Below are 144,179 nucleotides of genomic sequence, written 5' to 3'. Positions count from 1 at the left end.
GGGTGCCATGCATACCAGGATTGGGGATGAGGGTGCCATGCATACCAGGATTGGGGGGTGAGGGGACCATGCATACCAGGATTGGGGGTTGAGGGGACTGTGCATACCAGGATTGGGGGTGAGGGGACCATGCATACCAGAATTGGGGGATGAGGGGTACCATGCATACAAGGATTGGGGGATGAGGGGGGCCATGCACACCAGGATTGGGGATGAGGGGTGCCATGCATACCAGGATTGGGTGGTGAGCGGTGCCATGCATACCAGGATAGGAATGCGGGGTACCATGCATACCAGGATGATGGATGGGGTGCCATGCATACCAGAATGACGAGTGCCATGCATTCCAGAATTGGGGGTGAGAGGTGCCATGCATACAGGATTGGTGGTGAGGGGTGCCATGCATACCAGGATTGGTGATGAAGGGTGCCATGCATACCAGGATTGGGGATGAGGGGTGCCATGCATACCAGGATTGGGGATGAGGGTGCCATGCATACCAGGATTGGGGGGTGAGGGGACCATGCATACCAGGATTGGGGGTTGAGGGGACTGTGCATACCAGGATTGGGGGTGAGGGGACCATGCATACCAGAATTGGGGGATGAGGGTTACCATGCATACAAGGATTGGGGGATGAGGGGGGCCATGCACACCAGGATTGGGGGGTGAGGGGACTATGCATACCAGGATTAGGGGTGTGGGGACCATGCATACCAGGATTGGGGGATGAGGGGTGCCATGCATACCAGGATTGGGGGATGAGGGGGACCATGCATACCAGGATTGGGGATGAGGGGTACCATGCATACCAGGATTGGGTGGTGAGCGGTGCCATGCATACCAGGATAGGAATGCGGGGTACCATGCATACCAGGATGATGGATGGGGTGCCATGCATACCAGGATGACGAGTGCCATGCATTCCAGAATTGGGGGTGAGAGGTGCCATGCATACAGGATTGGTGGTGAGGGGTGCCATGCATACCAGGATTGGTGATGAGGGGTGCCATGCATACCAGGATTGGGGATGAGGGGTGCCATGCATACCAGGATTGGGGATGAGGGTGCCATGCATACCAGGATTGGGGGGTGAGGGGACCATGCATACCAGGATTGGGGGTTGAGGGGACTGTGCATACCAGGATTGGGGGTGAGGGGACCATGCATACCAGAATTGGGGGATGAGGGGTACCATGCATACAAGGATTGGGGGATGAGGGGGGCCATGCACACCAGGATTGGGGATGAGGGGTGCCATGCATACCAGGATTGGGTGGTGAGCGGTGCCATGCATACCAGGATAGGAATGCGGGGTACCATGCATACCAGGATGATGGATGGGGTGCCATGCATACCAGAATGACGAGTGCCATGCATTCCAGAATTGGGGGTGAGAGGTGCCATGCATACAGGATTGGTGGTGAGGGGTGCCATGCATACCAGGATTGGTGATGAAGGGTGCCATGCATACCAGGATTGGGGATGAGGGGTGCCATGCATACCAGGATTGGGGATGAGGGTGCCATGCATACCAGGATTGGGGGGTGAGGGGACCATGCATACCAGGATTGGGGGTTGAGGGGACTGTGCATACCAGGATTGGGGGTGAGGGGACCATGCATACCAGAATTGGGGGATGAGGGTTACCATGCATACAAGGATTGGGGGATGAGGGGGGCCATGCACACCAGGATTGGGGATGAGGGGTGCCATGCATACCAGAATTGGGGGGTCAGGGGTGCCATGCATATCAGGATTGGGGAATGAGGAGGCCATACATACCAGAATTGGGATGAGGGGTGCCATGTATACCAGGATAAGGGGTACCATAAATACCAGAATAGGGATGCGGGGTACCATGCATACCAGGATGAGGGATGGGGTGCCATGCATACCAGGATGAGGGGTACCATACATGCCAGGATAGGGATGAGGAGTGCCATGCATACCAGGATTGGGGATGAGGGGTGCCATACATACCAGGATTGGGGATGAGGGGTGCCATGCATACCAGGATTGGGGATGAGGGGTTCCATGTATACCAGGATAGGGATTAGGGGTGCCATTCATACCAGGATAGGAATCTGGGGGGGCAATGCATACCAGGATTCGGATGAGGGGCCATATATACTGTAACATACCTGGTGGCGTCCTTGCATGGTGGTCCATCTCCCACTGTGCAAGAGCGCGCACTTGATCTCCAGTCCAGAATGTCTCTCTGGCTTCCCTCCATGCTGTCTGTTTGTGTCTGTTTCTGCTGCTTAAGGGCGGCGCCCGATCACTTCCTGCTTTTTGTACCTGCTGTGGGTCACACCCCTTGTGCGTCCTCAGCCTATTGCTGTCTGTTACCTGGTATATAGCTCAGCTGCTCCCATCTATTCCTGCCTGAGCATAGTGTTTCATTCAGTGTGTGCTTGCACTCTGAAGGTGCCAGGTCCCGTTCTGTGTTCTCTTGTCTGCCTATCCTGGAGGCTGTATTTCCAGGCCTGTCTGAACACGCTCCTAGCCTGTTCCTCCTGCCTTCTAGGGGCCGATTACCTAGACCCGTTCCTGTATCTTGTCTGACCTGTCTGAACACGCTCCTAGCCTGTTCCTCCCGCCTTCTAGGGGCTGATTACCTAGACCCGCTCCTGTATCTTGTCTGTCCTGTCTGAACACGCTCCTTGCCTGTTCGTCCTGCCTCTCTGGGGGCCGTATTCCCAGACCCGCTCCTGTATTCCGCTGCAGTGTCGGTCTCCTCCGTACACTCAGTTCCAGTCTGAACTCTCTCCTATCCTTTACCTGTTTTGCCTCTATGTCCGTTCCCTTCCTTTTTCTGCAGAGTCTGAACTCGTACCTAACTCCTGCTTGTTGTCTCTGTACTCTCGTTTGTGAGTTTGTGGTCCACTCGCTACTTCTCTGCTAGTACCCTGTGGGTGTCTGGCTCTGCCTTTCCCTTCCTGTCTGTTCCGTGTGAACAGAGCCCTGTCCCCCCTACTCAGCCTAGCCTGCTCTGACTCCTTTGCTCACCACTCCGGCGGTTCTAGCCTGCTCTGACTCCTTTGCTCACCGCTCTGGCGGTTCTAGTCTGCTCTGACTCCTTTGCTTACAGCTCCGGCGGTTCTAGCCTTCTCTGACTCCTTGCTCACTGCTCCGCAGCCTTGCTCCGCTCTGACCCTTTTGCTCACTGCTCCGGCAGCCTTGCTCCGCTCTGACCCTTTTGCTCACTGCTCCGGCAGTCCTGTCCTGCCCTGCTTCTGCCCGCTGCTCCGGCAGTCCTGTCCTGCCCTGCTTCTGCCCGCTGCTCCGGCAGTCCTGTCCTGCCCTGCTTCTGCCCGCTGCTCCGGCAGTCCTGTCCTGCCCTGCTTCTGCCCGCTGCTCCGGCAGTCCTGTCCTGCCCTGCTTCTGCCCGCTGCTCCGGCAGTCCTGTCCTGCCCTGCTTCTGCCCGCTGCTCCGGCAGTCCTGTCCTGCCCTGCTTGTGCTCGCTGCTCCTGCAGCCCCGTCCTGCTCTGTTCTTGCCCACCGCTTCGGGCGTTCCCTCTCTGCTGTGGTTGTCTACCGCATCTGCGGTTCTGTGACCCAGTCTGTACTGGGTCTTAACCTTTCTGTGCTCCAGCCCGTCCTTTCGGCCAGTACCTCCCTGCCTGCATACTCGCCTGTATCCACCCATCTGCATACCTGCCGTGTTTGCTTACATCCACCAGTCTGTGCCAGCCTAACCTGCCTGTTCCTGAGTCCCAGTGTGTACTGGGTCCTATCCCGCCTGTGTTCCTACCTGCTAGTGCCTCCCTGTCTGCACTCTAGCTGTGCTTGCCTGTACCCCTCTGCCTGTATTGTTCCTGAGTCCCAGTGTGTACTGGGTCCTATCCCGCCTGTGTTCCTACCTGCTAGTGCCTCCCTGTCTGCACTCTAGCTGCGCTTGCCTTTACCCGCCTGCCTGCATACCAGTCGTGCCTGCCTATACCCTCCAGTCTGTGCGCCAGCCTAACCAGCCTGTTCCAGTAATCCCTGTGTGGGTCAACCCCCGTGTCCGGAGTTTGACCTGGAGTAGCACCTGGTCCCTCTGCCCGGTTTCTCCCTGGTGCACTGGCGTCGTATGCCGTCGTGCCATCTTGGTCGGATCGGCCAGATACTTAGTCACGCCCCTCCAGGCACTCTCCGGTTCATGGTCCAGTGGAACCACCACAACACCCGCACACGCCAGTCAGTCCGGGCGTGTGCATAACAGCATGCTCAGGCCATGGTTCCCGTTGAGCCCCACGGCCTTCGCTCTCTGAGAAGTTTTCCAGCGAATACATGCATTAAAAATAAATAAATAAAATTTATTTTTTTTTTTCTCAGCTGAGTTCCAGGCGAATTACGCACCCGTCCAGATGGATCTATCTGCTCTCGTTCCTGCGGATCCGCCACGTTACTATGGGGATGCAAGACAAAGTCGTGCATTTGTGGAGCAATGCATGCTACACTTCAAGTTCTACCCTCTATGTTTTCCCACCGATCGGGTTAAGGTGGCATTCATTATGTCTTACCTGGCGGGTGATGCCTTGGAATGGATCAACCCCCTATATGAAACACAGGATCCGATCCTCCTGGACCTAATGGCCTTCCTGGTGGCCTTTCTAATGGTCTTCGATGATCCTAACCCGGAGGCTCCTGCTGAAGCTTCACCTCCCAATATCCCGGAGCAGCCCCGATGGGTAATGTGTGTGGGTAGCGCAATAGTCCTCCAGCCCAATGAGACTACTGTCCACCCAGAATCTTCACAGGGTGACTACGCTTTCCGGAATACATCTCCCAACCTCAAGAGGCAGTCCAGACGTGCTAGACGTAGAGGCAAGCCGTCACGCCAGGGTCTGTCCTCCCTGAGACCTCCTGACCCCAACCTTGAAGTCCCTACTGAAGCTTCATCTCCCTGTATCCCGGAGAAGCCCCAACGGGTAATGTGCGTGGGTAGTGCTCCGGTTCTCCTGCCCGAAGAGACTTCTGCCCATCCAGACTCCACACAGGAGAACTTCCTGCACCCGGCATCAGATGCTTCACCCACTTTAACCGGTGTGCATGTCCAAGGATGCTCCAAAGCTGTGGTTACCTCTGAGTCTGTGCACCTCTACTACCTGGCGGAGGACCCCCTGTTGCCTCCTGAATCCTCCGGGATACCACTCGATGACAAATGGAGAGAGACTTCTCTACACTCGGTACTCGATACTTTGTCCGCTTCGTCCTGTGAGCCTGACAATCGGTACCCCAAAGTGGTAGTTACCCCCGAGTCTCTACACCCCTCCGACCAGGCGGAGGACCTCCAGTTGTCTCCAGAACCCTTCGGGGTGCTACCTGGTAGCGAAAGGACAGAGACTCTCCTATACTCTGTACCTGATACCTCGCTCGCTTCGTCCAGTGAGTCCAACCTAGTGTACTCCGAAGCAGAGGTTACTTCCGAGTCTCTACACCCCTCCGACCAGGCGGAGGACCTCCAGTTGTCTCCAGAACCCTTCGGGGTGCTACCTGGTAGCGAAAGGACAGAGACTCTCCTTTACTCTGTACCTGATACCTCGCTCGCTTCGTCCACTGAGTCCAACCTAGTGTACTCTGAAGCAGAAGTTACCCGTGAGTCTCTACACCCTTCTGACCAGGCGGAGGACCGCCATTTGTCTCCAGAACCCTTCGGGGTGCCACCTGGTGGTGAATGGACAGAGACTTTCCTATACTCGGTACCCGATACCTCGCCTGCTTCGTCCAGTGAGTCCGACCTAGTGTACTCTGAAGCAGATGTTTTCTCTGAGCCTCTGCACTCTTCTGACCCGGCGGAGGACCTCCAGTTGTTTCCTGAATCCTCCGGGGTACCACCAGATAACAAAGAGACAGTGACTTTTCCTCATTATGTACCTGATAACCTGTCTATTTCTTCCTGTGAGCTTGACAAGATGTACCTCGAAGCAGAGATTACCCCCAAGTCTCTGTCCCCCTCCAACCCGGTGAAGGACTTCCAGTTGTCTCCTGTACCCTCTGGGGTGCCACCTGAAAATATGTGGAGAGAGACTTCCTTGTGTGCTGTTCCTGGTACTCCACCCGTTTCGTCTGTTGCTGAGGATGGCTGGATAGGAGGTAGCATCCTAGCTAACCAGATGAGATCAGTTTTTCCTGTGGACAGTGGAAGTGATCTCCTTGAAGTGAACGACTGGTCCTCGAATTCCCTGCGGAAGATTCTGGCAGGCCTGAAGAAGAGGGGGCGTAAGGGGGGGGGTACTGTAACATACCTGGCGGCGTCCTTGCATGGTGGTCCATCTCCCACTGTGCAAGAGCGCGCACTTGATCTCCAGTCCAGAATGTCTCTCTGGCTTCCCTCCATGCTGTCTGTTTGCGTCTGTTTCTGCTGCTTAAGGGCGGCGCCCGATCACTTCCTGCTTTTTGTACCTGCTGTGGGTCACACCCCTTGTGCGTCCTCAGCCTATTGCTGTCTGTTACCTGGTATATAGCTCAGCTGCTCCCATCTATTCCTGCCTGAGCATAGTGTTTCATTCAGTGTGTGCTTGCACTCTGAAGGTGCCAGGTCCCGTTCTGTGTTCTCTTGTCTGCCTATCCTGGAGGCTGTATTTCCAGGCCTGTCTGAACACGCTCCTAGCCTGTTCCTCCTGCCTTCTAGGGGCCGATTACCTAGACCCGTTCCTGTATCTTGTCTGACCTGTCTGAACACGCTCCTAGCCTGTTCCTCCCGCCTTCTAGGGGCTGATTACCTAGACCCGCTCCTGTATCTTGTCTGTCCTGTCTGAACACGCTCCTTGCCTGTTCGTCCTGCCTCTCTGGGGGCCGTATTCCCAGACCCGCTCCTGTATTCCGCTGCAGTGTCGGTCTCCTCCGTACACTCAGTTCCAGTCTGAACTCTCTCCTATCCTTTACCTGTTTTGCCTCTATGTCCGTTCCCTTCCTTTTTCTGCAGAGTCTGAACTCGTACCTAACTCCTGCTTGTTGTCTCTGTACTCCCGTTTGTGAGTTTGTGGTCCAGTCGCTACTTCTCTGCTAGTACCCTGTGGGTGTCTGGCTCTGCCTTTCCCTTCCTGTCTGTTCCGTGTGAACAGAGCCCTGTCCCCCCTACTCAGCCTAGCCTGCTCTGACTCCTTTGCTCACCGCTCCGGCGGTTCTAGCCTGCTCTGACTCCTTTGCTCACCGCTCTGGCGGTTCTAGTCTGCTCTGACTCCTTTGCTTACCGCTCCGGCGGTTCTAGCCTGCTCTGACTCCTTGCTCACTGCTCCGCAGCCTTGCTCCGCTCTGACCCTTTTGCTCACTGCTCCGGCAGCCTTGCTCCGCTCTGACCCTTTTGCTCACTGCTCCGGCAGTCCTGTCCTGCCCTGCTTCTGCCCGCTGCTCCGGCAGTCCTGTCCTGCCCTGCTTCTGCCCGCTGCTCCGGCAGTCCTGTCCTGCCCTGCTTCTGCCCGCTGCTCCGGCAGTCCTGTCCTGCCCTGCTTCTGCCCGCTGCTCCGGCAGTCCTGTCCTGCCCTGCTTCTGCCCGCTGCTCCGGCAGTCCTGTCCTGCCCTGCTTCTGCCCGCTGCTCCGGCAGTCCTGTCCTGCCCTGCTTGTGCTCGCTGCTCCTGCAGCCCCGTCCTGCTCTGTTCTTGCCCACCGCTTCGGGCGTTCCCTCTCTGCTGTGGTTGTCTACCGCATCTGCGGTTCTGTGACCCAGTCTGTACTGGGTCTTAACCTTTCTGTGCTCCAGCCCGTCCTTTCGGCCAGTACCTCCCTGCCTGCATACTCGCCTGTATCCACCCATCTGCATACCTGCCGTGTTTGCTTACATCCACCAGTCTGTGCCAGCCTAACCTGCCTGTTCCTGAGTCCCAGTGTGTACTGGGTCCTATCCCGCCTGTGTTCCTACCTGCTAGTGCCTCCCTGTCTGCACTCTAGCTGTGCTTGCCTGTACCCCTCTGCCTGTATTGTTCCTGAGTCCCAGTGTGTACTGGGTCCTATCCCGCCTGTGTTCCTACCTGCTAGTGCCTCCCTGTCTGCACTCTAGCTGCGCTTGCCTTTACCCGCCTGCCTGCATACCAGTCGTGCCTGCCTATACCCTCCAGTCTGTGCGCCAGCCTAACCAGCCTGTTCCAGTAATCCCTGTGTGGGTCAACCCCCGTGTCCGGAGTTTGACCTGGAGTAGCACCTGGTCCCTCTGCCCGGTTTCTCCCTGGTGCACTGGCGTCGTATGCCGTCGTGCCATCTTGGTCGGATCGGCCAGATACTTAGTCACGCCCCTCCAGGCACTCTCCGGTTCATGGTCCAGTGGAACCACAACACCCGCACACGCCAGTCAGTCCGGGCGTGTGCATAACATATACCAGGATAGGGATGAGGGGTACCATCTATATCAGGATGAGGGATGGGGTGCCATGCATACCAGGATGGGGATGAGGGGTGCCATGCATACCAGGATTTGGGATGAGGGGTACCATGCATACCAGGATAGGGATCTGGGGGGGCAATGCATACCAGGATTCAGATGAGGGGCCATGTATACCAGGATAGGGATGAGGGGTACCATCTATATCAGGATGAGGGATGGGGTGCCATGCATACCAGGATAGGGATGAGGGGTACCATGCCTACCAAGATGAGGGGTACCATGCATACCAGGATAGGGATGAGGGATGGGGTACCATGTATACCAGAATTGGGTATGACGGAGCCATGCATACAAGGATGAGGGGCGCCATGCATGGCAGGGTGGGGATGAGGGGAGCCATGCATTCCAGGATTGGGGGTAAGGGGTGCCATGCATACAGGATTGGGGGTGAGGGGTGCAATTCATACCAGGATTGGGGATGAGGGGTGCCATGCATACCAGGATTGGGGATGAGGGGTGCCATGCATACCAGGATTGGGGATGAGGAGTGCCATGCATACCAGGATTGGGGATGAGGGATGGGGTACCATGCATACCAGGATTGGGTATGAGGGAGCCATGCATACCAGGATGAGGGGCGTCATGCATGGCAGGATTGGGATGAGGGGTGCCATGCATACCAGGATTGGGGATGAGGGGTGCCATGCATGCCAGGATTGGGGGTGAGGGGTGCATGCATACCAGGATTGGGTATGAGGGAGCCATGCATACCAGGATGAGGGGTGTCATGCATGGCAGGATTGGGATGAGGGGTGCCATGCATACCAGGATTAGGGATGAGGGGAGCCATGCATTCCAGTATTGGGGGTGAGGGGTGCCATGCATACCAGGATTGGGATGAGGGGTGCCATGTATATCAAATTTGTTGTGAGGGGGCCATGCATACCAGGATTGGGGATGAGGGGTGCCATGCATACAAGGATTGGGGTTGAGGGGTGCCATGCATACCAGGATTGGGGGTGAGGGGTGCCATGCATTCCAGGATTGGGGGTGAGGTCAGCACATAACAGGATGGAGGAACAGGATTCGGGAGCACAAATACCAGTATGGGGGCAGCACAAATACCAGGATGGGGGCAGCACAAATACCAGGAGGGCAGCACCTACCAGCATGGGAGCCCATATACCAATAAAAATGCTCGCCACCCGGGCATAGAATAGACTTAATATCTAGTATTGTATAACACAATAAACTAAAAATAAAAAGGATAAGGCTATAGGCTTGACACAATAATTATTTTGGTGAAAAGTACAGGTGGCAAGTATGTGTCATATACAAAAATTGAAGTGTGTTTGGGGGTTAATTAGTTGGAAGGATTATTATTACTACAAAACAATATAACCCGTTTAAAGAGGCTATGCATTATCGTAAAGACGTTGGATCAGGTGAGAGGGCGTACGAAAAGTGAGACGTCAGGATGTGTAAACTAGAGTCACCCCAGACATGAAAATGACTGTGTATAAAAGGTAGGAAGAAGTTGAGGCACATGGATAATTTGTGATGATTAGATAGGATTTCTTGGTAATGGGGGTGCCGAAATGTTTGGGCAGACCATAAATATAGGAAATTTTTCTTCCAAGTGTCCATCATAAAAAATGGAGTTCATGATGAGTTTCTTTTTCTTAAAACTGGAGGAGTTCATCCTCATGTTACAGGTCATAGTAAATGCACCAATTGTGATTGCATTTTCATTAGTAGACATGTATTACTAATAAATGTAAAAAAATTATTTTTCAATTTGACAGTAAAAGTATAAGGCTAGATGTAGCGCCCCGAGGGCTCGGTCGCTACAGAGGTATTGCACCTCTGCCAGAGGTGTGATATTCCACTTCCGGGTAAGGATGGAGTATGGACCAGGGCTCAGGTAGCTGCATGCAGCACACACACCCCATTTCCGAGGGACAGCTCAACGGTGCTCCCATTAGACAGTAATGCAGGCACGACAGACCATGTCCCTGGCTGGAGTGGGGAGGGGGGACGAAAACCCGGTGATGTAGGAGCAGGAGGGGATGGTTCCTGAGCGTAGGTAGGAGCTCATTGGTTGCTGGTCACCTGGGCTCATGTTCTAGAGGGAAGTATAAAAGGTGGGCACCATCTTATGTGTCACCCTGACCTGGATGCCACAAGTGTAATTAAAGCTGTGTCTGAGAGCAAGGGGGAGGTTCTCTTGTCAGGGGAACTTTAGCATGCAATGCCTCCTGTCTCAGGCCAGTAGGGGGAGCTGGCTGCCCCTATAAAATCTGGTACTGAGGGCAGGGTTAGAGAGAACTGGATTGCCTGTCTCAGCTCTGAGACGTGTCCCAGAGTGGAGCAGGACAGAAAGTTGCATTGTAACCTAAGAGGAAGTGTGGCAGTAGGAGAGCCACAAGCCAGAGACAAGAGGCGAAGAGAGCCTGTCTTGGCAGAGAAAAGACTTAACTTTACCAGACTTTGGTGTCTGAGGCTGGAAGGATTCCACATCCCCCAGCAGAGAACCAGTCCGCAAGGGACTGTATATTCCTTGGCCTAGGAAGCCTGGAGGCCCTGCCACAACCGAAGGGACCAGTAAAGCCGTACAAGGCTGGAAGCAGAAAGGAACCCACGTCGCAGGCCATACAGGCGAGAAAACACGGAAAGCTCGGAAACGTGGGCTGTTACCCTATCAGGAGGAGATAGCCAGAAGGAGCGCAGAAAGCACGGTAGGCCTACACCCTCACCCTGACCAGGGCCAATTTCCCCGTTGCTCTCAGACATCCAGGTCCCCTCCTAGCTGGGACTGTTTGTGGGTCAGTTTTCCTGTTTAGTAAAGACCCTGGACTGCAACCTGTTGTCTGTGTGCTCCTTGCTCCTCCAGCACTATCAGCACTGGGACTCTCACTACCATCACTCCCACCATCCACTATACTGCCCTGGGGCCGCACTCTTCCCGTGGGGAGTCACATTACCCTAGCTGCACACCTCATCAGCCCCAGCGGTCTGCATGCAGCGGCGGTTCCTAATAACCGCAAATCCACCGGTGGCGTAGTCGGACATTATCAGCAGAACATAGCAGACTACCATTGGCCTGACCACCCTGAGCCACGGAACCGGGTCGCCACTACTACCCCCATCGTCTCCCTATTGCCCGGATCCGAGTACCCCACGGCCCAGGGGGCGAGTCACTTACATCGAGGTTCAGGTTCAGTTCAGGTTCAGTCTGTTCGGTGGAGAACGCAGAGGAGAAGACAGGGAGCAGAGGCTCTGTAGGAGCTCTGCTCAGAGGCAGGCCGAGAGAAAAGGCCGGGGCCTGAGAGGAGAAGGAACGGAGGAGAAGAGAAGGAACAGGAAAGGGAAAGAAGTGGCCAAGAAACAGAAGGGCTCAGGAACAAGAAGGTGGAGGGGACCCTAAGGACCAACGTGAATTGGGTGACGGGTCAGGCAAGAAGATTGTACCGGATCCCAATTTGGTGGAAGCTAATAATCTTCAGCCAAGAACCGGAGGTCGTGACCATCACTTGGTGCGACCCCTTGCTAAACCTTGCTAGGAAGGCATACCATATAGGGTAGCGGGACACGGGGCCCACATTTGCCCGCATAGACCCGTGGGAGCTGGACAAAAGCTTGGTCACTGGCGGGGCATGAGCCGAAGGAAGGATAGGAAGGAGCTCTGAACCATATTCCGGAAGTGCCTGGGGGTTGACCGAGTCCCTCACCTGGTGGACACCGCACGGCTTGGGTGGTCACTGCTTGCGCTGAAGTGACCCGGAGCATATGAACTGTGAGTAAAAGACATTGGACTGCAGTATGTTGTCTGTGTACTCCTTGCTCCTCCAGCACTACCGGCACCTTCGACTCTCTGCACCATCACCCCCACCATCCTCTACACTGCCCTGGGGCTGCACTCTTCCCGTGGGGAGTAACACTACCTCAGCTGCAAACACTATCAGCCTCAGCGGTCTGCCTTGCAGCGGCGGTTCATAATAGCCGCAATCCACGGGTGGCGTAGTCGGACATTACCTACAGCACATCATAGACTACCACTGGTCTGACCACCCTGAGCCATGGGACCGGGTCGCCACTACTACCCCCATCGTCTCCCTATTGCCCAGCTCCGAGTGCCCCACAGCCCAGGGGGCGAGTCAGCTTTGGCGTAGTCGGCAGGATTGTGACCAACCTGCCACAAATGGGTATTGCGCGCCTGAAAAGAGACTGTTTTATCGAATTGACTGTGTTGAAAAATGGCGCCCGCCCCAGCAGAACGGACGCCATAATGTGCGCGCCAAAAGACGACAGGAGGCTACCTCCCATCGTGGGCCAGGTCCCAGAATGGCACCAAAGAAGGAGTCCGCCCCTACCAGCCATGAGTGCGGGTGTGGAGATGTCCATCAACGTGGGGGGGCTGCCACTGAAAGTGATTGTCACCAAGTTGCCACAGGACCACCCCCAATGGGGGCGGGAAAGGAAGAAAACTGTGGGGCAGGGCGCGGTCTGGATCAGTCTAGACAGACCGCACCTGGGAATGGAGGAAGCATTCAGCAGCACCAATACCTTGACCTGGAGCCCGCTGCAGGCTGAACCGCCATGCAGCCTGGCGGAGATCCTGGCGCAGCTCCCCAGAGATCCGGAGCATACGCAAGCTGCACTGGAAGACCTGGATCAGAGGATGGTCCGGGCGCAGCGGGATGAGCTTGCCGGGTGGAGAGACGAACTGGCCCGGCAGGCTGGAACCCGCCAGCGGCAGGCATCACCCGCACCCCTGAGTACGCCTGCCTCTGAGGATGGTGAAGGAGGAGTGAAGGCCGGAGACGACGCCGCGGAGGGAGCCACGAGGACTGAGGCAGGTAAAGGGGATGTTACCACCCCAGGCCCAGCAGCTGCAAGCCTGCCCCAGCCTCCCATCGCAGAGCCCGAAGCCCCACTCACCGTACCTGTTGCCGCGCCGTCACTACTCCCGGCTAGGCCTCAAGCGGCAGGAGCCGCGGCCACGCCCCGCCCTGCACCACGCCCCCCGACCTCGGGCGCGGTGAAGAAGGAGGCGTCACCGGCCGCGTCGCAAGGCCTAGTGAACCCGGGTGCCGTTACCCCACCAGCGCCCCCCTCCTGGACAGGGCCGCCACCGGTCACAACCGGAAGACCCCCGGCCTGGTCCCAAGGCCGAGTGCCCCCGGGCACTGCTCCCAAACCGGGGCCATCCGCTATACCACCGCTGGGCGCGGACCTGTTTGCCCAGCACACCGGTCCGGATGGACTGCCGTTGGTGTGGCCGGCCGAGCTGGTCAGCAGTCAACCTTGGAAGACCCAGCCCCCGCGCGAGCCCCTGATACCTGCTCAGGAGCCCGTAGAAGTCACCTTGCCCCCACTAGAGGACGCCCAATTTGAGTGGGACCCCACTGGCGAAAACCTAATGGGGTTCACTCAGGAGACCCGGACAGACGCAGCCTGCCGTCTGGAGTCCTGTCGTCAGCAGCTGGTGACCTTTGAGCGGGAACGGCGAGAGAGGCGCGTTAGGGAGGAGCGGCTTCAGGCCCAGAGTGCCGAGCAGAAACGCAAGGCTCTTCAAGACCCCCGAGCCGCCCGCGGTCCCCGAGCCACCGTGACCGTGATAAAGTTCCAGATGGAGAATGGCTGGGGCTTTATAAGGGACCCGGAAACCGCCGGTGACGTCTTTGTGACCCGCAGGGACGTCGAAAGCCATCTGCCAGAGGGACACCGTGGACGTGACCTATACCCTGGTGATGTGGTTACCTATACCCGGCACAAGGGCGCCAAAGGACCGTACGCCCTCCAGGTCCACCGGCTTACCGAGGAAGAACTATGGCACTACGGCTACGAGGAGAGCCAAGAGGACCCGGATGGGTCTGAAGACTATCCTGAGGAAGGTGCGCAAGGAGGACACCGCTACTGAAAAGTGGCAGCGCACAAGTGTAAATAGTTACCCGTCAGGGTAAAGGAACTGTTATGAGACTGTTACCTGTGTGAAAGTTGCCCCATCCCCTAAGTTACCTGGCTGGGGACTGAGAACAGCCACCCCCTTCCCTTATCTGGCTGAGGACTGAGAGCAGCCATTCCCCCTTTCCAACCGGCTGAGGACTGAGAGCAGCCATTCCCCCTTTCCAACCGGCCGAGGACTGGGAACGGCCAATTCCCTGTAAATAGTTGCGCTTCCTAAAGTGCCCCCTACTGGTTTTATAACAAGACTGTAACGTCTACCTCGGGACAGAGAGTCCCTCACGTTTAAAAGTTTACTGAAGTTTTTGCACTTAAAAGAAGATTGAACACCTGGTCACAAGTTGCCCAGCGGCCAGAGTTCAAGAATGTGTTTTGAAAATGTTTTTCTTGCAAATGTTTTATGTAGAAAAAGTTTTATATGCTGCTAAATAATAATGTGAAAGTTTTCTATAATGTTTATATGACAAAAGAGTTCCGGAGGCATTAGCAAAGTGTTTTATAATAGTGTAACAAGTGAGGAAAGTGTTTCCCATAAAGGGAATTGAACTGTGTCATCCGTTTTCTAATGTGAAAAGTTTGAAAAAGTTTTGCATATCCTGTACTCAATTATTTTTGCTCTGTTCCAGCCCGAGGACGTGCTGTGCTTTACCGGGGGGGAATGTAGCGCCCCGAGGGCTCGGTCGCTACTGAGGTATTGCACCTCTGCCAGAGGTGTGATATTCCACTTCCGGGTAAGGATGGAGTATGGACCAGGGCTCAGGTAGCTGCATGCAGCACACACACCCCATTTCCGAGGGACAGCTCAACGGTGCTCCCATTAGACAGTAATGCAGGCACGACAGACCATGTCCCTGGCTGGAGTGGGGAGGGGAGAGGAAAACCCGGTGATGTAGGAGCAGGAGGGGACGGTTCCTGAGCGTAGGTAGGAACTCATTGGTTGCTGGTCACCTGGGCTCATGTTCTAGAGGGAAGTATAAAAGGTGGGCACCATCTTACATCAAGGTTCAGGGTCAGTTCAGGTTCAGTCTGTTCGGTGGAGAACGCAGAGAAGACAGGGAGCAGAGGCTCTGTAGGAGCTCTGCTCAGAGGCAGGCCGAGAGAAAAGGCCGGTGCCTGAGAGGAGAAGGACCAGAGGAGAAGAGAAGGAACAGGAAAGAGAAAGAAGTGGCCAAGAAACAGAAGGGCTCAGGAACAAGAAGGTGGAGGGGACCCTAAGGACCAACGTGAATCGGGTGACGGGTCAGGCAAGAAGAGGGTACCGGATCCCAATTTGGTGGAAGCTAATAATCTTCAGCCAAGAACCGGAGGTCGTGACCATCACTTGGTGCGACCCCTTGCTAAACCTTGCTAGGAAGGCATACCATATAGGGTAGCGGGAAATGGGGCCCACGTTTGCCCGCATAGACCCACGGGAGCTGGACAAAAGCTTGGTCACTGGGGGGCATGAGCCGAAGGAAGGATAGGAAGGAGCTCTGAACCATACTCCTGAAGTGCCTGGGGGTTCACCGAGTCCCTCACCTGGTGGACACCGCACGGCTTGGGTGGTCACTGCTTGCGCTGAAGTGACCCGGAGCATATGAACTGTGAGTAAAAGACATTGGACTGCAGTACGTTGTCTGTGTACTCCTTGCTTCTCCAGCACTACCGGCACTGGGACTCTCTGCACCATCACCCCCACTATCCTCTACACTGCCCTGGGGCTGCACTCTTCCCGCGGGGAGTAACACTACCTCAGCTGCAAACACCATCAGCCTCAGCGGTCTGCCTTGCAGCGGCGGTTCATAATAGCCGCAATCCACGGGTGGCGTAGTCGGACATTACCTACAGCACATCATAGACTACCACTGGTCTGACCATCCTGAGCCACGGGACCGGGTCGCCACTACTACCCCCATCGTCTCCCTATTGCCCGGCTCTGAGTGCCCCACGGCCCAGGGGGCGAGTCATAGACACATATCTGCATCGACATCTCCTAATTGAGGATCCATCGCAGATTCCATTATTGTTACAGTAGAAATATGGCAGCATGCTGCGCTATATTTTTCCCAGTGAAACGGCGGACACCAATAGTGAGATCTGACAGACCACTTTATAAGTCAATAGTGTCCGTCAGGTGCCTTTTGCCCATTATGTTATGGGTCTATCCCTTTCATGAATTCTATTTTTTGTTCCTAATACAGAAAAGAAAAACAATTAATAACGCAGATTTGTGCCCAGTCCAAGCAATCTAGGTTTTTTTTGAAAAGTTTTCCAAAAAACAAAGAAATTATCAGAGTGAAAGGAAAGAGTTGTATAACAGGTTACCACTCTTTGAAAAATTTTGCAAAGATGGATGGAAATATATATTCTATTTTTCCTTCCACCTTTATTTTACAATTGGCTGTAACTTCCTTTGCCTATACCTTAAGTAGTCAAGTATTGCGGTTCTGATAAGCTGAAGTGGATTGTGAATAATATTAACTTTTTCTACGAGTGAGTACAACTGTCTTCCATGTACCAGATGTAAGAAAAGGAAACTTCTATTTGCTTTCAGCAATACACACTTCAGTATAGACGGTAAAACCTTGTTAGCTGATACGACTGTAGACAAGAAAGGGGAGGACATATTATTGGTGCAACCTGTGCAGCTGCACAGGGGCCCAAGAGGTAAGGAAGGCCCATTTCCACCTCCAAAATTTGTAGAATTGTGCATTATGATGAGCTATTGGACTGAAAAGGGCCCATATATTGCTCTTACATAGGGGCTCTCTTCTGTCTGTGTCCGCCAGTGGCACAACAGTTACTAAAAGGTGCCTCACAAAGGAGAACGGGGGTCAATATACAAGATAAAAACCTTACCATGTTAAATCTGTACATTGTAAATGGATGAGGTTGAGAAGACACGAAATCCGTCATCTGCTCGCAGACTTTCCAGATGCAGGTGTTAATTAAAATATGAACAAGGGATCGCAGCTTTGCTAACTAAAAAAACACGGTCTGTGATGCACTGCACTCATTTCCTAGGATAAGTTTATGAGAGAGGGTTTCAAAGCGGGTTTAGATGTTATGATGTTTTATTCACACAATGGATAATGCAACAAGCGAGGAATATAAAACGAGCGTTTGATGTCGGAGAACAGATTATGATTCATTAGCATTATTGAAGAATTGAAGGTACACTGCCCAAGATTTCATAATCTCCCGGTCTGTTAATGATTATTATTCCTACAGCTTGAAATTTGATATTATGGTGTAAAATTTGAAAAGGATTCTTAATGTTCTGGAATATGCAAAAAAAAAGCTTCTGTCAATCTGCAGTGGGCTATGGCTGCAGTAGCAGTCTGGGAGTTTACGATAGTTCAGGAGTAGAGATGAGCGAACCCAAACTTAAAAGTTTGGGGTTCGTACTGGACAGTAAGTGTCCGGGGCTAAACACCCAACATGGACTTCTCCTGGAAATCTGTTGCAATGTCGGAGTTCCGGGGTGATGTCCGTTGCAGAGAGAGAGAAGGAGAGATTTTTTTTCAAGCAAAGTTTGGGTCCCCATTGTTTTCAATGGGGTTCAGGTTCTGGTTCAAGTTTGGGTACAGTTCTGGTACCCAAACTGAACTTTGGCATAAAGTTTGGGCCGGGTACCAGAACCTGAACCATAAGTCTGCTCATCTGACGCTCCCCCTAGGCCGTGGGGTACTCTGTAGCCGGGCCGGTCGTTGCTAGGGGAGATGTCACAGTGGCGGTGACCCGGTCCGTGACCCAGGGCGGTCAATAAAAGGGGCTATTTATAGTTTCTGTATTTAATGTTCGTGACACCACCTGTGGTATGCGGCTAAAGGGAGCCGCCGCTGAGGAGCTGGTCCTCTGGAGATGTTGTTAATGCAGCAGAGTTGGTTCAGCTCACCACAGGCAGAGCTTAGCTCCAGGGCAGAGTAGTGGGGATGTAATAGATGTTGCTGTTGTGCAGGGTGGTGCAGGGGATGATGGCGCAGTAATATTTCGCAGAGACAGTGGGGTGCAGTCTTCAGGGTTTTACTCACGATTTTTAGACTCCAAGTTACCAGGGCCAGGGTAACTCCCCACACCTTCCTGTGTTTACCCTGAGAGGGGTTCAGCAAACTCCCAGGTACCTCCGGAGTACGTAACGGGACCCCGTTCTGTGTGCCTTTGCTGGTCGTCTTCCTGCGCTGGCTCTCACCCTCCTGCCCTGCGCCTCACACCCATTGTCCCAAGCCAGTGACCGCGGACCTTGTCGGGCGACATCTTCTCTGTCCCCTGGGTCCTCTATGGCCTCCTTTTTGGCGATTTAGATGTGGCTGCTGGCTGCAGCACCTGAAATGCTGCACCCTCCGGTTATCTAGTTGAGATTTGAAGAACTCTGCTAGTTTAGGGGCCGGTCCCCTCTCTGCGGCCTGATCCTTCCACTCCTGGTGGGTTCGGGCGCACGGGTGGCATCCGCACTTCCAGTGCCCCTGGGATCCTTTCTGTTCTGGAGCCTTCCTTCCTGCTCCTCTCCTCTCTTCAGTATATCCTGGGCCTCTCTCCTGCAGAGCTCCTGCTCCACACACTCTCTCCTCACTGTTCCCTCAGACTGTTCTCACCACTCCCAAGATGGCTTCCCCTTTTTATATCCTCCTTCTCAAGTGCTCCCCTAATCTTCTTCCTCCACCCGCACCCACTACATGGTTCCCCCTCTCTTGGTTCCCCCCACTGCAGCCAGGGACAGGCCTCAGCAGCGCAGCAATGCATCTAGCCCCTCCTGCTGGTCTGGAGTAGTGTAGTGTTGGATGCAAGTGTTTGGGTCCCGGGCAGTACTCCATCCTTACCTGAGAGTGGGATACCACACCTCTGGGTGAGATGCTGTACCTCTGTGGCGACTGAACCTGCAGGGGCACCACACATCTCTATTCAGGAGCCAAAAACATCATTCTAAAAAAAATACCATTCCCTTTCTTCTTCCATCAGCCTCTATCTCTCTCTTTCTATTTAATTTTTTGGAGACCCAATTACCCAGATGAGCTCCAACACATTTCTGCGTACAAAAGAAATGTCCATATAAATTTTAATACAATTCTCTAGAACTCAAGCTTGTAAACAGAAGAGGATTTTGTGCTGGATAATGGCACCATATCATTATATTACTAGGAGAGGTGATTATTCATCACAATCCAACCCATTCCCTGGAGGAGACAAGGCCATGATGAGCCTTTAACTGGTTGTTTGATAAAGCGAAAGATATGTAGAGAAAAATTGCTGGACTGGCTCTACCCTTTTTTTCATAGCAACATAGAATGAAGTTCAGAAGTATTATTTAATGTCAAATATATTGGTCCAAATGACAGCGCATTTCAAGGTATAAAGCCTGTAAAAGAGGTACAGTGAGATTACTGAGCAGACAACATACAAAAGGTCTAAATTGAAATTGCCAAAGAGTTCGGTTTGTATAAAGGAACACGTCTTACGTCTAAAAACTCCACTGGGGACAAAGGATAGAGTAAACCGTAGGAACTATCTGTCTTTAGTTATTTTCTATAGCTGATTATTTTGGGTAACTGTATTGTATGGGGGGGAGGGATTTAAACAAAACTATAATACACACGATCAAGGAATGTTGCAATGGTGTAAATTGCTTTGAAAAGTCACATTTTTGGCCAACTTGGAATTGTGGAAAAATTTGGCAACTTTTGGAATTTTCACTCCAGTATCTCCCAGTTTTACCAAAATGGATGCAGTTGGGGCGGGACAAGTCCTGGAGGAGGGGTGTGACACCACAGCAAGTCTAATTCATGAGGAGCTGTGACATTTCTTAAACCAGAAATCTTACTCCAGTTGAGTATGATTTCTGGCGAAGCTCACTCAACTTGTCAGACGCACCTGTGCCTCTTAATTAATCAAGAGCGTCTGACTCCTCACATCAATTTCAGCAAGAAAATTGCTTATCTTGATGAATCGGGGTCTATATTGTTTTTAATGGGGTTGTCTTTGGATACAAAAAAGGTTCTAGTTTCTTCCAGAAACAGCGTCTCTCTGGTTCATTGCCCATGTCTTGTATTGCAGCATTACCTTCCGTAACTAACCACATAAAACTGTTGACATATAAAAAAAATCTTACAGTATGTCAATATGGTTCAACCAAGAGATGTCGGTAAGCTTTAATGATCCTAAATAAAAAAAAATTAAAAAATGGGTCACGAATAGTGTTGAGCGATACCTTCCGATATCAGGAAATATCGTATCGGATTGGATCGGGCCGATACCCAAAAAGTATCGGATATCGCCGATTCCGATACCGGAAACCAATGCAAGTCAATGGGACACAAATATCGGAATGAAAATAAACCCTTTCTTTCCTTGTAGGTTAATTCTACATGAAGTAAAACAACTAAGAATAATGTAGAATGACATGAAAAGCCGGCAATTCATCAGCGGCATTCACCGGTACCCGACAATTTACAACAGAAAGAATAGAGCTTCACACATAGATTAGATAGATAGAAACATGTCAGTCACATATATATGAAGTACAGTGACAGTGTTGCTTACTGTACTTGTCATTTAGTGTAAAGGATTTATTAAAAAAAATATTAGTGTTTTCGTGCACCGTCTCTTTAAAAAAGCCGGCCGGCAATTCAGCATCTGTACCCGACAATTTATAACAGACAGAATAGAGCTTCACACATAGATTAGATAGATAGAAACATGTCAGTCACATATATAAGAAGTACAGTGACAGTGTTGCTTACAGAACTTGTCATTTAGTGTAAAGGATTTATTTAAAAAAATAATAGTGTTTTCATGCACCGTCTCTTTAAGAAAGCCGGCCGGCAATTCAGCATCTGTACCCGACAATTTAGAATAGAAGGAATAGAGAATCACACATAGATTAGATAGATAGAAACATGTCAGTCACATATATATGAAGTACAGTGACAGTGTTGCTTACTGTACTTGTCATTTAGTGTAAAGGATTTATTAAAAAAAATATTAGTGTTTTCGTGCACCGTCTCTTTAAAAAAGCCGGCCGGCAATTCAGCATCTGTACCCGACAATTTATAACAGACAGAATAGAGCTTCACACATAGATTAGATAGATAGAAACATGTCAGTCACATATATATGAAGTACAGTGACAGTGTTGCTTACAGAACTTGTCATTTAGTGTAAAGGATTTATTTAAAAAAATAATAGTGTTTTCATGCACCGTCTCTTTAAGAAAGCCGGCCGGCAATTCAGCATCTGTACCCGACAATTTAGAATAGAAGGAATAGAGAATCACACATAGATTAGATAGATAGAAACATGTCAGTCACATATATATGAAGTACAGTGACAGTGTTGATTACTGTACTTGTCATTTAGTGTTAAAATAAAGGATTTATTTAAAAAAAAATTGGCGTGGGGTTCCCCTTAATTTTAGGCTCTAGCGGAGGTTAAGCAGACAGCTGGGGCAAATGTTTGAAGCCTGGGAAGGGGGTAATACCCACGGAGCTTCCCAGGCTACTAATATCAGCCCCCAGCTGAATACCTAGCCTTTACTAGCTATTAAAATGGGGGACCCCCCCAAAAAAATGACGTGGGGTCCCCCCTAATTTAATAGCTAGCAAAGGCTAGGCAGACAGCTGGGGGCTGATATTAATAGCTCAGGAAGGGTGCCATGAATATTGGCCCCCTCCCAGGCTAGAAACACCAGCCGTCAGCCGCCCCAGAAATGGCGCATCCATAGGATGCGCCAATTCTGGCACTTAGCCTCGCTCTTCCACGCTGCCCTGGTGCGGTGGCAGGGGGTAATAGTGGTGGGGTTCATGTCAGCGCCAGCTGCCATGAAGCCCAGGTTAGTAATGATGGCCGTCTATATGACACCCCCATTACTAACCTACAAAGTGTTAAAAAGAAAAAACACACTACACCCAGAAAAAAATAATTTATTTGAAATAAAACACCATTTTATTTAATTCTTAGTTTACTAAAAAAAAAATAGTTACCTGTCCACGTTCCTGCGCTGATCTCCCATGCACAGCTGTCACATCTGGAGATGGTGACAGCTGTGCATGGCTGCTGTAAGCTCACGCTGCCGGGAACACGTCCGCTCCCGGCAGCGGGAGCCACTGACTGAGGTCACCGGAGTGCATTCAGGCAGCGCAGCTCCGGAGACCTCCTTTACGGCAGTGCTGTACCGTGGGAATTTCTCACGATACAGCAGTGCCGTAAAGGAGCTAACCGGAGCAGCGCTGCCTGAACTCCGGTGAACCCTTACGGCCCCGTCATTCTAGCGGCGGCAGCGGTTCAGAGCGGTCACATTCTATGTGGCCGCTCTGAACTGGAGATCTTCGTGGGACACTCGTGGACTGCTACGGAGGGGTAAGGATAAGGTTGTGGTTTATTATTTTATATTTTATTACAGGAGATCGATGGCTTCGGGGAATTAGGTGTCTAGGTGAGTATAGGTGTAGTTTTTTATTTTTTACTTTATTTTAGGTGGCGATCGGCGGGGACAGGTAATGTATGAACTAATTTCTTTTAGGTAACCACTGGCCACCAATGACATGTATCTAACATTTATTGGGGACACAGTAGGGCAATTTAAATAGCAGGATCAGGCTGATGGGAACTACTGCTCCCATCGAGCTGATCCTGCTGGCAGGAGTGGACGGGGGACAGACATAGGCCGATGGGAGTAGTAGTGTCACATCGGCCTATGTCTGCCCGCACACACACCCGCACACATCGCACAGACACCCCGCACACACACCCCGCACACATCGCACAGACACCCCGCACACACACCCCGCACACACACCCGCACACACACACACCCGCACACACACCCCGCACACATCGCACAGACACCCCGCACACACACCCCGCACACACACACACCCGCACACACACCCCGCACACACACCCCGCACACACACCCGCACACACACACCCCGCACACACACACACACCCCGCACACACACACACACCCCGCACACACACCCCGCACACACACTAATCATGACGGGTCCGGGAGGTGAGGCTGACCTGTGCGGCCGTGGGAAAGTTGATGTGAGTTCATGCAGTCAAGCATGAACTCACATGAACCCTCTGAGGGCACCGCGGCTACTTCAAATGAACAGCTGATCGGCATCACCTGATACCTCAGCTGTTCATTTGAAATAACCGGCGGGAAAGCGCAGCACAGAACGGGAAAGCCGGCGGTGAAGTCTTTTCACTGCCGGCTTCCCCGCCCGGGTCCTTCGCTCCTTGGTGCTGTGCTCCCCGCCCGGTCCTAATTTACGATCGGGATGGGAGGTGGCGAGGGGAGCGGAGGATCGGGGTGGGAGGCTGCGGGGAAGCAGTATGGGGCTGCGTGATTGTTTAAAAGCCGGCGGCTTTTTACCGCGCGCCGGCTTTTAAACAATCAGGAGAATTCTCCCACGCTGGGATGGCATTCTGATGACAAGCTGGATCGCAGCTGAGCGCTGCCATCCAGCTTGTCATCCTTCAGAGACACTGCAGAGCGCAGGCATTATGGGAACTTCCGATTCCGGTATTCGATATTATAAAAGTATCGGAATTAAGTATCGGAATTCCGATACAGTGAATATCGGCCGATACCCGATATTTCAGTATCGGAATGCTCAACACTAGTCACGAATCAATCTGGCCTGAAAGGGAAAGTTCTTCTTCACTGTTAGAAGTGGCCATTAGATCAACTTTCAAACCAGAATTTTTTTACATAAAAAGAAAGCATCTAAACTTTTTCTGAAGCCATTCATTGTTCCTTCCATTACTAACAGTTTTGTAGGTTTTTTTAAAGATTCATATTTCTTGTGATAAAGAGTTTATTGTCATCGGAAGGTGGGCCCTTTGTCTTCAGAGAGGAACTAACTTGAAACAGCTTTACACCCTATTATTTGTGAACCATTTATATACTGATACATTTTAATCAGGTTCACCCTTAGATATCACTTTTCAAGACTAAATTAATTAATATTTTCTCATAAGTAAGATCATCTTTGCCATTTTAATAAACATCAAATACAATACCAGGCAATATCCCCCAAAAGAATAGTGCTGTTTGTAGGGGCGGGTTTAATTTTTCTTAAAACCTAAAAAGTCACTTTGAGGCTATGTGCCCACGATGCAGAAATGCTCCGGATTTTTCCTGAGCATTTCTGCATCTCCCTGGCAGAAAAAACGCATGCGGATTGCACATGCGGATTGTACATGCGGATTGTACATGCGGATTGTACATGCGTTTTTCCTGCCAGGGACTTGCAGATGTGAAGCGTTCTTCACTTGCATTTCCGCATGCAGGTTGACAGGCGCTTTCCAAGCGATTTTAGCATCCCTTGGAAAGTGCTTGTCAACTTAATCACACTATATAAATCCATGCAACCGGCATGGATTTATATAGTGTGACCCCAAAGAATGGTTAAAAATAAAAAAATAAATCTATACTTACCTTCCGATGGCCCCTGCAGTCTTGCTTCGCTCCGTCCTGGCTGCCGGCAGCTCGCGGTACACTACACTGAAGGACCTGACGTCACATGACTATGATGTCAGCGCAGGTCCTTCAGTCCACCGCGATCTGCCGGCAAGGGAGGACAAGCGCACCGCGGGCCATCAGAAGGTAAATATAATATTTATTTTTTATTTTATTCTTTTTTTCACAGGTTCTATGGTACCCGGGTCCGGAGGAGAGTCTCCTGTCCTCCACACCCGGGTACCATACGCACATTGAAACGCATGGAATCCGCTTGTACAGATGCAGTGATGCGGAATCCAAGCGTTCCAATGCAAGTCAATGGTGGCGAAAACGCAGCGCTTCCGCAAAATAATTGGTAGTGCTGCGTTTTTTTCCGCAATGATAACCCGCAGCGGAAATTTCCGCAGCATGTGCACAGCACATGCGGATTATCATTGGGGAACATGGCAGGCCTTCTACCAAGCGTTTTTTAAGCGTTTCTGCAGCGTTTTTGACGCTGCGGAAACGCTTAAAAAAGCATCATGGGCACACAGCCTAACATACATTTATTATAATTGTTAAATTGTATCTGAAAAAGCACAAACATGGAAGAAACAGAAATTATTTCTAAAATATTTTATACCTATGATATAGCTGAATGCAACAGAAGGATATAGTAAGTGGTTACAGGAAGGTATGGTTCACATGTCCTCATTATCTGGTAGAGGTGAATCTAAATTTCTATTTCTATGAAAGTTTATAGTAAAAGACCTGGAGAATTAATGTCTAGGAAAAATCATTTTTTTAATAGAATTAATGCATTACAAATGTGGATACAAAGAGAAAAGTGAACAAATAAATTACTACATTTAGTTTTCTAGACCTTGTCCTCAATAGCTAGGGGCCATTATGTACGGAGTGGATTTTGTCTCAGTTACTTAGTAAGGGTCTCTTGAGTTTGGTCATAATTGGTCACTAGAGTGAATCTTGCCTGTAAGTGAATGGCATTCAGAGCTTATCTACCGCAATGATCTGGACATCCTAGGTGAGCTGTTAATGTGAAATGTGCTCTTCTGTACACAACATCAAGTTACTGTATTAGCATTACACGTGCCTTCCAGCTCCAACAGTGATGCAGATCAGTTCAAATTAGAAACATATGGCATTTTAGGATTTTTTTCGAGAAAAATTTAAGTATTGACCTAAATGGATTGTCTAAAATTAAAAACCGTTGTCATCCAATTGTATTTTTTATACCTGCATCCTCTACCATAATTTAACAACTTGGCTATCAAATAGCTCACGGGATCTTTATCTTTTACCATAGAGGGTAGGCAGATTGTTATGATAGAGTGGCAACTCACTTGGGATAATAGGTAAATCTAAATACTGCAACTGACCCTGGCGGTTCCTGTACAGACTAGAGATCCTGACCCCGCAGTCCCTAGTGGTTCCTACATGAGCTGAGATAGCCCTAACCACAGACTAGAAGATGGCAACTCAGACCTATGCTGCCTGAAAGGCCGTTGGGCACTTCACGTTCCTTCTAAAGAACCGGAGGGCAGAGCAGAGTGAGTAAAATAAACCACGAAATAAAGTATAAAGTATGTACTGTTAGAGAATATGCAGCTTACTTCCTAAAAAGAAACAGAAGCTAGGTGCAGAGCAAAAGAACAGAAACAGCAAAGAGATAAACCCTAGCTGGAAATACACTGACTGGTTTTAAACGATAGCAGAATGGCTGAACATCAAATGAGAATATCATCAGCAGGAAATGCCATCAGGGGGAAAATATATAAAGCTGCACCCAAAAGGTGATAGGGAAGACAAATGAAAACACCTGTGTTATGCTAAACAGACGGCAGCCAGAATAGCAGAACATAAAGACCCGGAAAAAGGTATGTCTGGTGTATCTCAGCGGACAGAGAAGTTGACCGCAAAACACATGATCAAGAATTCGAGCCGAGGAGCATGACACCAATAAAGAAGGTTAACTCCTATACTGAATACTAAAGGGAATCTGTCACCAGGCTTTTGCTACCTCATCTGAGAGCAGAATAATGTAGGCAAAGAGACCCTGATTCCAGCATTGTGTCACTTACTTTACCCCCTGCACGACCGATGACGTATATATACACATCTTTGGTTGTGTCCCTGCACTCCATGCGGGCTCCGGCACTGAGCCCGCATGTTTTCAGGCACATGAAAGCTGATCTAATCAGCTGTCATGTGCTTCTAACAGATGTGGGTGGAATCGTGATCTACCCGTGGCTGTTAACATGTTAAATGCTGCTTTCAAACTCCGACAGCGGCATTTAACATGGCTGCGCGGGAAGTGCGTCATAAGACCCTTCCATCGGCATGCCCATCACATGATCGCGGGCCACCAATGGGTTGGCATGACAACCCGGGGTCTGCAGGAGACCACTGTGGTTGTCATAGCTGATCTGCTATGAGCACCACCCAGCAGTCTACGTTCATTGCAGATGAGCATTTTTATTACACATTGCAGGGCTTAAGACCAGCTATGTGTAGCACAGGCGATCAGAAGACCGCAGCTTCAAGTTTCCTATGAACATTATTAAAGTAAGTAAAAAGTAGAGAAAAAAAAGTTTAAAAAAATATTTAAAAAATTTTAAAAATATAAAAGTTAGAATCACCTCCCTTTTGCCACATTCAAAATAAACCAATAAAAAAAATCTAAAATACACATATTTGGTAGCGCCACGTTCAGAAACGCCCGATCTATGTAAATATAAAAATAATTAATCCGACGGTGTAACGAGAAAGAAAATCAAAACGCCAGAATTACGATTTGTTTGGTCGCCGCAACGTTGCAATAAAAGGCAATAACAGGCGATCAGATCATCGCATCTATCCTAAAATGGTATCAATAAAAGCATCAGCTCGGCGCGCAAAAATAAGCCCTCACCCGGCCCCAGATCCCGAAAAATGGAGACGCTACGGGTCTCACAAAATGGCACCATTTTTTTTTTAACAAACTTTGGATATTTTTTCACCACTTAAATAAAAAAGAACCTGTACATGTTTGATATCTACGAGCTCATAATGATCTGGAGAATAATAACTGTAGGTCAGTTTCAGCATTTAGTGAACATGGTAAAAAAAAAACAATTGTGGAATTGCACTTTTTTTGCAATTTCACCGCACTTTGGCATTTTTTTCCCATTTTCCAGTACACGATATGGTAAAACCAATGGTGTTGTTCAAAAGTACAACTCGTCTCGAAAAAAATAAGTCTCACGCGGTCATATTAACCGAAAAATAAAAAAGTTATGGCTCTGGGAAGAAGGGGAGCAAACGAAAAATGGCCTTGGGGTGAAGGGGCTACGAGGTGCAGCAGGTGTGACACAATCTGAATTCCTAGATGTAGCATGTTACAGAGCTCAGAAAGCTGACCTCCACACCAGCTTCTGTATACATTGTCTATTGACCTATTGACAGTAAGCCGCTTAACAGGGGAGGGGGTGTGGACGGACCAGTGCCAACGGGGGGCTGTGGTTAGGGCAGGAATAATCTCCTAGTGATAAAACCTTTATTGTAAGTAAACAACAGCACACAGCCTAATAAATGACACATTCCTGAATTCAGTGCCTCAGCTGCTAGCTCATGCTGCCCTCAGATTACATAGCAAAAACCTGCTGACATATTCTCTTTAACTGCAATCAATTTATTATCTTGATCCATGTTTCAAAACAATCATAGTAAAAATAAATAAGAGTGTACTGCTGCCATATCAGAGGAAAGTAGAGGAATCAGTAGCACAAGGAGTTAAAAGTAGGGCATCAGATAAATTTACCAATCTTTCTCTTAATAGCTAATCTGGAGGGTCATTTTAAAATTCTTATTGAGATGCCTTATTTGCTTAAAGGGAACTTGACAGCTGATACATGTGGGCAGCATGTATCAGACACTAGCTGCATGATTACAGATAAATATGTTTGACTCTGAAATGCCGCATAGTAGATGAATTATAAAGAATAGGTTCTTAAGGTTTAAAGGGAATCTGTCAGCAGATCTTTGTTATGTAATCTGAAGACAGCGGGAAGTAGGGGTTAAACACTGAATTCAGTGATGTGTCACTTATCATAAATGTGTTTACTTATAATAAGGATTTTAGCACCAGGATTTTATCACTGCAGCAGCATGTGAGGCCTATTCTGACTCCACCATCTCCTGTGATAAGCAGCTGACTGTCTATAGACATCGTATATACAGAGTGTGGTGTGGGCGGAGGCAGCTTTCTCAGCTCTGCTTCTTGCTGCATCTAAGCACTCTGATTGTGTAACAACTGTTTCACCGAGTAAACTAAGAGACACATTGCTGGAATCAGGGTCTATTTTCCTTCATCATGCTGCTCTCAGATCAGGTAGCAAAAACCTAGTAGCAGATTCCCTTTAACTCTTCCTATCATGGCAGACCTAAATACTTTAAAGGGAACCTGACAACTGATTCATGCTGCCAAATCCATGGGCAGCATATATCAGGCACTGGCTGTGTGATTTCAACCAGGTATGTTTGACTTTGAAACGTTGCAGTATTTCAAAGAAAAGCATACTTTAAAAACCGCCGGGACTGAGCCGCACGGCAGACTAGTCAGACAGGCGGGTCACTGCATGCCTCCTCTTACTTGATGGCATCCACAGCTCCTTTTTTGATTGGCCAGGCTAATCAAAAGAGGAGATGTGGATGCCATCAGGTATGCAGCGATTCGCAAAGCTCCTGTCCAGCGGTCACGAAATACAGACCTAGCCGCGGGACCCGGGTCCTGTGAATTGAGTCTTCCTTGTCTACTTACCACTGATGATGACAATGACAGGTCATGGTGGCTATGCTGCACGCTACACCATGAAACCAGGAACCGCAACGTGCAGAGTTCATCACTTCATTGACTGATACAACATATCACAATGGCAAAATAATACAATACAATGGAATAAATCAGTCACCTAAGACAGAAAAGCAGTTTCTTAAATTGAAGCACACAGTCTTTTACCCTATGGGGAAGCATAAGCTTTATCAGCCTTGTTCTCTGGTGGAGGACTCTTTACTTTATTTCTTCAAATCACACTTTTCTGATCATTAGCTTTAATTCCTTATAACGATAGACGTCTTTTTCTTATGTAAAAAAAATTTTTTTTTTAATTCATACAAAAATTAAAGAAATTTATGCAGATCATTTGAATCATGACCCAAGGCTTCTTATTATTTGCTCAATTACATTATATGTTTTCAAAGCACCTCTAACAAAGAATTTCCATTTTCAATATAGATATTAAAGAATATTAAGCATTAAGGTTGCACTTGCACGTCTCCAAGCAAACAATCCAGATTACATGTAGTACATAATAACCTACGGAACAAAGAGAATGCCGGTGACAGTTAACCAATCCCTATTAATCCATCCTTGTAGTAAAATGATGTTCCTTGGATTTTATTAGTATTTAAAAGGGTTAATTGACAGTCAAGCTAGACAGTCATCCTCAGATGTCCTTACCCTGTCACTTATCAAGATAAGATATTGTTAAGCACTATGAAATGAGATGCGGTAATTACATGTCCTCCAGACTGCATCTGGAAAGGAGAACCCCGGCGTGTCACCGACTACGTGATCACAATGTAGTAGTTTACAAGGAAATCAGCTGCGGACATCATTGATCTTGAATGTTGCAAACCATAAATCTCTGTCATTCTCAATGTAATGCCTGGTTTATAATGATATAAAAGCCACAGTGTTTCTATGGACTTGAGACCTAATTGTAGACCTCAAAGGAAAATATGAAGAGTTGATTCTCTTTCTCAACAATTGTAACATAGTAACGTAGGTTGAACAAAGACCTAGGTCCATCAAATTTAACCTTTCTCCCCCAATTTGAATACAGTATACGGTGATGGTGTGAATATGACTAGAGATGAGCGGTGTTCGACTAGAACTGTTCGCCAATCTCAAATTCGAGCTGTTTTGGGCGGTGTTCGAGTTGTTCGACGAACCCAAACGATTTGCAAAAAATTCGGCTGTTCGAGGTTATGTTCGATAACTGTTCGTGCACCAAAAGCGTGTCCTGCATGTCTGGCGCTATTTAGAGCACCAATCATGCAGGGATTGTCTGCCACTCACTGTAATGCCACAGCCATGGTGGTTGTGGCATTACAGTGATTGCCCAAATCGATGGGAACAGTGCCAACAGTGAAACATGAAAAGCCGGCAATTCAGCAGCGGCATACACCGGTACCCGACAATTTAGAACTGAAAGAATAGAGCACCACACATAGATTAGATAGATAGAAACAAGTCAGCCACATATATACGAAGTACAGTGACAGTGTTGCTTACTGTACTTGTCATTTAGTGTAAAGGATTTATCAAAAAAAATAATAGTGTTTTCATGCACCGTCTCTTTAAAAAAGCCGGCCGGCAATTCAGCATCTGTACCTGACAATTTAGAATAGAAGGAATAGAGCATCACACATAGATTAGATAGATAGAAACATGTCAGTCACATATATACGAAGTACAGTGACAGTGTTGCTTACTGTACTTGTCATTTAGTGTAAAGGATTTATCAAAAAAAATAATAGTGTTTTCATGCACCGTCTCTTTAAAAAAGCCGGCCGGCAATTCAGCATCTGTACCTGACAATTTAGAATAGAAGGAATAGAGCATCTCACATAGATTAGATAGATAGAAACATGTCAGTCACATATATATGAAGTACAGTGACAGTGTTGATTACTATACTTGTCATTTAGTGTTAAAATAAAGGATTTATTAAAAAAAACATTGGCGTGGGGTTCCCTGTAATTTTAGTCTCTGGCGGAGGTTAAGCAGACGGCTGGGGCAGATGTTTGAAGCCTGGGAAGGGGGTAATACCCACGGAGCTTCCCAGGCTACTAATATCAGCCCCCAGCTGAATACCTAGCCTTTACTAGCTATTAAAATGGGGGACCCCCCCACCCAAAAATGACGTGGGGTCCCCCCTATTTTAATAGCTAGCAAAGGCTAGGCAGACAGCTGGGGGCTGATATTAATAGCCCAGGAAGGGTGCCATGAATATTGGCCCCCTCCCAGGCTAGAAACACCAGCCGTCAGCCGCCCCAGAAATGGCGCATCCATAGGATGCGCCAATTCTGGCACTTAGCCTCGCTCTTCCCACTGCCCTGGTGCGGTGGCAGTGGGGTAATAGGGCTGGGGTTGATGTCAGCTTATAATGCCAGCTGACATCAAGCCCAGGTTAGTAATGGAGAGGCGTCTATAAGACACCCCCATTACTAACCCCATAGTCAAAGTTAAAAGAAAACACAAACACCCAGAATAAAGTCCTTTAATTGAAATAAAGACACAATCCTTTATTGTTCTAAATTAAACCATACTTACCACCACGCCCATTCCAGCTGAAGCCAACGATCTCCTGCAATAAAAGTAAAATAATAAAGCAACCTCATCCTTACCTTTCCATGGTTCCCAGGACAGCTTCAGCTCTGCTACATTGAGATGGCAGGCTGGACCGCAGCAGAACGCTGCCATCCAGCCTGTCATCCCGCAGACACTGAGAAGCGCAGGCATGCTTGCGCTCCTCAGTGTCTCGCTGTGACGGCATAAAGATGAGCCGACAATGAACTCGGCTCACCTCATGCACGTCACTGACAGCGTGGGAGAATTCTCCTGCACTCAGCGCTTCAGCGTGAGAATTTTCCCACGCTGTCAGTTACGTGCATGAGGTGAGCCGAGTTCATTGGACATGAATGAGCTCACCTCATGCACGTCACTGACAGCGTGGGAAAATTCTCACGCTGAAGCGCTGAGTGCAGGAGAATTTTCCCACGCTGTCAGTGACGTGCATGAGGTGAGCTCATTCATGTCCATTGAACTCAGCTGACCTCATGTAGGTCACTGACAGCGTGGGAGAATTCTCACGCTGAAGCGCTGAGTGCAGGAGAATTCTTCCACGCTGTCAGTGACGTGCATGAGGTGAGCTGAGTTCATTGGACATGACCTCGGCTCATCTGGATGCCGTCACAGAGAGACACTGAGGAGCGCAAGCATGCCTGCGCTTCTCAGTGTCTGCGGGATGACAGGCTGGATGGCAGCGTTCTGCTACGGTCCAGCCTGTCATCTCGATGTAGCAGAGCTGAAGCTGTCTGGGAACCATGGAAAGGTAAGGATGAGGTTGTTTTATTATTTTACTTTTATTGCAGGAGATCGTTGGCTTCAGCTGGAATGGGCGTGATGGTAAGTATGGTTTAATTTAGAACAATAAAGAATTGTGTGTTTATTTCAATTAAAGGACTTTTTTCTGGGTGTTGTGTTTTTTTTAAATACTTTACTAGAAATTCATAGTGGTCATGTCTAATATTGGCGTGACCCCATGAATTTCGGGCTTAGGGCCAGCTGATAATGCCAAGCTGGCCCTAACCCCTTTATTACCCAGTGAGCCACCGCACCAGGGCCCTGGATGAGTTGGGTACAGCGCCAGAAGATGGCGCTTCTATGAACGCGCCATTTTCCGGGGTGGCTGCGGACTGCAATTTGCAGCTGGGGGGACCCAGAAAGCTTGGGCCTCCCTGCGCTGCAGATTCCAGCCCCCTGCTGCCTAGTTGTACCTGGCTGGACACAAAAATAGGGCGAAGTCCCACGTATTTTTTTTTTTAATTATTTCATGAAATTCATGAAATAATTAAGAAAAAAAGGCCTTCCCTATATTGTTGTGTCCGGCCAGGTACAAATAGGCAGCTGGTGGTTGGGGGCAGCCCGTTCCTGCCTGCTGTACCTGGCTGGACACAAATATAGTGCGAAGCCCCACGTCAATTTTTTTTAAAATTATTTCATGAAACTAGATGGTGGCCCGATTCTAACGCATCGGGTATTCTAGAATATGTATGCGGCAGACCCGGCGCAATCAGCAGAGCGGTGTTTAAATTTGGCGCCAAAATCGCTGACTGGTCGCGGCCAGCAACCGCGACCAATCAGCAAAGCGGTGTTGAAATTTGGCGACTATATCACTGATTGGTCACGGCCGGCGGTCGCGACTAATCAGCAGAGCGGGGTTTAAATTTTGCGCCAATAATGCTGATAGGTTGTGGTTGCGACCAATCAACAAAGCGGTGTTTAAATTTGGCGCCAATAATGGTGATTGGTCACGACCTCGACCATTCAGCAGAGCGGTGTTTAAATTTGGCGGCAACAATGTTGATTAGTCGCGGCCGGCGGTCACGACCAATCAGCAGAGCGGGGTTTAAATTTGGCGCCAATAATGCTGATTGGTCGCAATCGCCGGCCGCAACCAATCAGCAGAGCGGTGTTTAAATTTGGCGTCAAAATCGCTGATTGGTCGCGGAAGGCAACTGTGACCAATCAGCAGAGCGGGGTTTAAATCTGGCGCCAAAATCGCTGACTGGTCGCGGCCAGCAACCGCGACCAATCAGCAAAGCGGTGTTGAAATTTGGCGACTATATCACTGATTGGTCACGGCCGGCGGTCGCGACTAATCAGCAGAGCGGGGTTTAAATTTTGCGCCAATAATGCTGATAGGTTGTGGTTGCGACCAATCAGCAAAGCGGTGTTTAAATTTGGCGCCAATAATGGTGATTGGTCACGACCTCGACCATTCAGCAGAGCGGTGTTTAAATTTGGCGGCAACAATGTTGATTAGTCGCGGCCGGCGGTCACGACCAATCAGCAGAGCGGGGTTTAAATTTGGCGCCAATAATGCTGATTGGTCGCAATCGCCGGCCGCGACCAATCAGCAGAGCGGTGTTTAAATTTGGCGTCAAAATCGCTGATTGGTCGCGGAAGGCAACTGTGACCAATCAGCAGAGCGGGGTTTAAATTTGGCGCCAATACTGCTGATTGGTCGCGGCCGGCAACCGTGACCAATCAGCCGAGCAGGGTTTAAATTTGGCGCCAATACTACTGATTGGTCGCGGACGGCGACCGCGATCAATCAGCAGAGCGGTGTTTAAATTTGGCGCCAATAATGCTGATTAGTCGCGGCCGGCATCCGCGACCAATTAGCAGAGCGGGGTTTAAATTTGGCGCCAATCTCGCTGATTGGTCGCAGCTGGAGTCCGCGACCAATCAGCAGAGCGTTGTTTAAATTTGGCGCCAATCTCACTGATTGGACGCGTCTGGCGTCCGCGACCAATCAGCAGAGCGTTGTTTAAATTTGGCGCCAAGCTCGCTGATTGGTCGCGGCCGCTATTTGAATGTGGCGCCCAAATCGGTGATTGGTCGCGGGCAGCGTCCGCGACCAATCAGCAGAGCGGTGTTTAACTTTAGCGCCAAGATCACTGATTGGTCGCGTGCGGAGAGCGCGACCAATCAGCTAATCGTATTGGTGAGGACCGGGGAGCGCCGCTGCCTGGTCGGATACTTCCGTTGCGAGAAGCCGGGAGATGAGCGACTGCTCGCAGCAGAAGTATCCCGACCCGCAGCGCCGCTCCCCGGTCCTCCCTTGACACCCTAGCCGCTGATGTCCCCACAGTATCCGCATGGTGTTACAAAGATCCGGACATTTGTGTTAAAAATCGCTGATTGGTCGCTGGCGCTGCCCGCGACCAATCACCGATTTGGGCGCCAAATTTAAATATCAGCCGCGACCAATCACCGATTTGGGCGCCAAATTTAAATATCGGCCGCAACCAATCACCAATCTTGGCTCCACATTTAAACACCGCTGTGCTGATTGGTCGCCGACGCTGGGCGCGACCAATCACCGATTTTGGCGCCACATTTAAATAGCGTCCGCGACCAATCAGTACAGCGGTGTTTAAATGTGGAGCCAAGATGGGTGATTGGTCGCGGAGGATATTTAAATTTGGCGCCCAAATCGGTGATTGGTCGCGGCTGATATTTAAATTTGGCGCCCAAATCGGTGATTGGTCGCGGGCAGCGCCAGCGACCAATCAGCGATTTTTAACACAAATGTCCGGACCTTTCTAACACCATGCGGATACTGTGGGGACATCAGCGGCTAGCGTGTGAAGGGAGGACCGGGGAGCGGCGCTGCGGGTCCGGATATTTCTGCTGCGAGCGCCCGCTCATGTCCCGGGTTCTCGCAGCGGAAGTATCCGCACAGGCAGCGGCGCTGACATCCATGCGGCTAGGGTGTGAAGGGAGGACCGGGGAGCGGCGCTGACATCCAATTGGTCGCGGCCGCTATTTAAATGTGCGGCACAAATCGGTGATTGGTCGCCGTCTTGACCGCGACCAATCACTGATCTTGCCGCCAAAGTTAAACACTACTGTGCTGATTGGTCGGATATTTAAATTTGGCGCACAAATTGGTGATTGGTCGCGGGCAGCGTCCGCGACCAATCAGCACGGTAGTGTTTAACTTTGGCGGCAAGATCAGTGAATGGTCGCGCGCCAAGACCGCGACCAATCACCGATTTGGGCGCCACATTTAAATATCGGCCGCGACCAATCACCGATCTTGGATCCACATTTAAACAACGCTGTGCTGATTGGTCGCGGCCGATATTTAAATGTGGCGCCCAAATCGGTGATTGGTCGCGGTCTTGGCGCGCGACCAATCACTGATCTTGCCGCCAAAGTTAAACACTACCGTGCTGATTGGTCGCGGACTCTGCCCGCGACCAATCACCGATTTGTGCGCCAAATTTAAATATCAGCCTCATGCACGTCACTGACAGCGTGGGAAAATTCTCCTGCACTCAGCGCTTCAGCGTGAGAATTTTCCCACGCTGTCAGTGACGTGCATGAGGTGAGCTCATGTCCAATGAACTCAGCTCACCTCATGCACGTCACTGACAGCGTGGGAGAATTCTCCTGCACTCAGCGCTACAGCGTGAGAATTTTCCCACGGTGTCAGTGACGTGCATGAGGTGAGCTGAGTTCATTGGACATGACCTCACCTCATGTATGTCACTGACAGCGTGGGAGAATTCTCCTGCACTCAGCGCTACAGCGTGAGAATTTTCCCACGCTGTCAGTGACGTGCATGAGGTGAGCTGAGTTCATTGGACATGACCTCACCTCATGTATGTCACTGACAGCGTGGGAGAATTCTCCTGCACTCAGCGCTACAGCGTGAGAATTTTCCCACGCTGTCAGTGACGTGCATGAGGTGAGCTGAGTTCATTGGACATGACCTCGGCTCATGTATGTCACTGACAGCGTGGGAGAATTCTCCTGCACTCAGCGCTACAGCGTGAGAATTCTCCCACGCTGTCAGTGACGTGCATGAGGTGAGCTGAGTTCATTGGACATGACCTCGGCTCATCTTTATGCCGTCACAGAGAGACACTGAGGAGCGCAAGCATGCCTGCGCTTCTCAGTGTCTGCGGGATGACAGGCTGGATGGCAGCTTTCTGCTGCGGTCCAGGCTGTCATCTCAATGTAGCAGAGCTGAAGCTGTCCTGGGAACCATGGAAAGGTAAGGATGAGGTTGCTTTATTATTTTTCTTTTATTGCAGGAGATCGTTGGCTTCAGCTGGAATGGGCGTGGTGGTAAGTATGGTTTAATTTAGAAAAATAAAGAATTGTGTGTTTATTTCAATTAAAGGACTTTATTCTGGGTGTTTGTGTTTTTTTTTTTAACTTTGACTATGGGGTTAGTAATGGGGGTGTCTTATAGACGCCTCTCCATTACTAACCTGGGCTTGATGTCAGCTGGCATTATAAGCTGACATCAACCCCAGCCCTATTACCCCACTGCCACCGCACCAGGGCAGCGTGGAAGAGCGAGGCTAAGTGCCAGAATTGGCGCATCCTATGGATGCGCCATTTCTGGGGCGGCTGACGGCTGGTGTTTCTAGCCTGGGAGGGGGCCAATATTCATGGTACCCTTCCTGGGCTATTAATATCAGCCCTCAGCTGTCTGCCTAGCCTTTGCTAGCTATTAAAATAGGGGGGACCCCACGTCATTTTTTGGGGGGGTCCCCCATTTTAATAGCTAGTAAAGGCTAGGTATTCAGCTGGGGGCTCATATTAGTAGCCTGGGGAGCTCCGTGGGTATTACCCCCTTCCCAGGCTTCAAACATCTGCCCCAGCCGTCTGCTTAACCTCCGCTAGAGACTAAAATTATGGGGAACCCCACGCCCATTTTTTTTTAATAAATCCTTTATTTTAACATTAAATGACAAGTACAGTAATCAACACTGTCACTGTACTTCATATATATGTGACTGACATGTTTCTGTCTATCTAATCTATGTGTGATTCTCTATTCCTTCTATTCTAAATTGTCGGGTACCGCTGCTGAATTGCCGGTCGGCTTTTTTAAAGAGACGGTGCATGAAAACACTATTATTTTTTTAAATAAATCCTTTATACTAAATGACAAGTACAGTAATCAACACTGTCACTGTACTTCTTATATATGTGACTGACATGTTTCTATCTATCTAATCTATGTGTGATTCTCTATTCCTTCTATTCTAAATTGTCGGGTACCGCTGCTGAATTGCCGGCCGGCTTTTTTAAAGAGACGGTGCATGAAAACACTATTATTTTTTTTGATAAATCCTTTACACTAAATGACAAGTACAGTAAGCAACACTGTCACTGTGCTTCTTATATGTGTGACTGACATGTTTCTATCTATCTAATCTATGTGTGCGGCTCTATTCCTTCTTGTCTAAATTGTCGGGTACCGGTGTATGCCGCTGCTGAATTGCCGGCCGGCTTTTTTAAAGAGAGCGTCTTCTGAGCAGTTTGTCAGCTTTTGGACACCTTTGAAGGTGTTTTCTATGTGTTTCTATGTGTTTTTGTTTGCCTGCCATTGGTTTTAACGGTGTTCGACGGTGTTCTAAGGTGTTCGACGAACAGTTCGACGAACAGTTCCTCGAACATCCCGGTGTTCGACGAACCGAACCGAACCCGAACACTACAGGGGTGGCTCAACACTATATATGACTCGCCCCCTGGGCCGAGGGGCACCCGGAGCCGGGCTTCTGGGGGTTGTAGTATCCGTGGCGGTGACCCGGTCCCGTGGCTCAGGGTGGTCAGCCCGATGGCGGTATTTTTGTGGGGGTTTTAGGTTAATTGTCCGACTACGCCACCCGTGGATTGCGGTCAGCGCAGACCGCCGCTGCAAGGCAGACCGCTGGGGCCGATGGTGTGTGCAGCTGAGGTAGTATGACTCCCCACGGGAAGACTGGAGCCCCAGGGCAGTGTAGTAGATGATGGGAGTGATGGTGCGAGCGTCCCAGCACTAGTAGTGCTGGCGCGGTGATGAAGCACAGAGACGTGGGATTGCAGTTCAAAGGCTTTACTCACAGTTCTTTATATTCCAAATCACTTTGGTACCGGTAGTGACTGCCCAAGCCGTGCTGCGTCCACCAGGCAAGGGGCTCGGTCAACCCCCAGGCAATTCCAGAGTGTGGCACAGGACTCCCTTCGATTCCTTTCTCTGGCTGTGCCCCACCAGTGACACTACTTTTGTCCAGCTGCCTCGGGCCTTCTCTTGGGATGTTGGATGTCCACTTCCCTGACCCTATGTGGTATGCCTTTCTAGTAGGTGTAGTGAGGGGTCGCACCAAGATGTGATCACGACCGCCGGTCCTTGGCTGAGGATTAGTCGCCTCCACCAACTTGGGATCCGGTACCCTGTTCTGCCAACCCGTCACCCGCAATCTCCTGGGCCTTTGGGGTTCCTTCTGCCTTCGTGTCTCTGGGCCTCTCTTAGTGTTCCGTTCCTTTCTTCCTTTCCTTTCTGTTCCTCTCTGCTGGTCCTGTCCTCTCTGCTGTTTCTGGCCTTCACTCCAGGCCTGCCTCGTGGAGCTGGGCCCAGACTGAGCCACAGCTCCCTGTCAGCCCTCTCTGGCTGCGCTCCTTCTCTCACTGAACTAACCACTGTCCTAAGATGGTGCCCACCTTATATACCTCCCTCTCTGTGTATGAGCCCAGCTGACTTGCAACCAATGGGCTCCTACCTATGCCCAGAAACCCAACCCCTATCTGCTCCTACATCACTGGGTTTTCCTCCCCCCTCCCCACTCCAGCCAGGGACAGATGCTGTCGTGCCTGCACTTCTGTCTAGTGGGAGCACCGTTGAGCTGTCCCTCGGAAATGGGGTGTGTGTGATGCATGCAGCTTACTGAGTCTTGGTCCACACTCCATCCTTACCCGGGAGTGGAATATCACACCTCTGGTCTGAGGTGCAATACCCCTGTAGCGGCCGAACCCTCGGGGCGCTACATATACTTTTTCTCACTGCCTTTTGGCAAACTGATGAATGTTGGCCCCTGCTTACATCATGTGCTTCGTCTACCCTTCTCCTACCCTTACAACTTCTAGCCTTTACTAATACATCTCCTGTCTTCTTTGTATCTCCTTCACCTTGACAATTCTCAACTATCTACTGTACATTGTATATCTTACGCATCAATATCTATATCATCAGTCATAAAATTTGTTAAGCTTAGACATAATTCAGCAAGAGGTGTGGTGATTTGAGCCAACCCCAAAGATAACTCTCAATATTCATATTAGAGCATTCAGCAAGGAGAGAATGATATATATAGATAGATAGCTAGATAGACAGATATATATATACATAAAATGTAACTTTTAATTATATCTATTAAAAGAGAATACCTAAAAATAAAAGCCAGTTGACGACCATAATAATAAAGTGCATATGCTCAAAAAATCCACCAATCCTCAACATAAAAAAATGGTTTGGTCTCACCACTTGATGTTCATTCTAGGAGACGGCTGACCAGAGGACCAGGAGCTATGTTCACTTTGGCATCATGAACCCTGTTTTATGGGTCCCAGTAACCTCTGGCAAGCAAGTTACTTTAGGGGAGGCACAACTCATTGGTTATACACACAATGGAGCTATGTACATTCAATTTAAAGAGAATCTATCACCAGGTTTTGCGATATAATCTAAGAGCAGAATGATATAGGAGCAGAGACAGTTATTCCAGTGATGTATCACTTACTGAGCTGTTTGTTGTAGTTTTGATTAAATCAGTTTTCTCTGTTGCATATCTACCAGTATTCTGGATGCTAATCCCTGTATAACCCACACCCACACCACTGATTGAGAGCTTTCTGTATACGCTGTGCATAGGCAGAAAGCGTCCAATCAGTGGTGGAGGCGGGGTTACACAGAGCATGAGGACTAAATGGCAAGAGGCAACTAGTCCTCTAGTGATAATCTCCTGCTGATAAAACACTAATTTTATTAAAACTACAATACAAAGCCTAATAAGTGACACATCACTTGAATTAGGGTCTCTGCCCATACATCATGCTGCTCTCAGATTGAATAGCAAAAACCTGCTGACAGATTCTCCTTTTGCAGGAGAGATTTTAAGGTTTATGGAAGAAAGGATTTGTATGTGCGCTATTGATTACTATTAGCTTAAAAAATTGTACTAATCTTCCAACTCGAATCTTTAGTCATTTATTCATTATTAAGCATTACAATTGAATCGTGGCTGCTTTTGTAATGGATGTTCCCTACAAAATAATTCCCCCTTTTCCTATGTCCGTGTGTTATACAGTACTATGCAAATATTTTTAGGCAGGTTGTGGAAAAAATGGTGCAAAGAAAGAATGCTTTAAAAAATAGACGTGCTAGGCTTTGTTCACACGTTGTGTTTTTTGCTGCAGTTTTCTTTTTGCTGCATTTTTTATGCAAATTGATGCAAATGAAAATCTGTGTTTTATTGTACTAGCAAAAGCTATGAGATTTTAGAAATCTCATACACACACATTGTTTTTTTTTTTCCTGACTGAATTGGAAAACTGCTGCATGTCACTTCTTTCAGCATTTTTTCAGCATTTTTTCACCCATAGAAAGCAATGAGTAAGTGCAAAAACGCAGGTATCATGTTTTGCTGTGTTTTAGTGAATAAACATGTACAGCAGTATGTGAAACACATTTATTTTTGTGATTTTCCCAAGGTGTGAAATTGAACAATGCCTCTGGCTGACCAAAGTGTGAAAGTAAACTATGTCCTACAGACTCAATGTTCTGGTAATGTCTTAGGTAAACTATTCCCCACCAATCACCTTCCCCCCACTGTTACATTTGTAATTATGTATTTTTTCATGAACTCATATGAACATTTTGTTTAGAATAGTCACTATTTTTGCAGTCTGCTAAATAATTTGATCAAATTGCCCTTTTTCCAAAAATCGGTTTTATGGTTTGAAATATGTCTTGCATCGGTGACCTGTTTTCATGCTTCCGGAAGCAAAGCTGAACTTTGGGATCCTGAAAAATGCAGCAAAAAAACTCAGCAAAACCTGCTTTTTGAGAGTAGCTTCTTTACTTCCAAGAAGGCAGTTTTTTGCCTTCAGAAAAACCCTTGCAAAAGCGCAACGTGTGAACATTTACTTTCTCAGTAAACAAAATGCAAAGTGAATGGACAAAAGAGAAATCTAAATCAAGTCAAAGGGCAGTCACACCCAATATTGATTTGATTTAGATTTCTCTTATGTTCACTCACTTTGCATTTTCTTGCTGCGGAGGCTATAGAACAGGGTTCCCCAACTCCAGTCCTCAAGGCCCACCAACAGGTCATGTTTTCAGGATTTCCTTAGTATTACACAGGTGATAATTCCATCACCTGCACAGGCAATAATTCCATCACCTGTGCAATGCTAAGGAAATCCTGAAAACATGACCTGTTGGTGGGCCTTGAGGACTGGAGTTGGGGAACCCTGCTATAGAAGGTAACGTTTCAAAATTTGGAATTCAGGCCAAGTGTGAAAGTGATTTTTAGCTCCGATGATATCCAATTCCTTGAATATTACGCTAAAAAACGTCCTTCAAAACATAAACACAACCTTTTGGAAACTTGTTTTCTTTTTCATGTATCATCATGAAAGTAGGACGCTTACATCTTACACACAAGCCATCAATGATCTTTATATAGATCTATGTGCCTCCTATGAAGATACCAATAATAAGGCCACGTAACTTACCATATCAAAGAAAACAAATGTGTCCCACATAAAGTGTTATATGTGCCTCATTACACACTGCCCTAATTTTATGTGTCTTACTCCAGAATAGGGTTATCTTAAGAAGTTCATAGCATTAATCTCCCTCCCTGGGGCCTTCAATAATGAATGACCATAAGAAGATAACCTGAAATAGGGCCCTGTATGAAACATGCATTGTTATTACTACAATCTAAATCATTTACGTACATGAAGTACTTTTTAAGAGTTAAATCGGCAATATGCCTTCACTGCAGATTTCATTCCAATGGTCAATACTGGTATAATGGGTTGAATAGTTAGAGCTAATTAGCCTTCACAGGGGAATCATACAAACCTGTATGCAACTATTATTTTTTTTTGGTCTATGTAGCCTTAAAAGTGTTAATCTATGTTATAACCAATGTAATCAAGTCTATGTGTTATGGAACCCTGTCAAATGTTGTATATTACAGGCCCCAAACAAGAAGAGATCCATAGTTATGATAGAATTATGGGTGTCCAGGTAGGGAACTGAGGTGTAACATGTAGGAAAGTTCCAAGGACATGGGTAAAGTGCCCCCATATACCTCCAGAAATGCCCATAATTGGGCACAAAAGGGGGAAATGTGAAATACGAATATCTTTGTGAATCCATCTTGTCTCATGACTCTTGATTCATGGTGGTCAAATATTGTTAATCAAACACTGCTGGGTGGAAAATTTTCACACTGAAGTAATGTGAAGATGGTGGAGGGCTATATCTTTCAGTGAGAAGATTTCTTTGTTCGTGACAGTACATTAATAAAGCAGAAATCAGCCTATGTACATCATTCTAAGGTTATACTATCTAATTTCCCGAGCGCATTTGTAGCACCCCGAGGACTCGGCTGCTACAGGGGTATTGCACCTCAACCAGAGGTGTGGTATTCCACTCCCGGGTAAGGATGGAGTGTGGAACTGAGCTCAGTTAGCTGCATGCACTACACTCATCCCATTTCCGGGGAACAGAACAACGGTACTCCCACCAGATAGATGTGCAGGTACGACAGCGTCTGTCCCTGGCTGGAGTGGGAGGGGGGGAGGAACATCCCAGTAGTGTAGGAGCAGACAGGGGAGGGACTCTGGGCATAGGAAGGAGCCCATTGGGTGCTAGTCACCTGGGCTCGGGTGTCAGAGGGAGTATAAGAGGTGGGCACCATCTTTAGACAGGGTCCTGTTCAGAGGAGAGTCTGTGCAGAGAGGAGCTCAGCCAGAGAGGGCTGAGGGGGAGCTGTGGCTCCGTCTGGGCCCAGCTCCAGAGCCAGGCCTGAAGCAGAGAGAGGAAGAAAAGGGAACACAAGGAAAGGCCCAGAGACGCAAGCAGAGGGAACCCTGAGATCCCATGAGTGAACTAAAACGGGTGAAGGGTTGGCAGAGAAGGGTACCGGATCCCAAGCTGGTGGAGGCAAATCATCCTTAGCCAGAAACCGGAGGTCGTGGTCAAGCTTTGGCACGACCCCTCGCCACATCCACCAGGAAGGCACGCCACATAGGGTCAGGAAAACCAGAGAGAGGTTTTGCCCCATAAGGCCCGAGGAAGCCGGACATAGGTGGGTCCCTGGTGAGGACGGCCTGTAGGAAGGACGAGAGGGGAGCTCAGGACCACGCTCTGGAACTGCCTGGGAGTTGGCCGAGTCCCGCACCTGGTGGACGCAGCACGGCTCGGGTGGTCACCCTTGGCCGAAGTGACCGGAGCAACACCTGTGAGTAAAAGCCTTGAAACTGCACCACACGTCTCTGAGCTTCCTTGCTGTACCATCACTACCACTATCATTCACATCTGCTGCCCTGGGGCCATACCCCTCCCGTTGGGGGTTATACCATCTACGCTGCACAACCATATCACCGGCCTCAGCGGTCTGCCCTGCAGCGTGGCTCCATAGCCGCATTCAACGGGTGGCGTAGTCGAACACTAAAACATCATATACTAATTCCGCCACTCAGCTTGACACCCTGGGCACGGACCGGGTCACCGCCATGAGGACTACTACCCCCAACAGATCCGGCTCCGGGTATTCCTCAAACATGGCCCAGGGGGCGAGTCACATTTAACTATACCTTTAATATTTGGAGTTCCAAACACAATAGAAGAAAATTGATTTCAAACATTCTAAGACCCTCGCTGCAAAATTCCCCAACATATTACAGCTGACAAGCGAGGCATCCATCGACTAAATACCCAGTGATCAGATTATCATTGCGGAGCCTCCCAACAGTAAAAGAGATTGTTACATGTACGCCGCTAGGTTCAGATAGGGGCGAGACAGGTTACATGAATTCTTTGGAATCCTGGGGGAACCGTTACTCAGGGCGACCATAGACCATGTGCTGCAGATTCTCTCAGGCACAAAGGAGTATTGACCCCCAGGCAATTGCTTCCAGACTGACTTCCTCCGAACATTCTTGCATGAACTCCTCAGGCTCTAGTGGCATTCTCGACAATCCGTCAGCATCCGCATTGCATTTTCCTGGCCTGTACTTGATGCTGAAATTAAAGTCAGCTAGTTCAGAGACCCATCTCTGACCCGTTGCATTCAGTTTGGCTGTAGTAAGGACATAGGTCAAAGGGTTATTGTCAGTGTATACCTCAAACTCTTTGCTGTAGTAGAGATACACGTATATTACTTACCGGTAATGTGTTTTTTCGGAACCCATGACGACACAACGAGAGAGGGGATCCGCCCTTCAAGGACAGTAAACCTTCAAGATAAAAAGAGCGGCGCCTCTCTCCGCCTCAGTGGATTACAGAGCATGAGAGGACTCTCCGGTTAGAGCACATAATTTTATTAACCATAAACGAATTTCACCATGTGAATACTCAACACCCACCAACCGGAAGGTGAACACCATAGTGATAGAGAGGGAATGTAAAGGTTCCGTCATGGGTTCCGAAAAAACACATTACCGGTAAGTAATATACGTGTTTTTCTGTCACCCATGATGGCACAGCGAGAGAATTACAGAGAACTAGGTATGTAAGGGAGGGACCACAGCCTGCAGAACCCTTCTCCCAAATATGAGATCAGAGGAGGCAGAAAGGTCAATTCTATAGTGATTATAGAAAGTGGACGGAGATGACCATGTGGCCGCCTTACAAATTTGCTCAATGGGCACCTCCGCTCTTTCTGCCCAGGAAGCAGCTATGCCCCATAGAGTGAGCCTTCAGATTGTTAGGAGGATCTCTGCCTGATCCCGTATAGGCCATCGTGATGGCTTCCCGGATCCACCTTGATAGAGTGCCTTTTGAGACCTTTGATCCCTTTCGGGAGCCCTGAAAGGAGACAAATAGAGCCCTATACTTCCTCCATGAGCTTGTGGATGCCAAATAATGTATAAGGCATCTCCTGACATCCAAGGTATGAAATCTTTCCTCCTTGCTATTTTTTGGTTCAGTACAGAAGGATGGTAGGGCTATCTCCTGAGACATATGAAATTTAGATACAATCTTAGGTAGGAAAGCAGGGTCTGGTCTCAAAACTACCCTATCGTCTAGCACTAGGGTAAAAGGTGGATCTGCAGATAAAGCCTGTAACTCACTAACCCTCCGTGTTGATGTTAAGGCCACAAGAAGTATTGTTTTTAGGGTGAGTAATTTTATGGACCCTGAGCTAAGGGGCTCAAAGGGAGAACCAGTTAACGCGTATAGCACTAAGTTTAAATCCCAAGAAGGGACCCTTATTATAGGGGCTGGCTTGGCTCTACTGCATGCCCTCACAAACTTGGAAATCCATTTGTTACCAGCCAGATTATAATTATACAAGGCCCCTAAGGCAGAGATTTGGACCTTTAAGGTGCTAACCGCTAGGCCTTTTTCAAGCCCTTTTTGAAGAAATTCCAAAATGGCCGTTATGGGAACCCCCCCAGGGAGAATCCCTGAGATGACAAGAACTTCTTCCAGACTCTACTGTAAATTTTAGTAGTGATTGGTTTCCTACTACCTAGAAGAGTAGTAACTAGATTTGATGAGGATGGAATATAGGACCTTGAGCAAGAAAGTCGTGAATCTCTGGAAGAATCCAGGGGTTCGTGATTGACATGCTCTTCAGCCAAAAGAACCATGGTCTCTTGGGCCAGAAGGGGGCTATGAGGACCAGTCGAGCCTGATCCTCCCGGATCTTCCTCAACATTGCTGGAATTAGGCACGTTGGGGGAAGGCATAGGCCAGACTGAAATCCCATCTGCACTGGAAGGCGTCTACTACTAAAGGGTTTTCCGTGGGATTCAGTGAGCAGAACTTTTTTAATTTGCTGTTCTGACGAGTCGCAAACAGGTCGACCTCTGGAGACCCCCACATGGCCACTAGCTGGCGGAAGACTGAGTGATTTAGAGTCCATTCTCCCTGCAATAGTGGCATGCGACTTAGAAAGTCTGCCTTCATGTTGTCCTCTCCTCTGATATGAAGGGCCTTTAAAGAGAGAACTTTTCCTTCCACTAGAGAAAATATCCTCTGTGCAACTTGCTTTAGTGATTTAGCGAGTTCCCCAATGGTGGTTCACATATGCCACAGTGACCTGGTTGTCGGACAGAATTTTTTATGTGATGTCCTCATAGAAGGGGTAAGAAGCTGATTAGTGCCTTCTCTACTGCTCGTAGTTCCCACATTTTGGAAGACTCCAGACTCTCCTCTTCTGACCAAGTCCCCTGTATCGGGTGGTTGTCTAGGTGCGCCCCCCACCCCTTGGGGCTGGCGTCCGTAGTAATCACTCTGGTAATTTGGGGAACCCAGGGGACGCCTGTCCGGAACGTGTTTGTCTTTAACCACCATTACAGTGACTCAATTACATTGTGAGGGAGTGTTAATCTGCCCTCCAGATGCCCCCTGAGGACGATTTCGTTCTTTAGGACGTCCCATTGTAATTCTCTTGAATGAAATTGGGCCCAGCATACTGCTGGGATGCAAGAGGTGAGGGACCCCAACAGAGACATGGCCCCCCTGAGAGTCATTACTGGGTTTGTTATGGCTGTCGAAAATAAATTTTTTATTTTCTCTATTTTCAGCTCGGGCAGGTGGCATTCCTGTCTAACCGAATCCAGAGTAAGGCCTAAAAAGATCTGAGTTGTATGCGGGATCAGAGATGAGCCGTAACCTCTGCTATAAGTTTAGTGAATATGCTGGGCGCCACTGCTAAGCCGAAGGGAAGAGCTCTGTACTGGAAGTGCTTGACGACTCCCTGTACAGTTACGGCTACTCTGAGGTATTTTTGAAAGTCGTGATGGATTGGCACATGGTAATATGCATCCTTTAGGTCCAACACTGCTATGTAGCACGGGGAAATAGAAGGCTTATCGTTGATTTTATTGTTTCCATCTTGAATGATGCAATGTTCAGGAATTTGTTCCGGCCTTTCAAGTTGAGGATGACTCTGTATGAATTGTCTGGCTTCTTTATAAGGAATAAGGGGGAATAGAACCCTCTTCTTTCCTCTTGTGGTGATACCTCCAGCAAAACGTTCTTTTGCAGGAGACCTGAAATCTCTTCCTGCAGTGCCCGCTGTTCTAGTAGAGAGGATCTTAAGGCAGTCGGAATAAATTTCTCTGGCGGATTCCTCCGAAATTCCAGTTTTAATCCTGATTTTATTAAATTGAGGATCCACTTGCTGGAAGAGATCCTTTCCCAGGCTGGAAGGAAGAGAGAAAGCCTCCCTCCCACCTGGGATAGAGTGTCATTTTGTGGGTTTGCGACTATCCTGGGAGGGCCCGCCAAACAAAAACCCTTTTCCTTTCCTGGAACGATCCTCCCATCTAGATTGTTCTGTGGACGTCCTTCTGCGGCCAAATTTCTTCCTCCGAAAGGACTGCTTAAAAGTTGAGAAGGAAGATTTAGGAAATCCTTTTTTGTTGTCACCTGCTTTCTCCAGAATTGTGTCAAGAGAGGCACCGAAAAGAATATCTCCTTCTCACGGAAGAGAACATAGCTTTCCTTTCGTCTGTATATCCCCTGGGCAACATTTCAAACAGACTGCTCTACGGCTGGCATTAGACAGGGCAGCAGATCTTGCTGCTAATCTGGCGGAATCCGCAGAGGCGTCAGATAAGAAGGCCGCAGCTCCTTTTAATACTGGTAGAGAGGCCAGAATGGAGTCCTGTGACTCGTTCTTAACCTGGTCTTCTAACCTGTCTAATAAGGGATCTTGCCTTACAGGTTGCTGCTATGGCTGGTTTCAATGCCCCTGCTGATGACTCCCAAGTACCCTTAAGGAAGGTATCTACCTTCCGGTCTAGTGGGTCCTTCAGCATCCCTGTTTCTTCAAAAGGGAGAGAAGATTTTCTAGAAGCTTTGGACACAGCAACATCTAGCTTCGGGGCTTTATTCCAGTAAGCGGTATCTTCCTCATTAAAGGGATATTTCCTTTTGAAGGAGGATGGAAGGGGACCCTTTTTCTCCGACCTATCCCACTCCTTCTTGATAAGTCCCTGCACCTTATCGTTAATCGGAAAAACTCTATGTTTTTTTCGATCCAAAGTGCCGAACATAATATCCTGTACCGATTTTTTTGCCTTCTGGTCAACTAACCCCGTTGTGGACCTGACGACTTTTACTAAGCTACCACACTTTCCAGGGGAAAACAATGACCTGTGCCTGCCTCGCTATCCGAAGAGGAAGAGTCAGTGGAGTCATCCAGCATTCCCTTGTCGGATTCAGAGTCTGAAAGGGTGGGTGGGGTTTTTGCTCTATGGGTCTTGGATGCTTCTTTTGCCTGGGACAACGATTTTAGCGATTTTTCTACCTCAGACCTAATAAGGGTTTTAAGATTTGAAGCAAAATGTCAATGTTCTAGAACCGTAACCAATGACTCTCATTTTTCCATCTTGATGCTGATACAGGGCAGCTCCCAGTCAACTTGAAAAGCGTCACAATGAAGAACAAATGGTAAATTGAAATCAGGATATCCCAAGATGGGTGGTTTTACCAGGTAGTCTACCAGTTCTTCCAATACCTCCTGGTGGTCTGCTGTCCAGAGAATGGGCTGTTGGGACGAAACAGTGTTGTTTCTTTTAAGCCCGGTCCTACCCGCATTCTTTTTCTCCGTGGGTGTTGTTGTCTGTGTTGTCCCCCCCAAGAAGAGGTATAGTGGGGGGGCAATCCTGGAGAAGTTCCGAATGTAAGTACGATAGTAGGAGAGGAATCCTAATATCTGCCTCAACTTCCCAACGGTAGAGGGCCACTTGTCTTTTTAAGGCCAGTACCGGAGTGATTTCTGCTGGGTCCATGGTATATCCTTCTCCAAACACAATTTTCCCTAGAAATTGGACTTATCTTTTGAACAGTTCACACTTCTTTGGGGTCAACTTAACTCCGTGTTGTTGATACCATTGTAATACGGTCCTCACGTGTTCAACATGCTCCCAGAAGGTTTTGCTGTGTACCACATTGTCATCCAAGTACGGCTGTCAGAAGGCTGGCAGATATCGTCAATCAATCCTTCTAAACATGTCTCCATGTTCTTCTGGAATTCTGCTGGAGCTGAACTGAGCCCAAACGGTATGCGGATCCGCTCATATAATCCCCACGGTGTGATGAATGCTGTCAAGGGTCTACTGGACTCTTCGACAAACCCTTGGTGGTATGCCTTACCCTGATCGAGGACAGAGAACCAGGTGCTCCCTGATAGGCTATCCAGCGTATCTTGGATCTTTAGTATCGGGAAAGGGATTTCAGTGTGGTTGATAGCTTTGCCGTGGAGTTCCACTGGTCCCAAGAGTTCTTTTAGTGACCGAAGGCAAGTGTGTGGCAGGTAGCGCCTTCTCCATTCTTCATTTAAAAGGCTCGCTTGGGCTCCTGTGTCCCACGGTGCTTTTACTAGGAGTCCATCTGACTGGCACTGTATAAAGCACCTTCCACTGATTAGGCTGATGAGGCTATCTTTACTGACTGAGGAATCCTCCTCCCAGGAGTACATCATTTGACCTCCGCACTAGGCATTAAGTAACTGATGCCCATGTCTCCCTTGCAGCTGTTGTAGACGGGAACACACTTGGGGACAGTACTGACGCAGCCATTTTACCTCATGTGCCGTTCTGGGGTTTGGTGAAATTTGGATTTGCTTCTGGGGCCTCCTCCGTGTCGTGGTTACCAGTCGCCCCGCACTGGTGACCTCCTGTCTTTTAACCCAAATGACCGTGACCATTGGCATTCCTTGGCATAATGTCCTTCCTCACCACATCTTAGACAGTGGACACACACCGTACTCTGATGAATGGCACGCTTCACAAGCGGGACATCTTCTATTTTGGAACCCACTCCTGGGTCTGAGGGATACCGGTTCTGGCCTGGAACAAATCAACTTTTTTACATCAATCAACTCGGCTCGCAGTTCTCCTATTACTTCCTCACAGTCTGTGCTGGCAGGCCTCTCTTTTGTTGGTGATTAAAGGTTCCCTCTTGGAGGTGGCACTGGAGGGTCTCTATGATGATCTTCGGACTGGCCACCGGGGGTCTCCAACTTCAGCCGACTCATCTTGGTGATTTTAGGAGCAGAGCCTTTGTTTAACTTCTGTTCGCTTTCTGATGTTAAACTAGCTGCCTCATTCATTTTTTCAATTAGGACTTCGTCCAAAATGCCCGGATCTTCTAGGTACTGTTTCAGCTGCAACTTGATATATTTGCTGATTAATCTTAAGAACTTCTTCTGTACTAGTCCAGCATCAAACTTCTCTTCCGCTTCTACATCTCTGGATGCAAACAACAGTCTATCCTTCAGTTCAATTGCTCTGAACAAGAAATTTTTGGGTAATTCATTATTTCTCTGGGAGAGGTTAATGAGTCGGTGGAACAATTCTGAATTACTCTCTTCTTTATAGTGCCCTTTTAAAATCATCTTCAGCTGTTGCAAGGTCAATTGACTTTTCATTTCTAGCATACTATGGAGGTTCAGTCCTGGGCTAATCGCTTTCACCACCCCCTCAACAATCTCATCTGACTGGTAGCCTTTCTGTAAGCCTGCATTGATCTGGTGCAACAAGTTCCTATAAGACAGTCTCTCTTTCTGTTCACACTTTCCAATCTGTACCAAGAGCTTGAATTCTTTCCTTATGGTTATTTGTGGTGTTAGAGAGGATTGTCTCCCTGATTTATCTAACACGAGTAGGTTAAAGGTCCTGTCTGAGCCTATCACCTGTTCAGAGGTTTTGGTCGATTCCTGCAGGGCTGTTGTTAGGGCTTTGAAATGTTCTTTCAATTCCTGTAGTTCAGTCTGTGGATGGAGATTTCCGCTTTTGGTAATTGGTGCCGCCCCTCCATCCTCCAATTTCAACCTGGTTAGAAACTGTGTTAGTTCCCGGAGGAATGTCCCCATGACGTCTTCAGCTTCTTTCTCCCCCAGTTCATCCATTTTTGCATTAATGGCAGCTATCAGTTGCCTGCGGTTGTGTGCTTTGGAAATCTGTTCTACTGACATCTTTATATGTTCTACTACTGTTCTCAATTCTTCACAGGGTAACTGAAGAAGCAGTTCACTTATTCTGTCCATTTGTATTTCCACATCCATTGCTGCTTGTGAGTTTTTCTTTAGGGCTGGTCCCCTTTAACTGGTGTATCAGAGTTGATTTGATGTGGTGTGCTGCTGTCTTTTTCCAGACACTTTTCCTCTTCTCCCTCTACACGGTAATTCCTGCTCAGGATTCCCCGTACAGGCCACCAATGTTACACACACGCCGCTAGGTTTCAGATAAGGGCAAGACAGGTTACATGAATTCTTTGGAATCCTGGGGGAACCATTACTCAGGGCGACCATAGACCATGTGCTGCAGCTTCTCTCAGGCACACAGGAGTATTGACCCTCAGGCACAGACACGTAGGTTGTTTCACTTGCTGACCAGACACACTTGACAAGAGTCCTCATAAACGGTAGAACAGTAGCATTTAATAAGAAGCTGCACAGCCAGTGCAAGTTAAGTCTTATGAGCAACAGGCTCCAGTGACAAACAGTACAGTTTCCTTAGCAGCACAGCAGTTCACAGTCTTATCAGAAGTGCAGGACAGTACAGTTCTAATGCAAAGGCACATTAATGAACACAGCATTCTTTACAGCACAGTGAGATGGAGGAGGGGGGAGGGTTTGCTGAGGGAGAAGATCCCTGTGACATCATTTCTTCCAGTCCTTATCTTTCTGCCTGACAATATTCTGCACTGCTAGATCAGGAACTCTACCTGACCTGTGCTTAGCTTCACTCCTGACTTGAATCCTTTTCACTTGCAGGGTCGCTTCTGTGAGATACAGAACACACACACCACCTTTCTCTTTGGCTCCAGCCAGACAGTAAACAACTTCCCCACAAACCCCCTGGGGCTCTGCTAAAACACTCCCCTTCTCCTGTGACTGTGTTAACTCCTGTAGTTGCTGGATGCTTCTGGAGCACAACACTTCCTGTCTCATGTGCTTGTGTTACTTCTAAGGCTATGTGCCCACGATGCAGAAATGAAGCAGAAAATTTCTGCAGCATTTCTGCATCTCCCTGGCAGAAAAAACGCATGCCGATTGTGCATGCGTTTTGCCTGCAGAATACATGCGGAATACATGCGGATTCACATGCGTATCCACATGCGTTAACGCATGTGTTTCTGCATGCGGACTGACAAGCATTTTCCAGGCGATAGCATCACTTGGAAAGTGCTTGACAACTAGGTCACACTGTATAAATCCATGCAAACAGCATGGATTTATACAGTGTGACCGTAAAAATAAAAAAATAAAAGCTATACTTACCTCCGATGCCACCGCGTGTGCCGTCGCGCTCCTTCCTGGTTCCTTCCTGGGTTGCCGGCATCTCGCGAGACAGCCTGCGGTCACATGACCGCGACGTCATCTCAGGTCGTGGAAGGAGAAGCGCTGCAGGGGCCGCCGGACAGGTGAATATAAACTTTATTTATTATTTTATTCTTTTTTTCACAGGTACAATGGTACCCAGGTCTGGATGAGTCTCCTCTCCTCCAGAACTGGGTACCATCCGCACATTGAACCGCATATAATAAGCTTGTACAAATGTACAGACACGGATTCTATGCGTCTCAATGCAAGTCAATGGCGGCGCTTCCGCTGCGCTTCCGCAAAATTAATGAACATGCTGCGGATTTATAAGCGCTGCAGACACGCTGCCGAAAAATCCGCAGCATGTGCATTGACATTGCGGAATGCCATTGGGGACCATTGGGTGCGGATTACCATGCGTTTTTGATGCATTTCCGCTGTGGAAATTCCGCAGCATAAACGCATGAAAAACGCATCGTGTGCACGCAGCCTAATAGTTGCTGAATGCTTTTAAAGCAACAGTACTACTTCTGCATGTCACACTCTGCAACAGCACAACTTCTTCATGTCACAAGATTATTCCAAAAGAATTTCCAATTTAAAATGTTGCAGAATTTTTTTTTTACTCTTTTATGAGCACCTGCAAATGCATTTTGTTACTTGTAGCCATTTAAAGAAAACATCCTCAGACTTGTTGGCTTTGCATTTTGCTTTAATTTCTCTTGTTCAACATTTCTACATTTTTTTCTCTGCTCTGTATTTCAGAAGGACAGAACATATTAGTAATTTCAGCTGTCTTTCTGTAATCCTCTTGTTTCAGAAATAAATTATTTGATTAAAATAATTATATTTATGTGAGACTGTTATTGCAGCTGCACTGATGTTCTGGATTTGGTACTCTCATGATTTTCACTATGATAACAAAATTACATTTTTCATCGCGAGAGACTTCAAAACAAGCATGCCAAGCTTAAGCCACAATGAATTATCTAAGGTTAGATAGGATAGACACATAGATGGACAGACAGAAAGATAGATAGATAGATAGATAGATAGATAGATAGATAGATAGATAGATAGATAGATAGATAGATAGATAGATAGATAGATATGTAGATAGATAGATAGATAGATAGATAGATAGATAGATAGATAGATAGATAGATAGATAGATAGATGGATAGATAGTTTAAAAGAGAATGGAACAGTTACAGCACCAAAGGAGTAGAGCAATGGGTACAAGGCTTCCCAGACAATGATCCTGTTGTTATATACAGTACAGACCACAAGTTTGGACACACCTTCTCATTTAAAGATTTTTCTGCATTTTCATGACTATGAAAATTGTACATTCACACTGAAGGCATCAAAACTATGAATTCACACATGTGGAATTATATACTTATCAAAAAAGTGTGAAACAACTGAAAATATGTCTTATATTCTAGGTTCTTCAAAGTAGTCACCTTTTGCTTTGATGACTGATTTGCACACTCTTGGCATTCTCTTGATGAGCATGTGTGCTGTAATTGACCCGGTGAAGCGAGTGTCCCCCAGCATGATGACTAGCGCTGCCTTACAGTATTGTGTGTGGCCTCCACGTGCCTGTATGACCTCCTTACAAGGCCTGGGCATGCTCCTGATGAGGTTGTGGATGGTCTCCTGTGGGATCTTTTCCCAGACCTGGACTAAAGCATCCGCTTTAATTGACCCTGTGCGCGGCCGTGTCTGCTAGCGTGACGTCACGCAGTGCGCGCTGCACTGCTGCACCAGAGGAGCTGGAGGACTGGAGCCGAGCCGGGGGATGGTGTGTGTGAGTGTGTGTGTGTGTGAGTGTTTGTGTGTGAGTGTGTGAGTGTGCAGGAAGATATCATTGTGTGATGTCTGTTTATATGTATTTTTGTATTTCAAATGTGTTTATGCGTGTCTGTATATGTTTGTGTGTGTGCGTGACTGCGTGCGGCCTCCTGCTGTGTATAGATGGCTACGTGCGTCCTCCTGCTGTGTATAGATGGCTACGTGCGGCCTCCTGCTGTGTATAGATGGCTACGTGCTGCCTCCTGATGTGTATAGATGGCTTCGTGTGGCCTCCTGCTGTGTATAGATGGCTACGTGCGGCCTCCTGCTGTGTATAGATGGCTATGTGCGGCCTCCTGCTGTGTATAGATGGCTACATGCGGCATCCCGCTGTGTATAGATGGCTATGTGCTTCCTCTTACTGTGTATAGATGGCACCGTGCAACCTCCCGCTGAGTATAGATGGCTACGTGCGGCCTCCCGCTGTGCATAGATGGCTACGTTCGGCCTCCCGCTGTGTATAGATGGCACCGTGCGGCCTCCTGCTGTGTATAGATGGCTACGTGCGGCCTCCCACTGTGCATAGATAGCTACGTGCGGCCTCCCGCTGTGTACAGATGGCTACGTGTGGCCTCCTGCTGTGTATAGATGGCTTTTTACGGCCTCCTGCTGTGTATAGATGGCTACGTGCGGCCTCCCGCTGTGTATAGATGGCTACGTGCGGCCTCCCGCTGTGTATGGATGACTACGTGCGGCCTCCCGCTGTGTATAGATGGCTACGTGCGGCCTCCCGCTGTGTATAGATGGCTACGTGCGGCCTCCCGCTGTGTATAGATGGCTACGTGCGGCCTCCTGCTATGTATAGATGGCGCCGTGCGGCCTCCTGCTGTGTATAGATGGCTACGTGCGGCCTCCCGCTGTGTATAAATGGCACCGTGCGGCCTCCCGCTGTGTATAGATGGCACCGTGCGGCCTCCTGCTGTGTATAGATGGCTACGTGCGGCCTCCTTCTGCATATAGATGGCTACGTGCGGCCTCCTGCTGTGTATAGATGGCTACGTGCGGCCTCCTGCTGCATATAGATGGCTACGTGTGGCCTCCTGCTGTGTATAGATGGCTACGTGCGGCCTCCCGCTGTGTATAGATGGCTACATGCGGCCTCCCGCTGTGTATAGATGGCTACGTGCGGTCTCCCGCTGTGTATAGATGGCTACGTGCGGCCTCCTGCTGTGTATAGATGGCTACGTGCGGCTTCCCGCTGTGTATAGATGGCGCCGTGCGGCCTCCCGCTGTGTATAGATGGCTACGTGCGGCCTCCTGCTATGTATAGATGGTGCCGTGCGGCCTCCTGCTGTGTACAGATGGCTACGTGCGGCCTCCTGCTGTGTATAGATGGCTACGTGCGGCCTCCCGCTGTGCATAGATGGCTATGTGCGGCCTCCCGCTGTGTATAGATGCCTGCATGCAGCTTCCTGCTGTGTATAGATGGCTACGTGTGCTCAATATTAAGCCATACAATTAATGTAAGGCTATGTGCCCACGATGCAGAAATGCTCCGGATTGTTTTTGAGCGTTTCTGCATCTCGCTGGCAGAAAAAACGCATGCGGATTGTACATGCGGATTGTACATGCGTTTTTCCTGCCAGGGACAAGCGGATGTGAAGCGTTCTTCACATGCATTTCCGCATGCGGGTTGACAAGCGCTTTCAAAGCGATTTTAGCATCACTTGGAAAAGTACTTGACAACTTGGTCACACTATATAAATCCATGCAACCAGCATGGATTTATATAGTGTGACCATAAAAGAATGGTAAAACATAAAAAAATAAATATATACTTACCTTCTGATGACCTGCCGACGTCAGCGGTCGCGTGACCCGTCACATGACTAAATTACGTCACGGCAGGTCCTTTTCAGACCATCGTGAGCTGCCGGCAAGCCAGGACGCATCGGATAAAGACACCGCGGACCATCAGAAGGTAAGTATAATATTTATTTTTTATTTTATTCTTTTTTTTACAGGTTCTATGGTACCCGGGTCTGGAGGAGAGTCTCCTCTTCTCCAGACCCGGGTACCATTCGCACATTGAAACGAATGGAATCCGCATGTACAGATACAGTGATGCGGATTCCATGCGTTCCAATGCAAGTCAATGGCGGCGAAAACGCCGCGCTTCCGAAAAATAATTGGTAGTGCTGCGGATTTTTCCGCAATGATAATCCGCAGCGGAAATTTCCGCAGCATATGCACAGCACATGCGGATTATCATTGGGGAACATGGCAGGCCTTCTACCAAGCGTTTTTTAAGCGTTTCTGCAGTGGAATTGCCGCTGTGGAAACGCTTAAAAAATGCACAGTGGGCACACAGCCTGAAACAATTATTATAATTAATATATTAATATTGTGCCAAATTAATTTCACGTGAACTATCACTGGGGGTCATGTGACATGTGATTCATCAGGTGTGTGTGGGGGGGGGCCCGCGCCTTCTAAACTGCCCAGGGCCCTAGCTACTCTTAATCCACCCCTGTCTGGGACATAATGTCTCGCTCCATCCACCAACGTCACGTTGCACCACAGACTGTCCAGGAGTTGGCGGATGCTTTAGTCCAGGTCTGGGAGGAGATCCCACAGGAGACCATCCGCGACCTCATCAAGAGCATGCCCAGGCCTTGTAGGGAGGTCATACAGGCACGTGGAGGCCACACACAATACTGAGCCTCATTTTGACTTGTTTTAAGGACATTACATCAAAGTTGGATCAGCCTGTAGTGTGTTTTTCCACTTTAACTTTGGGGGTGACTCCAAATCCAGGCCTCCATTGGTTAATAAATTTGATTTCCATTGATGATTTTTGCGTGATTTTGTTGTCAGCACATTCAACTTGTACAGAACAAAGTATTCAATGAGAATATTTCATTCATTCAGATCTAGGATGTGTTATTTGAATGTTCCCTTTATTTTTTTGAGCAGTGTATATACAGTGGTGGCCAAAAGTATTGGCACCCCTGCAATTCTGCAAGATAATACTCAGTTTCTTCCTGAAAATGATTGCAATCACAAATTCTTTGGTATTATTATCTTCATTTAATTTGTCTTCAATGAAAAAAACACAAAAAGATTTGTCCTAAAGCCAAATTGGATATAATTCCACACCAAACCAAAAAAGGGGGTGGACAAAAGTATTGGCACTGTTTGAAAAATCATGTGATGCTTCTCTAATTCGTGTAATTAACAGCACCTGTAACTTACCTGTGACACCTAACAGGTGTTGGCAATAACTAAATCACACTTGCAGCCAGTTAACATGGATTAAAGTTGACTCAACCTCTGTGCTGTGTCCTTGTGTTTACCACATTGAGCATGGAGAAAAGAAAGAAGACCAAAGAACTGTCTGAGGACTTGAGAAACCAAATTGTGAGGAAGCATGAGCAATCTCAAGGCTACAAGTCCATCTCCAAAGACCTGAATGTTCCTGTGTCTTCCGTGCGCAGTGTCATCAAGAAGTTTAAAGCCCATGGCACTGTGGCTAACCTCCCTAGATGTGGACGGAAAAGAAAAATTGACGAGAGATTTCAACGCAAGATTGTGCGGATGGTGGATAAAGAACCTCGACTAACATCCAAACAAGTTCAAGCTGCCCTGCAGTCCGAGGGTACAACAGTGTCAACCCATACTATCCGTCTGCGTCTGAATGAAAAGGGATTGTATGGTAGGATACCCAGGAAGACCCCACTTCTTACCCCGAGACATAAAAAAGCCAGGCTGGAGTTTGCCAAAACTTACCTGAGAAAGCCTAAAACGTTTTGGAAGAATGTTCTCTGGTCAGATGAGACAAAAGTAGAGCTTTTTGGGAAAAAGCATCAACATAGAGTGTACAGGAAAAAAAAGAGGCATTCAAAGAAAAGAACACGGTCCCTACAGTCAAACATGGTGGTGGCTCTCTGATGTTTTGGGGTTGCTTTGCTGCCTCTGGCACTGGACTGCTTGACCGTGTGCATGGTATTATGAAGTCTGAAGACTACCAACAAATTTTGCAGCATAATGTAGGGCCCAGTGTGAGAAACCTGGGTCTCCCTCAGAGGTCATGGGTCTTCCAGCAGGACAATGACCCAAAACACACTTCCAAAAGCACTATAAAATGGTTTGAGAGAAAGCACTGGAGACTTCTAAGGTGGCCAGCAATGAGTCCAGACCAGAATCCCATAGAACACCTGTGGAGATATCTCAAAATGGCAGTTTGGAGAAGGCACCCTTCAAATATCAGGGACCTGGAGCGGTTTGCCAAAGAAGAATGGTCTACAATTCCAGCAGAGTATTGTAAGAAACTCATTGATGGTTACCGGAAGCGGTTGTTCGCAGTTATTTTGGCTAAAGGTTGTGCAACCAAGTATTAGGTTGAGGGTGCCAATACTTTTGTCTGGCCCATTTTTGGAGTTTTGTGTGAAATTATCAATGATTTGATTTTTGCTTCATTGTCTTTTGTGTTTTTTCCTTGCAAGCAAATTAAATGAAGAGAATAATACCAAAGAATTTGTGATTGCAATCATTTTCAGGAAGAAACTGAATATTATCTGACAGAATTGCAGGGGTGCCAATACTTTTGGCCACCACTGTATTATATATTCTAAAAGAAAAGCAGGCAGCACTCCAAAAGTTAGTGAAGAAAATATGACTTTATTAGCCCATCCGGTGTGGGAACGTTTTGGCTGTGAACAACCTTTTTTCAAGCCACACAGCTTTTACATTACACATTTATTTTCATACTACTTTTTAACCACTTTTTAGTTCATTTTTTGTGTGTCAATATAATGAAAAAGCTACATTTTTGGTGTGTTTTTTATTTCTTTTTTTATGGTGTTTATTATATTATGGTACAGTTTTATAGTTTGAGTAGTTTCGGAGGCAACAATACCAAATGCGTATTTTTGTTTTTTGTTTGCTTTTTTCACATAAAATACCATTTTTAGTGTTGAAATATTTTTCAGTTACTTTTTTATACCTCATTGTTTTTCCCTTTTATTTTATTTTTTTACTTTTAGATTTAGTCCCTATATGAGTTAAACTATATCTACTTTAATTCATTTTACTATACTGTACTCTAGAAAACTGGCTTTTATTGTGATTGAAATTTAAGCCATGTGATGGTTGACATAGATTTTATTTTCTGGTGCACGGACTGCACACAGATGCTCCAAAAGTTTCATTTTACTTCAGGGGCTATAGGATCAAAACAGAGGTACAAATTATCAATCTTGATAAGTTACCCCAAAAAGTTGGAAACTCACTCCGGCAAGCTTGAAGAGAAAGTGAAAAAATCATCTCTGTAGAAAGAAAGGGGGAATTCACATTGAGATTAATTTTTACAATACGTCAATTTTGCTTCTGACTGAGTAGTCGTTATTTTCACCAAATCTATTAAAGTGTCACACAATGTTTGATAAATTTAAAGCTTCTTAAGATGTAAAACTTATAGTCATGAGAAAAAATAATTATACCGTGTGACAACGGTGGCCACTGGCTGGGCTTACCCTGGAGGGGTGTAACTAAGTGATTACTTGGTCTTCACTACAGCCTCTGATGGTGAGGATAGGCTTGGGCCGTAAGGGTAGTCAACAGGTGCCACTCCAGGGTAGTCCCCAGACCTGCAGCAGCTGACCAATGGAGCAAGACAGGGATATGAGGCACAGAGGACAAGGGCAGAGATGTGGTCAGACACTCAGAGGTGAGGGCAGGCCTCACAGGTTTAGAAGACGTAGCCCGGGTCAGGAGCGGAGAGATAAGACAGAACGGGTAGATAAGCCGGGTACGTAACAAGAGAGTAAAGCAGAAAAACACCTTGGTTGAGAACTAGAGGCGAACTGCTAAGTAGAACCAAAGCTCAGGCAAGGGGTGTAGAAGGAGTTGCCTAATATATTGCTGGCAGGGGATAAGCCAGGGAAGCCAAACTCTGTAGCACACAGTTGTTATAAATTCCTGCAGAGTCTGGCTGCGCCTCCCTACAGTCGAGTGGAGGCTCTCCAGCAACAAGAGATGTAGCAGAGCTGGAAGTGTTTTACAAAGGCAGCTCATCGAGATGGTCATATACTGGGAGGAGCAGAGCGGCGCACGCAGTGAGTAGGACGGCGTTGAGGAGGCGTTCGAGTTACTGGTGTGATACACTGTCTTTAAATTTTATGGTTTTACATATCTATTATTATTTACCAAAACTAGGCCAAAACGCATAAGCAGTGTGTGCACAATTAAGTACACCCCATGAGTCAATAAATTTTAGAACCAGATTTAGCGTCAATAACTTGAAGCAAAGGTTTTCAGTATGGCTTTATCAATCTCTCATTTTGAGGCATAGAAAACCAAAAAGTAGCAAGTTTTTGCTCAAAAATGCCATGGAACAAAAATTGAAGGAAAAGACAATTCATGATTTGGGCTTGCGATAACGTACATGAAGATCCTCGATCCAATAATATAAAGGAGTTGTTTTTATTCCACAACATGTTTCAACGCCAGACTGTCATCTTTCTCAAGTGTAAAAACCAACTGTGTCTACACTTGAGAATGAAGCCAATCAGGCATGGAAATGCGTTGTGGAACAACAACCGCTTCTTTATATTATTGGATCAAGGATCTTCATTTTTGATTATCTCAGCCCAAATCGTAAATTGTCTTTTCCTTCAAGCTTCCTGGTAGAGTTGGGCAGTAGCAACCATTTTTGAGCTTTCACAGGAGTTGTACCTACACATCTCACTCAGGTGAGTGCATTACCTGGATCTAATATATCTTTTTATAAAGGTATCACCCTATGGTCTGGTGCACTTTACGTTTCCGTACAGTGTTTATCTATGGAACAAAAATTGCCAATTTTTACACCAAGAAAACTGTCGCAAAAGCATTTGTGAATTCCCTTTGTAGTTTTATACCTAAAGATGTACCATTTTTATCCAATTGTGTGACATTTTAATAAACTCGGTGCCAATTATGGCACGCAGCCCCAGCAAATCTGAGTTTTAAAATTCCACGCAATGACTTCCCTCGAAAATGTCTACAAAATATGTTACTAGAGATATGATACTTTCACAGAACAGTGTCTCATAATCAGTATATCTAACTTTATTCATTATTCACCATTGCCAAATCTGTACTTCTCAAGTGCAATATACCTAGTAATGGAAGATCGGGGATAATATAAATAATGCTGTTTTGCAGAGTTACAAGACTTATTTCTTTAGTAATTTTTTTCTGTGACCATTCAAAAATTGGAAAATTTTCACCGGCAGTTTGCTAGGCAGTGATAACTTTTATGAAGATTACCCATTGTGTCCAGCTGAAATATCAGTGCAGACAATAATTCACCTGTAATGTACATTCTTCCCTAGAACCTGGAGATATATATTGAATATGATCCCAATAAAAGCCTTGCAATATTATTTAATGCTATCGAGACGGCTCATTCTGCCAGCTCCACGGTTGTTTTTGCTGACAACTGAATTTATTTCGTGATTCATGGACATTCCCCGAACCAATAGGTTATCCAAGTACAATAGAAAGGAAATGAGGAAGAGGCTTTAGATAGCAAAACCAGTGGTAATGAATGATAATTTCTTACTCTCTTGCAAATAACTTGCAGGGGGAAAAAAAAGAAAAATAAAATGAATGTGGATGTTGAAACACACAGAGAAATGAAATTCTACGCACATAATGCAAACACCGGCCATTTCTTAAGAATATAAATTGGAAGCATGACAAGTAAATTCCCACAAAAACTGAAAGATGTACAGCTTAATGGAATTTGGAAATAAAGAAGAATTTCGAGACAATAAATATGTATAAGACTGCCATTAATCTGGAACTAAACGCCGCAGGAAATAGTCTCGTTTTCTGTAGAACAGTTTGATCCACATTGATCTGTATTTTATTGAATGTAAACTCCACTCTGCTTCATCAGCGCCGTTCTCCGAACATCACTTCATGAGCAAGTCAATGCTTAGGTCGGGCTCATAACATTTACAGGACATATAACAAACCTTAGATAGCAAACCCCGAAACCTAGGGCTGGATAGAAGTAATGCCCACAGTAACCTAACTGATAATCACTTAGCTCTGAAAAGTCATTCCAAAGTGCTGGCCACTAGGGGTCTGATTCATCCAAGCTTTTACAGCAGAATTCTGGTGTAAAAAGCTTTGAAAAGTTTGAAAAGTTGGCAAATTTTGGCACAATTCAAGACTGTACTAAAATTTAGTGGTTTTTTTTTTACACCAGTTTTGTCCAGATCCGACAAAGTGGATGTTGCTTGGGTGGAACGGGTAGCCCTCAATTGTCAAATTCATGAGTAGCAACGGCGTTTCTTACGCACAAATCTTACTCCAGTCCTCGACTAGAGTAAGATTTCTGGCAAGGAGCACACAGAGGCGTATTCAACTTTTCAGGTGCTGTTGATTCGTTAAGAGGCTCACACTTCTTAATGAATCAGGAGCGTCTGACTCTAGGATGCCCCCTCATCAAAACTGGAGTAAAAAAAACGGTCTTGATGAATCGGAGCCTAAATGTCTCCCTTCTATTTAACTTGATGTTTACTGCCTGATGCCAAATGTAATCCTCTGGCAGCAGAGAAGTACAAAAATGTAGGAGCAGCTCTTTGTCTCTCTTCTCCTGCTTTCCTGTCCATCTGAATGCTTATAGGCATAGATAGAGGTAGACTTTCAGTTCAGCACAGAAGAGCCAGCAGGAGAAATGCATGTGAGAATTGAGGGAAAGGAAGCTCCAGAACCTACAGTGCTTGTAAAATGCTGTTAAAGAAGAACTGCCCATACAAAAGAGTTACAGAATATGAGATTCAGACACTTCCTGGATATATTAGACTGAATTGTGCAACAGCATAGCCTCTGCAGTGAAAAGAAAGTATTGAGGCCATCAAGTTGAAACATAGACTACTCAACTCGCTCATACAAAAGAATCCTAATAAAATATGAATGAGGTGATGTAGAGTTGATTTGCCACTGCCGGACTAGGTCTCATGTACATGCAAGTCAGGCTAATTTGTGTAACCCCCTCTCCCACCATTGATTGGCAGCTTGGTGACAATGTACAGTGTACACAGGAAGCTGCCAGTTAGGGGTATAGGCAGGGCTACACAGGGCATAATATCATGACCTCTGCTACATTTACAACAGGGAACACCAACAAAAAGAACCAAAAGGTACATGACATCTCATAAAATAAAACTTGTATTGATTGGAATAAAACAATAAATAGCATAAATACAGGAACAGAGTAAACGTTATGGAGGACCACATAAAATGTAATTTGATGTTGCTGTTAGTTGTTACGTATACTAGGAATGTTTTATTATTACTACTAAGCTCTAAACTCAAAGTGACAAATGCTCTTCAATATCAGACTATTTAACCATAATGGTATAGCAAAAAAAAAATTAAAACAAGTACTTACATTATAAAGAGCTAGTGTAACCTGTGGTCATGTGTGCCCCAACGCACGTTTCGCCCAAGTTTTGTCAGGGGACACGTCTGATATTGAAGAGCATTTGTCACTTTGACTCTAGAGATTTTATGTGGTCCTCCATAGGATTACTCGGTTCCTGTATTTATGCTATTTATTATTGTTTTATTCAAATCAATAAAAGTTATATTGTATGAGACTTCCTGCACCTTGTGGTTCTTCTTGTTGTCAACCTCTGTTAGAGCTGTGTCTCTAAGTACTAAAAAATATTTGGGATATCACTATATTCTTTAGTGTTAGTCCTAATTCACAACAGAGAATGTAGGGATTCTATCAAAACTACAGCAAACAGCCCAGTAAGTGATACATATCTGAAATAAGTGTCTCTGTCTCTACATTATGCTGATCTCAGACTCCATAGCAAAATCCTGCTGACAGATTCTCTATAAATGAATGATCGACCATCTACTATACTGACAGAGTAGGTCAGTAAGAGCACAAGCCCTCATAAAACCCTTTAACCTTCAGCTGTTAATACCTTTTGCAATGGAGGGAAACTAATGCCATAACTGACCCCCAAATTACTATATGATCTCCTTCTCAGCTCCTTCTGACTGCCGGCAATATCTCTTCAAATCATGCCCTCCTCAGCACATCCCCACAGTCACTTCCGCCTTCTATCCACGATCTGTCACAAACTCTTGCAACCTTTCAAACTTTATACCCATCCGCCCAGTCCCCGCTTCCCCAGCCCCACTAATAGGAGCTCTATGGAACGCTTGCTCCATCTGCAACAAACTTTCCTACATCCATGATCTTTTCATTGCTAACAAACTTTCCTATCTCGCCAACTTGGCTCACCTCCTCTGACACAGCCTCACCAGCTGCACTTTCATATGGTGGACTCCATCTTTCTCACACACCCCGCTCCAACAGCAAGCATGGTGGAGGAGTAAGTTTTCTTCTGTCAGATAACTGCTCCTTCACCCAAATCCCACTGCCACCCTCCGTTACTCTCTCCTCTTTTGAGGTGCATTCTGTGCGCATCTATTCTCCCTCCATCCTCCAACTGGCCATCATTTACCGCCCCCTAGGACCAGCCACCTCTTTCTTCGACCACTTTACCACCTGGCTGCTTCATTTCCTTTCCGTTAACATGCCCACTATCATCATGGGTGACTTTTACATCCCGATTGACACTTCCCACTCATCTGTCTCTAAGCTTCTATCCCTTGCTTTCTCCTTCAGCCTTGCTCAATGGTCTTCTTCCCCCACTCACAAAGATGGCCACACACTGGACCTCATCTTCACACACCTCTGTTCCCTATCTAACCTATCTAATTCTCCTCTCCCTCTTTCTGACCACAACCTACTTACATTCTCTACCCTCTCCTCTCCAGGGCTACAATACCCAACCTACAAACTTGCACACCCTTACAGAAATCTCAAACACCTTGACCTACACTCACTTTCTGAATCCCTCCTCTCTTTTACAGACATAAGTTCCCTTCACAATTCAGATGCTGCTGCCACTTTATATAACACCACAACAGCGGCAGCTCTCAATTCGGTCACCCCCCTCACACATACCACAGCTTGCACACTCAACAGGCAACCCTGGCACACCAGCCTGACTAAAGAACTGCAAAGGGCCTCCAGGGTTGCTGAGCGGGGATGGAAAAGGTCCCTCTCCAACAAGCATTCAAACAGTCCCTCACTATCTTCACTTTCACATTCACTGCAGCAAAACAAACATACTTCATATCTCTCATATCCTCCCTGTCTCACAACTCTAAACAGCTATTCAACACCTTCAATTCTCTCCTTCGTCCCCCAGCGCCTCCTCCCTCGCCTTTCATCTCAGCCGAAGACTTTCCCTTATTCTTCACCATCAGACAAAGCTTTCGCCTAAAGTCCCCACAGCCCTTCCTCATATCTACTCAACCCTCCTCCTCCAAAACCAGCTTCTCCACCGTTACAGAAGATCAAGTTTCCTCTTTACTCTCCAAATCACACCTCACCACCTGCAAACTTGACCCAATCCCGTCCCACCTCATCCCTAACTTCACCACAATCTTTATCCCAACCCTAAAACACCTTTTCAACCTGTCATTAACAACTGGTGTCTTCCCCTCATGCTTCAAACATGCCTCGATCACACCCATCCTCAAAAAGCCCTCCCTTGACCCATCTTCTATAACTAGCTATCGCCCCATATCACTTCTCCCCTATGGCTCAAAACTACCGTAACAAAACGTCCACCTTGAACTGTCCTCCCACCTCTCCTCCTGCTTTCTTTTTGACCACTAACAAACTGGCTTCTGACCACATCACTCCTCTGAAACTGCCCTGACTAAAGTCACCAATGACCTACTAACTGCCAAGTCCAAGCGACACTACTCTGTTCTCCTCTTCCTATACCTATCATCTGCCTTTGACACAGTGGACCATTCCCTCTTACTACAGACTCTCTCATCTCTCGGCATCACAGACTTAGCCCTATCTTGAATTTCTTCATACCTAACAGACCGGACATTCAGTGTCTCTTACTCACACACCACCTCCTTATCTCATCCCCTATCTGTTGGTGTCCCCAAAGGTTCAGTCCTAGGACCCCTGCTCTTCTCCATCTACACCTTTGGCCTCGGACTGCTCATAGAGTCCCATGGCTTTCAGTATCACCTCTATACTGATGACACACAGATCTACTTCTCTGGACCCGATATTTCCTCCTTACTAACCAGAATCCCACAATGTCTTTCCGCTATTTCATCTTTCTTCTCTGCTAGATTCCTAAAACTTAACATGGATAAAACAGAATTCATCATCTTTCCATCGCCTCACTCAACACCCCCATCTGACCTATCCATCATAGTCAATGGCTGCTCACTCTCCCCAGTCCCACAAGCTTGCTACCTCGGGGTAACCCTGGACTCTGATCTCTCCTTCAAACCTCATATCCAAGCCCTTTCCACTTCCTGCCGACTCTCACTCAAATACATCTCCCGGATCCGCACATTCCTCGACCACAAATCTGCAAAAACACTAGTGCACGCCCTCATCATCTCCCACCTCAACTACTGCAACCTCCTGCTCTCTGGCCTCCCCTCTAACACTCTCTCACCCCTCCAATCTATCCTAAACTCTGCTGCCCGACTGATCCCCCTCTCCCCCGCTATTCCCTGGCCTCTTCTCTCTGTCAATCCCTTCACTGGCTCCCCATTACCCAGAGACTCCAGTTCAAAACCCTAACCATGGCATACAAAGCCATCCACAATGTGTCTCCTCCATAAATCTGTGACCTAGTCTCCCGGTACTTACCTGCACGCTGTTGGTATATGCAACAGTTGTGGACTTCTTTGTTTGTGTGAAGGAGGACTTTATGCTGATCTGACAGTAGATGTCAATGTTGTGTAAAGTTTCCTGGTTTACTGTATTGTAAAAAAAAAAAAAGACTCTCTTGTATTTTCTGTTTTGTTCTTACTTCCTGGTGCAGTACTGTGTGACTGTGTGTTTTTTCCTTTACCTTATGTTCTGAGAAGTAAAAGCTTGTTATCCCATGTAATCTGTTCTGTGCAGTTTCTACCGCAACTGTGGGTATCCAGAAGCTGTGCAACAGGTTATGGACCCAGGCACCAAGGACCCCAGACACCCAGGACACCGGAACTCTCAGCAAGACCCTGGTGAATGCAGAAGAATTCTTCAGTACAATTCTCTGCAAACAAGTAAGACAAGTTAAAGATGACGAGTAGCACAGAGCTAAAACTCACAGTAGCTAAGCTGAATAATGAGAATTATCAGTTATGGAAGTTCAAAGTAGAAATGTTATTGTCTAAAGATGATTTATCAGAAGTAATCACTACAGATAGACCTGATGAGGATAATCAGACATGGGATAAGAAAAATAGACAAGCAAGAGCTACCATCAGCCTATTAGTGGATGATGCTCAATTAATCCACATAAGGAATGAGGATACAGCAAAGGGAATGTGGGAAGCACTAAGAAAGCTACATGAAAGACACAGCTTAAATCACAAGTTATTTCTGCTAAGAAAGCTTTACAGTATGAGACTAAGTGCAGACAATGACATGCAGAAGCATATATTCTCTATTATGGAAATGATATCACAGCTGAGATCAATTGGTGAAGATATTAAGGAAAGCCATGTAGCAGCAATATTATTGTGCAGTTTACCGGATTCATATACTGCTTTAATAAATGCACTAGAGACAAGACCTGAAACAGACATTACATTAGAGTTTGTGAAGACCAGACTCATAGATGAATATCAAAGAAGGAAAGAACAAACAAATGATTCTTCTACTAAAAAAGATAATGGAAATGCTCTTAAAGCTACAGAATCAAAAAGACCCTATAATAAAGAGACAAGAGAATGTTTCAGATGTAAGAAAAAAGGACATTTAAAGAAAGACTGTACTATATGGAAAGTAGAACAACAGAAATTACATCATAAAGAGAATACACAGAAGGTGAAAAACACAATATCTGATTCATGTGAAAATAATTGGAATGGCACATTTAAAGTGACTGATAAGATATCATTGTTGAGTTGGTCTATTGACTCAAAAAGTCACATGACAAGTAATAAAAATTTCTTTACTGAACTTAATTTAAATAAGAAGGAAGCCATTTATCTTGCAGATGGAAGCAAAATAACTGCAGAAGGTGTTGGACAAGGAATGCTATACTGTTCTAACAAGTTTGGGCATGATTCAAAAATACTTGTACAGGATGTGTTATATGTTCCCGGATTAGAAGGAGGATTGTTATCTGTAAAACGTCTAAGAGCTAAAGGAGCTGTAAAATTCAAAGATGATGAGTGTACAATCCTAGCAGGAAACAAGGTAATAACCAATGTCAAGGCAGATGAACAATTATATCATCTAGACACATTAAAGGAACAGATGAAGTTGTGTACAGATGATCACAAGAATTGTATTTACATGTGGCATAGAAGTCTAGGACACAGACATCCTGAAAGTATAATAGAGCTACAAAGGAAAGAATTGACAAAGGATCTATTGATATCTGATTGCTTAATTACCGTAAGATATGAATGCTGTATAAAATCAAAAGCCACAAGGATATCTATTCCTAAAGAAAGTGAAACGAAAAGCACAAGACCACTTCATTTGGTGCATACTGACGTATGTGGACCCATGAAAGTGATTACATCAGGAGGCAATAGATATATGGTGACTTTTATAGATGACTTCTCAAGATACACAGTCACATACTTGATCAAGAACAAAAGCAAAGTTTTCAATAAACTAGTAGACTACTTGACAAAGTCGAATAACAAATTTCAGAGGAAGCCAATTGTCATGATAATGGAGGTGAATTCACAGGACACCAAATAGAAAACTACTTTAGAAAAAATGGTATAGAGCATCAAAAGACTGTTCCTTACACACCTGAACAAAATGGAGTAGCAGAGAGGAAAAACAGAACTCTGACTGAAATGATAAGGTGTATGCTGACAGATTCCAGACTATCAGAGAAATATTGGGGTGAGGCAGCAATGACAGCTACATATCTACAGAACCGACTTTTTTCTAGAAAACTGAAAAAAAAAACATGAACTGTGGCAAGGTATGAAACCAAGTGTAAATCATTTAAGAGTTTTTGGTTGTAAAGTTTTTGTATTCATTCCAACAGAAAAACGTTCCACACTTCAAAATAGGTCTATGGAAGGAATATTTGTTGGATATAGTGAAAATTGCAAGGGATATAGAATCCCAGATCCCAAAACAGACAGAGTTATGGTGAGTAACAGTGTGACATTCATTGAGGATCTAAATTAAGACACTATGATTTCACTGGAAATAAAAAATGAGAAAACAGCAATGATATAGCTGAAGGAATATCTGATGAAAAAGAAGTTGAAATTAATGAAAAATAGAATACTGAAAGTGAAGAGAAACAACTACAAACAGATACAGAGCCAAGATGTTCAATAAGAGAAAACAAAGAAAAAACCACCAATACGCCTTTCATACAAGGCAAGTACAAGTAAAATTTATGAGCCTACCTCTTGGGAAGACATATCTCAACTTACTGAAGAAGAAGCCAATAAGTGGATAGAGGCAACAGAAATAGAAATAAAATCCATGCATGACTCAAAAACATGGACACTAAAAGAATTACCAAAAGGAAGGTAAGCTATAGGATGTAAATGGGTTTTTAAAGTAAAGTACCAAACAGATGGCACAGCTGAACGATACCGAGCAAGACTCGTAGCTAAAGGTTATTCTCAAAAATATGGAGAAGACTATGATGAAACATTTGCTCCAGTTGTCAAACATACTACAATAAGAACTTTGTTTGCAGTTGCAGCAATGAAACAAATGGAACTGAAACATCTGGACGTAAAGACAGCATTTTTGAATGGAAGATTAACAGAAGATATTTACATGGAACAACCTCCAGGATTCAAAGATGAAAGTAATCCAAAAATGGTTTGCAAATTACAGAAAAGTATATACGGTCTAAAACAAGTTGCTAAAGCGTGGAATGATAAAATCACGGAGGTGCTCACAAATGAAAAATGTAAAAGAAGCAAAGCTGATCCTTGTCTGTACACAAAAAGACTAATGGACAGATGGATCTATGTACTCATATATGTTGATGACATTTTAGTTTGTTTTAAAAAAAGAAAGGGATAAAGAGGACATACTAAAAATCCTGAATCAACATTTCAAGATCAAAGACTTGGGAAATGTGAAACTGTACTTAACAGTACTTAGGAATACAGATAGAAAGAGAAGAAGATTGTAGCGTCGGCGTCCCTGCCTTCTGCTAGGCAGAGACGCCGTTCCTCTCACCTCCCTGCTCCGTCCTCGGCGTCCTCTTCCCGCGCTGCTGGCAGCGCTCGCCACTTCCCGGGCACTGTGCTTAGGGCGCACGCGCTCCCTCTCTCTTAAAGGGGCCGCACGCGCCGTCCAAAGTGGTCCCCGGCCAATTGCCGGTGGAGCTCCCACATATAAGGCACCTCCTCCAAAATGGAGGTGCCCAAGCAAAGTTGTTGCAAAGCCTTTCACCTCTGCTTCAGCCCTCAGGTCCCGTTGCCAGTCTGCTTTCCAGCTCTGTCTACCTGCTTGCATTCCTGCGGTCCGACAGTCTGTCTACCTGCATCCGCCAGTCTGTCTATGGACCAGTCCGCCAGCGGATCAGGAAGCACCTGCCTGATACCTGCCTGATACCTGCCTGATACCGGCCTGAGACCACCTGCCAGCCAGCCGAGAGACTCTTACCCGCTCACCTGGGAGCGCTCACCTGCTACCCGCCAGCTAGCCTACCTGGAGGCTCTGCCGTCACTTGCCGTGACCACCTGCCAGCCAGCCGAGAGACTCTCACCCGCTCACCTGCTACCCGCCAGCTAGCCTACCTGGAGGCTCTGCCGTCACTTGCCGTGACCACCTGCCAGCCAACTGAGAGACTCTCACCCACTCACCTGGGAGCGCTCACCTGCTTCCCGCCTGCTAGCCTACCTGGAGGCTCTGCCGTCACTTGCCGTGACCACCTGCCTGTCTAGAGACTCTTACCTTGATGTCACTTGCCGTGACCACCTGCCTGTCTAGAGACTCTTACCCTGCTGTCACTTGCCGTGACCACCCGCCTGTCAAGAGACTGTTCCCGTCACTTGCCATGACCTCCTGCCCTTCTACCCAGAGACTGTTCCTGTCACTTGCCGTGACTACCTGCCCGCCTTCCCTGGGAGCCACCCGCTTCCTTACAAGGACTGCCCCTTTGTATAGTAGCTCAGAGGTTCCACCTCCCAGACCCGTTACAAAGATGTTAGTTTCCTACTTAATCAAAATCACATGATTAAAGACATAAACAAAACATTTGGATTGAAGAATGCAAAACCAGCAAAGTCTCCAATGGAAACTAATTATCTTAAAGAGATGAGTAGTGAGAAAAATGTGTTACCAAATAATGAAAAGTACAGAATGGCGATAGGAAAATTACTGTATCTAACGACTGTTACAAGGCCAGACATTGCAGCAGCAGTAGGAATTCTGAGTAGAAAAGTGTCCAAGCCAAATAAAGCGGATTGGAATGCTGTGAAGAGAGTAGTACGTTATTTGAAAGGAACCAGCAATGTTACACTGAAACTGCCTACAAGTGATAAATGCATTTTAACTGGATACGTTGATGCAGATTGGGCTAGAGATCCAACTGACAGAAAATCTACCAGTGGCTATCTTTTCTTTCTCTCAAGTGGACCAATTAGTTGGACTAGTAAAAAACAATCAATAGTAATGCTGTCGTCAACAGAAGCAGAATATGTTGCAGCAGCACATGCGAGCCAAGAAGTTCTATGGTTAAGACAATTGCTAACGGACCTAGGACAAGCACAGTTGGAACAAACAAAAATAAATGAGGACAATCAGGGATGTCTTGTTCTTGTTCAGATGGAAAGAGTTAACCCAAGAACCAAGCACATTGATGTAAAGTATCATTTCTTGAGGGACCATCAGGAACAAGGAATCCTGAAATTAGAATATTGTACAACTGAAGATATGACAGCAGACATTTTCACAAAGGCATTGAATGCTGAAAAACATCAGAGACTAATGAAGAAATTGGGTTTGACTGAATAAGTCCTTACTGTTGAGAAAGGGTGTTGATATATGAAACAGTTGTGGACTACTTTGTTTGTGTGAAGGAGGACTTTATGCTGATTTGACAGTAGATGGCAATGTTGTGTAAAGTTTCCTTGTTTACTGTATTGTAAAAGAAAAAAGTATCTCTTGTATTTTCTGTTGTGTTCTTACTTCCTGGTGCAGTACTGTGTAACTGTGCGTTTTTTCCTTTACCTCATGTTCTGAGAAGTAAAAGCTTGTTATCCCATGTAATCTGCTCTGTGAAGTTTCTACCGCAACTGTGGGTTTCCAGAAGCTGTGCAACACACTCAACCTCCGATCCTCACAAGATCTCCTTCTCTACTCCCCTCTAATCTCATCTTCCCACAATCGCATACAAGATTTCTCCCGAGCATCCCGCCTACTCTGGAACTCTCTACCCCAACACATCAGACTCTCGCCTACCGTGGATATCTTCAAAAGGGACCTGAAGACCCACTTTTTCCGACAAGCCTACAACCTGCAGTAACCACCGCTCCATCATACCGCTGCACGACCAGCTCTACCCCCACCTACTGCATCCTCGCCCATCCCTTGTTCATTGTGAGCCCTCGTGGGCAGAGTCCTCTCTCCTCCTGTACCAGTCACTGACTTTTATTCTTAAAAATTATTGTAATTGCTTGTGCTTTGTATACCCTTTTCACATGTAAAGCACCATGGAATAAATGGCGCTATAATAATAAATAATAATAATAAAGGGGTTGTCCAGTCTAAATCGATAAGTCTGCAGTCACTCTGTGTGACTGCAGACTTATGAATCCCCCTCAACGCACGCACCGTGTCCTGCGGGATTTGCTGGTTTCTGACCCGGGACCGGAGGGTATGTATGAGTTATACATACTCCCGGCCAGAGCCTGACTAGCGGACACAGCCTCGCTCCATACACTTGAATGGAGCGAGGCAGTGCCCCCAAGAGAGATGCGGCGATCAAGTGGGCATGGCCGACTAGAGGGAGCGGCCTCACGCCATACAATTGTATGGAGCAAGGCTGTGCCCACTGGACGGGCTCTGCCTCAAAGTATGTATAACACATATATACCCTCCGGTCTCGGCTTGGAAACCGGCGAATCTCCGCAGCACACAGTCTGAAGTCACCCAGAGTAACTGCAGACTTAACAATTTGGACCAGACAACTCCTTTAATGCCATCTGGCACATCCGATGGTTACAAACGTTACATGCAGCATTCTTCAGACTGGCAATGCCTGATGGACCAGTGTACAGTCTTACTTATTAGCTCTCTGAAAAGGCTCAAAGAGGGGGTTCCTGAGAAAGGGACACACTTTTATGACATCTATAGACTCTAGTAAGGCATATGTGAGGGGTTGTCTTTTTGCGATTAAACATTATGATGAACTCCATTTCACATAATATACGTAATACTACGCACCCTCACCGCACTTGGACAATAGCTGCACACACTCGGATGCTGTCGTTGATCACATTTCCTTGTCATGATGAACATTGTACATAATTTCAAAAAACATCACATAAAAGATAATGCCTTACTAACACCAGGTCAGATTACCAATACACTGCAGGAAGCAGCAAGCCTCCATGATAAAGGCGGGGGCAGCACATGTGCAAAATACTGATGCAAACAGCCACTCTCTAACCCAGGGTTCCCCAACTCCAGTCCTCAAGGCCCACCAACAGGTCATGTTTCCAGGATTTCCTTAGTATTACACAGGTGATAATTCCATCACCTGCACAGGCAATAATTCCATCACCTGTGCAATACTAAGGAAATCCTGAAAACATGACCTGTTGGTGGGCCTTGAGGACTGGAGTTGGGGAACCCTGCTCTAACCTACCAATTCATAGAGTTTGCATAGGGCGCCAGTCAAACAGATATGTGTGATGCACAAATTATCGACCAATACCTCATGTGGTGTATTTATTTTATACACTATTTTTCATCTTTTTTGCACATTTTTATGCAGGATGCAACCAGGCCTCTTTAGTGTTGGCTGAGTGAATTGGGGCGTCTGTCCTGTGGGGGTGCACGTATATAGTGCTGGGCAGCCCGCCTGATCTAATAGTATGGGCATTATCAATAGGCTGCAAGCCAGACACTGTGCATCACACATATCTGTGTGACTGGCGCCCTATGCAAACTCCATCAGTGTGCATGTATAATACTACACAGCCAGCCCCCTCCATGAATTGGTAGGTTAGTGAGTGGCTGTTTGCATCAGTATTTTGCACATGTGCTGCCCCGGCCTTTATCATGGAGGCTTGCTGCATCCTGCAGTGTATTGGTAATCTGACCTGGTATTGGTAAGGCATTATCTTTTACTGTGATGATTTTTCACATCTCCTTGTCATCCATCCTGGTCAGCACATGATAGATTTGCATTTCATAGTTTCAAGCATGCTCCTGTGGGTCATCTGTGTTCAGCCATTTTTATGAAGAGCTCTGAGAATATTACTGTAGAACATTTTGCTTCCATCTTAACCAGTATAAATATATATTTTTAGTTGTAGGTCTGCGAGTCACACGTCATATAGGAAATTCAGTGGAAGCTGTGAAATTGCCTCAGGTGTGTGAAGTAACTGCAGAAGATATGGTCTGTCATTTACTGCTGCTATTTTTTGCTTTTTTGGCAAAAATAAAGAAATAATACTGTGCTACATATATTGCCTTAAAGGGATAGTCTGTAAAAAAAAGTTCTTTGGCACTTCTCCACTTAAAGATTTATAAAATGGACTAATATACAGTACAGACCAAAAGTTTGGACACACCTTCTCATTTAAAGAGTTTTCTGCATTTTCATGACTTTGAAAATTGTACATTCACACTGAAGGCATCAAAACTATAAATTAACACATGTGGAACTATATACTTAACAAAAAGTGTGAAACAACTGAAAATATGTCTTATATTCTAGGTTCTTCAAAGTAGCCACCTTTTACTTTGATGACTGCTTTGCACACTCTTGGCATTCTCTTGATCAGCTTCAAGAGGTAGTCACCAGAAATGATTTTCACTTCACGGGTGTGCCCTGTCAGGTTTAATAAGTGGGATTTCTTGCCTTATAAATGGGGTTGGGACCATCAGTTGTGTTGTGCAGAAGTCAGGTGGATACACAGCTGATAGTCCTACTGAATAGACTGTTAGAATTTGTATTATGGCAAGAAAAAAGCAGCTAAGTAAAGAAAAACGAGTGGCCATCATTACTTTAAGAAATGAAGGTCAGTCAGTGCAAAAAATTGGGCAAACTTTGAAAGTGTTCCCAAGTGCAGTTGCAAAAGCCATCAAGCGCTACAAAGAAACTGGTTCACATGAGGACCGCCCCAGGAAAGGAAGACCAAGAGTCACCTCTACTTCTGAGGATAAGTTTATCCAAGTCACCAGCCTCAGAAATCGCAGGTTAACAGCAGCTCAGATTAGAGACCAGGTCAATGCCACACAGAGTTCTAGCAGCAGACACATCTCTACAACAACTGTTAAGAGGAGACTTTGTGCAGCAGGCCTTCATGATAAAATAGCTTTTAGGAAACCACTGCTAAGGACAGGCAACAAGCAGAAGAGACTTGTTTGGGCTAAAGAACACAAGGAATGGACATTAGACCAGTGGAAATCTGTGCTTTGGTCGGATGAGTCCAAATTTAAGATCTTTGGTTCCAACCACCGTGTCTTTGTGCGACGGAGAAAAGGTGAACGGATGGACTCTGCATGCCTGGTACCCACCGTGAAGCATGGAGGAGGAGGTGTGATGGTGTGGGGGTGCTTTGCTGGTGACACTGTTGGGAATTCATTCAAAATTGAAGGCATACTGAACCAGCATGGCTACCACAGCATCTTGCAGCGGCATGCTATTCCATCCGGTTTGCGTTTAGTTGGACCATCATTTATTTTTCAACAGAACAATGACCCCAAACACACCTCCAGGCTGTGTAAGGGCTATTTGACCAAGAGGGGGAGTGATGGGGTGCTACGCTAGATGACCTGGCCTCCACAGTCACCAGACCTGAACCCAATCGAGATGGTTTGGGGTGAGCTGGACCGCAGAGTGAAGGCAAAAGGGCCAACAAGTGCTAAGCATCTCTAGGAACTCCTTCAAGATTGTTGGAAGACCATTTATGGTGACTACCTCTTGAAGCTCATCAAGAGAATGCCAAGAGTGTGCAAAGCAGTCATCAAAGCAAAAGGTGGCTACTTTAAAGAACCTAGAATATAACACATATTTTCAGTTGTTTCACACTTTTTTGTTAAGTATATAATTCCACATGTGTTAATTCATAGTTTTGATGCCTTCAGTGTGAATGTACAATTTTCATAGTCATGAAAATACAGAAAAATCTTTAAATGAGAAGGTGTGTCCAAACTTTTGATCTGTACTGTACTTTTAAATGCTGTCCTGAAATCCCAATTCCAGAATGATCCTTGCACTTCAACTTACGGAGCTCCCTTCTCTTTCCTAGTGATGTGATAAATGGGGCTGGTTGACTCATTTCAGTAGCTAAGCCAGGACCCTTCTCTCTCTAAGAATCAGACATAATGGAGAAGGAGGCTGGCTTGACATTTGAATTGAGAAAGTTAGCCAGCCCTCTTTACCATGTCTTCAACACAAAGAAGGGGACATAAAAAAAGCCAGAAGTTTTATTAATTTTTACTTGGGGATCAAACAAATAACTTTTTCCTTGGCAACCCTATATACTAGCCCTCTATGTCCTTGTGGATGATTCTACCATCCTCAAGACAAATCTATTGCCTTCACAGGTTCTTGTTTCCAAATGGAACTCAGAAACAAAGTCCCAGTAAAACATTGCAGCTATATTTGTATTACACGCTGAATGAGAAAAGTACACTAAAAACACCCCAAAACCTGACCCAAACATCATGACCCAAAACACTATGTATGAATCCAAAGAAAAAATGCGGATGTCTGCCACATTCATAGAAGAAAATGGCTAAGTGAATAAATATCTGAAGTGTGCGATATGCTCGTGCACAATTAAGTATTTTCCCCACATTTATTCATCCAAAAAATTAGGTTTAGAAAACATTTTTTACATGTGACCCAGAATATTTTTTCTTCATTTTGGTGATAATTCCTTTAAGGCAGGGGTCCCCAATCTTTGGCCCAGGAGCCACATGAGGCTTGCGGGCCCATGATGTGTGGCTCAAGGCTGTCGGCCAGCTTGGTGCCTTAAAGGGTTTGTCCACTACTAGGACAACCCCTTCTTGATCTAAATGTTTGTACCCGATAAAATAATAAAGCTTATACTCACCTCCTGTGCTAGCGCCATTCCAGCGGTGTCGGCACTCGCGGTACCAGGACTCTCGTGCGATTGTTGTGACACATGGTGCCTGGCGCCCCATCAGCACCGGCGTCACTGTCTCCGCCTTCGTACAAATAAAACATGAAGAGGAAGTCAAGGCTGCAGCTGATTTCTGACTTTTTCTTCATGATCAATATGTTCAAAGGTGGAGACAGTGACACCAACACTGATTGGGCACCGGGCACCACATGTCACAACAATCGCACGGAGCCCCAGGGAGAGTGAGTGCCAACTCCGCTGGAACGGTGCTGGCACCGGAGGTGAGTATAGGTTTTTTTATTTTATCGGGTCCAAACATTTCGATCAAGAAGGGGTTGTCCTAGTCATGGACAACCCTGTTAACACCAGGTCTAGCAGACAACTATGAAGAGTGGGACTATAGATGGTGACTTTTGTGAGTATTTCCACACACAATAGCAGATCTGGATGCACATACACTGGCTTTGGAGGTTTATAGATAAATTAAGTATAGTAATCTGGAGATAGGATGATACTGTCAGTCGGAGGAGGTACTTGAAGCTGGATGCAATAGTGTAGTGGCAATCCTTGATGCGAGTGGGAACCCCTGTATGTAAGTATACTGTTCAGTAGGATTTGTGTTGGAAGGCTTTGATTGTCATTATACCAGTAATGGAGACATAAGGATATGTCCCAACGATGAGTTTTTGACTCTGCATATTTTTGCTGAGTCAAAAACGTAGCATCTTACAGTGTTCAAATTACATAGAACCGGGAATTTCAGGCAACTTGAATCTCTGCAGATCGATCCGATCATCTCTAATCATTATCGTTACTATTTGTTGTTGTTATTATCATCATTTTAAGTTTTTATTTCTTTCCTTTACTGTTATCCCTTTGTGGCCTCCCCTCTAGCACTCTCGCACCCCTCCAATCTATCCTAAACTCTGCTGCCCAACTAATCCACCTGTCCCCCCGCTATTCCCCGGACTCTCCCCTCTGTCAATCCCTTCACTGGCTCCCCATTGCCCAGAGACTCCAGTTCAAAACCCTAACCATGGCATACAAAGCCATCCACATCCTGTCTCCTCCATATATCTCTGACCTAGTCTCCCGGTACATACCTGCACGCAACCTCCAATCCTCACAATATCTCCTTCTCTACTCGCCTCTTATCTCCTCTTCCCACAACTACATACAAGATTTCTCCCATGCATCCCCCCTACTCTGGAACTCTCTACCCCAACACATCAGACTCTCGCCTACCGTGAAAAACTTTCAAAAGGAAGCTGAAAACCCACCTCTTCCGACAAGCCTACAACCTGCAGTAACCACTGCTCCACCATACCGCTGCATGACCAGCTCTACCCTCACCTACTGTATCCTCACCCATTCATTGTAGACTGTGAGCCCTCACGGGCAGGGTCCTCTCTCCTCCTGTACCAGTCGCTGACTTTATTGCTCAAGATTATTGTACTTGTTTTTTATTATATATATATCCTTTTTCACGTGTAAAGCACCATGGAATAAATGGCACTATAATAATAAATAATAAAATTAATAATCCCTTTATTAAGCTAAACCCATGTAAAGACAATGAGACAATCTCTTCAACATTACAACAACATTTCGCTTGCATTTCTTTGGCCACATTACCTAATTATCTAACACGACGCTCCACAGAAGATATTCAATTTAATTGGATTCTGCAAGTGAAAAAACCAAGCGAGTGCGATGCTTCTTTTTTCTTACATAACTGATTTTAGCCAATATCCCCTTACAAAATGAGGCACCTCGCCAGCTCTGATGCATTGGTCTGCCGCTTATGTATCGATTACTTAATGTATAAAAGGATCTCATAGTATAACATTAATAGCCAAAGTCCGTCCAGTCTGTAAACATTATCTTTATCACCCCCGCAAGAAATACTGACTACATCAAGGTAAAACTGGCCCATATTGATTTTCTTTCGTCTGAAGATATATTATTATTATTTTGTATCATTACTCTCTACATTTTCTTGTCTGGAGGTTACTGAGTTCTTGCTATAATATATCTACTTAACGCCTACATAAATACACAAGGATGCTTACATCTCAGGTAGACAAGTAAGAGATCAGAAGAAAAAACATTTCAATTAGGGCTTTTGTGGTAGATGCATGTGTGTGACTTAACCCTTTCACCCCGAAGCCTGTTTTCACCTTCCTGACCAGGTCAATTTTTTTAATTCTGAACAGTCTCACTTTAAGAGGCAATAGCGCTTCAACAGATCCCACCGATTCTGAGATTATTTTTTTGTGACATATTGTACTTCACGATAGTGGTAACATTTATTTGATATGACTTACATTTATTTGTGAAAAAAATTGGAAATTTGTCGAAAATTGTGAAAATGTAGCAATTTTCAAACTTTTAATTTTTATGCGCTTAAATCAGAGAGTCATGTCACACAAAATAGTTAACAAATAACATTTCCCACACGTCTACTTTACATCAGCACAATTTTGGAAACATCATTTTTTTTCTTAGGAAGTTATAAGGGTTAAAAGTTGACCAGCGATTTCTCATTTTTACAACACAATTTACAAAAAACATTTTCTTTAAGGGCCACATCACATTTGAATTGACTTTGAGAAGCCTTTATGACGGAAAATACCCAAAAGTGACACCATTCTATAAACTGCACCCCTCAAGGTGCTCAAAACCACATTCAAGACATTTATTAACCCTTCAGGTGCTTCACAGGAATTAATGGAATTTGGAATGAAAAAATAAACATTTAACTTTTTAGACCCAATTTTTTTACTTTCACAAGGGGAACAGGAAAAGATGGACTCCAAAATTTGTTGTGCAATTTCTCCTGAGCACACCGATAACCAATATGTTGTGGAAAACCACTTTTTGGGCGCATGGCAAGGCTCGGAAGGGAAGGAGCGCCATTTGACTTTTTGAATGTAAAATTTGCTGGCATAATTAGCGGATGCCATGTCGCGTTTGGAGAGCCACTGATGTGCCTAAACAGTGGAAACCCCCAACAATTGACACCATTTTAGAAACTAGACCCCTCAGAAAACTTGTATAGATGTGTACTGAGTAGCTTAACCCCCCCCCCCCCAGGTGCTTCACAGAAGTTTATAATGTTGCGCCATGAAAATAAAAAAAATCACATTTTTCCCACACAAATGAATTTTAGAACCATATTTTACATTTTCATAAGGATAACAGGAGAAATTGCACTATTCAATTTGTTGTGCAGTTTCTCCTGAGTACACTGATGCTTCATATATGGGGAAAAACTACTGTTTGGGGGCTCGGAAGGGAAGGAGCGCCATTTGACTTTTTGAATGTAAAATTTGCTTGAACAATTAGTGGATGCCATGTCGCGTTTGGGGAGCCCCTGATGTGCCTAAACAGTGAAACCCCCCCCCCAAGTGACACTATGTTGGAAACTAGACCCCTCAGGGAACTTCCAGGTGCTTCACAGAAGTTTATAACGTTGAGCCGTGAAAATAAAAAAATCACATTTTTCCCACAAGAATATTTTCTAGCTCCAAATTTTGCATTTTCATAAGGGTAACAGGAGAAAATGGATCCCAAAAATTGTTGTTCAATTTCTCTTGAGTATGCAAGTACCCCATATGTGGTTGAAAACTACTTTTGAGGCATAGCGCAAAGCTCAGAAGTGAAGAAGAGCCATATTGGAGTTCAGATTTTGCTGGACTGGTTTGAGGGTGTCATGTCACATTGGTAGAGCCCCTGAGGAGCCAGATCAGCCAAACCCCCCATAAGTGACCCCATTTTACAAACTACACCTCTCAATGACTTCATCTAGGGGGATCATATTGACACCACAGGTGTGTCACAGCATTTTCTACCATTGGGAAGTGAACAAAAAATAATTACATTTTTACCATTAAAATTTTGTTTCAGCTCCAGATTTTACATTTTTACATGGGTAAAAATGGCACCAAAATTTGGCCCACAATTTCTGCTGAGTGTAGAAATACCCCATATGTGGCTGTGTAGTATTGCTTAGCCATACAGAGAGACTCGGGAGGAACAGAGCGCTTTTTTCCTCCTAGAGAGTAGATTTTCCTAGAATAGTTTGCGGACTCCATATACAGAGCCCCTACACGCTAAAAAAGCAGAATAACCCTCAAGTGACCCCATTTTGGAAAATTATACCCCTTTGTGAATTTATCTACAGGTGTAGTGATGATTTTGACTCCACTGGTGTTTTCCAGAAATAAGCAGCAGTGGATGTTGCTAAGAAAAGATTGCAAATTGCCATTGTAGAGACCAAAACATTATAGTGACCAGTACGTTGTAGTGACCAGTACGTTATGCCCAGCTCGTGCTTCTGGAGACATGCACTCGTAAATTAGGTCGGCTCTCTTTGCTACAGGAATGCCAAACATGTGGATGCTAACTGCAGTTTATGCACACTGTGGAGCTCAGAAGGGAGGGGGACATTTGGATTTGGGAGCGTAGAATTCGCTGGATTTCTTTGGAGGGTGAGGAGCTATTTAGTTTTTCCAGAGCATTTGTGCTACCAATAACGTGAAGGCCCCCTATATTTCCTTTAACAAATGACGGAACTGAGTGGGAACTTGCTTTTTTTGTGAATGGAGTTGAAGCTTTTTTTCAGAACATTTTACATAAAATTTTGGATCAAATTTATCCTGTGCTCTACACTGAGCAGTTACATCGGGGTTTACATCTAAATCTCCTAGCGACATGATTCAGATGAAACCCCGAGGGATCCATTCACTATAATGAGGCAGCAGAGTTACTCTGGGCTCTGTCTGTCCTCTGCTAAGCTTCGGTCTTCTTTTCAGAAGTGCACAAAACTGTGGCCGACAGCACTTTTATGCACGCCTAATAAAAAGATGGACACCTCAGGATCATAGGCCAGACGGCGTCCACAGTGCCTCCATCTGCCTCATTATAGGGAATCTTTTTCCGGGGTTTCCATCTGAATTACGTATTTCAGAGATTTACATGGAAACCCTGGCATAAGCGCTCAGCGCAGAGCGCAGGATAAATGTGAGCTGAGCCTTTGTCACAGTGTAGTGGGAATGCTGGTGAGGAAATGGCATATACGGGCAGGGTGAGCAGGGAAAACTAGTCTGTCCCTAGACTGGGAACCCTGAATAGCCCTGACCCCGAAGGTATCTCTGATGGTGAGAAGGTTCGGGTTTCCACCCTAAGCCCTAAATCCTCCACAAGCCCTGCGCTAATCCCTCTCACCTCCCTCCACAGAACAAAGGTACAGCAATCTCAAAGGAAAGGACTTCAGCAGCACAAATGAACAGGACTGCACAGCAAGGCTTCCAGGTATAAAGTGAAACTCTATCAGCAGCACCACCTGGTGGAAGGAGAGGCTACTTAAAGGCTGGGGGGAGGAGACTCACACAGAAACTCACATCCACCAGGACACGCAACAGAACTGGCATTAACCCATGCAGTACAAGATGGAAGTTCACAGTTTAAGTTACAGCGGCATCTAGAATAGACTGCAGATACACAGCGCTAGACAGCGCATGACAGCCTTACTGCGATCTTTGGGAGGACAGGATGAACAAATCAACAGAAGGTGAAGAATTTGTTTTATTTATTTTTTACCCCCTTCCTCATGCGGTCTAAGTGATTAGACAACTTCATTCTTCGGTTTGGTGCGATTTTAGCGCTACTAAATTTATATTGGGTTTTTATGATTGGGCGCTGTCACACACTAAAAGACACTTTTTATTGTAAAAACATGTTTTTGCATCGCCATATTTTGATAGCTATAATTTTTCTATATTTCTTCCAACAGAGTCATGTGAGAACTTGTTTTTTGCGTGATGAGTTGACATTTTTATTGGCACCATTTTCGGGCACATGACAATTTTTGATCGCTTTCTATTCCGTTTTTCGGAAGGCAGAATGAACAAAAACCAGCAATTCAGGAATTGTTTTTTGGGGATTTTTTTTATGCTCTTCCGCGTGTGGTAAAATTGATAAGGCAGCATTATTCTTCGGGTTAGTACGATTACAGCGATACCACATTTATATAGTTTTTTGATGTTTTGGCGCTTTTACACAATAAAAATTATTTTATAGAAAAATAATTATTTTTGAATCGCTTTATTGTGACAGCTATAACTTTATTTTTCCTCTGATAGAGTTTTACGGTGGCTTGATTTTTGCGAGATACGATGATGTTTTCAGTGGTACCATTTTTATTTACATTTGTCCTTTTGATCGTGTTTTATTCCACTTTTTTTTCAGCAGTATGATGATAAAGCATAGTTTTTCATTTATTTTTTTTTACGGTGTTCACTGAAGGGGTTAACTAGTGTGACAGTTTTTTAGGTCGGGTCGTTCCAGATGCTGCGATACCAAATATGTGTACTTTTTTGTTGTTGTTTTTTTTGCACAGATAAATGTATTTATTGGATTAATTTTTTTTTGTTCTTTATTTTGTGATTTTTTTTTTTTTAAATATTATTAATAACTTTTTGTTTAATGTTTCACATTTTCCCACTATTGGACATCAATTTTCCCTGCTATGATTGCTGATCTAATACTCTACAATGCATCTGGACAGTAGAGCATCAGATCAGCTTCTGACAGGCTGGAAGGACGCGTCTCAGCACCTGCTCTCTGAGCAGGCGCTGAGTGGCTACCTCCGTGCAGGACCCTGAGGGACCTTGTGGCCATCTTGGGACCGGGGGTCACCATGGAGACCATCATCACAATGCGATCGCATTGCATTGTGCTAATGGAAGCGCAGAGGGAGTTCACTCCCTCTGCGATGCCCTGCGATGTCGCTGCCACTATTGACAGTGGCATCTCAGGGGTTAAATGCCCACAATCGGTATTATCAACGATCGTGGGCATTGCTGCGAGGTGTCATCGATCGCGGCACTGTATATATAGTACAGACCAAAAGTTTGGACACACCTTCTCATTTAAAGATTTTTCTGTATTTTCATGACTATGAAAATTGTACATTCACACTGAAGGCATCAAAACTATGAATTAACACATGTGGAATTATATACTTAACAAAAAAGTGTGAAACAACTGAAAATATGTCTTATATTCTAGGTTCTTCAAAGTAGCCACCTTTTGCTTTGATGACTGCTTTGCACACTCTTGGCATTCACTTGATGAGCTTCAAGAGGTAGTCACCGGAAATGGTTTTCACTTCACAGGTGTGCCCTGTCAGGTTTAATAAGTGGGATTTCTTGCCTTATAAATGGGGTTGGGACCATCAGTTGTGTTGTGCAGAAGTCTGGTGGATACACAGCTGATAGTCCTACTGAATAGACTGTTAGAATTTGTATTATGGCAAGAAAAAAGCAGCTAAGTAAAGAAAAACGAGTGGCCATCATTACTTTAAGAAATGAAGGTCAGTCAGTCCGAAAAATTGGGAAAACTTTAAAAGTGTCCCCAAGTGCAGTTGCAAAAACCATCAAGCGCTACAAAGAAACTGGCTCACATGAGGACCGCCCCAGGAAAGGAAGACCAAGAGTCACCTCTGCTTCTGAGGATAAGTTTATCCAAGTCACCAGCCTCAGAAATCGCAGGTTAACAGCAGCTCAGATTAGAGACCAGGTCAATGCCACACAGAGTTCTAGCAGCAGACACATCTCTACAACAACTGTTAAGAGGAGACTTTGTGCAGCAGGCCTTCATGGTAAAATAGCTGCTAGGAAACCACTGCTAAGGATAGGCAACAAGCAGAAGAGACTAGTTTGGGCTAAAGAACACAAGGAATGGACATTAGACCAGTGGAAATCTGTGCTTTGGTCTGATGAATCCAAATTTGAGATCTTTGGTTCCAACCACTGTGTCTTTGTGCGACGCAGAAAAGGTGAACGGATGGACTCTACATGCCTGGTTCCCACCGTGAAGCATGGAGGAGGAGGTGTGATGGTGTGGGGGTGCTTTGCTGGTGACACTGTTGGGGATTTATTCAAAATTGAAGTCATACTGAACCAGCATGGCTACCACAGCATCTTGCAGCGGCATGCTATTCCATCTGGTTTGCGTTTAGTTGGACCATCATTTATTTTTCAACAGGACAATGACCCCAAACACACCTCCAGGCTGTGTAAGGGCTATTTGACCAAGATGGAGAGTGATGGGGTGCTACGCCAGATGACCTGGCCTCCACAGTCACCAGACCTGAACCCAATCGAGATGGTTTGGGGTGAGCTGGACCACAGAGTGAAGGCAAAAGGGCCAACAAGTGCTAAGCATCTCTGGGAACTCCTTCAAGATTGTTGAAAGACCATTTCCGGTGACTACCTCTTGAAGCTCATCAAGAGAATGCCAAGAGTGTGCAAAGCAGTCATCAAAGCAAAAGGTGGCTACTTTGAAGAACCTAGAATCTAAGACATATTTTTAGTATAAACATATACCTGGAGTCGTACAGGCATCGTCTGATACATGGATCGGGCAGCATGTATTAGCTGTCAGGTTCCCTTTAACCCCTTCCCGACATGTGCCCAGGGACTACAGCTATCCCTTACTACCCCTGCCTTCTTCATGTTGTGCAACATCTCCTTCGCCTTCTGGTAGTGTGCTGGTGGTATGGGCCTGTAATGTTCTTTGATGAGTGGATGGTCACCTGTGGGTATGTGGTGTTGTACCCCTATAATCCTCTCAAAGTCAAGTGGGTGTTTACTGAATACCTGCTCGTATTCCTGAACCACCCAGTGTACACCCTGTTTCTGATGGGCAGGAGTGGTGTCTGTCCCAACATGGAGATGTTGACACCAATTCTCCACCTGGGTTCCCGGGTCATTATCCTCCACTTCGTCTGGTGAGGTTAAGGACTCCGCTGTGTGTATGGAGTTGTTATCTACTGTGTACAGTTTGGCAACAGTGGCGTAGCGTGGTAATCTAATCTCGTCCTCCCCATAGTTTAGGAGGCGTATGGGCACACTCCCATTGCGTACATCCACTACCCCTCTGGCAGTCAAGAGTGTAGGTCTATGCTCCAAGCTAAGGGGCTCTACTACCGCCTGGTAGCTCCGTCCTTTGAGACCTATTGCTGCTCTACACCAAATCAGCATCTCACTCATCGGGGGGATCACAATGAGTATCGGGTCTGTCACCTGTACATTACCAATTTCACCACCTGATAGCTTTACCTGTTGCTGGTACATAAGGGCTCGGATCTCTTTCTTGAGCACCCTCCTCTGCCCTGGTCTGGCGGTGTCAGCCATCTGTTGGAGCAAGAACAACACTTCTCCCAAACAGTTACTAATAGTGTTGAGCGAACATGCTCGACACTGCTCGGTACTCGCCCGAGCATCACGCTACTCGGGATATTCGGCGAGCACCGAGCATTTCCGGGTTACTCGGGCGGGAGCTCGGGTCTCCGTCCTGCATGTTTGGCGCTCTTTACAGAGCCAATGAACATGCAGGGATTGCCAGCCAGTCACTGTAATGCCGCAGCCATGTTGTTTGTGGGCATTACAGTGATTGGCTGGCCGCACAGCGTCACCTCGAGTATTTAAAACCTGGCGCCGCCATCTTGGACACAGTCGCTCCGGATCAGACAGTGTAGGGACAGCGCTGCTGATTTAGGGAGAGATATATCCTGCAAAATAGTTAGTGTAGGGTCTGTAAAGGCTGCCAGATCAAACAAACAGTCCTTCTCAGGACTAATATCCATCCCAGGTATATCAGGCAGGCAGGCAGGCTGTATAGGAGACGCAGTGGTTATACCAGCAAACGCTGCATTACAGTCCTGTGTGCTGCTCCTGTTGCTGAAATTGCTGGACTTAGCTCCAGGTCCCGGGGGCCAGGAAAAATCCTTTTTTTTTATCTAAATCCTCTTTTTTTTTTCCTCCTTCACAATGTACAAATACCCATCTAATTAACCTTTTGGTGTCCCCCCCACCAAAAAAAAAAAAGTGTGCCTCTGATTTTTCAGACACAAATATATCTGTTGAAAATAGTCTGGTGTAGGCCAGAGAAATAGAAGTGTGGTTTTGCAGTTCTATGGGCCATTTGGATCTAAAAAAAACAGTTTGAGTGTGTTGCTCACTGTTCAGCCGCAAATATATATATTTAAAAAAGTCTGGTATACACCAGTAAATTATTACTGTGGTTTTGATGTTCCACGGTAAAACATCTCTATTATCCTGTTTTTGGCATTTTTTGCTGTATAAAAATAATAATAGTGTCTCCCTGATTTTTCAGACACAAATATATCTGTTGAAAAAAAAAACAGTTTGAGTGTGTCGCTCACTGTTCAGCCGCAAATATATATATATTTTAAAAAGCCTGGTATACACCAGTAAATTATAACTGTGGTTTTGCTGTTCCACAGTAAAAAATCTCTATTATCCTGCTTTTGGCATTTTTTGCCGTAAAAAATAAATAGTGTCTCCTGATTGTTCAGACACAAATATATCTGTTGAAAATAGTCTGGTGTAGGCCCGAGAAATACAAGTGTGGTTTTACAGTTCCACGGTTCAAACCTCTGTATTATCCACTTTTGGGCCATTTGTATCTAAAAAAAACAGTTTGAGTGTGTCGCTCACTGTTCAGCCGCAAATATATATATATTCAAAAAAGTCTGGTATACACCAGTAAATTATAACTGTGGTTTTGCTGTTCCACGGTAAAACATCTCTATTATCCTGCTTTTGGCATTTTTTGCCGTAAAAAATAAATAGTGTCTCCTGATTGTTCAGACACAAATATATCTGTTGAAAATAGTCTGGTGTAGGCCCGAGAAATACAAGTGTGGTTTTGCAGTTCCACTGTTCAAACCTCTGTATTATCCACTTTTGGGCCATTTGTATCTAAAAAAAAACAGTTTGAGTGTGTCGCTCACTGTTCAGCCGCAAATATATATATATTCAAAAAAGTCTGGTATACACCAGTAAATTATAACTGTGGTTTTGCTGTTCCACTGTAAAACATCTCTATTATCCTGCTTTTGGCATTTTTTGCCGTAAAAAATAAATAGTGTCTCCTGATTGTTCAGACACAAATATATCTGTTGAAAATAGTCTGGTGTAGGCCCGAGAAATACAAGTGTGGCTTTGCAGTTTCACGGTTCAAACCTCTGTATTATCCACTTTTGGACCATTTGTATCTAAAAAAAACAGTTTGAGTGTGTCGCTCACTGTTCAGCCGCAAATATATATATATTTTAAAAAGCCTGGTATTCACCAGTAAATTATAACTGTGGTTTTGCTGTTCCACAGTAAAAAATCTCTATTATCCTGCTTTTGGCATTTTTTGCCGTAAAAAATAAATAGTGTCTCCTGATTGTTCAGACACAAATATATCTGTTGAAAATAGTCTGGTGTAGGCCCGAGAAATACAAGTGTGGCTTTGCAGTTTCACGGTTCAAACCTCTGTATTATCCACTTTTGGGCCATTTGTATCTAAAAAAAACAGTTTGAGTGTGTCGCTCACTGTTCAGCCGCAAATATCTCTATTTAAAAAAGTGTGGTATACCCCAGTAAACAATAACTGTGGTTTTGCCATCCCACGGTAAAAAATCTCTATTATTCAGGTTTTGGTAGTTTTTTCCGTAAAGAAAAACAGTAGTGTCTCCTGACTGTTGTGACACAAAAATATATCTGTTCAAAATAGCCTTGTGTAGGCCCGACATCCCAGTGTGGTTTCGCAGTTCCACGGATCAAATCGCTGTACTATCCAGTTTTGGGCCTTTGGTATCTAAAAAAAAAGCAGTTTGAGTGTGTCGCTCACTGTTCAGCCGCAAATATCTCTATTTAAAAAAGTGTGGTATACCTCAGTAAACAATAACTGTGGTTTTGCCATCCCACGGTAAAAAATCTCTATTATTCAGGTTTTGGTAGTTTTTTCCGTAAAGAAAAACAGTAGTGTCTCCTGACTGTTGTGACACAAAAATATATCTGTTGAAAATAGTCTTGTGTAGGCCCGACATCCCAGTGTGGTTTCGCAGTTCCACGGGTCAAATCGCTGTACTATCCAGTTTTGGGCCTTTGGTATCTAAAAAAAAAGCAGTTTGAGTGTGTCGCTCACTGTTCAGCCGCAAATATCTCTATTTAAAAAAGTGTGGTATACCCCAGTAAACAATAACTTTGGTTTTGCCATCCCACGGTAAAAAATCTCTATTATTCAGGTTTTGGTAGTTTTTTCTGTAAAGAAAAACAGTAGTGTCTCCTGACTGTTGTGACACAAAAATATATCTGTTGAAAATAGTCTTGTGTAGGCCCGACATCCCTGTGTGGTTTCGCAGTTCCACGGGTCAAATCGCTGTACTATCCAGTTTTGGGCCTTTGGTATCTAAAAAAAAAGCAGTTTGAGTGTGTCGCTCACTGTTCAGCCGCAAATATCTCTATTTAAAAAAGTGTGGTATACCCCAGTAAACAATAACTGTGGTTTTCCTCTTCCACGGTTCTAATCTACTCTTTATTATCCTTTTTCCATTGATAGTGCAAGTGTAAGCTATTTTACTTCATTTACGATGGGCAAGGCGCGTGGCAAGGGACGTGGAAGTGGACGTTCTGGTGATGGTTCGTGCAGAGGACAGGGCCGTGGCCAAGGTGAAAATGTGCCACAACCAACAGCCACATCTTCTCGCTCCCACTTCTTGACCGAATTACTAGGGAAGCACAGAACAACACTAGTATTGAGAACTGATCAGTGTGAACAGGTTATTAATTGGATAGCAGACAATACTTCCAGTTACCTGGGCACCACCACGTCCGGTCTGTCTTCCACACGGTCAACTCTTAGTAGCCGTGAGTCTCGACCGCATACTCCTCCTCACCCTGATGCTCCTTCCTCCCACCATGCCGAGTGTCGTCAGACAGCAAGTGATCCCACACTTGCACACTCTGAAGAGCTGTTCACTGGTCCATTTCCATATTTGGGCCCCTCGCCTGATACGCTTGAAGTGGTGGAAGAGGAGATCCCATGTTGCGATGCCCAAATATTTGAACAGCCACGGCCACAGGAAGTCGACGTTGGCAATCTGTCACAAGAGGTGGACGATGACGAGACACAATTGCCAGGAAGTGAGGAGGAGGATCGTGGTGCGCAAGTGGAAGAGGAGGAGGTGGTGGATGATCTAGTAACTGACCCAACGTGGAAGGAGGACATGCAGAGTGAGGCCAGCAGCACACAGGGGGAGGGAGGCAGAGTACCCCAACAGGCAGGAAGAAGCAGTGTGGTGGCCGCAGACAGAAGGCGTGCAACCGTTCCCCGTAACACCAACACGAGGGACGTTGCCAGTACAAGCGGTAGGTCTTCCAGAGTCTGGAATTTTTTTAAAGACTCTGCTGATAACCCCAAAAACGCCATATGTTCCACCTGCCATGCCAGCATCAGCAGGGGTGACAAAACTACCAGCCTGACCACCACCAGCATGATCAGGCACATGGCAGCAAAGCACCCGACTTTGTGGGGCGAAACCCAGGGTCCACGACCAGTGTCAGCGGGTGTCACCACTGCTTCTTCCACTGTTGTGCGTGCAATAGAACCCCCTGTTGTGTGTGCAAGGCAATCCCCTGTCCATACTGCATGTAAAGATGCCCCCTCCTCTCAGTCTTCCCTTGTTATGGCAGTTTCTCAAGAAACAGCATCAACGTCCACGTCCACGTCCCACCGCAGCGTTCAATTGTCCATATCCCAGACCTTTGAACGAAAGGGGAAATTCGCAGCTAACGCCCCACAGGCCACAGTCCTAAATTCGCACATTTCACGACTGCTTGCATTGGAAATGCTGCCTTTTAGGCTGGTGGAGACGGAATCCTTCCGCAATCTTATGGCGGTGGCCGTCCCTCGGTACTCGGTCCCCAGCCGACACTATTTTGCCCGGTGTGCCATCCCCACACTACACAAGCACGTGTCCCAAAGCATCTGCCGTGCCCTCAACAACGCAGTTACTGGGAGAGTCCACCTGACAACGGACACGTGGACAAGTGCTTGTGGCCAGGGACGGTACATCTCTCTGACGGCACACTGGGTAAACATAGTGGAAGCCGGGACCCAGTCGGACCTTGGGACAGAACACATCCTCCCCACACCGAGGATTGCGGGCCCTATGTCAGTCAGAGTTGCCCCCACAGTGTACAGCTCCTGCGCATCCTCCTCCTCCTCCTCCTCCTCATGTTCAGCCTCCATCTCAGATATCACCACATCAGTTACAAGCTGGAAGTATTGCAGTACTGCCTCCGCCAAGCGGCAACAGGCTGTGCTGAAACTCATAAGCTTAGGTGATAAACCTCACACTGCTTGTGAGTTGTGGACAGCTGTGAAAGAGCAGGCAGATCTGTGGCTGAGACCACTGAACCTACATCCCAGCATGGTCGTGTGTGACAATGGCCGTAACCTGGTGGCGGCTCTGAGGCGAGGTGAGATCACACACGTACCATGCCTGGCTCATGTGCTTAACCTCGTGGTTCAGCGGTTTCTTAAATCGTACCCCGAGTTGCCAGATCTGCTCGTGAAAGTACGCCGCCTGTCAGCTCATTTTCGCAAGTCGGCTACAGCTTCCACCGCCCTTGCTGTGTTGCAGCAGCGTTTGCAGCTTCCGGCACACCGACTGGTGTGTGATATCCCCACACCTTGGAACTCTACCCTCCACATGTTGCAAAGGATTTGTGAGCAGAAGAGAGCAGTTGTGGAGTACCAGCTGCAACAAGGCCGTCGATATTCAGGTCAGACTCCACACATAAGACCTCAGGAGAGGACCTGGATGTCTGACATATGTACCATCCTGACAAACTTTGAGGAGGCCACCAAGATGGTGAGTGGCGATGACGCCATCATTAGTGTCAGCATCCCACTTGTCTGTCTTTTGCAACGCTCTCTGCAGAGAATTAAAGAGGAGGCATTGCAGCCAGAGTATGATGAGATGGATCAAGAAGCCGTAGCGGGCGATTACACACAGCCCAGCCTCATCTCATCCCAACATGCATTGGGGGACAATGAGGGAGAGGAGGAGGAAGAACAGGAGCTGCTATCATGCGTTGTAGACGGTAGTACCTGTACAAGTGTCATACCGTCGGTTCAGCGTGGGTGGCCTGAGAACAGGGGGGAGGAGGAAGAGGAGGAGGAGGAGGAGGAGAGCATGGTCAGTCGTCATCTTGGTGAGGACACGGAAATCTTGCCCGTAACCAGTCTGGCACGCATGGCTGACTTTATGTTACACTGCCTTAACCGTGACCCTCGCGTTGTCAAAATGTTGGGTGACAGTCATTACTGGTTGGTGACACTTGTAGACCCCCGCTACAAGGAGAACTTTCACTCTCTTATTCCTGAGGTGGAGAGGTCTACAAAAATGGGGCAATACCAGAAGGCCCTTGCTGCAGAACTCTTAAAAAAATTCCCATCTGAACACGCTAGCGGCAGAGGTCACAGTTCGTTGCCCAACCAAGGCGTACAGGCGAGAGAGATGCAACTCCAATCCAGCAGAGGCAGGGGAACACTGTCAACGTTCTGGGACAGTTTTCCGACACCCGCCCAGCTTACAGGCCCTGAGGCGCGGGGTACTCTCACAAGGAGTGGAAAGTTTCAAAAGATAGTGAGGGAGTACCTTGCCGATCGTACCAGCGTCCTCCGTGATTCCTCTGTGCCTTTTAATTATTGGGTATCCAAGCTGGACACTTGAAATGAACTCACTCTGTATGCCTTGGAGGTCCTGGCCTGCCCTGCCGCTAGCGTGTTATCGGAGCGTGTTTTTAGTGCCGCTGGGGGAATTATAACTGATAAGCGCACTCGCCTGTCAACTGACAATGCTGACAAGCTGACCCTTATCAAAATGAACAAGGGCTGGATTGGGCCAGACTTCTCATCACTCCCCAATAATGGGAATAATGTTTTTAATATGCTGTACTGCATGGCTCTTGTAAGGGACATTGCAAGTTCCCCCTTCCTAATTTTTGGCAGCTTTTGCTTGGAAGGCATAGGCAAAGACTATGGGAGACCCACTCCCCAATAATAGGAATAATGTTTTTAATATGCTGTACTGCATGGCTCTTGTAAGGGGCATTAAAATCGTCTTGTTAAGCTACTGTGACCTCCACGTCTCTTCCAAGGGTCGTTAATATTGTCTTTTTATTCCACTGCGACCTCCACCACTCTTTCAAGGGGCATTAAAAGCGTCTTGTTAAGCTACTGTGACCTCCACGTCTCTTCCACAGGGCGTTGATATTGTCTTTTTATTCCACTGTAACCTCCACCACTCTTCCAAGGGGCATTGATATTGTCTTTTTATTCCACTGCGACCTCCACCACTATTCCAAGGGGCATTAAAACCGTCTTGTTAAGCTACTGTGACCTCCACGTCTCTTCCACGGGGCATTGATATTGTCTTTTTATTCCACTGTAACCTCCACCACTCTTCCAAGGGGCATTAAAACTGTCTTGTTAAACCACTCTGAACTCCACGTCTCTTCCAAGGGGCATTAAAACCATCTTGTTAAGCTACTGTGACCTCCACATCTCTTCCAAGGGGCATTAAAACTGTCTTGTTAAACCACTCTGAACTCAACGTCTCTTCTAAGGGGCATTAAAACCGTCTTGTTAAACCACTCTGAACTCCACAGCTCTTCCAAGGGGCATTGACATGTTGTTTTTAATTACCTCTAACCTCCACGACTCTTGCAACGGGCATTGCATTTCCTCCTAATTTTTGTCAGCTTTTGCTTTTCAATGCATAGGCGAACACTAAGGGAGACCCACTCCCCAATAATGGGTAGAAGGTTTTTAATACGCTGTAATCCACGTGTGTTTCAAGGGGCATTGCAGTGCCTAATAATTTTTGGAAAGCCTTCCATTCCCTGCTTAGGCCAACAGTGTACAGGAGACCCAGTTGCTATAAATGGAAAAAACGGTTTAGTTAAAGCCCTCTGACCTCCATGTCACTTCCAAGGGGCATTGGAGTGCCTCGAAATTTTTGGTAGGCATTGCATTCACTGTATGCCTTATAACTGTGTAGCTGAACCACTCCTTTTGGTACAGAAACATATCCTATAAGACATGTGTGGTTGGCTGGCCTGATATTGATGTGAATGCTCCCTGTTCCTCCTGCTCTTTCTCCTTTGCCACCACCTCATCCATCATTCATCACCTGAAGCTTTGATTTAACGGGAGTCATAGAACAGGGATAGTAGCAGGAAAACATCCAGCAATCCTCGAAGGAGGTAGAATATGCGCCAAAATGCTGACCACCTCAGGCCTAGCTGCTACTACATACATGCGCTTGCATTCCAAGGAACAGAAAGCTAAGGAGGTGGATGGCCTCATGATCATGAATAATTTACTCGTTGTGTAGGAGGCCGACCACTGCTGCTGTCTACCTTCTGAACTTTGTGTTGAAGCCTGATTGACCCAGGACCCGCAATCCTCTATGTCTGGAGGACGTGTTGCATCCCAGTGTCCAACTGTGTCCCGGCTTCCACAATATTAACCCAGTGTGAAGGCGTCAGTGAGATGGACCATTCCTGGCCACATTCACTTGTCCACGTGTTTGTGGTTAGGCTGTCCTTCCCACTAAATGCACTGGGGAGGGCACAGGTAATGTTTTGGTATGCGCGCTTGTGTATAAGGCGCACCGGGACAAATAGGGGCGGCTGGGGACCGTTTATGGACACCCGGCCAACCCCACGCGGCTGGGGACTGTGTGTGGGCACCCAGCCGCGGGACGGCTGGGGACTGAGTATGGACATCCGGCCGCCCCCTGGCGGCTGGGGACCAAGCGTGGACACCCGGCCGCCGGGCGGCTGGGGACTGAGTATGAATACCAGGCTACCGACGCAGCCATGACGTGGTGGCCAGATTCCACCTCCACATGCCTAAAAGGCCCAATTTCAAGTGCAAGCAAGCTAGCAGTATGGTATTGCAGCCTGGGGGTGGGTGGGTGGCAGGCTGCATACTTGCGCTTGTATTGCAAGTTATGGGGGAGGTACAATTGAACACTGCCCTGGGACAAGGACTTGCACGGGGATAGTTGCAAGTCTGCATCTTCTGATGAGGCAAGGATCACTTCTGATGGGCACACTTTTAGGCAGTGACCTGGGTGTCAGACATGCTTCCAGGGGTCTTCCCCATGCTGTTCCCATGTCTTTTTAGCACTGTATGCATGTGTCACACAGCACATGGCCAGATAAGGTTGTAAAATGTTAAAATGACATTTCCCGGTGAATGCATTTGTCACGGTTGAAAGCAATACAAACGTGCAAAAACGCATAAAAAATGCTACTTGTGAACATAGCCCAAGGTGTGGAGGAGTATTTTTGTTTTTGGTTATTTATTTTACCTTATACACAAGTCTTTACCCTGGAAAGGATGTTCCTTAACCCCTTTCCGACCTGGTCAGTAATAGTACGCACCAGGTCGGGAAGGCCGGTTCAGCGGGGGCTCCGGCGGTGAGCCCGCACTGAAGCGAGCACGTCAGCTGATTATTGGAATCGCAATCCACCCGCGGCTGTTAACATGTTAAATCTCTAACAGTGGCATTTAACTCGCGCTTCCGGGAGTCCTAAGCCCCGCCCATCAGTGACCCCGTCACGTGATCGCGGGTCACCAATGGGTGGGCATGACAACTCAGGGTCTGCAGCAGACGCCTGTGGTTGTCATGTCTCAATTGCTATGAGCGCCACCTAGTGGTCAGCGCTCATAGCAAGTGAGCATTTCTCCTGCATACAAGCGATCTGCTCATCGCTTGTATGCAGTAGAAGCAATCAGACAACTGCTGCTTCTAGTCTCCTCTGGAGACTATAGAAGCAAGCAGAAAGTGTAAAAAAAAAGTTTTTAAAAAAATAAAAAAAATAAAAAATATATAAAAGTTTAAGTCACCCCCCTTTCGCCCCATTCAAAATACAATATATATATATAAAAAAAAAAACACATACACATATTTGGTATCGCCGCATTCAGAATCGCCCGATCTATCAATATAAAAGAAGAATTAATGCAATCAGTAAACGGCGTAACGAGAAAAAAATTTTAAACGCCAGAATTACGTTTTTTTGGTCGCTACAACTTTGCAATAAAATGCAATAACGGGCGATCAAAACATCGGATCTACCCCAAAATGGTATCAATAAAAACGTCAGCCCGGCACGCAAAAAATAAGCCCTCACCTGGCCCCAGATCCTGAAAAATGGAGAAGCTAAGGGTCTCGGAAAATGGCGTCATTTTTTTTGTTTTTTTTAGCAAGCTTTGGATTTTTTTTTCACCACTTAAATAAAAAAGAACCTATACATGTTTGGTGTCTATGAACTTGTAACGACCTGGAAAATAATGATGGCAGGTCAGTTTTAGCAATCTGTGAACGTGGTAAAAAAAGGACCCAAAAAACAACTGTGGAATTGCATTTTTTTGCAGTTTCACTGCACTTGGAATTTTTTTCCCATTTTCCAGCACACGATATGGTAAAACCAGTGATGGTGTTTAAAAGTACAACTCGTCCCGCAAAAAATAAGCCCTCACATGGCCATATTGAATGAAAATTAAAAAAGTTCTGGCTCTGGGAAGAAGGGGAGCAAAAAAGGAAAACACAAAAACAGAAAGACCCATGGTCGTTAAGGGGTTAACATATTTCACCAGAAAGCACTTTCACTTTCGTTTTTGAACGTTTTATTGTGAGCCTGTAAAAGTGGCTTAATACCTCTGACCACGTTGTTGACAGCAGTGACCTGGGGGTCAGAAATGCTTCCAGGGGCGATCCCCATGCTGTCCCCATGTCATTTGAGCACTGTCACTATCGTTTTGGGCACTTTTTAGGCTTTCTACAGACTGCCGGGGGAGCCGCCGCAAAAATGTTTGGGCCTCCTATAGACTAACATTGGGCTCGTTGCTCGGGTCGAGCACCCGAGTATCACAGTGAGCTCGGCCCGAGCTTCGAGCACCCGAGCATTTTAGTGCTCGCTCAACACTAGTTACTAACAATATTTGTGCCAAGTACCATATACAAGTCTGTATCATCAGGATTTGTCTCTACTACAATTAGTCCCTGGTCCTTCAGTTCCACTCTTCCCACTTTTACTGTCACATCCTTAACCCCGACTAGGTTAATGGGGAGGCCATTGGAGGCATACACGGAAAGGTTTTTACGAATCAATTTGTGAAGCACCTGGGGGTTCCAAGTGCTCACTATGCATCTAGATAGATGCCTTGGGGGGTCTAGTTTCCAAAATGGGGTCACTTGTGGGGGAGCTCCAATGTTTAGGCACACAGGGGCTCTCCAGACGCAACATGGTGTCCGCTAACAATTTGAGCCGATTTTCCATTCAATTTGTTGGCGGACACCATGTTGCTTTTGGAGAGCCCCTGTGTGCCTAAACATTGGAGCTCCCCCACAAGTGACCCCATTTTGGAAACTAGACTCCCCCAAGGCACCTATCTAGATGCATAGTGAGCACTTGGAACCCTCATTTGCTTCACAAATTGATTCGTAAAAATGAAAAAGTGGAAAAAAATACTTTTTCATTTTTACGAATCAATTTGTGAAGCACCTAGGGGTTCCAAATTCTCACTATGCATCTAGATAGGTGCCTTGGGGGGTCTAGTTTCCAAAATGGGGTCACTTGTGGGTGGTTTCCACTGTTTAGGCACATCAGGGGCTCTCCAAACGCAACATGGCGTACGCTAATTATTCAAGCAAATTTTACAATCAAAAAGTCAAATGGCGCTCCTTCCCTTCCGAGCCCTGCCGTGCGCCCAAACAGTGTTTTTTCCCCACATATGGGGGATATGCATGCCCAGGGGAAATTGCACAACAAATTTTGTGGTCCATTTTTTCTTGTTACCCCTGCGAAAATAAAAAAAATTGGGTCTAAAATTACATTTTTGTGAAAAAAGTTAAATGTTCATTTTTTTCTTCCACATTCCAAAAATTCCTGTGAAGCACCTGAAGGGTTAATACAGTTCTTGAATGTGGTTTTGAGCACCTTGAGGGGTGCAGTTTTTAGAATGGTGTCACTTTTGGGTATTTTCTGTCAGAAAGACCTCTCAAAGTGACTTCAAATGTGATGTGGTCCCTAAAAAAATGGTTTTGTAAATCTGGTTGGAAAAATGAGAAATCGCTGGTCAATTTTTAACCCTTATAGCTCCCTAACAAAAGAAAATTTTGGTTCCAAAATTGTGCTGATGTAAAGTAGACATGTGGTAAATGTTATTTATTAACTATTTTGTGTGACATATCTCTCTGATTTAAGGGCATAAAAATTCAAATTTTGAAAATTGCAAAATTTTCAAAATTTTCGTCAAATTTCCGTTTTTTTCACAAATAAACGCAAGTGATATCGAAGAAATTTTACCACAATCATGAAGTACAATATGTCATGAAAAAACAGTCTCAGAATCAGGGGGATCCGTTGAAGCATTTCAGAGTAATTACCTCATAAAGTGACAGTGCTCAGAATTGTAAAAATTGGCCTGGTCATTAACATGCAAACCACCCTCGGGGGTAAAGGGCTTAAGGGTGTCAAAGGTGACATCTGGATGGTCTAAGGCCCACCACCGTACAGTTCTGCTCTCTTCCTGGGACTTCAACCCCCGGATGAATTGTTCTGTCAGCATTTTATTTTCATCATGGATGCTGGCTGGACTAACCTGTTTCAGGGACCGCAGGACCTCCTGTAAGCGCCAGGCATAGTCCCGGATACTGTCCTCAGGCTTCTGGACACAATGGTAGAACGTCATCTGGAGATCTGTCTCAGGGCGGTTTTCAAACGCTGTCTGCAGTCTTTTAAAGATGATGGACACTGATTCTTGGTCTGCGGCTGGCCAGATTTCAACTTCTCGCTCAGCGGCACCAGTCAATTGTCCTAACACTACAGCGGCTCTCTGCTTGCCAGTCATAGAGTACACGTCCAGTATGCCGCATATTTTCCTCTTGAATCCGGACAGTGTGTCCGGTTTGCCGTTATACTGGAGGAACCACTTCGCTCCAGGGATATACGGCAGGGCCATAGGTATCAACGGGGCTACGACCCCTGCTGGTGGAGCGGCCGCTCCGGCCTGTGCAGCGCCGGGCGCAGGTTGGGCATCTAGAGCGGTAACCGGTGCTCCGGAGGCTTGCTGGTCGTCGGCCATGGTTGCGCCCCCCTAGTGAACCGGAGCCTACCTTCTTCAACAGGTAGGCCGCAGCTCCGCGGGCGACGGTCTTCTTGCAGGACCTTGCATCGCTCGCGTCTGACGTCAGAGCGTCCTCTGACTCCTTCCAGGACCTGACGCTTCCTGGTTCAACGACAGGGGCGGGGCGTGTCCTCAACTTCACGCGCTTCCTGTGGTTACGCCCTTCTTCTTCCCTCACGGCAACAGGAAAAATGGCCGATATGGCGGGAAAACTTCAGGAATGGCGGGAAAACTTCACCACAGTGAGTATTACAGTCTCTTAAGGCGCACAGTACCCGGTGGCAACGGACACGCAATCCTGTTCGTGACGCCAAGTTCTGACTCGCCCCCAGGGCCGTGGGGTACTTGGCAGCTGGGCCTTATGGCTGCTTGCAGGGGGGAATATCGCGGTGGCTGGCCCGGTCCGTGACCCAGGGCGGTCAGTGCAAAAAGGGGAAATAAAATGAATAGAAAAGTTTGTGACGCCACCTGTGGTGTCTGGTGAAAGTCACCAGCACTGCAACAGTCCTCTGAGGCACGTCTCAGGGCAGCTATAGATGGTTCGGCTCCCCACAGGTGGAGCAGGCCTCAGTGCAGTATAAAACGAGGCAGGTTGCGCTGGGCGTTGTGGTGCAGGGACACAACGATGGCGCGGCATGAATAACGGACAGAGGCAGGGGATTTGCTTCATTACCTTTACTGGTACAGCTGTTAAGTATGGTCCAGGGTACTCCAGGTGAAGGGGGCGCACTTCTGGACTTCTCCCCAGGGAGCGGGTATAAGGCCTCCTGATCCATGTCTCTCTCTGTGTATATGCCTGGCCAGCCTGCAACTGAGCCTAGACTATGTGTCCTGCTTTTACTTCACCTGTTGCTCTGAAGTAGGACCTCTGGTTGGCAACCACTTTCCCTGGATGTCGGGGCCTTTGTGGTTCCTGGTCCTGTTGGTGTCTAGCTTCAGGTTAGCCAGGGACTTGTAGTCCTCCTGGGATTGCGGTTATCCTACTGGGTATAATGAGTCCCTGTAGGCGTGGACCCAGTGTCCGGTAAATATAACGTGGTGAGCTTACTATGCTCCTCTGCCCCCTTGGTTCCATTCTCCTTTTCTCCTCGCCGTCGACCACACTCGGGGCCCTCACTAGGCTTCAGGGCTGCTGGAGGCCTAGCTTGCTTCACACAGCAGCCTGCGTGCTGCTCTCTCTTCAGAGCACACTGCACTGTCACTAAACACTAGCCTCAACTCTGAATAATCTCAACTGCCTGGCTCCACCTTCCCTTTATATATCCCTATCAGGGCTCCCTCTGCTGGTATGAGGTGAAAGGTGGAGGTGTGTGAATGTAGTGAGGGCCTCTTGTGGAGAAATCCATCCATGCACCCTTCTGGGTTCTGTGGCACCAATGCGCAGCAGGGCGCCACAGATTCACGGGTCTCTGATCCAGCGTCCAGGTCAGTGCTACCGGGCGACTGGGCGAAAGTCTGCAAATCTTTTACCTACTGGCGTCCCCAGAAGCTTTTGATCACCCAGGGCTGGTGTGACGTCATCTGTGCGCCCTACTCATCTCTATTTGGGACCTGTGGATTATTTTTTGCTCCTTCAATCACAGACAGAGCAGCCAGAACTTTCTCATCTTTATGTAGGTTCAGTTCATGGCTTTTTTGTGCCTGTAATGCCATGTTCAAACGTTGCATAAATACTGTATTTTTTGTTTTCTGCAGGATCTGCACCAAACTACACAATAACAATCTTTTCCCCCTTATTTGATGCATTTCTGGTGCAGATGTGAAGCTGCGTTTTTAATGTGCTTTTTATAGTACAGAACAGCTTTGATTCGGCATTTAATAACATATCTGCAGTTTTTTACATACTTGTTTTTTAGCCTCCACCAAGAAGACAAGAAAGAAAAAAAGCACTAAAACCGCCCAGTTCAGCCGCGTCTTTGGGCGCACAGCGGACAACAAGAGATGGGTAGTTGCTGCTTGAACTTGCTGTTTTTCTATTAAAATAGAACTGTACTTTCAACAAACTATAAATAAATCAATAGTACAGACGAATATAAGAAACTTTGTAATATATCTTATCAGAGAGTTCTGCTTTTTTTCCACTTAGGAGCCACTTCTTCCATTCCCCGACCTCCTGAACGTGTCAATCACTCTGAAAAAAAAAGCTCAAATCCATCTTGTTCATGACCACACAGACTGCCAGCACAGTGAGGTATCATGTGGAGGAGGAGTGAGGTGCAGAGTGAGAAAACAGGCCGAGGGAGATTCCTTGTGGTATCTCAAGTGGGATACCACTACGCTCTGTCCTGGGACCTGTGTTGTTCAACATCTTTATCAATGATTTAGATGAAGGAATTGAGGGTAAACTGATTACATTTGCTGATGACACAAAGCTAGGAGGGATAGCTAATACTAGAGAAGAGAGAGAGAGGATTCAAAAAGATCTAAACAAACTGGAACTGTGGGCAACAACTAACAGAATGGTTTTTAAAAGGTAGAAATGCAAAGTCCTACATTTGGGCTAGAAAAATGAGAAAAGCATATACAGAATGGGAGCAGTAGTGCTAAGCAACACCACGTGTGAAAGACTTGGGTATACTAATAGATCACAGACTGAACATGAGTCAACTGTGTGATGCAGCAGCAAAAAAGGCAAATACAATTCTAGGTTACATTACCAGAAGCATAGAGTGTAGATCATGTGAAGCAATTATCCCCTCTACTCCTCCTTGGTCAGACCTCATCTGGAATACAGTGTCCAGTTCTAGGCACCACATCTTAAAAAAGATATGAAGAAACTGGAGCAAGTTCAGAAAAGAGCTACCAGAATGGTGACCGGTCGGCAAACAATGTCCTGCGAGGAACGGTTAGAGAATTTGGGAATGTTTAGCTTGCAAAAGAGAAGACTGAGAGGAGACTTAATAGCTGTCTACCAATATGTGAAGGGCTGTCACACAGTAGAGGGATTTATCCTTATTCTCATTTGCACATGTAAACACAAGAAGCAATGGGATGAAACTGAAAGGGAGAAGATACAGATTAGATATTAGAAAAAAACTTTTTGACAGTGAGGGTGATCAATGAGTGGAACAGGCTGCCACGAGAGGTGGTGAGTTCTCCTTCAATGGAAGTTTTCATACTGAGGCTGGACAGGCATCTGTCTGAGATGGTTTAGTGAATCCTGCATTGAGCCGGGGGTTGGACACGATGACCCTGGAGGTCCTTTCCAACTCTTAACTTTCTATGGCTATGTTTATTACCCATGTACTGTGACATCATTGTATTTATTATCCTTTTACTGTGACATTATTGTGCTTACTATCTATGTACTGTGACATCACTGTGTTTACTATCCATTTACTGTGACATCACTGTTTATTATGTATGTACTGTGACATCACTATGTTGTTCACTATCCATATATTGTGACATAATTGTGTTTACTATCCATTTACTGTGACTTTGATGTTTATTATCTATATGATGAGAAATAATTGTGTATATTAACGATGTTCTGTGACATAGTGGTAGTTTTATCTCATCCAACACCATTACATATATTTTAGGCAAGTAAGTCTATAAAATGTAAAGGCTATAATTTTATCACGAAAGCTGGTGCCTAAGGTGGCCTAATGGTTCCTTAACCACACAATAAGATCCCTGTATTATAAATTGAGTATAAATATTGCGGTCCTTGGAGCGGATTTTGCAATACACCTATGACCTACAAAGACCAAATAGTCTTGAAAAAGACTGATATTTGTTAATTTGTATTCACATGGACATAATGTGAACTATATACATCAGAAAAAAAGTTTTCCATGTTACTATAAAGTTATTACTAATATAAGGAGTCAGAAGTAATATTAAAACCCATGCATGGCAATATGATGGTTGAAGTGTAAGGAGAATGAATCAAATTCACCAAAAAAGGTGATGCGAGGTCACAAAAATAAAAGTGAAATAATCAAACAGCTGCAGATCATGACCAGAAAACATGAACATAAATGAATAGAATGAGGTACTACATAGTGTACAGTTCAGAGGAGGACATGAGGGCAGACTGGGGCCTTCATCTATTGTATATAAATCAGAGTAAAAAGAAAATAATACACAAAACATCAGAAGAGAACACTGAAGGATACCGATCAGGTAAGATCTATAACTCAGCAGCTTCATCTTCATTACTTTGTTTGCTGCTCATCTGTATTCCATGCAATGTAGAAAAAATATGTTCTCTTGGAAACCATCAACAAAAACGGCAATGAATGTCACATAGGCAAATCTAAAAGGGGCTGTCCACGTTAGACAACACCTGCCTATGTGAAGCCCGTGCAACAAGATACTTACCATGGGCGGATTGCATTTGAATAGGAGGCAGATGTGTAGTACACAGCCGTGGCCACTATCAGAAGATGGCCAGCTCTGAAAGTGAGCATTTCCAGCCAGTGGCCACCAACACCGTTAGCAGCTGATCGGCGGGGGTGACGGGTGTCGGACCACAACCGATCAGACATTGATGACATATCCTAAGAATGTCTATGGGCTCTGGTAGACTGTTATCCGATCAAAAAAATATCTTCCCCACTTCATAGTAAGGAGTCTTTTTAGGTGTATGGTAATCACCTATGTTCTGTAGCAAAGGGGTTGGTCCACCATTATAATTCTCCATAGGATAGGTGAAAAGTTAGATTTTTTTACACTTAATCTGAGAGCATCATAATATAGAGACAGAAACCCTGATTCCAGCGATGTGTCACTTACTGCTCTTTTTGCTGTAGTTTTAATAAAATCACAGTTTTATCAGCAGGAGATTATCACTAGAGGACTAGTAAACCAGCTGCCAAGTAGTCCTCCATATTCATGAGCTTTGTATACACTGCCCACACCACTGATTGGCAGCTTTCTGCCTCTGCACAGTGTACACAGAAAACTGCCAATCAGTGGTGTTTGGGGTTATACAGAGCTCAGCATTAGTGTTGAGCCACCCCCGTAGTGTTCGAGTTTGGTTCGGTTCGTCGAACACCCATGTGTTCGCCGAACTGTTCGTCGAACTGTTCGTCGAACACCTTTGAACACCGTTAAAACCAATGGCAGGCAAACAAAAACACATAGAAACACATAGAAAACACCTTCAAAGGTGTCCAAAAGCTGACAAACTGCTCAGAAGACATAACTAACACATGGAAAAGTGACAAGTACATATAGTCATGTGAAAAGAAAAGAGGTGGAGGAGTAAAAGGAGGGGGAGACACAGATATAGGCATGTCATGCCCTTCTAAAATCCAAAAAGTGAGAAGCCGACACGGCCAGTCCGTTCCTGCCCGTGCCACCTCCGTGTCGCCGGGTTTGTGCCAGAGCCGCGGTGGACCCTGACGGCCAGCCCCCCTCTCCCAATACTGGTGCCTGTCCGCTGGTGGGTCGAGCCCCCCCGCGGTGGGGGGGGAGTAACATCTGCAGAAGAAAGACCATCTTCCAGCCAAACTAAGATGTCGACTTCTTTTCGTGGACAATGTGATACGATCCCTTTCTTATGGACACGCCCATCGCTACAAATTCCAGATGAGGCACAAAAACAGCAGGTGCTTCAGCGGATATCAAGTGCTCCTTCAAGTGGGCTCTCCTCCACCTCAATTTCAACATCACAAATACTCCAGTCCTCAGAGGTGTCACCCCAATCGCACTTGCTTCCTCACAGCTCCCAAGTCTCCAGCTGCCCGTCTGAGTATGGGGTAACACAGATGGTTGAGTCTGCAGAGTTGTTTACTCATACTATAGCCTGGGAAACGGAGGTCTGCTCCAGAGCTTCTGTTAATCCAGACGAGGAAATGATCTGCACTGATGCCCAGAATCTTTATAAGTCGGATCCAGGACCAGATGAAGAAGGTTCTGAGCATAATGTAGACCCTCGTTCCCAAACTGTAACTCCTGTTGGTGGAGACAATGATGAAGACGATGATGAGACTCAAATACCTGATTGGAGCGACAACTTGACTTTTCGGTCAGGGCAGGAAGAGGTTGGCTTTGAGGACGACGGGTGTGATAACACACAGGGTGATGATGACGAGGTTGGAGATCCCACTTACTGTCAACTCACAGTCAGCCAGTCGATGAGGTCAGCGGAGGAGGTGGAGGAGGATGTGACTAGCCCAGGGGATGGGGATGACTCGGTACCCGGGCCTTTGCCTGGCCTTGGGGATGTCGCGGTGGTCGGCTCCCTGGCCCGTACCCTGTCACTCTTTAAAAGGGTGGATAATTGTTAATTTTATAAGAGTTCGTGACGCCACCTGTGGTATCTGGTGAGAAGCACCAGCGCTGCAGCAGTCCACTGAGACCCGTGATAAGGCAGCTCGATGGTATAGCTCCCCACAGGTGGAGCTAGGTCTCAGGGCAGCGTATGCAGGGGGAATGCAGGACAGGCGAGACCCAGCTGGGTCAGATCAAGAACGGGAATGAACACGGTAGTCACTTCAGTACCTTTTACTGGAGGAAATTCAGGCACATCCCGGAGCACTGTAGGGTGAAGGGTGCATATCAGGATCCTCCCCAATGAGCGGGTGTAGGGCTTCCTGTTTCTTGCCTCTGTGTAGTAAGTTTCTGACCTGCCTGGAGCTAGGCCTAACTTTGTCTCTGTCCTGCGCTGGCTGACCTTGTGGTAGGGCCTTCTCTTGGAGTTCACGCTCCCAGTATGCGGGGCTTAAGCGTCTCCTGGCTCTGTTACGTATCAGCACCTTAGCGATCCTGGGACTTGTAGTTCTCCAGGGATTCCGGTTATGCCTTACTGGGTCATAGAGATCCCGGCAAGCTCGGATCCGGTGTCCGGTAAATGCTTCGGGGTGAGCTGGTTAAGCTCCTCTGCCCCTTATGTACTAACTCGCCACTCGCCTTCAGCCTACTCGGGCCCTCACTAGGCTATACACACTAACGGCAGCTTGCCACGCTTCACCGATCTTATGGCGCCGGCACACCTTAAGCTCTATCTGGGCTCCCTGAATCTAGCTAGCAGGAGCCTCGTGCTCCACTGCTGAACTATTAACTGAGTTCTCTAGACTAGACTGAGCTCCACTGCAGACTGACCTCTCTTAGGCTTCTCTACTGCAGGAACTCTTCAGAAAAACTGAACTGCCTAGCTCCACCTTCCCTATTTATATCCCTAACGGGCTCCCTCTGCTGGTCTGAGGTGGAAGGTGGAGATGTGTGAATGTTTACGGGGGCCTCTTGTGGAGGATTCCATCAATACACTCTTCTAGGATCTGTGATACCAAGCGCAGCGGGGCGTCACAGATGCTATTGACAACGAGGTAAGGTTGCGCCTTCCTGGACAGAGACGGAGTACTGGAAGCACGTCAACAACTGCATCCTCAACCACAACTCTGCCTCTGACCACAAGTCGTAGTGGCTCTTCAGGTCGCATGGGCTCTAAGCCTTGCATAGCCTGGGCATTTATTCAGAATGATAAGGATGACCCAACTCGTGTTATCTGTAATATTTGTCACCAAAAGCTAAGTAGAGGCCAAAAAATCCATACTTTGAGTACTTCATGCATGAACCGTCACATGGATATGAAGCATAAGTTGCAGTGGGAAGCTCACTGTGCTACAATGCGGCCTAGCAGGCTGGGCCAACCACCGTCTGCCCCATCTTGTGCATCCGCGGCCTCTTCATCCTCTGTGACTGGGGGGACAACAGTCACACATGTTTTTGGACGCAGACCTGCCACCTCTTTACCTGCAACAGCCAGTGTGATTGGCAGGTCGTCAGTTCATTGAGAAGTGGAAACACCTGCTGGTGTTGAGCGCTCTCTGACATCGAGAGCACCACCTTTGGATCAAGGCAACCTAACATGTCTGCCTGCATCTTCCTCACAGACTGGCAGTTTGCCGTGGACACCCTACTCAACCCCATCTAAGCACAACAGCCAGCCCTCGGTCCCTCAGGTGTGGAAAAGTAAAAGACCATTTCCTCCTAGCCATGAGAAAGCTAAGAGGTTGAATTTCACCATCTGCAAGCTTTTGGCTACAGAAATGCTGCCTTTCCGCCTGGAGGACACAGTGGATTTTCGAGACCTTATGTCCGCCGCAGTGCCCCAGTACCAGATGCCCAGTCGGCACTACTTCTCAAAGAAAGGTGTGCCTGCGCTCCACCAGCATGTCGCACACAACATCACCGCTTCTTTGAGAAACTCTGTGTGTGACAGGGTGCATTTCACCACAGACACTTGGACGAGTAGGCATGGACAGGGGCGTTACATGTCGCTGACTGGGCACTGGGTAACTATGGTGACAGCAGGACAAGGGGCTGCTGTCCAAGTCTTACCGTCCCCACGAGTTGTGCGTCAATCCTCTTTATCTCGAAGTTCCTCCACTGCTTCTGCCTCCTCAACCTCCTCTCGGTCCTCCACCTGCACCCAAAGCCTGTCTGGTAATGCCACCTGCTTTCTAACTGCGCAGAAGGAATCCTGCACACCTCCTTACTATGCCGGCAGCAGGGCTCAACGGCATCAGTGTTTACTTTGAAATGTCTGGGAAATGTGAGTCACACAGCTGAGGAGTTGTGGTCAGCTCTGGAGACCCAGTTTCATGCACGGTTGTCTCCACTGGACCTGCAGCCAGGGAAGGCCGTGTGCGACAATCCTGCGAACCTGGGTGCGGCCCTTCGCCGGGGCAATGTCACACACGTGCCTTGTATGGCTCACGTGTTGAACCTGGTTGTCCATAAATTTTTAGCCCACTATCCCGGACTAGATGGCCTTCTGCAGAGGGCACGGTCGCTGTGTGCTCACTTCCACAGTTCGCATCCCGCAGCTCAACGACTTACATCTCTACAGAAGTCGTTGGGCCTGCCAGTTCACCGGCTGAAATGCGATGTGCCGACACAGTGGAATTCAACTCTGCACATGTTGCAGCGACTGTGGCAGCACCGACAAGCCCTGGTGCAATACGTTCTGACGTATAGCCTGGGCCAACGAGATCCAGAGGTGGGGCAAATCACGTTGCAGGAGTGGTCTCAGATCAGGGACCTATGAAGTTGACGCGCCCCCTGGGCCGTGGGGTACCCTGAGCCGGGCCGGTAGACGCTGGGGGTTGTAGTCACTGTGGCGGTGACCCGGTCCGTGACCCAGTGCGGTCAATCCAAGGGTAATTTGTATATATGGATTTTATAATGTCCGACTACGCCACCTGTGGAGTGCGGCCAAAGGGGCCGCCGCTGCGGAACAGTCCTCTGAAGCTGGTGGTTTTGCAGCAATGGTATTATTACTCACCACAGGAAGAGTGTAGCTTCAGGGCAGTGTGGGTGGATGATGGTGATTGTAGTGCAGGGAGTCAGTAATGAACACAGAGTCCGTGTGATGCAGTCCCAAGATCTTTACTCACAGTTGTTGCAGTCCACATTACAGGTACCAGAGCAATCTCACCCATCATGCTGTGCGTACTCAGTGAGGGGCTCAGTCCACCCCCAGATAGCTCCGGAGTACTTAGCAGGACCCCCTTCTGTGTGTCCTTTCTCTGGCCTTCTCCCTGCACCTCACACCCAGTGACACTTCTATCCAGTATCCTCGGGCCTTGGCTGGCGACTTGTGTTCCGTCCCCTGGGTCCTATGTGGCTACCTTCTTAGTGAGACTGGTGTGGACTTTTGCCTGCAGTACATGAAATGCTGCAGCCTCCGGTTTCTAGTTGAGCCTTGCTGTTTCTCCGCTAGTTGAGGGACCGGTTCCCCTTATCTGGCCTGACCCCTCTACCTCCTGGTAGCAGCGGGAGTACGGGTGGCCTTCTGCACGGCCCGTAGCCCTAGGGTCCCTTCGGTTCCTGGAGCCTTCCTGCTCCCACTCCTCTCTTCTCTCCTTCAGTCCTGGGCCTCCCAGGCTAGGCCCGCCTCCGGAGCAGAGCTCATGCCGAGCCTCTGCTCCTGTCACTTTTCCTCCTCTGACTGGCTTGCTCTTTCTAAGATGGCTTCCTATTTATACTCTCCCTGTCATGTGCTCCCCTAAGCTGCTCCCCTAAGCACCCACTACATAGGACCCTCCCACCAGCTGGGGACCTGGGACTGTGCTCTCCCTTAGGAGCAATCTCGCCCTACCCCCACTGCGGGTATGTGTTGGATGCAGGTGTTAGGGTCCCGAGCCTTACGCCTTCATTACCTGAGGGTGAGATACCACACCTCTGGGTGAGATGCAGTAACTCTGTGGCGACTGAACCCTCAGGGGCGCCACACACCCTTTTGCACAGTTTTGAAATGGCGACGAAGATTTTTAGTGCTGACGACGATGCCATAATCAGCATGACTATTCCGGTGATTTACATGCTGGAGCACACATTAAACAGAATTCAGAGTCAGGTGGTGGGACAAGAGGAGGTGGAGGAAGTAGAGGAGGAGTCGTATGCGGAAGGGATAACATCTCCAAGGTCCAGACGGTTGGCAGCACCAAGGCGGCAGGCATGGGAGGGTGGGGGAGAGGGATTAACCAGGGTGCATGGTAGCAGCCAAACTGTTGAGGAAGGTGCAGGAGCCGAGGAAGAAGTGGAGGACGAACTGGCGATGGGCATGGAAGACTCATCAGATGAGGGAGACCTTGATCACATTTCTGTTGTGCGAGGTTGGCGGGAGAGGGCAGAGGAAGGAAGTATGATTCTTACCTCGCTACCAACACAACAAGGACTTGGTCCTCCTGGATGCGCAAGACACATGAGTGCCTTCTTGCTGCACTACCTGCAACATGACCCTCAGATTGCAGAATTCGAAGTAATCCCGACTACTGGGTTGCCATACTCTTAGATCCCCGGTACAAAAGTAAATTTGCCGAAATAATTCCTGCCATAAAAAGGGATTGACGCATGCAGGAGTATCTGCAGACGCTGTTGCAGAATCTTACATGTGCTTTTCCACAAAACACCAGTGGTGCACGTAGTGAATCTCACAGTTCTAACTTGCCAACCGTGGGACTGTCAAGTCTTCATCACTCAAACCATAACAGTAACACAGTATCTGCTGGTAACAGCAATTTTGTGGAATCGTTTCACCACTTTTTTAGACCATCCTTTGCAAGGCCACAGGAGACAAGAAGTCTGACACATAGTCAATGCCTAGAGAGGATGGTGCAGGAGTATCTCCAAGTGAACATCGAAGCCATGTCTGTGTCACTGGACCCTTGCTCATTTTGGTATTCCAATCTGGAAAAATGGCCGGAGCTCGCCACTCACGCCTTGGAGATCTTATCATGCCCTGCAGCCAGTGTTCTCTCTGAACGTGTGTTCAGCGCTGCTGGTGGTGTGCTGACAGATAAGCGCACGCGGCTGTCCACTGGGAATGTAGACAGACTCACGTTCATAAAGATGAACAAATCATGGATTCGCAAGGACTTTTCTACCCCTGTGTTATCCTTGAGAGACTAAAAGCTTGAGGATTTGGTAAAATCACCTCACCAACCGTTTTAAGCACCTGTGGGGCAATTGATGCCACTTAACCCTAGAACGCATGACCATAAAAATCTACACTTTCATATACCTGGGGCCTTTTAGGCCCGTGTGCAAATAACATGGAATAACTCAAACTCAAATGACAAACAACTATATACATGAAGAATACCTAGAGTTTCAAAATTCTAACTAAAGTAATCTTGCAGAAAATAGAAAACAATTAACAGGGCGGACCTGCGAGGCCCCAGGTATGCGTTCTAGTGTTAAGTGGTGTCTGTGCCACAATTTTGGGGAAAAATGGAGACTCTTTTTGGAATCCCCTTGCTGTGTTTTACGTGACGTTGGCATCGTCAATTCCAGGTGGGTTGGGTCGCTCCCCCCCCCCCATTTAACTGTAAGAAACTACATACACTATGGCTTGGGGTAACACAGATGGTTGAGTCTGAAGAGCTGTTTACTCAGAGGTCTGCTCCAAATCTTCAGTGTCTGCTAGTCAGCGTAGAATTTTTAACTGCATCTAGCCTAGGCAATACTTTGGGTGTAGTAGCCCAGCTGCGAAGCAAGCTGCACCGCCTGTGTATCTAATAAGAATTTTTAAATGCATCTAGCCTAGGCAGACTGTGGGGACCCCCAACCAAACCCAGATGCTCAGCCCCCTACCGCCCCCCTTTCCTTGATAATACAATAATGTAACTCTTACAACTGGGAAGTGGAAACACCTGCTGGTGTTGAGCGCTCTCTGACATCGAGAGCACCACCTTTGGATCAAGGCAACCTAACATGTCTGCCTGCATCTTCCTCACAGACTGGCAGTTTGCCGTGGACACCCTACTCAACCCCATCTAAGCACAACAGCCAGCCCTCGGTCCCTCAGGTGTGGAAAAGTAAAAGACCATTTCCTCCTAGCCATGAGAAAGCTAAGAGGTTGAATTTCACCATCTGCAAGCTTTTGGCTACAGAAATGCTGCCTTTCCGCCTGGAGGACACAGTGGATTTTCGAGACCTTATGTCCGCCGCAGTGCCCCAGTACCAGATGCCCAGTCGGCACTTCTTCTCAAAGAAAGGTGTGCCTGCGCTCCACCAGCATGTCGCACACAACATCACCGCTTCTTTGAGAAACTCTGTGTGTGACAGGGTGCATTTCACCACAGACACTTGGACGAGTAGGCATGGACAGGGGCGTTACATGTCGCTGACTGGGCACTGGGTAACTATGGTGACAGCAGGACAAGGGGCTGCTGTCCAAGTCTTACCGTCCCCACGAGTTGTGCGTCAATCCTCTTTATCTCGAAGTTCCTCCACTGCTTCTGCCTCCTCAACCTCCTCTCGGTCCTCCACCTGCACCCAAAGCCTGTCTGGTAATGCCACCTGCTTTCTAACTGCGCAGAAGGAATCCTGCACACCTCCTTACTATGCTGGCAGCAGGGCTCAACGGCATCAGTGTTTACTTTGAAATATCTGGGAAATGTGAGTCACACAGCTGAGGAGTTGTGGTCAGCTCTGGAGACCCAGTTTCATGAATGGTTGTCTCCACTGGACCTGCAACAAGGGAAGGCCGTGTGCGACAATCCTGCAAACCTGGGTGCGGCCCTTCGCCGGGGCAATGTCACACACGTGCCTTGTATGGCTCACGTGTTGAACCTGGTTGTCCTTAAATTTTTAGCCCACTATCCCGGACTAGATGGCCTTCTGCAGAGGGCACGGTCGCTGTGTGCTCACTAACGCCGTTCGCATCCCGCAGCTCAACGACTTACATCTCTACAGAAGTCATTGGGCCTGCCAGTTCACCGGCTGAAATGCGATGTGCCGACACGGTGGAATTCAACTCTGCACATGTTGCAGCGACTGTGGCAGCACCGACAAGCCCTGGTGCAATACGTTCTGATGTATAGCCTGGGCCAACGCGATCCAGAGGTGGGGCAAATCACGTTGCAGGAGTGGTCTCAGATCAGGGACCTATGAAGTTGACGCGCCCCCTGGGCCATGGGGTACCCTGAGCCGGGCCGGTAGATGCTGGGGGTTGTAGTCACTGTGGCGGTGACCCGGACCGTGACCCAGGGCGGTCAATCCAAGGGTAATTTGTATATATGGATTTTATAATGTCCGACTACGCCACCTGTGGAGTGTGGCCAAAGGGGCCGCCGCTGCGGAACAGCCCTCTGTAGCTGGTGGTTTTGCAGCAATGGTATTATTACTCAACACAGGAAGAGTGTAGCTTCAGGGCAGTGTGGGTGGATGATGGTGGTTGTAGTGCAGGGAGTCAGTAATGAACACAGAGTCCGTGTGATGCAGTCCCAAGATCTTTACTCACAGTTGTTGCAGTCCAGATTACAGGTACCAGAGCAATCTCACCCGTCGTGCTGTGCGTACTCAGTGAGGGGCTCAGTCCACCCCCAGATAGCTCCGGAGAACTTAGCAGGACCCCCTTCTGTGTGTCCTTTCTCTGGCCTTCTCCCTGCACCTCACACCCAGTGACACTTCTATCCGGTATCATCGGGCCTTGGCGGGCGACTTGTGTTCCGTCCCCTGGGTCCTATGTGGCTACCTTCTTAGTGAGACTGGTGTGGACTTTTGCCTGCAGTACATGAAATGCTGCAGCCTCCGGTTTCTAGTTGAGCCTTGCTGTTTCTCCGCTAGTTGAGGGACCGGTTCCCCTTATCTGGCCTGACCCCTCTTCCTCCTGGTAGCAGCGGGAGTACGGGTGGCCTTCTGCACGGCCCGTAGCCCTAGGGTCCCTTCGGTTCCTGGAGCCTTCCTGCTCCCACTCCTCTCTTCTCTCCTTCAGTCCTGGGCCTCCCAGGCTAGGCCCGCCTCCGGAGCAGAGCTCATGCCGAGCCTCTGCTCCTGACACTTTTCCTCCTCTGACTGGCTTGCTCTTTCTAAGATGGCTTCCTATTTATACTCTCCCTGTCATGTGCTCCCCTAAGCTGCTCCCCTAAGCACCCACTACATAGGACCATCCCACCAGCTAGGGACCTGGGACTGTGCTCTCCCTTAGGAGCAATCTCGCCCTACCCCCACTGCGGGTATGTGTTGGATGCAGGTGTTAGGGTCCCGAGCCATACGCCTTCCTTACCTGAGGGTGAGATACCACACCTCTGGGTGAGATGCAGTAACTCTGTGGCGACTGAACCCTCAGGGGCGCCACACACCCTTCTGCACAATTTTGAAATGGTGACGAAGATGTTTAGTGCTGACGACGATGCCATAATCAGCATGACTATTCCGGTGATTTACATGCTGGAGCGCACATTAAACAGAATTCAGAGTCAGGTGGTGGGACAAGAGGAGGTGGAGGAAGTAGAGGAGGAGTCGTATGCGGAAGGGATAACATCTCCAAGGTCCAGACGGTTGGCAGCACCAAGGCGGCAGGCATGGGAGGGTGGGGGAGAGGGATTAACCAGGGCACATGGTAGCAGCCAAACTGTTGAGGAAGGTGCAGGAGCCGAGGAAGAAGTGGAGGACGAACTGGCGATGGGCATGGAAGACTCATCAGATGAGGGAGACCTTGATCACATTTCTGTTGTGCGAGGTTGGGGGGAGAGGGCAGAGGAAGGAAGCATGATTCTTACCTCGCTACCAACACAACAAGGACTTGGTCCTCCTGGATGCGCAAGACACATGAGTGCCTTCTTGCAGCACTACCTGCAACATGACCCTCAGATTGTCAAAATTCTAAGTAATCCCGACTACTGGGTTGCCACACTCTTAGATCCCCGGTACAAAAGTAAATTTGCCGAAATAATTCCTGCCATAAAAAGGGATTGACGCATGCAGGAGTATCTGCAGACGCTGTTGCGGAATCTTACATGTGCTTTTCCACAAAACACCAGTGGTGCACGTAGTGAATCTCACAGTTCTAACTTGCCAACCGTGGGACTGTCGAGTCTTCATCACTCAAACCGTAACAGTAACACAGTATCTGCTGGTAACAGCAATTTTGTGGAATCGTTTCACCACTTTTTTAGACCATCCTTTGCAAGGCCACAGGAGACAAGAAGTCTGACACATAGTCAATGCCTAGAGAGGATGGTGCAGGAGTATCTCCAAGTGAACATCGAAGCCATGTCTGTGTCACTGGACCCTTGCTCATTTTGGTATTCCAATCTGGAAAAATGGCCGGAGCTCGCCACTCACGCCTTGGAGATCTTGTCATGCCCTGCAGCCAGTGTTCTCTCTGAACGTGTGTTCAGCGCTGCTGGTGGTGTGCTGACAGATAAGCGCACGCGGCTGTCCACTGAGAATGTAGACAGACTCACGTTCATAAAGATGAACAAATCATGGATTCGCATGGACTTTTCTACCCCTGTGTTATCCTTGAGAGACTAAAAGCTTGAGGATTTGGTAAAATCATCTCACCAACCGTTTTAAGCAACTGTGGGGCAATTGATGCCACTTAACCCTAGAACGCATGACCATAAAAATCTACACTTTCATATACCTGGGGCCTTTTAGGCCCGTGTGCAAATGTAGCACCCCGAGGGCTCGGCTGCTACAGGGGTATTGCACCTCAGACCAGAGGTGTGGTATTCCACTCCCGGGTAAGGATGGAGTGTGGACTAGGGCTCGGTAGGCTGCATGCATCACACACACCCCATTTCCGGGGGACAGCTCAACGGTTCTCCCACTAGACAGAAGTGCAGGCACGACAGCATCTGTCCCTGGCTGGAGTGGGGCGGGGGGAGGAAAAGCCAGTGGTGTAGGGGAGGGTTTCTGGGCATAGGCAGGAGCCCATTGGTTGCTAGTCACCTGGGCTCGGGTGTTAGAAGGAGGTATATAAGGTGGGCACCATCTTAGAACAGTGTTGAGTCTGAGGAGAAGTGACAGGGAGCAGAGCTGCTACATGGGCTCTGCTCCACGGGCAGGCCTTGTCAGGAGGCCGGGGCCTGAGAGAGAGAGGAGAAGGAACAGAAAGGAAAGTAAGAAAGGAACAGGAACACAGAGAAAGGCCCAGAGACACGAGGACAGAGAGAACCCTAAGGACCCAGGAGACTGGCGGGTGACGGGTTGGCAGAGCAGGGTACCGGAACCCAAATTGGTGGAGGCAACAGATTCCTCAGCCAAAGACCGGAGGTTGTGACCACAACTTGGTGCGACCCCTCACTACATCCACCAGGAAAGCATACCACATAGGGTCAGCGAAACCGGAGATAGGTTTCGCCAAGAGAAGGCCCGAGGAAGCTGGACAAAGGTGGGTCACTGGTGGGGACGGCCAGAGAAAGGAAGAGAAGGGAGCCCTGTGCCACACTCTGGAATTGCCTGGGAGTTTGTCGAGCCCCTTGCCTGGTGGACGCAGCACGGCTTGGGCAGTTACCGCCGGTACCGAGGTGACTAGGACCAGTAAAGAACTGTGAGTAAAGCATTGGAAACTGCAACCACACGTCTCTGTGTTTCATCGCCGCACCATTAGTACTGGGACCCTCACACCATCACTCCCATCATCCACACTAGCTGCCCTGAGGCAATACTTCTCCCGTGGGGAGTTATCCCATACCTGGCTGCACATACAACATCAGCCTCAGCGGTCTGCAGCGCAGCGGCGGTCCCTACTGACCGCAATCCACGGGTGGCGTAGTCGGACATTTGTTATTATACTAAGACTGCCACTGGTTTGACTACCCTGAGCCACGAACCGGGTCGCCGCCACACGGAGACTACAACCCCCAGCATCCCACAAGAGGCCCAGTTCCGGGTTCCCCAAGCGGCCCAGGGGGCGAGTCAACTTTTGGCGTAGTCGGCAGGATTCAAACCAGCCCGTAACCACCGGGTACTGCGTGCCTGAAAAAGACTTTTGTACTTACCTGTGGTAAAGTTTCCCGCCGTCCGGAGTTGTTTCCCGCCATCGGACGCCATCTTGGGTCGTTTCCCGCCATCTTCTGCCGTCTTCCCGCCATCCGCAGTCGTTTTCCCGCCATCGGGCGCCATCTTCGGGACGCCGTGCGGGAAGAAGATGGGCGTGGACATCGAAAGCGCGCAAGATCCGAAGCTCCGCCCCACGCACTGACGCTGCGTAAGGTCCTGGAAGGGAGAGGGAGCGACGCTGACGTCACAGGAGCGCGATGCAAGGTCCTCGACCCCGACGATCGGCTGCGGAGCCGCGGCCTACGGAGGAAGACCATCGCAAGGTAGGCCACGGTCCACCAGGGGTGAGGAGGACACCAGGAACGGAGAGCAAGATGGCGGACCGGCAGCAGACCAAGCTGCCCAGCATCGGCAGTGCCCCAGCCATCGCGGGCCCCGACCAGCGCCAGGAGAAGACGCGTGATGCAGGAGCGGTCGCGGGAGCAGGTAAGAGGAGTCTCCCTGTCCCGGATGCTGCCAGCGTCAGCCTGCTCCCGGGCCCCCTGGTGGAGCGCCCGATCCCGGGCACTGCAAACACCGACCTGCTCCAGACCCCGCAACAAGCCCTGCTGCCGAGCCCTCCAGCCCTGGTCACTGCCGCCACCAGCCCGCGCCCAGGCCCAAAGTCGCACCCTCTGACCCCGGGCGTCATTAACAGCGACCTTCTCCAGGCCCGGTCGCAAGGCCTGCTACACAAGGGCGCAAAGGGACTGTATGCCCTCCATGTCCACCATCTAACAGAGGAGGAACTGCGGTACCGCCCAGTAATGGACTACCCTGAGGGCCCGGACGGGTCTGAAGAGTACAAGAAGGAAGCATCAGGAGGACACCGTTACCAGTGAACGATAAATGGAACTGTATATAGTTACCCGTAAGGGTATAGAAACTGTTACTGAGTGGAGTGTGGTCCCCGTTGGGACTGATATAGAACTGTGTAGAAGTTACCCCCTATATCCCTTATCTGGCTGGGGACTGAGAACAGCCATACCTTTTTCCTAATCTGGCTGGGGACTGAGAGCAGCCATTCCCCTAAGAAGAAAGAACACCTGGTCGCAAGTCGCACCACGGCCAGAACTCAAGAATGTGTTTTTTGAAAAAAAAATGTTTTACTTAAGAATGTCTTATACTGAAAAAGTTTTATATGCTGCTAAAAGAGTTAATGGTATTTTATGTGTGTGTGAAGAAAGTCTTATAATGTTTATACCAGTAACGTTGGAAAGAAAAGAGTACCTCCCATAAAGGGATGAGTTTTTGGTTAAATGTCTTATATGTGAATGCATTCTAAAATTTTTGTATGCTTTAAATTGTTTTGCTCTTTTCCAGCCCGAGGACGTGCTATGATTTACCAGGGGGGAATGTAGCACCCCGAGGGCTCGGCTGCTACAGGGGTATTGCACCTCAGACCAGAGGTGTGATATTCCACTCCCGGGTAAGGATGAAGTGTGGACCAGGACTCAGTAGCTGCATGCACTACACACACCCCATTTCCGAGGGACAGCTCAACGGTGCTCCCACAAGATAGAAGTGCAGGCACGACAGCATCTGTCTCTGACTGGAGTGGGGAGGGGAAAGTACACCCAGTGGTGTAGGAGCAGATAGGGGTGGGTCTCTGGGCATAGGCAGGAGCCCATTGGTAGCTAGTCACCTGGGCTCGGGTGTTAGAAGGAGGTATAAAAGGTGGGCACCATCTTAGGACAGTAGTCAGTGCAGTGCAGAGAAGAAGCTAAGAGTGAGAGGAGAAGACAGGAAGCAGAGCCCCTGCATGGGCTCTGCTCCGCAGGCAGGCCTTGTCAGGAGGCTGGAGTCTGAGAAAGAGAGAAAGGAGAAGGAACAGAAAGGACAGTAAGAAAGGAAGCAAGGAACAGGAACACAGAGAAAGGCCCAGAGACACGAGGACAGAAGGAACCCCATATGCCCAGGAGATATGTGTCACCCTGGCCTGGATGCCACAAAATGTATTAAAGCTGTGTCTGAGAGCAAGGGGGAGGTTCTCTGGTCAGGGGAACATTAGCATGCAATGCCTCCTGTCTCAGGCCAGTAGGGGAAGCAGGCTGCCCCTATAAAAGCTGGTGCTGGGGGCAGGGTTAGAGAGAACTGGATGGCCTGTCTCAGCATTGAGACTTGTCCCAGAGCAGAACAGGGACAGACAGTTGCACTGCACCTAAGAGGAAGTGTGGCAGGAGGAGAGCCACAAGCCAGAGACAAGAGGCGAAGAGAGCCTGTCTTGGCAGATAACAGACTTAATCTACCAGACTTTGGTGTCTGAGGCTGGAAGGATTCCACATCCCCCAGCAGAGAACCAGTCCGCAAGGGACTGTATATTCCTTGGCCTAAGAAGCCTGGAGGCCCTGCCACAACCGAAGGGACCAGTAAAGCCGTACAAGGCTGGGAGCAGAAAGGAACCCACGTCGCAGGCCATACAGGCGAGAATACACGGAAAGCTTCGAAACGTGGGCTGTTACCCTATAACGAGGAGATAGCCAGAAGGAGCGCAGAAAGCACGGTAGGCCTACACCCTCACCCTGACCAGGGCCAATTTCCCCATTGCTCTCAGACATCCAGGTCTCCCTCCTAGCCGGGACTGTTTATGGGTCAATTTACCTGTTCTAGTAAAGACCCTGGACTGCAACCTGTTGTCTGTGTGCTCCTTGCTTCTCCAGCACTACCAGCACTGGGACCCTCACTACCATCACTCCCACCATCCACTATACTGCCCTGGGGCTGCACTCTTCCCGTGGGGAGTCACACTACCCTAGCTGCACACCTCATCAGCCCCAGCGGTCTGCATGCAGCGGCGGTTCCTAATAACCGCAAATCCACGGGTGGCGTAGTCGGACATAAACATCAGCACATAACGGACTACCACTGGCCTGACCACCCTGAGCCACGGAACCGGGTTGCCACTACTACTCCCATCGTTCCCCTACTGCCCGGATCCGAGTGCCCCACGGCCCAGGGGGCGAGTCAGATACAGGGTGAAGGGTTGGCAGAGCAGGGTACCGGAACCCAAATTGGTGGAGGCGACTAATCCTCAGCCAAAACCGGAGGTTGTGACCACATCTTGGTGCGACCCCTCACTACATCCACCAAGAAAGCATACCACATAGGGTCAGGGAAACCGGAGAGAGGTTTTGCCAACAGAAGGCCCGAGGAAGCTGGACAAAGGTGGGTCACTGGTGGGGACGGCCAGAGAAAGGAAAGGAAGGGAGTCCTGTGCCACGCTCTGGAATTGCCTGGGAGTTGGTCGAGCCCCTTGCCTGGTGGACGCAGCATGGCTTGGGCAGTCACCGCCGGTACCGAGGTGACTAGGACCAGTAAAGAACTGTGAGTAAAGCATTGGAAACTGCAACCACACGTCTCTGTGTTTCATCGCCGCACCATTAGTACTGGGACGCTCACACCATCACTCCCATCATCCACACTAGCTGCCCTGAGGCAATACTTCTCCCGTGGGGAGTTATCCCATACCTGGCAGCACATACAGCATCAGCCTCAGCGGTCTGCAGCGCAGCGGCGGGCCCCACTGACCGCAATCCACGGGTGGCGTAGTCGGACATTTGTTATTATACTAAGACTGCCACTGGTTTGACCACCCTGAGCCACGAACCGGGTCGCCGCCACACGGAGACTACAACCCCCAGCATCCCACAAGAGGCCCAGTTCCGGGTTCCCCAAACAGCCCAGGGGGCGAGTCACAAATAACATGGAATAACTCAAACTCAAATGACAAACAACTATATACATGAAGAATACCTAGAGTTTCAAAATTCTAACTAAAGTAATCTTGCAGAAAATAGAAAACAATTAACAGGGCGGGCCTGTGAGGCCCCAGGTATGCATTCTAGTGTTAAGTGGTGTCTGTGCCACAATTTTCGGAAAAAATGGAGACTCTTTTTGGAGTCCCCTTGCTGTGTCTTACGTGACGTTGGCATCGTCAATTCCAGGTGGGTTGGGTCGCTCCCCCCCCCTTTTAACTGTAAGAAACTACATACACTATGGCTTGGGGTAACACAGATGGTTGAGTCTGAAGAGCTGTTTACACAGAGGTCTGCTCCAAATCTTCAGTGTCTGCTAGTCAGCGTAGAATTTTTAACTGCATCTAGCCTAGGCAATACTTTGGGCGTAGTAGCCCAGCTGCGAAGCAAGCTGCACCGCCTGTGTATCTAATAAGAATTTTTAAATGCATCTAGCCTAGGCAGACTGTGGGGACCCCCAACCAAACCCAGACGCTCAGCCCCCCTACCGCCCCCCTTTCCTTGACAATACAATAATGTAACTCTTACAACTGGATAGGTGAGGATCGGTCACAGCTTTATTAACTCTTTATACTCATTCCATTAGAAAGGCATTTTATTTCTAAAATAATTCAGCTTCTTGCAGCATGCCCTGGGTCTCCACTCCGGCAAGTTGGCCAACAAGTGTAACTCTCCAACATGTCCTTTCTATTTCCAGGCCACGGAGGATCCTGCGTACTCGTATGCAGGACTCTGACCCCCACCCATCACTCTTAACGCTTGTTCCACTCCGTCTTGGAGTCCTGACAGGAATATGTCCAGTACAATATCCATTAAGTGAACACCGTCGGGCCGTATGAGGCCTGCTTTATCTCCTTCCAGTTGTCGGTGTCGTACCACTACACCGCCTCTGTCTCTTATAAATTTTGCCATCCGAATATTTATTACCCGCCTTGTCCGTTCGATGGCTGTGATGTCTCGCGCACCTTGCCATACCGCTATCGGCACAATCTCTGACCATACTATAGCTAGTTTTGTGAAAAATTCTCGGAAGCGCTCAGTGTCTAGTTTCATTATTGCCATTAGTTATGCGCTCTTGTGATGACCTAGGTTGTTTTCCCCGGCCTGTATAACTAAGATGACCGGACATCTTGCCTCTCTCCCTACCTTGATTACCTCCATTAGTACCTGTGGCCATAGCAGGCCTCTAATACCTCTCCAGTTGAAATATGTGTTATGAAACTCTAATTTCCTCCCGCCTGGGCGGACTTTCTCCCTTTTTTCTGCCCAATATATATACGAGTGGCCTATCACCCACACTGTTGGCTTAGCGTCAACTGTAAAAGAAACAAACCACGTTAGGATAACAAGTCCGGTCTTATGTATCTTGCCAAACACGTGGATCGCCATCTCCCTATCCTTTGAACTTCCGTTTCTGACAGTCCTGCTCTTGCTGCTTCCGTGGCCGCGCCTATGCGGAATGAGTGTGTCCCGTAATCTTTGGGGTGGTTCCCTGCTGATGTTATGCATTTATTAAATATAGCTTGGAACTGGTATCTTGATAATGGCGTTCCATCAATGTGTGATAGGAAGAAATTACTTTGTGATCTGATGGTTAGATATGTTTTTACTATTGTTACCCGACTCAGTGTACCGTTTGTGGGTTGTAGAAGTACCCAAGTGCCCCTGCCCACTGGAACCGTTTTCGATTTGTGTATGCGTAGACGTATTGCATTATTGGCTATGACTACGTCCTGGTGTAATAAGCCTCCACTGGTGGTAATTTTGGATTGAGGGACTAATTCGCTTATGCATAGCGCCCCGAAGAAGGCGATTACAAATGCAGTAGACAGTAGTGTTGCTTCAAATTGTGAGTGTCATGGTAATGGTGTTAGGGATATGATGTGAGAAATCAGTTTTAGTGACACGGGACGGGACGTCTACACTCCTGACTTGGCTGACCCCTTTTCCACCCTTTTATGGATTGTCTGATGATGAATCTTTGTCACATCTCCCCAATTCAGTAGTTGGAAGTGAAATGCTACTCCGGTCAGACACCGCTGCGCTGACGCCCCTGATATGCCCCTCATCATTAGCTGGTGGAGAAATTCTATGGTGACTTGTGATCTGGCTTGCTCACATTGGTCAACCCGTCTGCCTGCTACTAGTCGTGTCCACTCTTTCCATGCCTTACCGTATGCTTGCCACGTCGACGGGGCAACTGACGCTCTGATTATTGGCATCAACTATTCGCCACTAGATCCCATAGGGAAGGTGGGCAACTGTTGCCCGATGGGTGGGCGTTGTGGAAGAGCTCTGTGAAAATCTGCCAATTGAATTGTTATATAGCTTTAGCAGCAGCTTTAGACCCCTCAGCATAGTGGCTAGCGCGGACCCATACATTGTGTTTTAGGCACAGGAATGCTAGCCTGGGTAGTAGGCCTAGCACTGGGAGAGACGATGATGCCATCTTATTAATGCAGTGCGCTAGGCTGGTGTTTTTTGTTATGAAGCGTATATTTTTGAAAGCCAGGCGCGCTCCCCATATTTCTATTGCTACCACTATTGGGAAGAAAAATTATTTTCAGGGCTAGATGCAGCTAAAAATTATTATTAATTTAAAAGCTGGTGGAGCTTGGTATAGATGGCCTAATACAATGAGTCCCACACACTGCTAGAAGCCCAAATATTTTTTCAGAGCTAGATGCAGAAAAAAAGTATATTCAATTTGCAACCTGATGGAGGTCAGTATAGATGGACTAATAGAGAAAGTCCCACACACTGCTAGAAGCCCAAATATTTTTTTCAGAGCTAGATGCAGAAAAAAATTATATTCAATTTGCAACCTGATGGAGGTCAGTATAGATGGACTAATAGACCAAGTCCCACACACTGCTAGAAGCCCAAATATTTTTTCAGAGCTAGATGCAGAAAAAAATTATATTCAATTTGCAACCTGATGGAGGTCAGTATAGATGGACTATTAGAACAAGTCCCACACACTGCTAGAAGGCCAAATATTTTTTCAGAGCTAGATGCAGATAAAAATTATTTTTAATTTGCAACGTGATGGAGGTCAGTATAGATGGACTAATAGACCAAGTCCCACACACTGCTAGAAGCCCAAATATTTTTTCAGAGCTAGATGCAGATAAAAATTATTTTTAATTTGCAACCTGATAGAGGTCAGTATAGATGGACTAATAGAACAAGTCCCACACACTGCTAGAAGCCCAAATATTTTTTCAGAGCTAGATGCAGATAAAAATTATTTTTAATTTGCAACGTGATGGAGGTCAGTATAGATGGACTAATAGAACAAGTCCCACACACTGCTAGAAGGCCAAATATTTTTTCAGAGCTAGATGCAGAAAAAAATTATATTCAATTTGCAACCTTATGGAGGTCAGTATAGATGGACTAATAGAATGATGCTATGCCCAAAAGGTTTTACTTCACTAGGTGCAGTAAAAAAATTGGTATTCTATACACAGGTGGTGTAGCTTGCAACACAGGTAGGCTACTCCACTGACTAACACACTCTGCAATAGGCCAAAAAGGATTAGCTTTGCTAGATTTAGCCAAATGCTGTGAAAAAAACTTGCACAGCACTGGCACAGACCTGCCTGGCAAAAACTGATAGGAACTGATGTAACTTAGTCCTGAAAAGGACTGCAATTACAATTAGTCTTTACTCCCAACCTATCTATTTAAGAGCACAGACCTGCCTGATAAAAGTCGTAGGAAATGCTGTAACCTAGTCCTTAAAAGGACTGCAATCACAACTATTCCCTACTCCCAAGCTATCTGTAGATTTGTGCGAAAATTGGCTTTAAATTAACAAGGTATAGCGCACACAGCAACAGCTGTGCCGTCTAACACGCAGCTGCAGCAGTGAGAAAATGGTGGCGACGGGGAAAATGACTGGGTCTTATAGGGCAAGGACATGTGACATACACTGCCAATGACACATGCCCTTGCTTGTGTGAAAAAAAGCACTTTGCTCCGTGTGCGCTGCTGATACGCTGACAGACTGCACCTCCCCACTGTAAATGCGGGAAAGAGAAAAAAAAAATGGAGATCTTCATTATTCCTGCAGAGATCCATCCCCTGCCCCTCCCCCCTCCCCACTGTACACTCAAACTGCGTATTAACATTAATTTTCATCATTACTGAGAAAAAATCCAGTTATGATTTTGGTGCACGAACAGTTATCGAACATAACCTCGAACAGCCGAATTTTTTTCAAATCGTTCGTGTTTGCGCCGAACGGCTCGAACACCGCCCAAAACAGCTCGAATTTGAGATTGGCGAACAGTTCGAGTCGAACAACGCTCATCTCTACTCAGCATTCAGAGAACTGGAAAATAAAAATTATTTTATCAAAGCTACAGGGAGCTGCCCAGTAAGAGACACATCGTTGTAATAAGGGTCCCTGTCCCTACATTATGCTGCTATCAGATGGGGTGGCAAAAACCTGGTGACAGATTCCCTTTAATTGACTGTTTGAATAAAGAGATGGTTCAACATGGACACCACTGCTTCATTGTCTACAGGACTGGTGTAGATAGCTCAGCAATGTACTCAGTACTTTCCTTCAATCCTGCAGCGGTCAAACCTCAACGATTATCAACATATGACGTATACCATGAATGTGATGGTGGGTCAAACCCTTTGCAGCAAATATTTACCTCCCAAAAATTTTGGTGACATACATCCAATAGGAACAACGTCAAAGTCTTATGTGTGTAGGCATTTTGCTTTCTAATAGCTGAGCATAATTATAGGCAGGTTTGGACTGGCCCACAGGAGAACCGGAGAATCCTCCGGTGGGCCACTACTCTTTTATATAAGCAGTACTTGCCACTATATACTTGAATCACTATATACAGACAAAGGCAGCATCTCATTCATCTAACAATCTACCCAGTTCATTGTTATATAAATTTGTGATTGAGGATAATGTCACATTTGCATTGAGCTGAAAAGTGGGACCCTGGAGTTGGTTACTGGTGGGCCCTTGGCACCCCAGTCCGACACTGATTATGGGGGTGGACAATAGTTTTAAATAGAAAAATCAAAGTGCTGTAGTTAAAAACGAAGTACTACAGACCCAGTTCTGTTTTAAGAATTTCACAAAATCGGATCTAACCTCAACAATGGTAATATTTGTTGTATGCTTCTTCTAAACTTAATAGTTCAGTAATTCTCTAAGTTGGAGCTTGAGGTTTTGTGGAAGCCTTTCATAAAAAATGAAATTGACTCATCTGAACTGTGACTTATAAATCGATTGTTATCTGTTTCTCAAAAAGATCTGATGTTTCACTCAAGATGGGGAAGAAAACTTCAGAAAGGTTTCATTGCAGCAGACTAGTCATGAGCGAGTATGTTTTGTTAACCCTTTTGCTGAGTATGCTCGGGCCGAGCTCCGAGTAGTTACAGCTGCTCGGTGATGTGTTTGAATCACTCCCGTGTGCATGATTTGCGACTGTCTATTTCTTACACATTCCTCACATGTATTAAAGCTGTCAAACAGTCACAAATCATGCACATACTCGCTCATGACTACAGCTGGCCCATTATCATGGCTGATCAACACAGGACTACGATATGATTCGCATTGGATTTGTGTTGGAGATTGACGTCGACAGTTTTAAGAGCATTTATTGAAAGGGATGAATATTTGTCTTCCGATGTTCTTTCAACAGTTTCTATATATACAGTGATAACTAAAGTTTTTGAACTTTTCATTTACTCAGAACTGGCCCCATTTTCCTCAAGACCAACCTGAATTTACAATTTACTCCTTCATTGCCTTAAACAACCAGGTACCGTAATTATAATTAATGATTTAACTGCTGTAGACCACAGGGGAAATTAAAGGGTTTGTCTAGGCTTTTGTTATTGATGACTTATCCTTAGGTCATCAGTATCACATCGGTGGATGTACTAGGACTGGTACCGCCATAGTCAGCTGTTTTCAGCTATGACAGGAGATGGATGTACCAGAAAAGCACAGCTCTCTACACTGTGCAGTGGAGTTGCCAAGAACTTCAGCTCAAGTACATTTCAAGGCCAACATTTTCTTTGGGATGGTAGGTAGTTCTCAAGTACACAACTTGCTGATATGTCAGAACCCTCCCTTGCTCCAGCTGACAAAGAGCTCAACTTATTCTCTATCGTACTTACCTGGTCCCTCAGGCTTTACTCTAGCTAAGATCACATTTAAAGTCACATGTACAGGTTCTGAGATAGTTATCATGCCTTTTCAGAGTTATATGAGACCTTGATGTCCCCTTCCAGAATATTGCCCCCTTCCTTATTATCCAGTTGGGAACTGGACCTTAACCTTGCCATTTCACCTGGTCAAAGAACAAGAGTCCTTACTCTTACACATAAGGCTTCAATTGCCAGTAGGGTACAGGAAGCCAGAATTGAAGATTCTGTTGAGTCGGTGAACTCCAAATTACAAGCCCTTATACCCACAGTCTCTCCTTTGTGTTGGAGATGTGGACAGAATAAGGGCTCCATGTTACATATGTTTTGGGAGTGTCCTGTGTTATCTCCCTGTTGGTTTGAAGTTTAGTGTCTTGTGTCTAAATTAATGGCTTTTGTTCTGCCCCTCGCTCTGTTTTTGTTATATCTATGCTCTGAGACATGCCACCTAATCAATTCTGCATTCCTATTTTATGGACGCAGACTGTGGCTCCATCTATTTCCATATGGCTCAATATAATCCATGAGATCATGAGAAAGGAGGACTTCATAGCCACACTGAAGAGTACCCAGCAGGTTCCTAAAGACCTGGCATTATTGGATCACCTTTCAAGAGTCAGCTGAGTTCAGAACCCTGATGCAAAGGTAACTCGCCTATGTCCAGTGCTTAGTCTGTTTTTAATCACATGATGTCATAGACCGAATGGAAAAGATAAAAATTAACTGGGTAGAAAGGCAAAATGAGCAATTGTAAGTACACAGTGCTGTATAATATGACGACTGCAATATATTAAGAGGATAAAAACTTTGATGGGAGGAGGAGGAGTACTTCTTTAAGTTTTATAGGTTGTATTTATTTATTTATTTTACTGACTTATATAGCGCCATTAATTCCACAGCACTTTACAATTCAGACAATTTACAGACATTATCGGCACTGTCTGGGGCTCACATTCTACATTCCCTATCAGTATGTCTTTTGAATGTGGGAGGAAACCGGAGAACCTGGAGGAAACCCATGCAAACATGGAGAGACCATATATCCACTTTTTTCCGCTATTCTTATTGTTGAAATGCACTTATAATAAAAAAAAAATAAGTACATTTGCAATTAGCATTTTAAAATTCTCTATCCTACAGTTCTATATTTACAAAGTGTAGGCAAACTTGAATGTAATCATAGTTACAGACTATAAACAGAGCCTGCAGTTATACTCCTTTCCAACTGTCCCATATGACCTTTTTACCTACCCGGTGACTGCATGATCTGACTACACACGGGATGTTAATAGTCTGCTACCATGGAGATGCATTGTTCTCTACAGGGTCAGTACACACCAAACTGTAAGATATTTTGCAGGAAGTACTGTACATTTAATGGGGAACTAATAAATAGTAACAAAGCTTTGAAATCATGTCACGGGTGTATCAGGTTTGACAGACAGTCGTTCTGGATCCGGCTGTAGAAGGTCGCTGTGCTTGGCATTGCAGACACCTCCTTGATCCTTTCATCTCTGTAGTGCAGTGGTATCCTACTCTTGCTAGGACCCAGCAGTAATCTCCACCTTCTGCTGCTAATTGACTCACTATTGCTTGATATTTTAAAGCCCTAAGTGTCTCTAGAGAGTCGTCAGTGTTAGAACTATTTTCCCCTGCCCTGGAGTATTAGCAGTCAGCTAATTTCTTTTTAGAGTTTCTTGGTGAATTATTGTTGTCTTCTCTCTGGTGTCTTCTCAAGCTAAGCGTATCAAATTGTCTTTTTTCCTTGTTTGTCTTTAGTTGCAGTGGGGGCTGACTAGTGCTCACCTCTTCCCCTCCCTACCTAGGGCCTAGCTCTAGGGACAGTTAGGGCTTAGGTAATCTGCACACCGATAGGTGAGGAACCTATTTAGGGACAGTAGGGGAGTCAGGGTGTTGCAAGATCTGCCTAGGGGTCTTCACTCTCCCTTTCCCTAGTTGTTGGGCATCCCACCTTTTTTCATCGTCATACACTTGGTCCTTCCCTTACCTATGGTGACACATCAGGTGTACACAGCTATAAAAAACATGGCTGCTTTCTTTCAAACAGAGCGCCATACCTGTCCACAAGATGAATAAGGTTTGGCGGGTCAGTCCCATTCACTTATTTGGAGCAGTTGAAAAATCCCTTATACTGCACTTGTAATGGACATTTCTTCCAGTAAGTAGACTAGTCAGGACGATTCACAGCTTTGTCTTCACCTTTATGAGATATGATTGAAAATTCCTAATTTATAACTTTTGCTAAAGTTGTATAAATGCAAAGTATTGCATTCACCAGTCCATCTGTCATTTGCACACAAAAAAAATGTTGAGCACATTGGGAAGATTTAAAAAAACAAAAGTACAAAAGTTGATTCTCCTTTATCCATATTATGCACATGTATTACAGCCAGCTTCATATTGTACATCTTCCAACCCTGTGAGAGTAACCACCAGCCAGCTGGAAACCCAACTCCTGGTTACCTATCAGTAAAATGACACGCGGGTCTCCTCGGGGAAACAGGTTTCAATATTGTTATTCCGTTTTTTACTTTTAAAAGCCATCTGGGTTCCTGAAGCGAAAAGGAGCTAGGCTCATACTGAAACCCATTACTATGTAGTGTGGAGGCCTCCCAAAGCCAAATCATTCCAATAGTTATTATGACTGTGCCAAGCCAACATCCAACAAAAGAGATCTCCTGAATGAGAAATCATCATTACAAGCTGTCCTGTGTGCATCTCCGCCAGCAGCTCTAGAACATATCATCTGATATAGTAATTACTTTTTTTTTTCTGGTTTACAAATGACTGTCACTTTAGATTTAATGTGTTTCTTAAGATACAATACAACGATACAAGTAATATACAAAAATAAGATGTTTTATGCTTCCTGAGCCTAAAAAAATAGCTTAATACTGATATGGAAAGGATTCTTTGCAGTAAAAGCAGTAAATACATGACATGATCTACCAGTTTCTCTGATTGAGGGCTTGTTCACATGAACGTATAACACGGCCTAGTGCTATCTGATGTTTTATTGGATAGCTCACTAGGCCCAATGTTGTTCTATGGGGCAGTGCCGACCAGCGCTTTTTTCTCATTCTGATTCGGTATGAGAAAACAATCCCAACATACTGCGAGTGTATCCGATGATCGGGTCACAAGTCCGTGGGTGCATGTGAAACGTCGGACTGCACTCGGATGTCATCCGAATGTAATCCGACATCCGTGGACATAGACAATGGAGAAGATGGAGAAATTATGTTCTCCATCTTCTCCACACCTTTGCTCCGATTCTCTCCTCTGAGAGAATCAGATCACACTAAGATGGCACTCAGCTCAAACTCTGATTAGCATTTATCAGCTCGATTCTCTCGCATGAAAGAATCTAAAGCCATCTGACCGCAGCCTAATCCACGTTCACGCGTTCAGTATTCGGTCAGTATTTTACATTAGTATTTGTAAACCAAAATCAGGAGTGGAACAATCAGAGAAAGAGTATAATAGAAACACGTCACCACTACTGCACTATTCACCTACTCCTGGTTTTGGCTTACACACACTGATGTAAAATACTGACCAAATAGTGAATGTGTGAATGTGGCCTACAGTGGCATGTAAAAGTTTGGACACCCCTGGTCAAAATTATTGTTATTGTGAACAGTTAAGCACGTTGAAGATGAAATGATCTCTAAAAAGCCTGAAGTTAAAAATGACACATTTCCATTGTATTTTAGGCAATATATACAGTACAGACCAAAAGTTTGGACACACCTTCTCATTTAAAGATTTTTCTGTCTTTTCATGACTTTGAAAATTGTACATTCACACTGAAGGCATCAAAACTATGAATTAACACATGTGGAATTATATACTTAACAAAAAGTGTGAAACAACTGAAAATATGTCTTATATTCTAGGTTCTTCAAAGTAGCCACCTTTTGCTTCGATGACTGCTTTGCACACTCTTGGCATTCTCTTGATGAGCTTCAAGAGGTAGTCACCGGAAATGGTTTTGTGACACCCCAGGGGTCTGGTTGCCACAGTAACGTAATGTTATGTCTGAGAGCAGGTGGGAGGTCCTTTGGTCAGGGATCCTGTGCATGCCACACCTCCTGCCCAGTCTTGGGAGGGGAAGAACTTCCCCTGTATAAACCCGGGGCTGAGGCAGGGTGAGTCAGACAAGGAGAGTGGAGACAAGAAGCAGCATAGGAAACAGCAGGCTTACAAGGAGTCAGGGGCTGGCAGCTGCAGAGCTTGCCCTGACTAAGAAGATTCTTTACCGGACCCGGAGTCCGAGGCTGTGGGGACTAACTCCTGCCCAGCAGCAGAATCCGTCAGGCAGGGGATTTCAGGTCCTCTGGCCCAGAAGCCCGAAGGCACGGTCACACGCGTGGGACCAGCACCGCCATCGTGGAGCGGAAGCCATTAGAAGGCCCCGAGTCACCGGCCATACGGGTGAGCACCACACGGTACACTCAGGGACGTGGGCTACTTACATCAGCTTCTAGCAAGGTAGCCAGAAGAGTACAGTCAGCTTGGGAGGCCTACAACTACGCCTGGCCAGGGGAGATCCCATCTGCTCAAAGACTGACCAGGCCCCGTTTGCTAGCAAGTACTCCGGGAGGGTCTGTCGTTGTTACCAGTAAAGACCCTGAACTACACCGTAACGTCTCTGAGTGGTTCCTGCTACCCCCATCATCCACGTCGGCTGCCCTGAGGCCATACCCCTCCCGTTGGGGGTTATACTATCACGCTGCACAATCCTACCACCGGCCTCAGCGGTCTGCCCTGCAGCAGCAGCTCCCTGGCTGCTCTCAACGGGTGGCGTAGTCATCAACTATTTACTACTAATAGACTGCCGTCTAGTTTGACTCCCTGGGCACGGACCGGGTCACCGCCACGAGACTACAACCCTCCACTGATCCGGCTCCGGGTAGGCTCCCGCGCGCGCAGCGCAGCGCGACACAGGCCCAGGGGCGCGTCAACTTTGGCGTAGTCGGCAGGATTTCGTGCCCGCAACCACCGGGTACTGCGTGCCTGAAAAGCAAAGACTGTTCAAACTTACCAGTGGTGAAGATTCCCGCTATCCGTGGAGGTTTCCCGCCATCCGGCGCCATCTTCTACCTTCTTCCCGCCATCGGTGAAGTTTCCCGCCATCCGGCGCCATCTTCGGCCTTCTTCCCGCCATCCGTGGAGTTTTCCCGCCGTTGGACGCCATCTTGGGGACGCCGCGCAGGAATAAGAGGGGCGTGGACTCTGAAAGCGCGCGAGAACTGAAGCCCCGCCTCACGTCCGGACGTTGCGTAAGGTCCTGGAAGGAGCCCAGCAGACGCCGACGTCACAGGAGCGCGACGGAAGGTCCTCAACCCTGACGATCCACTGCGGAGCCGCGGCCTACGGAAGAGGATCATCGCAAGGTAGGCCACGGTCCACTAGGGGGGAGGAAGATGTCGGATACGGAGGAGAGCTTCACTGCCCCAACCCCCGCCAGCGCTACCGCTGCTGCAGTTATGCCCTTCACAATGCCCTATATCCCGGGAGCAGCTTGGCTACCCCAGTACTCAGGGGAGTCCCATACCCTGCATGACTTTAGAGAAAAGCTGGATAGCCTCTTCCAGGTGTACCCCCTCACAGAAGAGCAAAAAGTGAGCATCCTGGTGGCCCAACTAACCGGGGCAGCCAAAAGGGAAGTAAAATCCTGGCCACCTGGGAGGAAGACTGTCGCAGGAATACTAACCCGGCTGAAGGACACCTTTGATACCCGCACCTCAGCCGAGATTAAGCTTAGATTCTACGGGTGCAAGCAGCGAGCGCATGAGAGTATAAGGGACTATGCACTAAACCTACAAGAGGCCCTGAGGGCCATAAAGCAGACCGACCCTGATGGGGTGGGAAACGAGGACAGGCTGTTGACTGAACAATTTATAGAGGGTTTATATTGCAATGCCCACCGAACCCAGTTGCGGGCAATGGCCTTACAGGATCCCCATCTGGACTTTGCACAGTTCAAGGACAGAGCCATCCGGGTGCTCCGAGAACCGGCACCAGGTGGCGTTGTGACCCACAGACGCCCCACTACCACTTACTATCAGGAGGCGGCGCCCTTGTCAGCAGGGCCTGTGGGAGCTGATGCGCAGGCTTTGGACAATGACCCGGCTCCAGACCTACACCATCAGGTCCAAGAGCTAGTTAAGAGCGTTGCTGCGCTAACCCGAACTGTGCAGTCTTTACAGGTTTCCACCCCAGGGAAGATCCAGCTGGCATCCGGACCGGAGGACATCCCGTGGCGTCGACCAAGGAGGACCCCACCGGCCAGAGGAAGACCCAGTGACCGATACAGCGAGGACGGACGACCCATCTGCCGCCGCTGCAATCAACCCGGACATATGGAAAGGTACTGTTCTTTAAACGGGCACAACCTGGGGTAGAGGGCCAACCCCCAGGAAAAAGATCACCAGGCCCATCGAACTGGCGCGACAGATATGTGGGAGGACGTCCAGTCTTGCCTGTGGTACTGGATGGCATTCCCATGAGTGCCCTACTGGATACCGGGTCACAGGTCACCACCATCCCGTACGTGCTCTTCAAGCAGTACTGGAATGACTCGGATATTACCCGCTACCCTGACGACGACTTGAGTATCATCGCCAGCAATGGCCAGCCCGTGCCACAGATCGGATTTAAAGAGGTGACCCTCAAAATCGGTAGAGTCGAACTGGCCGCACAGGGACTGATCATTGTAGATATTGATAAACATGAGAGTCACCCAAAAATAACTCTAGGAACTAACGTAATTGAAAATTGTCTTGCAGAGGTGATTTTCCTTTTACAGCAGGTTGCCAAGAACGCCAGCTCCGGCGAGCAGCGGGTGCTCCAGAAAGAGATCCGGGCACTGATGCAACGGCAACAAGTGGAACTCTCCGGCGGTGAGATTGGTAGCGTAAGAATGTGTGACCCTTTTCCTATTGCCATGCCCCCAAAAAGTGAAATGATGATTTGGTGCCGGGCAGCTATTGGTCTGAGAGGTAGAGATTACCAGGCAATGGTAGAACCAGTTTACTCAGACAGTAGGCCCACCATTTTGACAGCACGGGGGGTGGTCAATGTACGCCATGGGAGGGTGCCCGTTCGCATAATAAATATCGGGGAGAGGGAAGTGTACCTGCCCCGGTATGCCACGCTAGCCAAATTATATACCACTAATCAAAATTCTATACAATCTGTGGAACCCTTGCCTCCATCTCACCCGGAGGAAGGTAACGGCTCTAAGAAAGACATGGAGGACTGGTGTCAGCAACTACATTTGGGTACTGATTCCACTCCCTCACATCAGAAACAAGGAGTCTATCGGGTGGTTCAAGAGTATGAGAGAGTGTTTAGTAAACACCCGTTAGACTTTGGGCGGGTCAAGGGGGTAGAACACCGCATCCCCACGGGAGATCATCCTCCCATAAAAGAGAGGTATCGACCCGTACCCCCTGCACACTACCAACACGCCAAGGGGATGCTTCGAGACATGAAGGAGGCTGGGGTAATCCGGGATAGCTGTAGCCCCTGGGCAGCCCCACTAGTTTTAGTCAAAAAGAAAGACAACACCATGAGGATGTGTGTAGATTACCGGAAAATCAACCGTATCACACACAAGGATGCGTACCCCTTACCAAGGATAGAGGAGTCATTGGCTGCTTTAAGATCTGCTAACTTCTTCTCTACCTTGGATCTCACTAGCGGGTACTGGCAGGTTCCTGTAGCAGAGGCGGACCGGGAGAAGACCGCATTCACCACCCCGATGGGACTTAGCGAGTTCACCTGCATGCCGTTCGGACTCTGCAACGCCCCAGGAACCTTCCAACGATTAATGGAGTGCTGTCTGGGCCACAGAAACTTCGAGACGGTCCTGTTGTACCTGGACGATGTCATCGTATACTCCAAAACTTATGAGGACCACCTGAAACACCTGGCGGAGGTGTTCGAAGCTCTGGCGAGTTACGGCCTAAAGGTGAAACCCTCCAAGTGTCACCTCCTGAAACCAAAGGTGCAATACCTGGGACACGTGGTGAGCGCTGACGGAGTGGCTCCCGACCCCGATAAGATCACCGCAATTAAGGGATGGCCAAGCCCCTCCAGCATAAAAGAAGTGCGGCAGTTCCTAGGGTTGGTAGGCTACTACCGAAGGTTTATTCCCGGTTTCACCAAAAAGGCAGCGCCGATGCAGGACCTCCTGATAGGCCAGTCCCGGAAGGCCAAGAACCAGAAGCCGCCCTTCAAATGGGAAGAGCTGGAAGAAGAGTCCTTCCGCCAGCTGAAGATGGCCCTCACGGGGGACGAAATCCTGGCGTACCCGGATTATAGCCAGCCCTTTATCCTCTACACCGACGCCAGTAACATCGGGCTAGGAGCCGTACTGTCCCAGATCCAGCAGGGGAAGGAACGAGTAATCGCCTACGCCAGCCGAAAACTGCGACCCACCGAAAGGAACCCCGAGAATTACAGCTCATTTAAGTTAGAGTTCCTGGCCGTAGTATGGGCAATCACTGAGCGCTTTAAGCATTACCTCGCTTCTTCCCGGTTCACCGTGTACACGGATAACAACCCGCTGACACACCTGGACACGGCAAGACTCGGTGCCCTGGAGCAGAGGTGGATGGCCCGTCTGTCCAACTACGAGTTCACAATTAAATACCGGGCAGGACGCTCCAATACCAACGCGGACGCCCTGTCCAGGATGCCCAACCTGCCGGACGAAGGAGAAGATCCGGAGGGACTGGAAGAAGTTGAACTCCCTGCGTTCCACCGTCATGGGACTATCCAGTATTCCCACCGGGTAAGGGGTAAGCAGGCTGCTACGTTGAACCCCTTACCCCACTACAACTGGGCGGAAACGCAAGACAGTGACCCTGCAGTCCGACTGGTGAAGGAGATGCTGACTCGGCCGGAGGCTCGCCTTGAACCAGACGCTCCGGAGGAAGCCAAACAACTATGGGCGGAGAAGAGTCGACTATTCCTTTACAAGGGGAAGTTGTGCCGCAGAATGGTCAACTCCCGGACGCATGAACTACTCTGGCAAGTAGTGGTGCCCCGAAGAGACGCAGCCATGGTGATGGAGGCATACCACGACGGAGCTGGACACTTCGGGTGGAAAAAGCTGGAGTTCCTGCTGCGCGAGCGGTTCCACTGGGTAGGCATGAGGGGAACCATCGAGAAGTGGTGCAGAGACTGTGGCCCGTGCAATCTGAGAAGGAAGGACCGGGCCAGCCAGAAGACTCCCCTGCAGTCCATCGTCACCCGGCAACCATTGGAACTGGTAGCCTTGGATCATGTAAAACTGACCCCAAGCAGAAGTGGCTACGTCTACGCGTTAACCATCGTGGATCATTACTCCCGGTTCTTGGTTGTCGTCCCCGTCAAGGACTTAACGGCTCAAACAGCAGCTAGGGCCTTCCAGCAGCACTTCTGCCGTCCACACGGGTACCCGGACCAAGTGCTGACGGACCAGGGACCTGCCTTTGAAGCGGAGGTCTTCCAGGAATTCTGCAATCTGTATGGCTGCCGGAAGATAAGGACGACACCCTACCATCCGCAAACTAATGGACTTTGTGAAAAAATGAACCAGGTGGTAATGGATCTTCTAAAAACATTGCCCCTGGAAGAACGCAGTCTGTGGCCTGAGAAGTTGCCCGATCTGGTGGACCTATACAACCACATCCCGGTAGGTTCCACCAACTGTACCCCGGCTTACCTAATGAGGGCGAGACCTGGTAAGTTACCTGTTGACCTGGAAATGGGAGTCCTGACACCTGAGGACACTTCACCAGAAACAGACTGGGACACAGAGAGGCAGCAGCAGTATCGGAGAGTACAGGAGAGCGTGGAGCGAAGTCTCTGTCAGGCTAGGGAAAGACAAGAGAAGACTTACAACCAGTATGCTCCCGCTGTTCCCCTGGTACCCGGAGAGCAGGTCTTGAAGAGGAAAAGACGGCTCCACAAGTTGGATGACCAGTGGGAGAAGGACCCGTACACCGTACTGCCCTCAAGCCACGAGAACCCGAAGGTCTGTACCATCAGTAAAGACGGAGGGGAAACCACAGCCATTGTATCCCGGGACCACCTGAAGAAGTGTCCCGAACAACTGAGGAACCCTGAAGAGGAACAAGAAGACCATCGACCCGTGGGAGAAAGGGAAGATATGGTTAGTACCGTGCTCGGGGACTTCCCTCGGTCTTGGACTCAAGTCAATGGTGCAGTTGTGGTACCCGTACTCACCTTCCTCCAACCATCATCCCAAGAACCTACGGAGCAACGGGTAGAGCTGTAAGAACAGCCGGTCCAGGAGGCAGAAGACTCCACACAAGTAGAACAGGGGAATCAACCCTCTGCTTATAGTGAGCCTGCCGTACCCCTAGTGAGACAAAGAGCCGGTAGACAGCTGCCCAGTTTACCCTTGACAGCTCCTACACCCTGTAGTTCAGGGCCAGACAGTCAGCTCCGTAGGTCCACTAGGGCCACTAGAGGCCAGTTACCCGCACGTTGGAGGATCTAAATGTTTAAGCTATTTTATAATGTTTACCTGTCTATAGTTGCTTGTGTGTAATTTTGTATTTCTAGTTGTTTTTAGGAATCCTTGGTGGATTTACCGGGAATCCTTGTATATAGTTGGAGCGTAACCCAGGATGGACTAAAGACTGTCAAGGACTCGGGGTAGAACAGACCCCTACCTGGTTACGTCTCCCTGTGTTGGTGAAATGGACACCTTGCTTTCTTCAGAGACTGCACCCGGTTGCGGACACGCCGTAACCATCTTTATGTGTTTTCTTATTGTATTATTAATGTTTTGCCTTGTTATGTTTTCTAAATGTGTTTAGTCCCGGAGTACTAAATTTTACTAGGGGGGAATGTGACACCCCAGGGGTCTGGTTGCCACAGTAACGTAATGTTATGTCTGAGAGCAGGTGGGAGGTCCTTTGGTCAGGGATCCTGTGCATGCCACACCTCCTGCCCAGTCTTGGGAGGGGAAGAACTTCCCCTGTATAAACCCGGGGCTGAGGCAGGGTGAGTCAGACAAGGAGAGTGGAGACAAGAAGCAGCATAGGAAACAGCAGGCTTACAAGGAGTCAGGGGCTGGCAGCTGCAGAGCTTGCCCTGACTAAGAAGATTCTTTACCGGACCCGGAGTCCGAGGCTGTGGGGACTAACTCCTGCCCAGCAGCAGAATCCGTCAGGCAGGGGATTTCAGGTCCTCTGGCCCAGAAGCCCGAAGGCACGGTCACACGCGTGGGACCAGCACCGCCATCGTGGAGCGGAAGCCATTAGAAGGCCCCGAGTCACCGGCCATACGGGTGAGCACCACACGGTACACTCAGGGACGTGGGCTACTTACATCAGCTTCTAGCAAGGTAGCCAGAAGAGTACAGTCAGCTTGGGAGGCCTACAACTACGCCTGGCCAGGGGAGATCCCATCTGCTCAAAGACTGACCAGGCCCCGTTTGCTAGCAAGTACTCCGGGAGGGTCTGTCGTTGTTACCAGTAAAGACCCTGAACTACACCGTAACGTCTCTGAGTGGTTCCTGCTACCCCCATCATCCACGTCGGCTGCCCTGAGGCCATACCCCTCCCGTTGGGGGTTATACTATCACGCTGCACAATCCTACCACCGGCCTCAGCGGTCTGCCCTGCAGCAGCAGCTCCCTGGCTGCTCTCAACGGGTGGCGTAGTCATCAACTATTTACTACTAATAGACTGCCGTCTAGTTTGACTCCCTGGGCACGGACCGGGTCACCGCCACGAGACTACAACCCTCCACTGATCCGGCTCCGGGTAGGCTCCCGCGCGCGCAGCGCAGCGCGACACAGGCCCAGGGGCGCGTCAGTTTTCACTTCACAGGTGTGCCCTGTCAGGTTTAATAAGTGGGATTTCTTGCCTTATAAATGGGGTTGGGACCATCAGTTCTGTTGTGCAGAAGTCAGGTGGATACACAGCTGATAGTCCTACCGAATAGACTGTTAGAATTTGTATTATGGCAAGAAAAAAGCAGCTAAGTAAAGAAAAACGAGTGGCCATCATTACTTTAAGAAATGAAGGTCAGTCAGTCCAAAAAATTGGGCAAACTTTGAAAGTGTCCCCAAGTGCAGTTGCAAAAAACATCAAGCGCTACAAAGAAACTGGCTCACATGAGGACCGCCCCAGGAAAAGAAGACCAAGAGTCACCTCTGCTTCTGAGGATAAGCTTATCCGAGTCACCAGCCTCAGAAATCAAAGGTTAACAGCAGCTCAGATTAGAGACCAGGTCAATGCCACATTCAGTTCTAGCAGGAGACACTTCTCTTCAACAACTGTTAAGAGGAGATTTTGTGCAGCAGGCCTTCATGGTAAAATAGCTGCTAGGAAACCACTGCTAAGGACAGGCAACAAGCAGAAGAGACTTGTTTGGGCTAAAGAACACAAGGAATGGACATTAGATCAGTGGAAATATGTGCTTTGGTCTGATGAGTCCAAATTTGAGATCTTTGGTTCCAACCACTGAGTCTTTGTGCGACGCAGAAAAGGTGAACGGATGGACTCTACATGCCTCGTTCCCACCGTGAAGCATGAAGGAGGAGGTGTGATGGTGTGGGGGTGCTTTGCTGGTGACACTGTTGGGGATTTATTCAAAATTGAAGGCATACTGAACCAGCATGGCTACCACAGCATCTTGCAGCGCCATGCTATTCCATCCGGTTTGCGTTTAGTTGGACCATCATTTGTTTTTCAACAGGACAATGACCCCAAACACACCTCCAGGCTGTGTAAGGGCTATTTGACTAAGAAGGAGAGTGATGGGGTGCTACGCCAGATGACCTAGCCTCCAGTCACCAGACCTGAACCCAATCGAGATGGTTTGGGATGAGCTGGACCGCAGAGTGAAGGCAAAATGGCCAACAAGTGCTAAGCATCTCTGGGAACTCCTTCAAGATTGTTGGAAGACCATTTCCATTGACTACCTCTTGAAGCTCATCAAGAGAATGCCAAGAGTGTGCAAAGCAGTCATGAAAGCAAAAGGTGGCTACTTTGAAGAACCTAGAATATAAGATATATTTTCAGTTGTTTCACACTTTTTTGTTAATTATATAATTCCACATGTGTTAATTCATAGTTTTGATGCCTTCAGTGTGAATGTACAATTCTCAAAGTCATGAAAATACAGAAAAATCTTTAAATGAGAAGGTGTGTCCAAAATTTTGGTCTGTACTGTATATATATATATTTTTTTCATCTTTTACATTTTAAAAATTACGAAAAAGAAAATGGGCCAATGCAAACGTTTGAGCACCCTGCATGCTTAGTACCTAGTCGCACCCCCTTTTTGAAAGTATCACAGCTTGTAAACACTTTTTGTAGCCAGGCAAGAGTCTTTCAATTCTTATTTGAGGGATTTTCTTCCATTCTTCCTTGGAAAATTTTTCTAGTTTTGTGAGATTCCTGGGTCGTCTTACATGCACTGCTATTTTGAGGTCTAGCCACAGATTTTCAATGATGTTCAGATCAGGAGACTGTGAGGGCTATTGTAAAACCTTCAGCTTGTGCCTTTTGAGGTAGTCTATTGTGGATTTTGACGTGTGTTTAGGATCATTATCCATTTGTAGAAGCCATAATCTTTTCTTGGTGTTATGTTTGCATCAAGAATTTGTTGAAATTTAACTGAATCCATTCTTCCCTCTACCCGTGAAATGTTCCCCCGTGCCATTGGCTACAACACAACCCCAAAGCATGATTGATCCATGATTGATGGCTGGTGAAACTTTCTTTTCCTGAAATTCTGTGACCTTTTTTCTCCACACATACCTTTGATCATTGTGGCCAAAGAGTTCTATATTAACCTCATCTGTCCACAGGACTTGTTTCCAAAATGCGTCAGGCTTGTTTAGATGTTCTTTTGCATACTTCTAATGCTGAATTTTATGGTGAGGACGCAGGAGAGATTTTCTTCTGATGACTCTTCCATGAAGACCATATTTGTGCAGGTGTCTCTGAACAGTAGAACAATATACCACAACTGCAGAGTCTCCTAAATCTCTCTGAAGGTCTTTGGCAGTCAAGCGGGGGTTCTGATTTGCCTCTCTAGCAATCCTACAAGCAGCTCTCACTGAATTTTTGCTTGGTCTTCCATACCTTATCTTGGCCTCCACTGTTCCTGTTAACTGCCATTTCTTAAGCACATTTCGAACTGAGGAAAGAGCAACTTCAAAACGCTTTGCTATCTTCTTATAGCCTTCTCCTGCTTTGTGGGCCTCCATCATTTTCATTTTCAGAGTGCTAGGCAGCTGCTGCTGTTTTTTGGCCCAAGGTTAGAGGAAACTGGGCTTTTATCAAGCTGGGAAATTTGCATCACCTGGCCTTTCCTAATGATGATAGTGAACAAGCCATAACTCTAACAGGCTAATTAAGGTCCAAAACCTTGGTCAAAGTTATCTGAGCACACAAATCTCCAAGGGTGCCCAAACTTTTGCATCTGCCCATTTTCCTTTTTGTAATTTTTATAATGTAAAAAATTACAATATATATATTTTTTGCCTAAAATACAAAGGAAATATGTCATCTTTAACTTTAGGCCTTTTAGAGATTGTTTCATCTTCAATTTGCTTAACTGTTCACAATAACAGCAAGTTTGACCAGGGGTGCCCAAACTTTTACATGCCACTGTATCTATGAAACTCAGACAGTAATTTTGCTTATCCTCTGTGTACGTTCAATCCATCACATGCTGAATTATTGATCTGTTCTCGGTGGCCCCATAAGGCAAATAGAGTGCCAAAATCTCTGTAATAAGGAATCATATTGCATATAGCTTTCAAATGTGTTTGAGGCTAAACCACAAATGTTCCACGTTGACTAACCACCCGATTCATGTGTTACCCACAGAAGTGACGCAACTGGGCTCCAATATATTTCTTTTAACAGCATGAAATGATCAGCTGAAGAAACAGGTCACTATTAGTACATTATCTATATGTTTTAATGTTTTAAAGCAGCAGTTTGTGCTCCAGAGCAGTGTTCATAGTGTAGCTTTAGATGTGAATTCATTAAAAGAATATAGGTGCTTTGCCCTACGCCTCATCATTTCTCTCCAGATCCAAAAATCTTCTATGGCAATACATATGAGATTTATTTGGTTATTCTCTAAACTCCTGTAGAAGCGAATGGAGAGAGTTGCACTTGTACGGCCACCTCTCTATTCCCTAAGGCAGGAGATAAGTCCCTGTTATCAAGATAGGTGTGGGTCTCTGAGGTACTGTAGACATTTATAACATATCTTGTGGAATACTTCTTTGAATCCAAGACACATTTTTATACTTTATACTTTGAGACGTATTTATTTAGAAATAAATGGCATTGTGGTCTAAAAGACAAAATTTAATCCACTATATACCTTTGCTTTTCAATCCCAAGAAAGATATGATCCATAAAATCCAGTGCTAAATAATTTAGGCCTTGAAAAGCAGATTCTCTAATTTCCAGGAAGTTGGGAACAGGTCAAATGCGACTATGTACAATACATCATTTATACTTGATGTTTTCATAAAGAGACCCCAGGGGCTTGCCTGGCAGTAGACAGTGTCTGATGGACAGCTTGGTGACAAGCCCAGGGGGAGCTATGAATGTTATCTTGTTACGCTAGTTAAACTAATTCCACTTTATCACAGGGGCATGCTAAATGCTCTTACAAATAAAAAGAAAAGATAAAAGAATAGAAATTAACCAGAGATTGGCAAAAATATGGAAACTCAAAAAAATAAATTGCGTAATCTAAATTTTACTTAAAGTACTACAGAGTTTTTTTTATTTCACCAAAAAACAGGTATCAGTTTCTGATGCTCCTGACTAGACCAAAGTTACTGCTAAAAGTCACTATGTCTCTTAATGTGGGTCTATGACAGCTTATTTCTAAGTCTTATAGACAGTGACATAACTAGAGTCCAATGGGTCCCGGTGCAAGATTTGGACCAGGGCCTCTCCCAGTCCTGAATAAATTTTATATATATATCTCAATATATATATGCGCCCTCTATCCTGGTATATATGTCCCTCATTCTGGTATATACACTACCGTTCAAAAGTTTGGGGTCATTTAGATATTTCAGAATTTTTGAAAGAAAAGCACTTTTTTTTCAATGAAGCCAACATTAAATGAATCAGAAATACACTCTATACATTGTTAATGTGGTAAATGACTATTCTAGCTGCAAACGTCTTGATTTTATTGCAATATCTACATAGGTGTATAGAGGCCCATTTCCAACAACCACCACTCCAGTGTTTTAATGGTACAT

The sequence above is a fragment of the Phyllobates terribilis genome, unplaced genomic scaffold (assembly GCF_046119375.1).
Source record: "Phyllobates terribilis strain yellow unplaced genomic scaffold, ASM4611937v1 Scaffold_9__5_contigs__length_417890890, whole genome shotgun sequence".
NCBI classification, from domain to species: domain Eukaryota; kingdom Metazoa; phylum Chordata; class Amphibia; order Anura; family Dendrobatidae; genus Phyllobates; species Phyllobates terribilis.
The sequence above is the reverse complement of the archived record's forward strand: the minus strand, read 5'-3'. Positions refer to the sequence as shown.